This window comes from Tachyglossus aculeatus, chromosome 2 (genome assembly GCF_015852505.1).
Source record: "Tachyglossus aculeatus isolate mTacAcu1 chromosome 2, mTacAcu1.pri, whole genome shotgun sequence".
Lineage (NCBI taxonomy): Eukaryota > Metazoa > Chordata > Mammalia > Monotremata > Tachyglossidae > Tachyglossus > Tachyglossus aculeatus.
This window is the reverse complement of record NC_052067.1, coordinates 90,248,007-90,392,185: the sequence shown is the minus strand read 5'-3', so window position 1 is coordinate 90,392,185 and position 144,179 is coordinate 90,248,007. Positions and strand designations below refer to the sequence as shown.

The 144,179-nt window shown below is 45.0% G+C and overlaps 2 protein-coding genes and 1 non-coding gene across 12 annotated transcripts; 1 reads left to right on the top strand and 2 right to left on the bottom strand.

Moving 5' to 3' along the window:
* Positions 1 to 32,552: 32,552 nt before the first annotated feature.
* On the top strand, positions 32,553 to 67,875 carry RNF146 (ring finger protein 146). 9 transcript variants are annotated; one of them, XM_038759450.1, is made up of 4 exons: positions 32,559 to 32,676; positions 39,887 to 40,015; positions 47,480 to 47,632; positions 56,597 to 58,449. In XM_038759450.1, the coding sequence occupies exons 3-4, from the start codon at positions 47,625 to 47,627 to the stop codon at positions 57,702 to 57,704; spliced, it is 1,116 nt and encodes a 371-aa protein (XP_038615378.1). In that variant the 5' UTR covers positions 32,559 to 32,676; positions 39,887 to 40,015; positions 47,480 to 47,624; the 3' UTR covers positions 57,705 to 58,449. The 9 variants fall into 9 exon arrangements, 8 of the variants coding, with proteins under 8 accessions (XP_038615378.1, XP_038615371.1, XP_038615362.1 ...); XR_005454670.1 differs by lacking the exons at positions 39,887 to 40,015; positions 56,597 to 58,449 and adding an exon at positions 67,805 to 67,875 and having other exon boundaries at positions 32,553 to 32,676; XM_038759443.1 differs by lacking the exon at positions 39,887 to 40,015 and having other exon boundaries at positions 47,483 to 47,632.
* Positions 54,735 to 54,872, bottom strand: LOC119924231. Its single transcript, XR_005449076.1, has one exon. It is a non-coding gene; the product is annotated as a small nucleolar RNA SNORA7 (small nucleolar RNA).
* Positions 60,679 to 127,050, bottom strand: ECHDC1 (ethylmalonyl-CoA decarboxylase 1). 2 transcript variants are annotated; one of them, XM_038759509.1, is made up of 7 exons: positions 126,973 to 127,050; positions 123,054 to 123,245; positions 109,065 to 109,286; positions 107,173 to 107,315; positions 101,534 to 101,586; positions 98,618 to 98,698; positions 60,679 to 61,453 (listed from the first exon to the last, which is right to left on the bottom strand). In XM_038759509.1, the coding sequence occupies exons 3-7, from the start codon at positions 109,282 to 109,284 to the stop codon at positions 61,045 to 61,047; spliced, it is 906 nt and encodes a 301-aa protein (XP_038615437.1). In that variant the 5' UTR covers positions 109,285 to 109,286; positions 123,054 to 123,245; positions 126,973 to 127,050; the 3' UTR covers positions 60,679 to 61,044. The 2 variants fall into 2 exon arrangements, with proteins under 2 accessions (XP_038615437.1, XP_038615446.1); XM_038759518.1 differs by having other exon boundaries at positions 126,969 to 127,036.
* Between the last annotated feature and the right edge of the window lie 17,129 nt (positions 127,051 to 144,179).

Genomic DNA, 144,179 nt, shown 5'->3' with positions numbered 1-144,179 from the left:
GGAGTCAAAGGAGCTGGGCTCTAATCCCAGATCCACCACTTGTCTGCTTTGTGACCTTGGGCAAGCCACTTAACTTCTCTGTGCCTCTGTCATTTCATCTGTAAAATGGGGATTTAATCCTCTATCCTCCTACTTAGACCCGTGGCACGGGGATTGTGTCCAATGTGATTATCTTGTATCTAACCGGTATTTAGAACAGTATTTGACACAGAGTAACCGCTTAACAAATACCATAAAAAATGTTTTAAAAACCTCCCTTTTGAGTTTGAATTCTACATCTCCAGCCCTGATCTCTCTCCTTCTCTGCAGCTTCACATATCCTCCTGCCTTCAGGACATCTCTACTTGGACATCCCGCCGGCACCTCCAATTTACCATGTCCAAAATCAAAATCCTTATCGTCCCACCCATACGCTGTCCTCCCCCTAACTTTTCCATCACTGTAGAGAGCACCACCATCCTTCCTAACAATAATAATAATAATGACATTTATTAAGTGCTTACTATGTGCAAAGCACTGTTCTAAGTGCTGGGGAGGTTACAAGGTGATCAGGTTGTCCCATGGGGGGCTCACAGTCTTAATCCCCATTTTACAGATGAGGTAACTGAGGCACAGAGAAGTTAAGTGACTTGCCCAAAGTCACACAGCTGGCAATTGGTGGAGCCTTGATTTGAACCCATGACCTCTGAATCCAAAGCCCATGCTCTTTCCACTGAGTCACACTGCTACCTGTCTCACAAGCCCATAACCTTGGCGTTATCCTCAATCTATCTCTCTCATTCAACCTACATATTCAATCTGTCACTAAATCCTGTCGGTTCAACTTCACAATATCACTTAAATCTGCCCTTTCCGCTCCATCCAAACTGTTACCATGTTAATCCAAGCACTTATCCTAGACCACTCTGATTACTGCATCAGCCTCTTTTCTGAACTCCCAGCCTCCTGTCTCTTCCCACTCCAGTCCGGATTACACTCTCCTGCCTGGATCATTTTTCTACAAAACTGTTCAGCCCATGTTTTCCCACCCCTCAAAAACCTCCAGTGGTTGTCCATCCACCTCCGCATCAAACAGAAACTCCTTACCATCTGCTTTAACACAGTCAATCAACTTGCCTCCTCTTCCCTTACCTTGCTGCTTTCCTACATTAATATAAATAAATAAATTACAGATATGTGCAGATATATACATATGTGCTGTGTGGATGGGAGGGAGGATGAATGGAGAAGCAAGTAAGAAAGAAGCAGAAGGGTGTGGGAGAAGAGGAGAGCAGGGCTTAGTCAGGGAAGGCTTCTTGGAGGAGATGTGCCTTCAATAAGGTTTTGAAGTGGAGGAGAGCAATTATCTGTCTGATATAAGGAGGGCGGGCATTCCAGGTCAGAGGCAGGATGCGGGCGAGATGTCAGACAATATCGAGGCACATTCATTCATTCATTCATTCAATCGTATTTATTGAGCGCTTACTGTGGGCAGAGCACTGTACTAAGCCCTTGGGAAGTCCAAGTTGGCAACATATAGAGACGGTCCCTACCCAACAGTGGGCTCACAGTCTAGAAGGGGGAGACAGAGAACAAAACAAGCCATATTAACAAAATAAAATGAATAGAATATGTACAAGTGAGAAGGTTAGTATTAGAGGAATGAAGTGTGCGGGGTGGTGGGGGGGGGTTGTAGCAGGAGAGTAGTGATGTGAGGTAATAATAATAATGATGGTATTTGTTAAGTGCTTACTATGTGCCAAGCGCTGTTCTAAGCGCTGAGGTAGATACAAGGTTATCAGGTTGTCCCACGTGGGGCTCACAGTCTTCATCCCCATTTTACAGATGAGGAAACTGAGGCAAGGAGAAGTTAAGTGACTTGCCCAAAGTCACATCATCATCATCATCAATCGTATTTATTGAGCGCTTACTGTGTGCAAAGCACTGTACTAAGCGCTTGGGAAGTACAAATTGGTATGGAGACTGAGCTCCCCATGTGGGACGGGGGCTGTGTCCCACCAGATTGCCTTGTAACCCCCCCAGTGCCCGGCACACAGTAAGTGCTTGACAAATACCACAATTATTATGAGTAGTAGTAATAATTGCTAATATTAGTAGTAAAAATAAAGTATGGGGGAGCAGGGGAGAGAGGATGGAGACTGGACCAGTGGAAACTAGAAGCCCGAATGACCCGGAAGGACAGGTAATAGTAATAATAATAATAATAATAATAACTTGTATCAGCCTTCCCAGACTGGCTTCCCCCTCATCCCCCCCCCCCCACCTTACCTCCTTCCCCTCCCCACAGCACCTGGATATATGTTATTGAGCGCTTACTGTGTGCAGAGCACTGTACTAAGTGCTTGGGATTGGCAGAGCCGGGATTAGAACCCACGACATCTGACTCCCAAGTCATTGCTCTTTCCACTAAGCCACACTGCTTCTCTATGTATGATGTTCAGAGCCAAAACTTGCACATTGAGATTATTCTTAGGTGGTAGTCCCAACACAGTTCTGAAGTTGACCACCCAATGTTAGTCAGACAGCCCTGGACATTTCTGTCATAGAACGTGTGACCTGGATATCCTGTTTTATACCCCACTTAACAACGAAATAACATTATAGATGCCGGTGATGGGAGCACAGATAAATCCATGAGGGGCAAGTTTGTTGTGAGCAGGGAACAGGTCTATCAACTCTGTTATATTGTACTCTCATCATCATCATCATCAATCGTATTTATTGAGCGCTTACTATGTGCAGAGCACTGTACTAAGCACTTGGGAAGTACAAATTGGCAACATATAGAGACAGTCCCTACCCAACAGTGGGCTCACAGTCTAAAAGGGGGAGACAGAGAACAAAACCAAACATACTAACAAAATAAAATAAATAGAATAGATATGTACAAATAAAATAAATAAATAAATAAATAGAGTAACACTCTCCCAAGTGTTTAGTTCAGTGCTCTGCAAACTGTGAGGTAGGAGGGGGCAAGATGATTAAGAGATTTAAAGTCAATGGTGAGGAGTTTTTAACTGATACAGAGGTGGTCAAAGAGTAGCATCCCATTGATCCTGAAGGATTCACCTCAAAATGGGAGTAAAAAGCAGCTATAAATGGGACTCAGTTCTCACAGTGCCTAAATAATAATAATAATAATAATAATAATAATAATAATAATGATAATAATAATAATGGCATTTGTTAAGCGCTTACTATGTGCAGAGCACTGTTCTAAGCGCTGGGCGCTCTCTGAAAAGTTATACACCTCTTTCAGACCATCAGGGGACCTTTCAGTGGAATGCTGTCTAATGCCGCGCATGCACAGCAGCACTGCACAGGGAATCCACTTGTGGTCAAAAAAGTTAATGGTCCCCACAAAGTGATTAACAGCATCTAAAAGGAGTAATTTCAAGTACTGGGGAAATAGGACTCAAAATATATATCATATTAATTAGAAATGTCAGATTCCTAAAACAGGCAAGGAGTCAAATTGTCAACCGTAGAAATGACTAGGGATAAGAATTTTGGATCATTATTTAAAATTCATGTTCCCTGAGACCTGCTATTTTGTTTTCATTCATTCATTCATTCAGTCGTATTTATTGAGCGCTTACTGTGTGCAGAGCACCGTACTAAGCACTTGGGAAGTACAAGTCGGCAACATATTAGAGACGGTCCCTACCCAACAACGGGCTCACAGTCTAGAATCAATGGGTGGTTTATCACTCTTGACCACTAACAGATAACAGCACTGAAATGTCATCAGATTTATTGAGTCTCTTACTCTCATGGTTCTGTACTAGACATCATATGTTCCAGTTGTAAAATGAAGTCAAAGAAATCCAAAGAAATTTTAATGTGCTTGGTTCTGTCCTTCAGACACATGGCAGAGAGAGGTAGGTGGCCATTCATTCATTCAATCATATTTATTGAGCACTTACTGTGTGCAGAGCACTGTACTAAGCGCTTGGGAAGTACAAGTCAGCAACATATAGAGACAGTCCCTAACCAAGAGCAGGCTCACAGTCAAGTAGAATAATAATGGCATTTATTAAGTGCTTACTATGTGCAAAGCACTGTTCTAAGCATTGGGGAGGTTACAAGGTGATCAGGTTGTCCCATGGGGCGCTCAGTCTTAATCCCCATTTTACAGATGAAGTAATTGAGACACAGAGAAGTGAAGTGACTTGCCCAAAGTCACACAGCTGACAATTGGCAGAGTCGGGATTTGAACCCATGACCTCTGACTCCCAAGCCCGTGCTCTTTCCACTGAGCCACGCTATTTCTCATCATTCATTCAGTGTTATCCTGGACTGATGGATTTTCAGCCCATTTGCCCCCTGTTTGGTACTGGCATGATGGCCTTTTTTCCATGGTATTTCTTAAGCACTTACTATTCATTTATTCATTCAATTGTATTTATTGAGCGCTTACCATGTGCAGAGCACTGTACTAAGTGCTTGGGAGAGTACAATATAACAATAAACAGACTCATTCTCTGCCTACAGTGATCTTATTATGTACCAGTCACCGTACTAAGCACAAGCTAATAGGATTGGACACAGTCCCTGTCCCACATGCAACTCACAGTCTTAATCCCCGTGTTACAGATGAGGTAACTGAGGCACAGAGAAGCGAAGTGACTTAACCGAGATCACACAGTAGACAAGCGGCAGTGACAGGATTAAGACCCAGGTCCATGCTCTATCCACTACGCCCCATTCCTTGATCCCTGCAATTTCTATTTTAAATGCCCAGCTTCTCTTCACTCCCTCTCCTGTGCAGGACTGCAGCTTGGAAATGTCATTCCTGTTCACTGGGACCTGGGGAAGGGAACACAACTGCGCTGCTGGAAAATGGGAAGTCTCATCTAGACCCTGCAGGTATTATCATCATCATCATCAATCGTATTTATTGAGCGCTTACTATGTGCAGAGCACTGTACTAAGCGCTTGGGAAGTACAAATTGGCAACATATAGAGACAGTCCCTACCCAACAGTGGGCTCACAGTCTAAAAGGGAGAGACAGAGAACAAAACCAAACATACTAACAAAATAAAATAAATAGGATAGATATGTACAAGTAAAATAAATAAATAAATAAAGAGTAATAAATATGTACAAACATATATACATATATGCAGGTGCTGTGGGGAAGGGAAGGAGGTAAGATGGGGGGGATGGAGAGGGGGAAGAGGGGGAGAGAAAGGAAGGGGCTCAGTCTGGGAAGGCCTCCTGGAGGAGGTGAGCTCTCAGCAGGGCCTTGAAGGAAGGAAGAGATTATATATATAACGTTATATTATATTATATAAGAGATTATTATAATGCATAACCTAATCATCAGTGGTATTTAGGTAACGTGGGTGACCGTCATCACATACGTTTGACCCTTCCAGGTTGGTAAAGCACTTCACATTCTGCTGCTCCGTCTACCTGTCAGTTATTTTAGTGTCTGTCTCTTCTGCTGGTTTATAAGTCCTTGAGGCCAGGGATCATTTTTACTGACTTTATTTGACTCTCCCAAGTGCTCAGTACAGTGCTCTGCACGCAGTAAGTGCACAGCGAACACCATTTAATGACTGGTCGATTGACTGCACTTGTGTATATATTTACAAATTTGTTATTCTATTTAATAATAATAATGATAATGACATTTATTAAGCACTTACTATGTGTAAAGCACTGTTCTAAGTGCTGGGGATGCTACAAGCTGATCAGGTTGTCCCACGGGAGGCTCACAGTCTTAATCCCCATTTTACAGATGAGGGAACTGAGGCACAGAGAAGTTAAGTGACTTGCCCAAAGTCACACAGCTGACAATTGGCAGAGCCGGGATTGGAACCCATGACCTCTTACTCCAAAGTCTGTGTTCTTTCCACTGAGCCACGCTGCTTCTGCTTCTGCTATTTATTAATGAAGTGTATAGATCTGTAATTCTATTTCTTTATATTGATGCCATTGATGCCTGTCTACTTATTTTGTGTTGTTTTTTTTTGTCTGTCTCCCCCCTTCTAGACTGTGAGCCTGTTGTTGGGTAGGGTTGTTTCTGTTGTCGAATTGTACTTTCCAAGTGCTTAGTACAGTGCTCAGCACACAGTAAGCACTCAATAAATACAATTGAATGAATGAATGAATGAATGAATGAATGAATGAATGAATGAATGAATGAAGGAGCATCTAGGATTCTCAAGTTCCATCAGTGGCCATTTCAGCAATGGTGACATTACCCCTGGTAATGGTGCAATGTGAAGAAAATTATCCTTTTAGGCCTTTGCTGATTTCTCTAGAGTGGTTTGGTTTATACCAGCCTTGGCTAAAGAACCGCTCAGGCTCTGGAAATGCAGATCCTGGACTAAGAAAATACCTTGCGATGTGATGTGGACTCGGGAAAAAGTGAGTAGGTGAGGATGGGCATTGGGAAACGGTCGGTCAATCAGTCAATCGTATTTATTCAGTGCTTACTGTGTGCAGAACACTGTACTAAGTGCTTGGGTACAATAAGCAGGCACATTCCCTGCCCACAGTGACCTAACAGTCTAGATGGGGTGACAGACTTTGATATAAATAAATTACAGATATGTACAAAAGTGCTGGGGGGCTGAGGGTGGGGAGGATGAATAAAGAATAATAATAATAATAATGGCATTTATTAAGCACTTACTATGTGCAAAGCACTGTTCTAGGCGCTGGGGAGTTTACAAGGTGATCAGGCTGTCCCACGGGGGGCTCACAGTCTTAATCCCCATTTTACAGATGAGGGAACTGAGGCCCAGAGAAGATAAGTGACTTGCCCAAAGTCACACAGCTGACAGTGGTGGAGCTGGGATTTGAACCCATGACCTCTGACTCCAAAGCCCGGGCTCTTTCCACTGAGCCACGCTGCTTCCCCTTAAGAATGCTTCCCCTTAAAGAATGTAAGATAGGGCGAAGCAGAAGGAAGTGGGAGAAGAGGAAAAGAGGGCTTAGGCAGGGAAGGCCTCTGGGAGGAGATGTGCCTTCAATAAGGCTTTGAAGGGAAGGGGAGTAATTGCAGGATATGAGGAGGGAGGGCATTCCAGGCCAGAGGCAGAATGTGGATGAGAGGTCAGTGAGATAAAGGTACAGTGAGAGTGTTCGCATTAGAGGAGCAAAATTTGCTGGCTGGGTTGTAGTAGGAGAATAGTGAGATTCATTCATTCATTCAATAGTATTTATTGAGCGCTTACTGTGTGCAGAGCACTGTACTAAGCGCTTGGGAAGTACAACTTGGCAACATACAGAGACGGTCCCTACCCAGCAGCGGGCTCACAGTCTAGAAGGGGGAGAAAGACAACAAAACAAAACATGTGGACAGGTGTCAAGTCGTCAGAACAAATAGAATTAAAGCTAAATGCACACCATTAACAAGATAAATAGAATAGTAAATATGTACAAGTAAAATAAATAGAGTAATAAATCTGTACAAACATATATACAGGTGCTGTGGGGAGGGGAAGGAGGTAGGGTGGGGAGGATAGGGAGGAGGAGGGGAAGAAGGGGGCTCAGTCTGGGAAGGCCTCCTGGAGGAGGTGAGCTCTCGGTAGGGCTGTGAAGGGAGGAAGAGAGCTAGTTTGGCGGATGTGTGGAGGGAGGGCATTCCAGGCCAGAGGTGGGCCAGGGCTCGACGATGGGACAGGCGAGAACGAGGTACAGTGAGGAGGTTAGCGGCAGAGGAGCAGAGGGTGAGGGCCGGGATGTAAAGGGAGAGAAGGGAGGTGAGGTAGGAGGGGGCGAGGTGACGGACAGCCTTGAAGCCAAGAGTGAGGAGTGTTTGCTTGATGCGTAGGTTGACTGGCAGCCATTGGAGATTTTTGAGGAGGGGAGTAACATGCCCAGAGCGTTTCTGCACAAAGATGATCCCGGCAGCAGCGTGAAATAGGAGATGAAGTAGGAGGTGGCAAGGTGACTGAGTGCTTCAGAGTAGCGGTGTATAATGGGAGAGAGCAAAGCAAACTTTTCATAATTGCCTGTACACAGTGCAATTCCTCTTTTCCCCTTCCCTAAGGTAGGCCCTATCCCTCTCTGGGTTGCGTAGCCTGAGAAATGCTCAGATAAAGAGGTCTTTGCCCATGCAACAAGAATCCTTATTATCCAATATCCCATTCTACTCCTAGTAGTCCTTTCACAAACTTCTGGGACACGGAGTCAAATAGTGACGTGTGATTGCGCTTAATCCATCTTCAAATCAATGGGCGGCAATTCATCCTGTTGGATAGGGGTGTCACCAAGCAATCATTCTGATATGACCCAGGTCGTCTACCATCACTCGGGACAGAGAGAACTGCTCGAAAATACCGAGATCTCTCTCTACAGAGCTGCCTCAACCGGCCCAAGACACGGAACCTAGGAACCACTTCCCAGGCCCACCAGAACACATAGATCTCGCTCCAAACTGTGGCCAAGAAGCCGCCTTTCCTCCACCCTCCCTCTCCCTGCAGTCCGGCCTGAATCCGCGGCGGAGAACACAGAACAGACCGTCTGACGCACTGGTGACAAATCACCGGCTTTTTACAGATCCACAGCTGTCTGCCTTCACATCAACCCTGCCCTCTGTTTACTCCTAAACTTTCGCCTCTTCGCTCTCGAGGACCCGCGTTCGGTTCAGCGATTAATCAGGGGAACCACCCAAATAAGCAGTTATTGCTGTTGACAACTTCACCTATAACTCTTAAACTTCTCCTATCCCACAGTCGTCTCAATCCCCTCTCTCTAATCAACCCATTTAGTCTTTCCTACCCAGCACCTCCCCTCTTCTCCCTCCATCCAACCCCTCCTCACTCTTTGCACTATTCCCACCCTCCTCCTCCATCTCATCCCTGTTTTCCTGCCCTCACCCGCCTCCCATTATTCAGTCCTCTGCCAGCTCACTCCCATCCAATCCCTCCCCACCCCTTATGGTATTCCCTCCTCCTCCTCCCCCTTCCCCACCCCAGAGCCTCATCCAAATGTGGCCTAAGGAAACTACGCTCCACTGTAGGAAAGCTTCCCTACATCCTTGACCTGATGCTCACCCAGTCACCGCTCCTCCTCGCCTCCACTGAAACCTGGCTCTTCCCAGGAAAATGATGGTATTTGTTAAGCGCTTACTATGTGCCAAGCGCTGTTCTAAGCGCTGGGGGAGATACAAGGTCATCAGGTTGTCCTACGTGGGGCTCACAGTCTTAATCCCCACTTTACAGATGAGGGAACTGGGGCACAGAGAAGTTAAGTGCCTTGCCCAAGGTCACACAGCAGACGTCAGGATTAGAACCCACGTCCTCTGATTCCCGAGCCCGTGCTCTTTCCACTGAGCCACGCTGCTTCTCAATATGACTATGGTATTTGTTAAGTGCTTACTATGTGACAGGCACTGTACTAAGCGCTGGGGTGGATACAAGCAAATCAGGTTGGACGCAGTCCCTGTCCCACGTGGGGCTCACAGTCTCAATCCCCATTTGACAGAGGAGGTAACGGAGGGACAGAGAAGTGAAATGACTTGCCCAAGGTCACACAGCAGACAAGTGGTGGAGGCGGGATTAGAAACCACGACCTTCTGACTCTCAGGCCCGTACTGTATCCACTACGCCATGCTGCCTCTAATGGTATTTGTTAAGCGCCGACTATGTGCCAAGCGCTGTTCTAAGTGCTGGAGTAGATACCAGGTAATCAGGTTGTCCCACATGGGGCTCACGGTCTTCATCCCCATTTTACAGATGAAGGAACTGAGGCACAGAGAAGTTAAGCGGCTTGCCCAAGGTCAGAAGTAGATACAAGGTAATCAGGTTGTCCCACATGGGGCTCACAGTCTTAATCCCCATTTTACAGATGAGGGAACTGAGGCACAGAGAAGTTAAGCAGCTTGCCCAAGGTCACAAGTAGATACAAGGTAATCAGTTTGTCCCACATGGGGCTCAAGGTCTTCATCCCCATTTTACAGATGAAGGAACTGAGGCCCAGAGAAGTTAAGCAGCTTGCCCAAGGTCACAAGTAGATACAAGCTAATCAGGTTGTCCCACATGGGGCTCATGGTCTTCATCCCCATTTTACAGATGAAGGAACTGAGGCACAGAGAAGTTAAGCAGCTTGCCCAAGGGCACACAGCAGACAAGTGGCAGGGCTATGATTAGAACCCACATCCTCTGACTCCGAAGCCCGGGCTCCTTCCACTGAGCCATGCTGCTTCTCAAGACACAGTCTCCCCTGCCGCTCTCTCTAGAGGGGGCCTAGGGAAGCAGCGCGGCTCAGTGGAAAGAGCACGGGCTTTGGAGTCAGAGGTCATGGGTTCGAATCCCGGCTTTACCACATGTCTGCTGTGTGACCTTGGGCAAGTCACTTCACTTCTCTGGGCCTCAGTTCCCTCATCTGTAAAATGGGGGTGAAGACTGTAAGCCCCATGTGGGACAATTTGATTACCTTGTATCTACCCCAGTGCTCAGAACAGTGCTTGGCACATAGGAAGTGCTTAACAAATACCAACATTATTATTATTATTATTATTATTATTATTATTATTATTATTATTATTATTATTATTATTATCTTCTACCCCTCCCCAAGACTCCCTAAGAAAGGGGGAGGCGTCAGCTTCCTTCTCACTCCCCAGTGCCACTTCGCAGCATGGCCTAGTGGATTGAACACGGGCCCGAAAGTCAGAAGGACCCGGGTTCTAATCCCAGCTCCACAGCTTGTCTGTTGTGTGACCTTGGGCAATTACTTTACTTCGCTGGGCCTCAATTGCCTCATCTGTAAAATGGGGATTGAGACTGTGGGCCCCATGTGGGATAGGACTGTGTCCAACCTAACTTGTATCTACCCCAGCACTTAGTACAGTGCATGTCACATAGTAAGTGCTTACCAAATACCGCAATTATTCATAATAATAATAATAATGACGGTATTTGTTAAGTGCTTACTATGTGCCAAGCACTGTTCTAAACGCTGGGGGAGATACAAGGTAATCAGGTTGTCCCACATGGGGCTCACAGTCTTCTTCCCCATTTTCCAGATGAGGCAACTGAGGCACAGAGAAGTTAAGTGACTTGCCCAAAGTCACACAGCTTGAGAAGTGGCGGAGCCAGGAGTAGAACCCACGCCCTCTGACTCCCAAGCCTGCGCTTTTTCCACTGAGCCACGCTCCTTCTCTAATTATTATTACTAATTATTATTCTCTAATAATTATTATAATTCACACCACTCCTCCTCCCCCACCCCCTCTTTCCTTTCCTCTGAAGCCCATATTATCCACCTCTACCACCCACTTTAATTAATAATCACAGTCATCTACTGACCCCCTAGCCTCACCTCCAACTTCCCGAACCATTTTCATCCCTTTCTCCCATTCCTTCTCCCTTTCTCCACTGGTACACTGATCCTTGGGGATTGTAGAAGCAGCGTGACTTAGTGGAAAGAGCCCGGGCTTGGGAGTCAGAGGTCACGGGTTCTAATCCCTGCTCTGCCACTTGTCTGCTGTGTGACGTTGGGCAAGTCACTTACCTTCTCTGTGCCTCAGTTCCTTCACCTGTAAAATGGGGATTAAGACTGTGAGCCCCACATGTGGGACAACCTGATTACCTTGCATCTACCCCAGCGCTTAGAACAGTGCTTGGCATATAGTAAGCACTTAAATACCATCATTATTATTATTATTATTCAATATCCAGGTGGATGTTCCTGACGACCCGTCTGCTGCCCACTCTCTATCCCTCCTCAACTCCACTGACCTTCTGCTCCACTCCACCTCCTCTACTCACCAACTTGGACACACACTCGATCTCATCATCTCTAGTCACCGTCAAATCTCTATCTTCACCAACTCTGAAATCCCTCTATCATCATCATCATCATCATCAATCGTATTTATTGAGCGCTTAACCACAACCTCCTCACCCGCCTTCTCTCCCCCCACATCCCCTCCATACAAATCTGTCCTGGACCCCCACAGAGCCCTCTGATCATTTGAGCCCATCCTATTTTCTTAAGTCAGCACGCACTACTTAGTCTCTATACCCCAACTACCTACTCTTGATGACCAAACTGACGCTCTCAACACCCCCTTCTCTACCAAACTCAACTCACTCGCTCCTCTATCCCTTCGCTGATCACGTACCACTAACCCACAGCCCTGGATCAGCTCCGACGTCCGTTTCCTTCACTTCTGAGCATGAGCCACAGAGTGCTGCTGGCAGAAATCCAGATATCGGGTCGAAGTTATCCACCTCAAATTCATCATTGCCTGCTTTCACTCTGCCTTCCCTCTGCAGGGTAACGTTATTTCTCCATTTTTATCGACTCCAATGCCCATTTCCCTCACCACATTTGCAGACACTTAACTCCCTCCTCAAACTCCTTGTTCCCCGCCCCCGCCTGACCACGTACTTTATTGAGAAAATTGAGGCCATCAGGGATGCACACCCCAAATCCTCCTCTGTTCCTCTCCAGTCCCTCCTTCCTCCTGCCCCTTCTTCGACTCTGCCATCTTTCCCAGCAGTATCTCAAGAGAAGATCTCCTGTCTCCTCTCAAAATCCCCCATCCCCACCTACGCCTCATCCGTTCATACCATATCAAAACACCGGCCCCCGCTTCTTCCCGGCCTGACCACCATCTTCAACCATTCACTCTCCAATGGTTTCTTCCCCCATTGCTTTCGAACATGCTCATGTATGCCCTATCCTAAAAAAACCCTCTTTAGAGAAGCAGTATGGCGTAGTGGATAGAGCATGGGCCTGGGGTTCTAATCACAGCTCCACCACTTGCCTGCTGTGTGACCTTGGGCAAGTCACTTCACTTCTTTGGGCCTCAGCTACCTTAACTGTAAAATGGGGATCGAGACCGTGAGCCCCACATGGGACGGGGACTGAGTCCAACCTGATTTGCTTGTATGCACCCCAGAGCTTACTATAGAGACTGGCACATAGTAGCGCTTAACAAATACCACAGTTATTATTATTATTTGATTCACTGTCTCCCTCCAGTAATTGCCCCATCTCCCTCCTACCTTACCTCCCCAAACTCCTTGAGCAAATAGTCTACACTTTCATTCGTTCATTCAATCGTATTTATTCATTCATTCAATTCATTCGATCGTATTGATTGAGCGCTTACTGTGTGTAGAGCACTGTACTAAGCCCTTGGGAAGTATGAGTTGGCAACATATAGAGACAGTCCCTACACAACAGTGGGCTCACGGTCTAGAAGGGGGAGACAGACAACAAAACAAAACATATTAATGAAATAAAATAAATAGAATAAATATGTACAAATAAAATAAATAAATAGAGTAATAAATACATACAAACATATATATATATATATATGTTTGTATGTATTTATTACTCTATTTATTTATTTTATATATATACCTGTATATATATATACAGGTGCTGTGGGGAGGGGAAGGAGGTAACATGGGGGGGATGGGGAGGGGGAGGAGGGAGAGAGGAAGGAGGGGGCTCAGTCCGGGAAGGCCTCTTGGAGGAGGTGAGCTCTCAGTAGGGCTTTGAAGGAAGGAAGAGAGCTAGCTTGGCGGATGTGCGGAGGGAGGGCAAGTTCCTCTCTTCCAATCGTCTCCTTGACTCCCTCCAATCTGCTTCCATCCTCTTCATTCTACCAAAACTGCCCTTTGGTGGATACCAATGATCTCCTTCTTGTCAAACCTCTCAGATACCTTCAATACTGTCAACCACTCCCTTCTCCTGGAAATATTATCCAATCTTGGCTTCACTGACACTCTCCTCTCCTAGTTTTCTTATCTCTCTGGCCATTCATTCTCAATCTCTTTCCTCCTCTGCCTCCCACACTCTCAAACTGTGGGAGTCCCTCAAAGCTCAGTTCTGGGTCCCCTTTTATTCTCCATCTACTTCAATCCTTTGGAGAAGTCATTCGCTCCCATGGCTTCAACTACCATCTCCGTGTGGATGATTCCCAAATCTACGTCTCCAGCCCTGAAGGCTCTCCTTTTCTACAGTCTTGCACATCCCCCTACCTTCAGGACACCTCCATTTGGATGTTCCACCAACACCTCAAATGTAACATGTCTGAAACAGAACTCCTTATCTTTCCACCCATCTGTCTTCCCCAGACTTTCCCATTATTATGAATGGCACCACTATACTCCTTGTCTCACAAGACTGTAACCTTGGTATTATCCTCAATCAATTAATCAATAGTACTTATTGAGCATTTACTGTGTGCAGAGCACTATACTAACTGCTTGGGAGAGTATAATATAGCAGACACATTCCCTGCCCACAGTCCAGAGGTGGGGACAGACATTAGTATAAATAAATAAATTATGGATATGCATAAGCGCTGTGGGAATGGGAGGGGGGATGGATAAAGGGAGTAAGTCAGGGTGACACAGGAGGAAGTGGAAGAAAAGGAAAAGAGGGCTTTTCTTCTTTTCCCCAACTCCTCTCTCTCATTCAACCCACGTACTCAATCTGTCACCAAATCCTGTTGGTTCAATCTTCACAACATCACTAAAATTCACCCTTTCCTTTCCATCCAAATTGCTACCACATTAACCCAAGCACTTCCCCTATCCCGCCTTGATTTATTACATCAGCCTCCTTGCTGACCTCCTTGCCTCTGTCTCTCTCCACTCCAGTCCATCCTTCACTCTTCTGCCCAGATCATTTTTCAAAAAAGATATTCAGTCCACATTTCCCCACTCCTCAAGAACTTCCAGTGATTTCCCATCCACCTCCACATCAAGAAGAAGCTCTTATCATGGGCTATAAAGAGCTCACATCTCCTCCAAGAGACCTTCCCTGACTAAGCTCTCATTTCCCCATCTCTCTCTCCCATTCATTCATTCATTCATTCATTTTCATTCAATTGTGTTTATTGAGCACTTACTGTGTGCAAAACACTGTACTAAGTGCCTCTGCATCACCATTGCGCTTGGATTTATACTCGTTATTCACTCAACCTAACAGCACGTATTTGTAATTTATTTTAATGTCTGTCTCCCCATCTAGACTGTAAGCTCCTTGTGGGCATTCATTCATTCATTCATTTAATCGTATTTACTGAGCGCTTACTGTGTGCAGAGCACCGTACTAAGCGGTTGGGAAGTACAAGTTGGCAACATATAGAAACAGTCCCTACCCAACGGTGGGTTCACAGTTTAGAAGGAGGAGACAGACAACAAAACAAAACATATTAACAAAATAAAATAAATAGAATAAATATGTAAAGTAAAATAAATAAATAAATAGAATAATAAATATGTACAAACATATATGCATATATACACATATATAGGTGCTGTGGGGAGGGGAAGGAGGAAAGGCGGGGGATGGGGAGGGGGAGGAGGGGGAGAGGAAGGAGGGGCTCAGTCTGGGAAGGCCTCCTGGAGGAGGTGAGCTCTCAGTAGGGCTTTGAAGGGAGGAAGAGAGCTAGCTTGGCGAATGTGCGGAGGGAGGGCATTGAAGGACGTGGGCCGGGGGTCGACGGCGGGACAGGCGAGAACGAGGTACAGTGAGGAGGTTAGTGGCAGAGGAGTGGAGGGTGCGGGCTGGGCTGGAGATGGAGAGAAGGGAGGTGAGGTAGGAGGGGGCGAGGGGATGGACAGCCTTGAAGCCCAGGGTGAGGAGTTTTTGCCTGATGACCATCAACTCTGTTATACTGTATGCTCCCAAGTGCTACTTACAGTTCTCTGCACACAGTAAGTGCTCAATGAATGTGCCTGATTGATTGATTGAGGTAAGTTGTTGCTCAAGGGAGATGTGCTGTGAGGAGCAGTGACGTAGGACTTCCCAAAGACGGCATCAGCATGGCTTTTTTCAAAGATGGCGGCGGGGTGGATGTGATCCGTTAGCAGAGTGTAAATAGGAATCTTGGAGCTAGGCTGCTCAGGCTATTAATAATAATAATAATAATGGCATTTATTAAGTGCTTACTATGTGCAAAGCACTGTTCTAAGCGCTGGGGAGGTTACAAGGTGATCAGGTTGTCCCACGTGGGGCTCACAGTCTCAATCCCCATTTTACAGATGAGGTAACTGAGGCACAGAGAAGTTAAGAGACTCACCCAAAGTCACACAGCTGACAATTGGCAGAGCTGGGGTTTGAACCCATGACCTCTGACTCCAAAGCCCGTGCTCTTCTCCACTGAGCCACGCTGCTTCTCTATTCAGTTATAGAGCCACAAGGGAGAAATTCTCTTTCACAAATTTTTGCATACGATGCCATGCTATGTACCCATCCGGCGTGGCATGGTGGAGTCATGTGGAGTGTGGGGGACTGACTTTTTAATACTGCCTCATTTTAGCCGAATAACCTAAAATGGGCTTTGAAGGGAGAAAGGTTTGTGTTGGTAGACAGGGGAAGCAGGCTCATGAAATATAAAACAGACCTGTCTATATCCCCACGGAACCAAGGCATTGCACTTCTGGGGAATTAGATAATCAGCCTGTGCTAAAATGGCCCGATCATATTGATGTCACATGACACACGTGCCTAGCACCTGCCTCAATAAAATCATCCACAAGCACAAGCACAAAACTCATTATAGTACAGTGACTACTATATTCTTTGCAAGAATATCTCCCCAAGGGCTGTATCCTTGTGTTTATCCTTAGGATAAGAAAACCATAAGAGGGCATATATTTCCCCCTTACAACCATCCTTGCAGAGCAAACATGAACCGCCAATTAACAGTGTGACCAGTGGAATAAAGCAGGGTTTTTTTTCATATCGACAAGACCTCCTTTTCATAGCCCATCTTAGGACTACATTTGTTTTCCTCACATGAGTTGAATCAGTATCCTGGATTTTGGAATGCTGAAGACTTTAGGTTTTCTCTTGAGAGACTAGAGCGGTTTTCGACTTAGAAAGTCGTAAGGAGGTGACCCCATCCAATGCCTAGGGAATGGCACCAAGAAGATTTTGCCCTTGAATGCAGTGACCTAATAATTAGCTGTGCATCCACAAAACCAAGTCCCGCAATTGCAATTTCGGGATCAATTCGAACTCTCTGGAGATTCTGAATCCTCAGAAAATGGAAAGAGAATTTCATACCTCCTACCAGAATCAACTAGCGTGTGTGGAAGGGGTGAACTTGCTTGACCTTAAAGTTAAAAAAAAATATGAGAAGATAATTGAGTTCAGATTGTCTAAAAAGCAGGAAGAAGTGGGCAAGCCAAGCAGAGAAATCAGATAGCTGACTAGAGTCAAGATTATCATTTCTTTTCCAATTTTAGATTTATTATTATTATTAATCATATTTATTGAATGCTTACTGTGCGCAAAGCACTGTACTAAGCACTTGGGAGAGTACAATACAACATCTTTCCTTTCTAAGTACTTAGAGATCAATCCATCAACACTATTTGAGCACTTACTGTGGGGAGAGTATTGTTCTAAACGCTTATAATAATAAGAGTATTTGTTAAGCGCTTACTAGTTGTTAGGCACTGTTCTAAGCACTGGGGTAGATACAAGATAATCGGTTTGGTTACAGTCCCTGTCCCACATAGGGCTCACAGTCTTAATCCCCATTTTACATATGAGGGAACTGAGGCACAGAGAAGTTGAGTGACTTGCCCAAGGTCCCACAGCAGACAAGTGGAGGAGGCAGGATTAGAATGCAGAGCCTCCTGACTCCCGTGCCTGTGCTCTATCCGTTAGGTCACACTGCTTTACTTGAGTACAATTAAAGTTGTAGACATGGTTCCTGCCCTCAAAGCTCTTACAATGGAGGTGAAAGGCACTAAAGGCACTAAATGGCAACTATATGTTGCCAACTTGTACTTCCTAAGTGCTTAGTACAGTGCTCTGTACACAGTAAGCGCTCAATAAATACGATTGATGATAAAATAAATTACAAGTAAAATGAAGCGGTATGGCCAGATCATATTGATATCACATGACACACGTGCCGAGCACCTGCCTCAATAAAATCATCCACAAGCACAAGCACAAAACTCATTATAGAATAATGATTACTATGTTCTTTGCAAGAATATCCCCCCAAGGGCTGTATCCTTGTGTTTATCCTTAGGATAAGAAAACCATAAGAGGGCATATATTTCCCCCTTACAACCATCATTGCAGAGCAAACATGAACCGCCAATTAACAGTGTGACCAGTGGAATATAGCAGGGTTTTTTTTTTTTTGCATATCGACAAGTAAAAAGATAGTTACCAAATGGCAATAGAGTGGGGAAGAGTTCAAGGAGAATTTGCTTAGGTGGCCCAGAACCGCTGAAGTGGCAGTTGGCGAATATAGGGTGGGGAGATGAAAAATTAATAGGGAAAAGTCTCCTGCAGGAAGCAGGACTTCAGTTGGGCTTTGAAGATGGGGAGAGCAGTTGTCTGCCAGATGTGAAGGGGCAGGGAATTCCAGACAAGAGATGGTGGATTTGTAATTCTTCTATCGGCTCCAACACTTCTCAGCTGTGTGACTTTGGGCAAGTCACTTAACTTCTCTGGGCCTCAGTTACCTCATCTGTAAAATGGGGATTAAGACTGTGAGCCCCATGTGGGACAACCTGAATACTTTGTATTTCCCCCAGCGCTTAGAACAGTGCTTGGCACATAGTAAGCACTTGACAACTACCAAAATTATTAATTATTATTCTATCCACAGCTCTTCAGCCCACCTTTTAGACTGTGAGCCCACTGTTGGGCAGGGACTGTCTCTATATGTTGCCGATTTGTACTTCCCAAGCGCTTAGTACAGTGCTCTGCACACAGTAAGCGCTCAATAAATATGATTGATGATGATGATGATGATGACAAAGATCCAATGCAGTGAGCTGAGGATTTCCAGGGCATTTTTCCAGGCAGTTCTTCTAATGTTAGAACGGGCGTGCAGTAATTGCAATCAATCAGTCCATCAATCGTATTTATTGAGCGCTTACTTATGCAGAGCACTGTGTGAAGTGGTTGGGAGATCCTCCTCAAAAAAAACCCCCCTCTTTATCCCACAGTTCCCTCCAGTTATTGCCCCATCTTCCTTCAACCATTCCTCTCCACACTTCTTGATAGAACTGTTTACACCTGCTGTCTTCACTTTCCTGCTTCCAATTCTCTCTTTGATCTCCTCCACTCTGGGCCTGCAAGTCAGAGAGCCTGGATTCGAATCCCAGCCCCACCACTTGTCAACTGTGTGACCTTGGGTAAGTCACTCCACTTCTCTGGGCCTCAGTTAACTCATCTGTAAAATGGAGATGAGAGCCTGTATCCACCCCAAGCCTCAAGAGACAAGGAGACCGAGTTAAAACAGCAACGGCACTAATAATAATAATTATAGTACCTGTTAAGCGCTTACTAGAGAAGCAGCGTGGCTCAATGGAAAGAGCACGGGCTTAGGAGTCAGAGGTCATGGGTTCGAATCCCGGCTCCACCAATTGTCAGCTGGGTGACTTTGGGCAAGTCACTTCACTTCTCTGGGCCCCAGTTCCCTCATCTGTAAAATGGGGATTAAGACTGTGAGCCCCACGTGGGACAATCTGATCACCGTGTATCCTCCCCAGCGCTTAGAACAGGGCTTTGCACATAGTAAGCACTTAACAAATGTCATTATTATTATTACTATGTGCCAAGCACTGGGGTAGATAGAAATCAGTCACGTTGGACACAGTCCCTGTCCCACATAGGGCTCACAGTCTTAATCCTCATTTTACAGATGGGGGACTGAGACGGAGAGAAGTTAAGAGACTTGCCCAAGATCATACAGCAGACATGCGGAGGAGTCAGAATTAGAACCCAGATCCTTCTGACCCCTAGGCCTGCACTGTATCCACTAAGCCACACTGCTTCTGCAAGAGGAACAATACAGCAAGGATCATCCCTTTTACGCATAGGATGCGGGTCCAGCAGTGAGCTTTTTAGTCGCGTATGCATCAATAAGGGAATTTCACCTTCGGCGAGGTCGCTTGTCCTCTAGACTGTAAGCTCGTTGTGGGCAGGGAACATGTCGATCAACTCTGTTCTATCGTACTCTCCCAAGAACTGAACACAGTGCTCTGCCTGTGCTCAAGAAGTGCTCAATAAAATACCGCTGATTGATTGACTGAAGCCTGAAGGGCAGATGATAATATATGTGTGTGTAGTTAATACCTTCTCATTTTCAGAAAGCAGCTTCTTTCCTGAATCTAAGCTGTTGTTGAGTAAAAATGCCCTAGTTGTGAAGATAAACTCCAAATTACATATAAATGAGTGTGTATCACCACCTTTTGGCTACTCAAGAGTCCTGCTTGCAGTAATTTAAAATAATCCAAAAACCAAAGGGAACTCTAACCGCTGTTATAGGCTGCGTTTGTAAAAATGATCATTATAGTACTTTTAAAAAAATTAAGTTCTAAAGTATAGAAAAAGGCGCAGTCATTCAGACTGCTCAATTAAAAATGAAAGAAGGGTAGTTGCGTTTCTTTTTTTTTAGTTAAACAGAAAAAAACAGAACCAAATCTTTATGAAAGAGAATAATTAATAAATGAGAGACGTCAAGAGGTACAGAATAGCAGGTAATTGATTAGTAAGAGACCAGAAATAAAAGACAGAGAAAAAGAGAGTCCACTGAACTATACTATTTAACAGTTAATGAGGCCCACCAACAACCTGTCAAGTCTTGAAACAATTAACTAAGTGTTCTATCATTGGTAAAATTCCTAGAAATACAATACAATGCAAGAAAAGGGACAAATATAGAAACCAAAATAATGAGCTAGAGTAAATATATCAGGATGCAAAAGAGTTATTGAATCAATGAAAATGGAGACTAAATACTATGAATGAAAGGAAACCTGGACAAAGATTATTATATGAGGCGAACAATTGCCGGAAAACCTGCCTAGCAACCTCTGCTGCAGCTCTTGTATTTCAAAGGGGTTCTCCGATGGGCATTCATTGGAAATGTTTAACTGTTACTGAAATGGGGAAATGGCTGATAAACTATGTAAAATGAATGAATTGTATAAAATAGCCTTACGAATTTGGAAATTAATAGCAAAGCAAACAGCAGAACGGCCAATATTCTCCATGAGTTGGGTAAGGTATCTGATGAGTTTCAAAAGTTGCCTCTAAGATGAAAAAGCGAATTCACTGTTGCCTGCCACGGAGGTAAGTCTAAATTTAACTCAACTTTTATTGTTCGAGTGAACCTGTCCTCTGCCATCATCATCATCATCATCAATCATATTTATTGAGCGCTTACTGTGTGCAGAGCACTGTACTAAGCGCTTGGGAAGTAGCAGAGGGAAGGAGTATATGGAGTGTCAGGCAGAAATTACCAAATCGCAAATTGCAATTACCATGCAATAGGAAAGTAATGACCTGTTTTACAGTATCAAGTGTTGGAAAATGTTTACACTTTGGCAAAGACTTTGATGCTTCAATTATTTCCTACAATAATGACAATAAATATTGCATATTATGTGCCAGGCACTGTACTAAGCGCTAGGGTGGATACAAACAAATCAGGCTGGACTCAGTTCCTGTCCCCTGTGAAGCTCAGTCTCGATCTCCATTTTACAGAGAGGTAACAAAGGCACAGACAAGTTAAGTGATTTGCCCAAGGTCACACAGCAGACAAGTGGGAGAGTCAGGATTAGAACCCATGACCTTCCGACTCCCAGGCCTGTGCTATAGTATCGACTGGTAGTTTTTCAAATTCTCTCAGAAATTAGGACAAGTGGGAGAGGAGCAAATTTGATTTTCAAACGGATAGAAATCCAAATAGTGCCCACTAGGATTTATACTTGTAATGCTTATTTGTAACTGCCAATCACAGCATTTATTAGGTGTTTTCTGCAGAGCACAGCACACACAAATTAAATATATTCTTCAATAATTAAGTTTACAGAGGGCAAAAAACTGGAAAGATGATTAACTGAGAGGGTAGCTCACAACTACCATTAAATGACATGGTAAACTGAAAAGAAACACAATTATAGAAAATATACAGTGAACACTGGCTCCCGGGCGGGGGGAAATTAATTTCACAGATATGCAGTAGAGTTAAAAAGGAAAACCTTCTACCTATGCAGATGCCCAGGAAATGACAATGAGAGGCTAGGATACTTCATAAATGAAAATGCAATGGGCAATGTAACTTTCGCAGAAAAAGCAATCCCTGGTCTTCTAGGTGTCATCCTTTTTTTGGTATACCATTTAGCAAATCTTAGCTTATATTTTAAAGGCAAGGGCTCTCATGCCCTCTTTTTTTAAAATTTAAAGGAATGACATTTTAAAGTCTGCAGACATATATCTATCCTAGCGCTAAATGCAGTGCTTGGCACATAGGAAGTGCTTAACAAATACCACTATTAATAATAATGCTAACCATAATGATGGTAACAAATACCACTATTAATAATAATGCTAACAATAATGATGGTATCTGTTAAGCACTTACTATGTGCCAAGCACTGTTCTAAGCGGTGGGGGAGATACAAGTTTCTCAGGTTGTCCCACGTGGAGCTCGCAATCTTAATCCCCATTTTACAGATGAGGGAACTGAGGCACAGAGAAGTGAAGTGACTTGCCCAAGGTCACCCAGCTGACAAGTGGCAGAGGTGGGATTAGAACCCATGACCTCTGACTCCCAAGCGCAGGCTCTTTCCACTAAGCCATGCTGCTTCTCTATTATTGTTATTATTATAGTATTACTATATTATTATTATTATTATAGAGTGGCCATTCATTTGGTTTTATACTTGAACACTCTGATTTTCAGATGGTTCATCTCCTGTCCAGTACTGATAAATTGTACTCTCCCAAGCACTTAATACAGTGCTCTGCACATAGCAAGCGCTCAATAAATAAGACCGATTGATTGATTACGGCACGAGACATCTTCACGTCCATAGTACATATTTTTACCCAACAACTTTGAAGGCTCTGTGAATTCCTACAAAGGAACATTTTGCATGTCCTTATGACCCCCTTATGAGACATCTGATACTTTGCACCTCAATTAATGAGGATAGTTGTTCCCAAGCGAAATAAATGTGATGAGGATGGACAGAAATACAAACACTAGTTACTCCTACAAAGTAAATACACAATTGAATGAATGAATGAGTGAATGAATGAACTGGCCTATATTTTTAGTATTTGATAGTCATTCATTTAAATAACAGTTAGTTTGGGTTTTCTCAGCAAAGTCCAGAATTCTTGAGTGCTGCTAGTGGTAAGCGCTTAGTACAGTGCTCTGCACACAGTAAGCACTCAATAAATACGATTGATTGATTGATTGGTAATCAATTTAAAAAGGAGGAGATTAATTCATTCATTCATTCAATCGTATTTATTGAGCGCTTACTGTGCACAGCGCTGTACTAAGCGATTGGGAAGTACAACTCGGCAACATATAGAGACGGTCTCTACCCAACAACGGGCTTACAGTCTAGAAGGGGAAGACAGAAAACAAAATAAAACATGTAAGACAGGCGTGTGTCAAAATCGTCAGAACAAATAGAATTAAAGCTATATGCACATCATGAGCAAAATCTGTGGCTTAGTGGCAAGAGCCTCGACTTGGGAGTTAGAGGACCCGGGTTCTAATCCAGACTCTGCCAGTTGTCTGCTACGTAACCTTGGGCAAGCCACTTCACCTCTCCGTGCCTCAGTTACCTCATCTGTAAAATGGGGAATAAGACTGTGAGCCCCAGTGGGACAACCCGATTACCTTGTATCTACCCCGGCGCTTAGAATAGTACTTGGCACAAAGCAAATGCTTAATAAATACCATTATTATTATTATTATTATTATTATGTTATTAAAAGGATGAGACTGGGGGGACCAACCAAAGATGGTGGGTATTTTTCTTTTCAAAACTTCAAGCCTTCCTAAGTTCCTGTCATTTTACCAGGGGAATTTATTGAGTGCCTACTGAGAGTTGAGAAGCAGCGTGGCTCAGTGGAAAGAGCCCGGGCTTTGGAGTCAGAGGTCACGGGTTCGAATTCTAGCTGCTGTGTGACCTGGGGCAAGTCACTTAACCTCTCTGAGCCTCCGTTCCCTCATCTGTAAAATGAGGATTAAGGCTGTGAGCCCCACGTGGGACAACTTGATCCCATTGTATCCCCCCAGCGCTTAGAACAGAGCTTTGCACATAGTAAGCGCTTAACAAATGCAATCATTATTATTATTAAAAAAAAACAACAAAAAACTGAACAAGGGGCAGTACAACAGAAGCAAGTCACATGCAATGCAAGTTGCCCCACGTGGGACAACTTGATCCCATTGTATCCCCCCCAGCGCTTAGAACAGTGCTTTGCACATAGTAAGCGCTTAACAAATGCAATCATTATTATTATTAAAAAAAGCAACAAAAAACTGAACTAGGGGCAGTACAACAGAAGCAAGTCACATGCAAAGCAAGTTGCCCCACGTGGGACAACTTGATCCCATTGTATCCCCCCCAGCACTTAGAACAGTGCTTTGCACATAGTAAGCGCTTAACAAATGCAATCATTATTATTATTTAAAAAAACAACAAAAAACTGAACTAGGGGCAGTACAACAGAAGCAAGTCACACGTTCCTTTTTCTCAAGCAATAAACCATCGAATGGATTCTATAATCTCGGTGCTGTTGGAGACAATCCCTCTGCCTCCCACTGTCTACCCCTGGGGGGGTCCCTCAAGGCTCAAACTCTGGGTCCCCTTCACTTCTCCATCTACACCCTTTCCCTTGGAGATCTCCTTCCCTTGGCATCAATTACCATCCCTAGGAGGACGATTCCCAAATTTCCATCTCCAGCCCTGATCTCTCTCCTTTTCCGCAATCTCAAATTCCCTCCTGCCTTCAGGACATCTCTACTGGGATGTCCTACTAAGCACCTTGAACTCGAAATGTCCCTAACAGAATGCCTCATCATCCCACCTTGACTTTCCCATCACTGTAGGCAGGGGCCCCACCTTTTTTGTCCCATAAAAAGCAGCGTCGCTCAGTGGAAAGAGCCCGGGCTTTGGAGTCAGAGGTCATGGGTTCAAATCCCGGCTCTGCCAATTGTCAGCTGTGTGACTTTGGGCAAGTCACTTCTCTTTGCCTCAGTTACCTCATCTGTAAAATGGGGATTAAGACTGTGAGCCCCCTAAGGGACAATCTGATCACCTTGTAACTTCCCCAGTGCTTAGAACAGTGCTTTGCACACAGTAAGTGCTTAATAAATGTCATCATTATTATTATTAAGCGCTTAGTACAGTGCTCTGCACACAGTAAGCGCTCAGTAAATACGATTGATGATGATAAGCAGCGTGAGAAGCAGCGTGGCTCAGTGGAAAGAGCACAGGCTTTGGAGTCAGGGGTCATGGGTTCGAATCCCAGCTCCGCCAATTGTCAGCTGTGTGACTTTGGGCAAGTCACTCAACTTCTCTATGCCTCAGTGACCTCATCTATAAAATGAGGATGAAGACTGTGAGCCCCCCGTGGGACAACCTGATCTCCTTGTAACCTCCCCAGAGCTTAGAACAGTGCTTTGCACATAGTAAGCACTTAATAAATGTCATTATTATTATTATTATAAGCCCGTAATCTTGGCACTATCGAGTCACCTCTCATTCAACCCACAAATTCATTCATTCATTCAATCGTATTTATTGAGCACTTACTATTAATTCAATCGTATTTATTGAGCGCTTACTGTGTGCAGAGCACTGTACTAAGTGCTTGGGAAGTACAAGTTGGCAACATGTAGAGACGGTCCCTACCCAACAACGGGCTCACAGTCTAGGAGGGGGAGACAGACAACAAAACAAAACATGTGGACAGGTGTCAAGTCATCAGAATAAATAGAAATATAGCTAGATGCACATCATCTAGAGAAGCAGCGTGGCTCAGTGGAAAGAGCACGGGCTTTGGAGTCCGAGGTCGTGGGTTTGAATTCCGACTCCGCCACATGTCTGCTGTGTGACTTTGGGCAAGTCACTTGACTTCTCTGTGCCTCAGTTACCTCATCTGTAAAATGCAGGTGAAGACTGTGAGCCCCACGTGGGACAACCTGTTCACCTTGTATCTATCCCAGTGCTTAGAACAGTGCTTGGCATATAGTGAGCGCTTAACAAATGCCATCATTATTATTATTATTATCGTCTTCAACAAAGTAAATAGAATAGTAAATATGTACAAGTAAAATTAAATAAATAGAGTAATAAATCTGTACATATCATAATCCACGTCACTAAACCCAGACCGGTCTATCTTCACGACTTCTCTAGAATCCACCCTTTTCTCTCTACCCAAGCTGGTACTGTGCTGATCCAATCCCTTATCATATCTTTCCTTGACTACTGCAATCAGCCTCCTTGCTGGCCTCCGGCCTCTCCCCACTCCAGTCCTTAGCTCACTCCGCAGCTTGGATCATTTTCCTAAAAACAAGTTCAGTCCTTGTCTCTCCACTCCCGCCAAAACCACCAGTGGTTGCCCAGCCACTTCTGCATCCAACAGAAACTCCGTCTTATTGGGTTTTCAGCCCTCAATCTGTTCTCTCCCCCTAAGACTTTACCTTGCTGATCTTTACCTTTGCTTGTATCCACCCCAGCACTTAGTACAGTGCCTGGCACATAGTAAGTGCTTAACAAATACCATTATGCCATCAACCTACGCATCAACCTACGCATCAAGCAAAAACTCCTCACCCTGGGCTTCAAGGCTGTCCATCCCCTCGCCCCCTCCTACCTCACCTCCCTTCTCTCCTTCTCCAGCCCAGCCCGCACCCTCCGCTCCTCTGCCGCTAATCTCCTCACCGTGCCTCGTTCTCGCCTGTCCCGCCGTCGTCCCGCCGTCGACCCCCGACCCACGTCCTCCCCATGGCCTGGAATGCCCTCCCTCCAAAAATCCGCCAAGCTAGCTCTCTTCCTCCCTTCAAAGCCCTACTGAGAGCTCACCTCCTCCAGGAGGCCTTCCCAGACTGACCCCCCTCTTTCTTCTCCCCCTCCTCCTTTACCTCCTTCCCCTCCCCACAGCACCTGTATATATGTATATATGTTTGTACAGATTTATTACTCTATTTATTTACTTGTATATATTTACTATTCTATTAATTTTGTTAATGATGTGCATTTAGCTTTAATTCTATTTGTTCTGACGACTTGACACCTGTCCACATATTTTGTTTTGTTGTCTGTCTCCCCTTTCTAGACTGTGAGCCCATTGTTGGGAAGGGACCGTCTCTATATGTTGCCAACTTGTACTTCCCAAGTGCTTAGTACAGTGCTCTGCACAAAGTAAGTGCTCAATAAATACGATTGAATGAATGAATTATTGTCATTGTTATTATTATTATTATTTCATTCATTCAATCATATCAAGCACTTTCATTCATTCATTCATTCAATCATAGTTATTAAATGCTTATTGTGCGCAGAGCACTGTACTAAGCGCTTGGAAAGTACAATTCGGTGACAGAGACAAATCCCTACCCAACAGTGGGCTCACAGTCTAGAAGGGGGGGGAGACAGCAAAACAAAACAAGTAGACAGGCATCAACGGCATCAATATGGATAAATAGAATTATAGATATATACACATCATTAATAAAATAAATAGAATAATAAATATGTACATATTTGAACAAGTGCTGTGGGGCGGGGAGGGGAGTAGAGCACAGCCTGCACACTTTATGTCTCTACTGCCAACCTACTCTCCATACCTCCAACTCACCTCAATATCATCTATCATCATCATCATTAATCATATTTATTGAGTGCTTACTGTGTGCAGAGCACTGTACTAAGCGCTTGGGAAGTACAAGTTGGCAACACCCAGAGACAGTCCCTCCCCAACAGTGGGCTCACAGTCTAAAAGGGGGAGACAGAGAACAAAACCAAACATACTAACAAAATAAAATAAATAGAATAGATATGTACAAGTAAAATAAATAAATAGAGTAACAAATATGTACAAACATATATACAGGTGCTGTGGGGAAGGGAAGGAGGTAAGATGGAGGGGTGGAGGGGGGGACAAGGGGGAGAGGAAGGAAGGGGCTCAGTCTGGGAAGGCCTCCTGGAGGAGGTGAGCTATCTATCTCACCACCGTCACCTTGCCCGCTTTCTCCCTTTCACTTGGAAACCCCTCCCCGTTAACATCCAACAGCCCATCATTCTCCTCACCCTCAAAGCCCTCCTAAAATCCTATCTCCTCCAAGAAGCCTTCCCTGACTAAGCCTTCATTTCCCCTCACTGACTCTCCCTTTCGTGAAGCTTCTCTACTCCAGTCAGTATCCTTTAGCACGGAACTCCTTCTCCCACCATATAGGCCAGACCACCACTCTCCCCCTCGTCCCCCTCTCCATCCCCCCCATCTTACCTCCTTCCCTTCCCCACAGCACCTGGATATATGTATATATGTTTGTACATATTTATTACTCTATTTATTTATTTATTTATTTATTTTACTTGTACATATCTATCCTATTTATTTTATTTTGTTAGTATGTTTGGTTTTGTTCTCTGTCTCCCCCTTTCAGACTGTGAGCCCACTGTTGGGTAGGGACTGTCTCTATATGTTGCCAATTTGTACTTCCCAGGCGCTTAGTACAGTGCTCTGCACATAGGAAGTGCTCAATAAATACGATTGATGATGATGATGATTATTAAGGTCATCGCCCCTCCGAGAGGCTTTCCTTGACTGCGCCCTCCTTTTCCCGGCTTTTTCTCCCTTCCGTGTCATCTCTGCACTTGGGTCTGTGACCTTTGGGCAGTGCTCTGCACACAGTAAGCGCTCAATACGATTGATTGATTGATTGATTGATTGATTGATATATGTCCTACCGCCAACCTCACAGCACCCATGTGGGAGAAGCGGCGTGGCTCAGTGGAAAGAGCCCTGGCTTTGGAGTCAGGGGTCATGGGTTCAAATCCCAGCTCTGCCAATTGTCAGCTGTGTGACTTTGGGCAAGTCACTTAACTTCTCTGTGCCTCAGTTACCTCATCTGTAAAATGGGGATGTAGACTGTGAGCCCCCCGTGGGACAACCTGATCACCTTGTAACCTCCCCAGCGCTTAGAACAGTGCTTTGCACATAGTAAGCGCTTTTCCTCTCCCCCTCCTCCCCCTCCATCCCCCCCACCTTACCTCCTTCCCTTCCCCACAGCACCTGTATATATGTTTGTACGTATTTATTACTCTATTTATTTATTTTACTTGTAAATATTCTATTTATTTATTTTATTAATATGTTTTGTTTTGTTCTCTGTCTCCCCCTTCTAGACTGTGAGCCCACTGTTGGGTAGGGACCGTCGCTATATGTTACCAACTTGGGCTTCCCAAGCGCTTAGTACAGTGCTCTGCACACAGTAAGCGCTCAATAAATACGATTGATTGATTGATTGGAGTTGGGCTGCAGAGCCCAGAGCGCATGCGCACCTCCCGACGCTCGCTCTTCCCCCCCCATAGGCTTTCTTCCATTCTTGGGGGGGGTGGGGCAGATCCTCGTGCGCATGCGCACATCCCTCCGCTCGCTCCTCCCTCCGCCCCCTATAGGCTTTCTCTCGTTGAGGCAGAGGGGCAGAGCCCCGCACGCATGCGCGCCTGCCGACGCTCGCTCTTCCCCCCCCCCATAGGCTTTCTTCCCTTCGTTGGGGGGGGCGGGGGAGGGCAGAGCCTCGCGCGCATGCGCACACTCCCCCCGCTCGCTCCTCCCTCCGCCCCCTATAGGCTTTCTCTCGAGGCGGAGGGGCAGAGCCCCGTACGCATGCGCGCCTGCCGACGCTCGCTCTCCCCCCCCCCCCCGCCCCATAGGCTTTCTTCCCTTCGTTGGGGCGGAGGAGCAGAGCCTCTCGCGCACATCCCGACGCTCGCTCTTCTCTCCCCGCTTATTCATTCATTCAATTGTATATATTGAGCGCTTACTGTGTGCAGGGCACTGTACTAAGCGCTTGGGAAGTACAAGTCGGCAACATCTACAGACGGTCCCTACCCAAACAATGGGCTCACAGTCTAGAAGGGGGAGACAGACAACAAAACGTGGACAGGTGTCAAGTCGTAACTACCCTTTATTATTATTATTATTATTACCATCAAGGCAATCAGACAGAAAAGAAACCCCAACTGAAGAAAACCTTAAAAAGAGAGTGTTTTAGAAAGCTTCCTACCGCTTTGGCTATTTGGCTAATACAATTTTCTAAATGCTACTTTTAATAATAATAATGTTGGTATTTATTAAGCGCTTACTAGAGAAGCAGCGTGGCTCAGTGGAAAAGAGCCTGGGCTTTGGAGTCAGAGGTCATGGGTTCAAATCCCAGCTCTGCCGCTTGGCGGAGTTTAGGCTTTCTTCCCTTCGTGGCGGGGGGGGGGGGGGGGGGGGGGGCGCGCAGAGCCCCGCGCGCATGCGCATCTCCCCGCGCGCATGCGCATCTCCCCGCGCCCCCGATTGGCTTTTTCTTCTACGTTGAATCGGGGGTGGGAAGAGCTCCGCGCGCATGCGCACTTCCCAACGCTCGCTTCCCCCCCCCCCATAGGCTTTCTTCCCTTCGTGGGGGGGGGCGAGGCATGCGCACATCCCGACGCTCGCTCTTCTCTCCCCCCATAGGCTTCCTTCCCTTAGTGGGGTGGGGGGGGGAAAAAAAACAGAGCCTCACGCGCATGCGCACCTCCCAATGCTCGCTTCCCCCCCCCCATAGACTTTCTTCCCTTCGTGGGTTGCCAGAGCCCCGCGCGCATGCGCACCTCCCGACGCTCACTTTTCTCCCCCCCTTCGTTGCGGGGGGGAGGGCAGAGGCCCGCGCGCATGCGCGCCTCCCGACGCTCGCTCTTCCCTTCCTCCGCCCCCCATAGGCTTATTCTGTTTCAATCAATCAGTCAATCAATCAATCAATCATATTTATTGAGCGCTTACTGTGTGCAGGGCACTGTGCTAAGCGCTTGGGAAGTACAAGTTGGCAACATATAGAGACAGTCCCTACCCACCAGCGGGCTCACAGTCTAAAAGGGGGAGACAGAACAAAACAAGTAAAATAAATAAATAAGTAGAGTAATAAGTATGTACAAGCATATATACATATATACAGGTGCTGTTGTGGCGGGGGGTGGGCACAGCCCCGTGAGCCTTTTTACTCTATTTTACTTGTACATATTTACTATTCTATTTATTTTATTTGGTTAATATGTTTTGTTTTGTTGTCTGTCTCCCCCTTCTAGACTGTGAGCCCACTGTTGGGTAGGGACCGTCTGTATCTGTTGCCAACTTGGACTTCCCAAGAGCTTAGTACAGTGCTCTACACACAGTGAGCGCTCAATAAATACGATTGAATGAATGAATGAACCTGAGCCCGCAGTTGGGTAGGGACCGTCTCTATCGGTTGCCAGCTTGAACTCCCCAAGCGCTTAGTAATAAATAAATAATAAATAATGATGGCATTTATTAAGCGCTTACTCTGTGCAAAGCACTGTTCTAAGCGCTGGGGTGGAAACAAGGTAATCAAGTTGTCCCACGTGGGGCTCACAGACTTAATCCCCATTTTACAGATGAGGTAAACGGAGGCACAGAGAAGTTAAGTGCCTCAGTGAAGTACAGTGCTGTGCACACAGTAAAGCAGCGTGGCTCAGTGGAAAGAGCCCGGGCTTTGGAGTCAGAGGTCATGGATTCAAATCCCGCCTCCTCCAACGGTCAGCTGTGTGACTTTGGGCGAGTCACCACTTCTGTGGGCCTCAGTTCCCTCATCTGTAAAATGGGGATGAGGCCTGTGAGCCCCCCGTGGGACAACCTGATCCCCTTGTAACCTCCCCAGCGCTTAGAACAGTGCTTTGCACATAGTAATCAATCAATCTTATTTGTTGAGCGCTTCCTGTGTGCAGAGCACTGTACTAAGTGATTGGGAAGTACAAGTTGGCAACACATAGAGACAGTCCCTACCCAACAGTGGGCTCACAGTCTAAAAGAGGGAGACAGAGAACAAAACCAAACATGCTAACAAAATAAAATAAATACAATAGATATGTACAAGTAAAATAGAGTAATAAATATGTACAGACATATATACATATATACAGGTGCTGTGGGGAAGGGAAGGAGGTTAGATGGGGGGATGCAGAAGGGGACGAGGAGGAGAGGAAGGAAGGGGGGAGAAGAAGGAAGGGGTAAGTAAGCGCTTAGTAAATGCCATCATTATTATTTCTCCCATCTGGGTCACCACCTTGGGTACTCGAACCCTGCAGCCATCATTATTATTATTAAATTGAGCCCACTTCTAGACTGTGAGCCCACTGTTGGGTAGGGACCGTCTCTATATGTTGCCAACTTGTAGTTCCCAAGCGCTTAGTACAGTGCTCTGCACACAGTAAGCGCTCAATAAATACGATTGATTGATTAAATACGGTTGAATGAATGAATGAATGAATGACCCCCTCCCGGGCAGGCAGGCTTTCCGGGGGGGGGGGGAAACAGAGCCCGGCGCGCATGCGCCCTCCTCGGCTCTTGTGTCTCCGCAGCCCCGTGACGTGAGCGCGCGCGTCGTGGGGCGGTGGGGCTGCGGCGGCGGCGGCGGCGGCGGCGGCGGGTCGGAGGGCGGGCTGAGCGCGCGTGCGCGCGGGAGGAGACGGGGGGCGCGCGGACCCCCGGGGGCGGGAGCGGCGCCGTCCGCTCCCCGCGCGGCCACCAGCCGGATCGGACCGGTTCGGACCGGATCGGACCGGATCGGACCGGCCGGTGGGGGGGGGGGGGGGCCGGCTGAGGAGACACCCAGGGCCGCCGGCCTACCGACAGCCGCAGCGACGTCGTCGTCGTCGTCGTAGTCAGCGCATCTGGTAAGCGCTGACGGGATTGATTATTATTTATCATCATCATCATAACGATGGCATTTAGTAAGCGCTTATTGGGGGCAAAGCACTGTTCTAAGCGCTGAGGGGATTTAATAATCATCATAATAATAATGATGGAATTTATTAAGCGCTTACTAGGGGCCAAGCACTGTTCTAAGCGCTGAGGGGATTTAACAGCAATAATAATAGGGATGGCTTTTATTGAGCGCTTACTAGGGGCATAGCACTGTTCTAAGCGCTGAGGGGATTTAATAATAATCATAATAATGATAATGATGGCATTTATTAAGCGCTTACTAGGGGCCAACCATTGTCCTAAGCGCTGAGGGGATTTAATAATAATCACAATAATAATAATGATGGCATTTATTAAGCGCTTACTAGGGGCCAAGCACTGTTCTAAGCGCTGAGGGGATTTAATAATCATCATCATAATAATGATGATAGCATTTATTAAGCGCTTACTAGGGGCAAAGCACCGTTCTAAGCGCTGAGGGGATTTATTAACAATAATAATAGTGATGGCTTTTATTAAGCGCTTACTAGGGGCCAAGCACTGTTCTAAGCGCTGAGGGGATTTAATAATAATCATAATAATAATAATGATGGCACATATTAAGCGCTTACTAGGGGCCAAGCACTGTTCTAAGCGCTGAGGGGATTTAATAATAATCATAATAATAATGATGATGGCATTTATTAAGCGCTTACTAGGTGCCAAGCACTGTTCTAAGCACTGAGGGGATTTAATAACAATAGTAATAGTGATAGCATTTATTAAGCGCTTACTAGGAGCAAAGCACTGTTCGAAGCGCTGAGGGGATTTAATAATCATAATAATAATAATGATGGAATTTACTAAGCGCTTACTAGGTGCCAAGCACTGTTCTAAGCGCTGAGGGGATTTAATAATAATCATAATACTAATAATGATGGCATTTATTAAGCGCTTACTAGGGGCAAAGCACTGTTCTAAGTGCTGGGGGGATTTAATAATAGTAATAATAATGATGGCATTTATTAAGCGATTACTAGGTGCCAGGCACTGTTCTAAGCGCTGAGGGGATTCAATAACAATAATAACAGTGATGGCGTTTATTAAGCGCTTACTAGGGACAAAGCACTGTTCTAAGCGCTAAGGGGATTTAATAATAATCATAATAATAATGATGATGGCATTTATTAAGAGCTTACTAGGGGCAAAGCACCGTTCTAAGCGCTGAGGGGATTTAATAACAATAATAATAGTGATGGCATTTATTAAGCTCTTACTAGGGGCATAGCACTGTCCTAAGCGCTGAGGGGATTTAATAATAATCATAATAATAATGATGATGGCATTTATTAAGCGCTTTCTAGGGGCCAAGCACTGTTCTAAGCGCTGAGGGGATTTAATAACAATAGTAATAGTGATAGCATTTATTAAGCGCTTACTAGGTGCCAAGCACTGTTCTAAGCGCTGAGGGGATTTAATAACAATAGTAATAGTGATAACATTTATTAAGCGCTTACTAGGAGCAAAGCACTGTTCTAAGCAGTGAGGGGATTTAATAATAGTCATAATAATGACGATGGCATTTATTAAGAGCTTACTAGGGGCAAAGCACCGTTCTAAGCGCTGAGGGGATTTAATAACAATAATAATAGTGATGGCATTTATTAAGCTCTTACTAGGGGCATAGCACTGTCCTAAGCGCTGAGGGGATTTAATAATAATCATAATAATAATGATGATGGCATTTATTAAGCGCTTTCTAGGGGCCAAGCACTGTTCTAAGCGCTGAGGGGATTTAATAACAATAATAATAGTGATAGCATTTATTAAGCGCTTACTAGGTGCCAAGCACTGTTCTAAGCGCTGAGGGGATTTAATAACAATAGTAATAGTGATAGCATTTATTAAGCGCTTACTAGGAGCAAAGCACTGTTCTAAGCAGTGAGGGGATTTAATAATAATCATAATAATGACGATGGCATTTATTAAGAGCTTACTAGGGGCAAAGCACCGTTCTAAGCGCTGAGGGGATTTAATAACAATAATAATAGTGATGGCATTTATTAAGCTCTTACTAGGGGCATAGCACTGTCCTAAGCGCTGAGGGGATTTAATAATAATCATAATAATGATGATGATGGCATTTATTAAGTGCTTAGTGGGGCAAAGCACTGTTCTAAGCGCTGAGGGGATTTAGTAACAATAGTAATAGTGATAGCATTTATTAAGCGCTTACTAGGTGCCAAGCACTGTTCTAAGCGCTGAGGGGATTTAATAACAATAGTAATAGTGGTAGCATTTATTAAGCGCTTACTAGGAGCAAAGCACTGTTCTAAGCAGTGAGGGGATTTAATAATAATCATAATAATGACGATGGCATTTATTAAGAGCTTACTAGGGGCAAAGCACCGTTCTAAGCGCTGAGGGGATTTAATAACAATAATAATAGTGATGGCATTTATTAAGCTCTTACTAGGGGCATAGCACTGTCCTAAGCGCTGAGGGGATTTAATAATAATCATAATAATGATGATGATGGCATTTATTAAGCGCTTAGTGGGGCAAAGCACTGTTCTAAGCACTGAGGGGATTTAATAACAATAATAATAGTGATAGCATTTATTAAGCGCTTACTAGGTGCCAAGCACTGTTCTAAGCGCTGAGGGGATTTAATAACAATAGTAATAGTGATAGCATTTATTAAGCGCTTACTAGGAGCAAAGCACTGTTCTAAGCAGTGAGGGGATTTAATAATAATCATAATAATGACGATGGCATTTATTAAGAGCTTACTATGGGCAAAGCACCGTTCTAAGCGCTGAGGGGATTTAATAACAATAATAATAGTGATGGCATTTATTAAGCTCTTACTAGGGGCATAGCACCGTCCTAAGCACTGAGGGGATTTAATAATAATCATAATAATGATGATGATGGCATTTATTAAGCGCTTACTGGGGCAAAGCACTGTTCTAAGCGCTGAGGGGATTTAATAACAATAATAATAGTGATAGCATTTATTAAGCGCTTCCTAGGTGCCAAGCACTGTTCTAAGCGCTGAGGGGATTTAATAACAATAGTAATAGTGATAGCATTTATTAAGCGCTTACTAGGAGCAAAGCACTGTTCTAAGCAGTGAGGGGATTTAATAATAATCATAATAATGACGATGGCATTTATTAAGAGCTTACTAGGGGCAAAGCACCGTTCTAAGCGCTGAGGGGATTTAATAACAATAATAATAGTCATGGCATTTATTAAGCTCTTACTAGGGGCATAGCACCGTCCTAAGCGCTGAGGGGATTTAATAATAATCATAATAATGATGATGATGGCATTTATTAAGCGCTTACTGGGGCAAAGCACTGTTCTAAGCACTGAGGGGATTTAATAACAATAATAATAGTGATAGCATTTATTAAGCGCTTACTAGGAGCAAAGCACTGTTCTAAGCACTGAGGGGATTTAATAACAATAATAATAGTGATAGCATTTATTAAGCGCTTACTAGGAGCAAAGCACTGTTCTAAGCGCTGAGGGGATTTAATAATAATCATAATAATAACGATGGCATTTATTAAGAGCTTACTATGGGCAAAGCACCGTTCTAAGCGCTGAGGGGATTTAATAACAATAATAATAGTGATGGCATTTATTAAGCGCTTACTAGGGCCATAGCACTGTCCTAAGCGCTGAGGGGATTTAATAATAATCATAATAATGATGATGATGGCATTTATTAAGCGCTTACTAGGGGCAAAGCACTGTTCTAAGCGCTGAGGGGATTTAATCATCATCATAATAATAATGATGATGGCATTTATTAAGCGCTTACTAGGGGCAAAGCACCGTTCTAAGTACTGAGGGGATTTAATAATAGTAATAATAATGATGGCATTTATTAAGCGATTACTAGGTGCCAAGCACTGTTCTAAGCACTGAGGGGATTTAATCACAATAATAATAGTGATGGCTTTTATTAAGCGCTTACTAGGTGCTAAGCGCTGAGGGGATTTAATAACAATAATAGTGATGGCTTTTATTAAGCGCTTACTAATGATGATGGCATTTATTAAGCGCTTACTAGGTGCCAAGCACCTTTCTAAGCACAGAGGGGATTTAATAATAATAATAATAATAGTGATGGCATTTATTAAGTGCTTACTAGATGCAAAGCACCGTTCCAGATGCTGGGGGGATTTAATAATAATCATAATGATGGCATTTGTTAAGCACATACTAGGTGCCAAGCACTGTTCTAAGCACTGGGGTGATTTAGTAGTAATAATAATAATAATGATGATGACATTTAGTAAGTGCTTACTAGGTGCCAAGCACCATTCTAAGTGCTGAGGGCATTTAATAATAGTATTAATATGATGGCATTTATTAAGCGCTTACTATGTGCACAGCCCTGTTCTAAGCGCTGGGGGGATTTAATAATAATAATAATGATGGCATTTATTAAGTGCTTACTATGTGGAAAGCACTGTTCTAAGCGCTGGGGGGATTTAATAATAATAATGTCATTTATTAAGCTCTTACTATGTGCCAAGCACTGTTCTAAGCGCTGGAGGGATTTAATAATAATAATAATGATGGCATTTGTTAAGTGCTTACTATGTGCCAAGCACTGTTCTAAGCGCTGGGGGCATTTCATAATAATAATAATAATAATAATAGCATTTATTTAGCACTTACTGTGTGCAAAGCACTGTTCTAAGCTCTGGGGGGATTTAATAATAATAAGAATGGCATTTACTAAGCGCTTACTATGTGCCAAGCACTGTTCTAGACACTGGCGGGATTTAATAATAATAATAATAACGATGGCATTTATTAAGTGCATACCATGTGCAAAGCACTGTTCTAAGCGCTGGGGGGATTTAACAATAATAATGATGGCATTTATTAAGCGCTTACTATATGTGCAAGGCACTGTTCTAAGCGCTGGGGGGATTTAATAATAATAATAATGGCATTTATTAAGGGCTTACTATTCATTCAGTCATATTTATTGAGCACTTACTATGTGCAAAGCACTGTTCTAAGCACTGGGGAGCTTACAAGGTGATCAGGTTGTCCCCCATGGGGTTCACAATCTTCATCCCCATTTGACAGAAGAGGTAACTGAGGCCCAGAGAAGTGAAGTGACTGGCCCAAAGTCACACAGCCAATAATAATAATAATAATGATGGCATTTATTAAGCGCTTACTATGTGCAAGGCACCGTTCTAAGCGCTGGGGAAGTTACAAGGTGATCAGGTTGTCCCACAGGGGGCTCACAGGCTTCATCCCCATTTTACAGATGAGGGAACTGAGGCCCAGAAAAGTGACTTGCCCAAAGTCACACAGCCAACAAGGATTTGATAATGAGAGATGATGACGGGGGAATACAAGGTGATCAGGTTGTACCACGGGGGGCTCACAGGCTTCATCCCCATTTGACAGATGAGGGAACTGAGGCCCAGAGAAGTGAAGTGACTTGCCCAAAGTCACACAGCCGACAACTGGCGGAGCCCGGATTTGATGATGAGAGATGATGGCATTTGTTTAGCGCTTACTATGTGCAAAGCACTGTTCTAAGCGCTGGGGAGGATGCAAGATGATCAGGTTATCCCACGGGGGGCCCACGGTCTTCCTCCCCCTTTGACAGAAGAGGTAACTGAGGCACAGAGAAATGAAGTGACTTGCCCAAAGTCACACAGCTGTTAAGTGGCGGAGCCGGGATTAGAACCCATGACCTCTGACTCCCATGCCTGGGCTCTTTCCACTGAGCCACGCTGCTTCATCCTCATCATCGCCTTGTTCAAGCACCGACTAGGGGCTGAGCACTGGTCTAAGCGCTGGGATAGATACAGGGTCATCAGGTTGTCCCCCGTGGGGCTCACAGCCCTCATCCCCATTTGACAGATGAGGTCACTGAGGCCCAGAGAATAATGATAATAATGGTGGTATTTGTTAAGCACTGACTGTGTGCCCAGCACTGTTCTAAACCCTGGGGGAGATACAAGATGATACGGTTGTCCCCCTTGGGGCTCACAGGCTTCAGCGCTTAGAACAGTGCTTTGCACATAGTAAGCGCTCAACAATTACCATCATTATTATTATTATTATTATTATCCCCATTTAACATGAGGGAACTGAGGCACAGAGAATAGTGATAATAGTGATGGTATTTGTTAAGCGCTGACTGTGTGCCAAGCGTTGTTCTGAGCGCTGGGGGACAAAAAAGGCATCACGTTATCCCATTAGAGAAGCAGCGTGCCTCAGTGGAAAGAGCCCGGGCTTTGGAGTCAGAGGTCAGGGGTTCAAATCCCGGCTCCTCCAGCTGTGTGACTTTGGGCAAGTCACTTAACTTCTCTGTGCCTCAGTTACCTCATCTGTAAAACGGGGATTAAGACTGTGAGCCCCGCGTGGGACAACCTGACAGCTCTTAGGACAGTGCTTTGCACATAGTAAGCACTTAATAAATGCCATCATTATTATTATTATTATTTGGGGTTCACAGGCTTCATCCCCATTTGACAGTTGAAGTCACTGAGGCACAGAGAACGATAATAATGATGAGGGTATTTCTCGAGCGCTTACTATGTGCCAAGCACTGTTCTAAGCATTGGGGAGGATACAAGGTGATCAGGTTGTCCCATGGGGGGCTCACAGTCTTACTCCCCATTCCACAGATTAGGTCACTGAGGCACAGGGAATAATAATAATGATGGTGTTTGTTAAGCGCTGACTGTGTGCCCAGCACTCTTCTAAGCCGTGGGGAAGATACAGGGTCATCAGGTTGTCCCTCGTGGGGCTCATTTGACAGATGAGGTAACTGAGGCACAGAGAAGTGAAGTGACTTTTCCAAGGTCACACAGCAGACAAGTGGCGGAGCCGGGAGTAGAACCCACGACCTCTGACTCCCAAGCCTGGGCTCTTTCCACTAAGCCACGCTGCGTCTTTTGCTTCTCTTCATCCCTGTCCTCCACGTCCATTCCCAGACCAATGAATCAGTCGCATTATATTGAGCCCTTACAGTGTGCAGAGCATTCATTCGTATTTATTGGGCGCTTACTGTGTGCAGAGCACTGCACTTCGCATTAAGATGCCCCCTCATCTCCCCCTTCCAGATTTGACCTTCTCCCGATCCAGGAATAACCGTGGTCCTTCTCGCGTATCCTCCTCCCCACCTCCACCCAATCCGTACAGATCCACCTTCCCTCCAGGCTTTCATTTGGTTTATTCAAAACTCCAGCGGAGCCGCTTTTTGAAGAATCTCACCCAGTCCAGACCCAACCAGAGCCTCTGAAATAGTCCCTCTATGGGGTTCAAGCTGAGGTAATAATAATAATGATAATAATAATAATAATAATAATTATGGGAGATAGTTCCGCCTACCTGTGGGGGCAGGTCTCGTTCTTTCCGCATATCCCCCTTCACCGAAAGAGTATTTTGTCCACCCAGGGTAGTGATTTATTACTCTATTTTATTTTATTTTATTTGTACATATTTATTCTATTTATTTTTTGTTAATATGTTTTGTTCTCTGTCTCCCCCTTCTAGACTGTGAGCCCGCTGTTGGGTAGGTACCGCCTCTATATGTTGCCAACTTGTACTTCCCAAGCGCTTAGTACAGTGCTCTGCACACAGGAAGCACTCAATAAATACGATTGAATAAATGAATGAATGATGATGTGCATATTGCTATAATTCTATTTATTCTGATGGTTTTGACACCTGTCTACATGTTTTGTTGTCTGTCTCCCCCTTCTAGACTCTGAGCCCGTTGTTCGGTAGGAACCGTCTCTATACGTTGCCGACTTGTACTTCCCAAGCGTTTAGAACAGTGCTCTGCACACAGTAAGCGTTCAGTAAATACAATTGAATGAATGAATGAATGATTTCAGAGACAAGTACAGATTGAATTTGGAGGGGAGGGGAGATGGAACTGGCATCTAGATGTAAAGTCTGTCAGCGTGTAAGTTTACTGACATAGCCTGCCAGGTACTTTTCAAAAACTCCCTGATGGGATTTTGCTTCCATTATTTGCAGGTGTGTTTTTGTGTTCCTTAGAGGTCCTATCGTCAAGCGTCTGTTTTAAGCCCTTTTTTTGCCTCGTGGCTTAAAATGCATCTGGGCAGCAGTGTATCGTAGTCATGCCGGTATACCTTGGAGAGTGAAATCAAAGGGAAATTGAAATGAATCAAAGGGAATGAAATCGCTAGGAAACAGAAAACCAAAATTAGGACGTCAGTACATTTAGTCGATGGTCTGCCTTTCTGTGATGGGTGGTTTGGATGCTGGGGCTCCCCTCCACTTTGGGTATGAACGCGTAGATTGGGTTTGGAAGTAGATTTAGTGGCCTGGTTTTTGCTGTGATGTGCCACCGACTGCTGAAACTAGATGTCTGGCAGGTGGAATTTTTGTCTTGGTAGAAACTGATGTTTTAATATAGGTGTATCATAAGGTTCCCAAATGGAAGCAATTTTAGAATAGATAGTATTGAGAAAATGAGCATACAAATGATATTTGCCATTAAATATGCACGTAGATTATAAAGTCTGTCTTCAGGCCCTGGTTTTGGGATGCTTCTATTTACCTCATCGGTTTGCTAATTGATTTGCTAATCATTCATTCATTCAATCGTATTTATTGAGCACTTAATGTGTGCAGAGCACTGTACTAAGCGCTTGGGAAGTACAAGTTGGCAACATATAGAGGCGGTCCCTACCTAACAGCGGGCTCACAGTCTAGAAGGGGGAGACAGACAACAAAACATATTAACAAAATAAAATATATAGAATAAATATGTACAAGTAAAATAAATAGAGCAGTAAATGCGTACAAACATATATACATATATACAGGTGCTGTGGGGAGGGGAAAGAGGTAAGGTGGGGGGAGGGGGAGGAGGGGGAGAGGAAGGAGGGGGCTCAGTCTGGGAAGGCCTCCTGGAGGAGGTGAGCTCTCAGTAGGGCTTTGAAGGGAGGAAGAGAGCTAGCTTGGCGGATTTTTGGAGGGAGGGCATTCCAGGCCATGGGGAGGACGTGGGCCCGGGGTCGACGGCGGGACAGGCGAGAACGAGGCACGGTGAGGAAATTAGCGGCAGAGGAGCTGAGGGTGCAGGCTGGGCTGGAGAACGAGAGAAGGGAGGTGAGGTAGGAGGGGGTGAGGGGATGGACAGCCTTGAAGCCAAGAGTGAGGAGTTTCTGCCTGATGCGTAGGTTGACTGGTAGCCACTGGAGATTTTAGAGGAGGGGAGTAACATGCTCAGAGCGTTCCTGCACAAAGACGATCCGGGCAGAGGCGTGAAGTATGGATTGAAGTGGGGAGAGACAGAAGGATGGGAGATCGGAGAGGAGGCTGATGCAGTAATAGGATGAGAGACTGAACCAGCAGGGTAGCGGTTTGGATGGAGAGGAAAGGGCGGATCTCGGCGATGTTGCGGAGGTGAGACCGGCAGGTTTTGGTGACGGATTGGATGTGAAGGGTGAACGAGAGAGCGGAGTTGAGGATGACGTTGCGGGCTTGTGAGACGGGAAGAATGGTAGTGCCATCAACAGTGATGGGAGAGTCATGGAGAGGGCAGGGTTTGGGAGGGAAGATAAGGAGTTCAGGACTTGGACATGTTGAGTTTTAAATGGCGGGCAGACATCCAGATGGGGAGATGTCCTGCATGCAGGAGGAGATACGAGCCTGGAGGGAGGGAGGGAGAGCAGGGGCAGAGATGTAGATTTAGATAATCATCCACACGAAAAAAGAACTCTTATTCATTCATTCAGTTGTATTTATTGAACACTTACTGTGTGCAGAGCATTATACCAAGCACTTGGAAAAGTACGTACAACAATAAGCAAATGACGTTCCCTGCCCACAGCAACCTTTAAATTGCTGCATGCTGTAGCTGTGGGAAGACGTATCGAGTGCATCTTTAGAGAGAAAACTACCTAGTAGCGATCACTACCCCATTAAAAATAGATTTGGGAAGCTTTTAAATTTGACTGCATTTCATTCTGTTAAATAGCCATAAAAAGCCTAACTTGTGGTTTGTGGTAGGATCTGGGATTTAATGAGTTTATGGCCAAAACAAGATATTTTTTACCTGCAGGATTTTGCAATTTGTTTGACGTAAAGAATCTTAAAAAAACAAGTGGCTCCTAGAAATTTCCAGGTCAGCTAAGAGAAGGATGTAGAATGTAGCCCATTCCTCACCATGGTAGATCAGTGGGTTAAATTGGTATTTTTTTTTTATGAATTTATACATCACCAGTCTCCCCTTTTCCACTGTCATTTAGAGTCGAACCGTTTTATGGAAAGAACTTTGGAATATCTCGAAGCTTATGGAAATGGTAGATTGAAGGAATCTTAATTTTGTTCTAATGCTGCAGTTTAACCAAATTTATGGAAGAATGTAGAGGAGTCATAGAATGCATAATTATTGTTATGGTCTTTCCTTACTATGGGTCAAGCACTGTTCTAAGCACAGGGGTTGATAGAAGCTAAACAGCAGGTTAGACTCAGTCCCTGTCCCACATGGGGCTCACAGGCTAAGTAAGAGGGAGAATAGGGAGACCTGTAAAATCCCCATTTTACAATTGAGGAAACTCAGGCACAGAAATGTTAAGTGACTTGCCCAAGGGCACCCAGCAAGCCATATGCAGAACCGATATTAGAACCCAGGTCTTCCGACTTCTAGGCCTGTGCTCTTTCCACAAGGCCACGCTGCTTCTCAAGAAGCCATTCTGCTTCTCAGGGTATACAGGAATCCTCAATTGTTATCGCAACCCTTTAACATTCAGTAATAACCATCATGTGTCTATTTAGCACTCCGTCTTCATAATAAAGTAATTCGTTGATGGGGTAATTTCATTTTGCATATGTAAAATAGCCATTTGAGAGTAGATTTAATGGGGGTGGATTATGAGTCTTATTAAAATAAGGTGCACATAATATCTGGAAACAGTTTGAAAATTTAAATCTTTATTACTCAGCTTGCCTAGAAAATTAAATGGTGAGGGTAGAGCCATAAATGGAGAAGAAAAAACTGAAGGATTTCTGGAACGAGCCATTCGCACTGTTTCTTGTGGTTCATAAAATAAGTGCTTAGCATCAGGGCAAATCGAACAAATACGCTTGCCGTGAAATGCATTTTAGGAAAACCCCAGGGTCTCTCATAAAAATGGGTCACCACAGAATGACTTTTTAGTCAGTTTTGAAGGAGTTCATTGAGGATCGTAGTGAAAACCTCAAATGGAAACATTTGATACCATCACTCAGTTCCACCTGTCAAGAAAGAACTGTTTCCTATTGAATGTCCAAAGTATTGTCTTTGGAATTGAATTGCACCTCCTTACCCCTTCTCTCTGTCTCTTTTTCCTTTGCTCGTCCTCCTCTCTGTCTCCTTCCGTCTTTTCATCTCTCTCGTTAAGTAGGGTGTCTAGAGGCTGTTTCCATGGATTTCAGATCATCCACTGCAGCTCTGAAATGCGTTGCATTTTCCGAATGGGTTGTAAAAAAAAAATCCCAGGGGCAAACAATTGAATAAAAATGGTAACACCAATTTTACCCATTGAAGTGTGGGAGAAGCCTTGTAGTAATTGAAAGAGGAGTAGGTGCATTTTATAAAGATTTCAAATTGATTTAGCAGTACCTTTAATTCACCCAGAAAGAAATGCTTGTTTTTTCTCTGCCTGCAGTGGTACCCTGCACCCTTTTTTAAGCTTGTGCAGAAAATTCAAGGCTATTTGTGTTTTAATTGAAAGTACTGACACAAATTTATGGTCTTTCACAAAGAGGTGGCTTTGCTGCCACGAATAGGGGGCATCTTGAGTGGAGTAAAATTGCTCCTGTTGTGCTTGAAGAATGATACACAGTGTGGTAGCTAATGCATGTAATATTAATGATGTGGAGGTTGGATGTCTTTTAGAGTTAACCGATTTATTCCTGTCGTCGCAAACTCTTGATTGGATTACGTAGGTGAAGCCTCATATCCGTCTTTGTGCTTTCCAGATGTATTTTTCTTCCTCCCTTTTTAACAAGGCTATGATTTATTTTTTGGTCTTTTTCTTGGGCTTTTAAAATTATAATTCAGAGTCGGGCCATCTGATGCAAGGTAATATTTTTAGATCAAAGGTTCTAGTTATACTGCAAGATTACACGTGACCACCAAACCCAGGGTACAGTTGAGTGTGCATTTTGACAGCTGGAGTTAGCTACACATATAAAAAAAAATTGATCATAGATTTATCTGATCTTAGATGATCGGATATGCCCATTAAAAGTCACCTTCCACTTCTGAGGCGTTGATGTGTAGTGAGTAATATCAGCACCTACGTTATCCAGGCCATTATAATGGGCACTTGGAGAACAGAGGTAAGACGTGAAAGATGCGGATCCTGCTCACGGGAAGCTTTTGGTGTGAGGGAGGTGAAGTATAGAGAAAGGAAACCTTTGTATTTTATATCTTGATTTCTTTTAGGGTTTTGAACCCTATACCCAAGGTGAACTGCTCAAATGGAGGGTGTTGCTGATGCTTGCCAGATGTTGCAATATCCATCTTTTGTTTACCTGGTTTTCCTAGTCCTCCCTCGACTTCTCCAGTTAATGGATGCCCAAAGAAAATGCGGAGAGATGTAGAGGAAGCTGAGGAGCTCCAGAGTAGAGGGCCAAACAGGTCTCTAGAGATTCCTGGGACTAGGTTGGGAGAGTGTCCGATATACTTGGTGGGAGCACCTGAAAGGAGGTGGGGAGGGAAAGCCGAAAGAAAACCTTGAAGATGAGCGGGATTAGGAAATCTGCTTTCCCGGCCCACAGACTGATGGGATTTGGATGGATTTCCGGAGAGCACGTGGGACTCACAACTACCTGTTTCAGGCCCAACACACATTATAAGTACACTTAGTGTTCTGAGCACGTGGGGGTTATGTTCTCGACAGCCCCTGCTTTGAAGAAAATGGTGTTGGAGTAGCCGCACCTTCACCAGTGTCGCGCACATCTCCACGACCATCTCTTCCGACATTGCATTCGTGCTCTATCCAGTTCGGAACTCGTCGCAGAAAGAGCCTTCCCTGACTCCAGCTGGAAAGCACAGTGGAAACACGTGCTCGAGAAGAACTGGGTGTACTTTAATTGGGGGCCCAGAGCTCTGGGGAGTTTGGGGCTGTCCTGCAGGAGCCGAATCTGCAGAGCTGGATGGGACTCCCCACAGCCCAAAGTGGTTGGGTTAAGGGTGTGTTTCGGCAGCCTGGGAGGTTTCTTTCCTCCTGCCCATTCCCACTGTGGACCAGGCTGTCCAGGGCAAGAGAGGGATAACAAAATAACAAAAGGCAACATTTCCTGTTTGTTTACCTTTTCCAGTGAGTCATGATTTCACAGCTCCTGCTGCCATGCAACTGCCTACTTTGAGGACCTTCAGATCCCCTGCCTCTGTTCGGCTCCCTTTAATTTAATGTGCCAGGTCAGACACGCTGACAGATCTTGTCTAAACCCTCAGTTTTTTCACCCTCTAACTTTTGCTTCACTTCCTAACCTTTTAAAACCTGGCCTATGCAGAGTTCTCTGGGGGCTTCTATCAGCACTTAGAATAGTGCTTGGCACGTAGTAAGCACTTAACAAATACCATTATTATTATTACTATTAAAGCCTGTTCCTAGGGGATTAAAAAGCAGCAGCATTTTTGCATAACTGCTGTTGGCCAGAGAACGAAGATTAACTTATCTGTGCCTCAGTTCCCTCATCTCTAAAATGGGGATTCATACTGCGCCCCATGTGGGATGTGGACTGTGTCCCACCTGATTATCCTCTATGTACCCCAGCGCTTAGTACAGTGCCTGGCACATGGTGCGTGCTTAACGAATACTATAAAAAAAGGTAGGAAGACCCACGGAAGTATCTTGGGCAAGATGAAACTAAGTGAGAGATGGAATACAGGCAGTCCTCTGTATACCTCAGAAATGATTTCCTGAAAAGAATGACTTCTCTTTTCTGAATAAACAATTGTACAGAATAAAAATGAAATAATCTAGAAGGGCTAGACTTTTCAAATTCAACAACAACATGTGTCAATGTATAATTAGAGCTTCTGCCCTCCCTAGGGCAGGGCTGTTAATTGTCCTGAGATAGGCCCATGGAGACTGGCTAATAATAGAACAGTCAGATTTTGAGTCAGAAAGGAGGAGGAATCTGCAAAACCCATCCAGAAACTGTCAGAGTAGCAGAATTAGGACAGATTGGAAGAGGGGAAAATATGGTGACGGTAACCTGGATGACTAGGGAGAGATGAAAGCGATTTGTAACCGTGCCCATTTTGCTGAAGACTAGACCTGGAACTGTGAGTATTTTATTCAAATAGGGTATCGGGGTAAGGGAATGACAAACCAGAGATATTGAAGCTGTATCCTTTAGCTCCAGGACAGACAGATACTTTAGGCTTCCTGAATTTTGGAATTCTCGATCCTTCCCCCTCTAGACTGTAACCTTGGTGTGGGCAGGGAGTGTGCCTTTCAACTCTGTTACATTCTACCGTCCCAGGTGCTGGCTTAGTGCAGGGCTTTGCACACTGTAAGCGCTCGATTAATTTGGTCGATTGACACGTGGAGAGGACTGCTTTTTCCAGTGTCAGTGGGATGTGTGTGAGTAGCTTATTTTGTTAGTATGAACCATGATAGTGTTTTTGCCGCAAGAACAAAATTGCCCCGAGCCCCTTTGTTTTGCCTGCTTTTTGCTGGGATATGCTGCCAATATACTTGCTAAGTGATGTGGAATCCAAGAATGCTCGTTAATTATGGTGCTCTTCGTTTCCAGTAGTTGTCGGGAAGCTGATTCTCATAGGAAGCCCCTTCGCAATCCAGGCAAGGAGTGAACGGTGGCGGTGGGGGACAACCCAGCCAAGCTCTGCCCATGCGAAGAGGATGCTTTGTTTGCCTGACGTGCGGCGTTTGGATCTGTAATGGAAATGTAAGCGGAGCATCCCATTCTTAACTTTCAAAGCTGCAATTATGATTAATTTGTGTAATTACAAGATGGGAACGAATTCCATTTCTGGTTTTTCCTAATGAGCAACATAACAGAAGAAAACTTAATTGCCACTGAGTGAATACTACCCCTGTCCCCCCGCATCTTCCCTTAAATTGTTTTAAACCTTTTCCCGAAGGATTACCCCTTTGTGCCCACTACCTAAAAGGGAAGTTTTGGCTAGGTGGAGTTCTCCCACTTCCTAGACAGAGGAGTAGGTCTAGAATTAAGCAGCCTTTCTGTGGACCTTCAGAAAGTCATCGAGTCTTGGCCTCTCTCCTCTAGGCAGGAATAGACCCTACGATCTGCCAAAGCCAATATTTGCCACGTTCTTACCAATCTCTTGCAGTCGAAGTTCCACAGCATCCTCTCCTGTTAGATATTGCTTTGCACATAGTAAGTGCTTAATAAATGCCATTATTATTATTATTATATTCCTCCCTTTCTCTAACCCCAAATCAGTTTGCTTCCATTTGTTTCGATTTCAGGTAGTTTTATTCTCAGTGGAGAAAAGCAGGTGGTCTAATGGAAAGAGCCCAGGCCTGGGAGTTAGGGGACCTGGGTCTAATCCCAGCTCTGCCACTCATCTGCTGTGTGACCTTGGGCAAGTCACTTCTTCACGCCTCAGTTCCCTCATATGCAAAATGGAGATACAGTACTTGTTCTCCCTCCTACTTACACTGTGGGACTTGATTATCTTATATCAACCCCAGCGCTTTGTACAGTGCCTGGCACATAGTAAGTGCTTAACAGGTACTATTATTATTATTATTATCCTTCCCACCTCCATGCCCCCAGTCACCTTTTCACCAGTCTAAGTAACTACAGTTCCCTTAATTGTTGGACACAGCTCTTCTCCAACCCCTCAGTGTCATGTTCATTCATTCATTCATTCAATCATATTTATTGAGCACTTACTGTGTGCAGAGCACTCTACTAAGTGCTCGGAAAGCGCAGTTCATGTTGGTGGCTCACCTATGGATCCTAGCCTGGTTCTCCAGATCTCTCCTCTGATGCCCTAAGGTCTGTCCTGCCCAAATCTTCCTGTGTGGAAGTTGGTGGGATAGTTTCTTCTCATCTCTGCGTGCCAATAAACTCTTGCTCACTATCCTTTATAGAGTAGACTTTTCAAATGATAGAGTAGATTGCAGAGTCATTCAATTTAAGATCTGCCGTGACCCCCAAGTCATTCCTCATTTTGTGCTTTTGAGTTCGCATGTGATTTTAAAGACACTCGCACTTGTTGCTTTGGGATTTTTTTTCAGTTGTCCTTGGACAGCAAGTCGGTTGCCCAAGGTGGGAGGTGACCAGTTCCCTATAAATTTTCTGCCATCTGGGGACAATGGAACGATTTATTAACTTTGGATTCTTTATCCAAAGCAGAAATCCACATCTTCCCACCCAAACCCTGTCATCCCCGACTTTCGCCATACTGTAGACACCACCACCACCTTCCCTGTCTCACAAGCCCGAAAACTTGGCATCATCCTCGACTCTTTTATCCCACATATTCAATCCATCACCAAATCCTCTTGGTTCTGTCTTGGCAACATCACTAAAAGTCAGTCTTGTTCTCTCCATCCAAACTGCTACCTCACAGATCCGAGCACTTATAATAATGATGGCATTTATTAAGCACTTACTATGTGCAAAGCACTATTCTAAGCGCTGGGGAGGCTACAGAGTGATCAGGTTGTCCCATGGAGGGCTCACAGTCAATCCCCATTTTACAGATGAGGTAACTGAGGCACAGAGAAGTTAAGTGACTTGCCCAAAGTCACACAGCTGACAATTGGCGGAGTCAGGATTTGAACCCATGACTACTGACTCCAAAGCCCGTGCTCTTTCCACTGAGCCGCGCTTATCCCAACTCGACTCCTGCATCAGCCTCTTCACTGACCTCCTTGCCTCCTGTCTGTCCCCACTCCAGTCCATAATCACTCTGCTGTCTGGATAATTTTTCTAGAAAAGTTCACTCCAGTTCACTCATTCATTCAGTTGTATTTATTGAGCACTTACTGTGTGCAGAGCAGTGTATTAAGCGCTTGGGAAGTACAGGTTGGCAACATTATAGAGATGGTCCCTACCCAACAATGGGCTCACAGTCTAGAAGGGGGAGACAGACAACAAAACAAAACATGTGGACAGGTGTCAGGTCATCAGAATAAATAAAAATAAAGCTGGATGCACATCATTAACAAAAGAAATAGAATAGTAAATATGCACAAGTAAAAAGAGTAATAAATCTGTACAAACATATATACAGGTGCTGTGGGGAGGGGAAGGAGGGAGGGGGAGAGGAATGGAGGGGCTCAGTCAGGGAAGGCCTCCTGGAGGAGGTGAGCTCTCAGTAGGGCTTTGAAGGGAGGAAGAGAGCTAGCTTGGGGGATTTTGGGAGGGAGGGCATTCCAGGCCAGGGGGAGGACGTGGGCCGGGGGTCGATGGTGGGACAGGCCATCTTCAAAAATCTCCAGTGGCTACCAATCAATCTGTGCATCAGGCAGAAACTCCTCACCCTGGGCTTCAAGGCTCTCTATCACCTCGCCCCCTCCTACCTCACCTCCTTTCTGTCCTTCTACAGCCCAGTCCGCACCCCACACCCTCCGCTCCTCTGCCGCTAATCTCCTCACCGTACCTCGTTCTCGCCTGTCCCGCCATCGACCCCCGGCCCACGTCATCCCCCGGGCCTGGAATGCCCTCCCTCCGCCCATCCGCCAAGCTAGCTCTCTTCCTTCCTTCAAGGCCCTTCTGAGAGCTCACCTCCTCCAGGAGGCCTTCCCAGACTGAGCCCCTTCCTTCCTCTCCCCCTCGTCCCCCTCTCCATCCCCCCCATCTTACCTCCTTCCCTTCCCCACAGCACCTGTATATATGTATATATGTTTGTACATATTTATTACTCTATTTATTTATTTATTTTACTTGTACATATCTATTCTATTTATTTTATTTTGTTAGTATGTTTGGTTTTGTCTCTCCCTTTTAGACTGTGAGCCCGCTGTTGGGTAGGGACTGTCTCTATATGTTGCCAGTTTGTACTTCCCAAGCGCTTAGTACAGTGCTCTGCACACAGTAAGCGCTCAATAAATACGATTGATGATGATGATGATGACAGGTGAGACCAAGGCACAATCAGCACATCCCCCACTACCTACCTTGCCAATTTCCTACTACAGGCCAGGCTATACATATGGCGTCTCTAATGCCAACCTACTCACCGAACCTCCATCTCACTCATGTCGCTGCCAACCCCTGCCCATGTCCTCCTCCTGGCCTGGAATCCCCTCCCCCATTGCATTCAACAGACCACCACCCTCCCCACCTGAAAAAGCCTTGTTAAAGTCACATCTCCTCTGAGATCTTCCCCAACTAAGCCCTAATGTCCCTTTCTGCACTGCCTACTCACTTGGATCTTTACCCTTTGAGCGCTTGATATTCACCCCACCCTCAGCCCCACAACACCCATGTACATATCCGTAATGATTTTAATGTCTCTCTCAGCCCCTCTGGACTGTAAGTGTTTTAATAATAACAATGATGGCATTTATTAAGCGCTTACTATGTGCGAAACACTGTTCTAAGCACCGGGGAGGTTACAAGGTGATCATGTTGTCCCACTGGGGGCTCACAGTCTTAATCCCCATTTTACAGATTAGGTAACCGAGGCACAGAGAACCACCCCATCCTACCTCCTTCCCTTCCCCACAGCACCTGTATATATGTGTATATGTTTGTACATATTTATTACTCTATTTATTTTACCTGTACATATCTATTCATTTTATTTTGTTAGTATGTTTGGTTTTGTTCTCTGTCTCCCCCTTTTAGACTGTGAGTCCACTGTTGGTTAGGGACCGTCTCTATATGTTGCCAACTTGTACTTCCCAAGCGCTTAGTACAGTGCTCTGCACACAGTAAGCGCTCAACAAATACGATTGATTGATTGATTAAGTGACTTGCCCAAAGTGTCACAGCTGACAGTTGGCGGAGCCGGGATTTGAACCCATGATCTCTGACTCCAAAGCCCATGCTCTTTCCACACTGAGCAGGGAACGTGTCTGCCAACTCCGTTGTGTTGTACTCTCCAAAGTGCCCAGTTCAGTGCTCTGCATACAGTAAGCGCTCAATAAATAGGATTAATTGGTTGATTACCTGCCTCCTGGGATGGGTAACACACATTATTGCCATCTCCACATTTAATGAACGTGTTCTGAATTTCATGATCTAAAGCTTTGCTAGAAGTAACAATCTGAAACCCCGGACCAGGTCTCCCAGAATGGTCCCTTTTCCCTCTGTTCCCACTGTCACCGACCCTGTATATATGTTTGTACGTATTTATTACTCTATTTATTTATTTATTTATTTTACTTGTACATATCTATCCTATTTATTTTATTTTGTTAGTATGTTTGGTTTTGTTCTGTCTCCCCCTTTTAGACTGTGAGCCCACTGTTGGGTAGGGACTGTCTCTATATGTTGCCAGTTTGTACTTCCCAAGCGCTTAGTACAGTGCTCTGCACATAGTAAGCGCTCAATAAATACGATTGATGATGACCCCTCAATATCAAGTCAGCCATAGGTCAGATCGTTTTGTCATGGGACACATCTTAATGATCTGACCTGATTTCCATTTCTCGCATAGCCAGGTGCCTTGAAGAAAACCATGGGCTATTTTAAGTACAGATTGCTCATCTGATGTGTTCTTAACTCCCAGGAACCAGAGTGTCTTAGTTTTAAGGGCTGTCTTTTTCATTTTGAGCCCAGACCCTCCCCCCGCACCTCCTTTTTTTATGGCATTTAATAACTGTGGTATATTCTTAAGTGATTACTGTGTGCCAGGCACTGCACTAAGCGCTGGGGTAGATACAAGCTAATTCCCCCTTTTAGACTGTGAGCCCACTGTTGGGTAGGGACTGTCTCTATATGTTGCCAGTTTGTACTTCCCAAGCGCTTAGTACAGTGCTCTGCACACAGTAAGCGCTCAATAAATACAATTGATGATGATGATGATGATCAGATTGGACACAGTCCCTGTCCCTCATGGGGCTCACAGTCTTAATCCCCATTTCCTAGATGAGAACCAGCATGGCATATTGGATAAAGCACAGACCTGGAGTCAGAAGGCCATGAGTTTGAATCCCAGCTCGGCCACTTGTCTGCAGTGGTGACCTTGGACAAGTCACTTCACTTTAGTTACTTCATCTGTAAAATGGGGATCAAGACCGTGAGCCCCACGTGGGACAGGGATTGTGTGCAACTCGATTTGCTTGTATCCATTCCAGTGTTTAGTACAGTGCCTGGCACATAGTAAGTGCTTAACAAATACCATAATTATTAGGAGGAAACCGAGGCACATTCATTCAGTTGTATTTATTAAGCGCTTACTGTGTGCAAAGCTCTGTGAGAGTACACTATAACAGACACATCTGAGCTCAGTCTAGAGACCCAGTCTTTAGACCCCTCTGTCTTCAAGGTGGCATCACAGCTGCAAACCTACTAGAGTTTTTATGTCCTCCAAGAGACAAATCTCTGGTGTGAGTGGGATTTAGGACATATTTTTTTCTATTCTATCAAAAACATTTTAGAGCTTCAGAGCCCCTGGGTCTTTTCTTCCCTACAACTTCCCCCCCTTTGCATTACCAGTGTTACGCTCCACACCCCCTGCTTGGTCCTCTAATGAACTATCACTTGCATTAGCGTGGCTCAGTGGAAAAAGCCTGGGCTTTGGAGTCAGAGGTCATGGGTTCAAACCCCGGCTGTGTGACTTTGGGTAAGTCACTTCACTTCTCTGTGCCTCAGTTCCCTCATCTGTAAAATGGGGATTAAGTCTGTGAGGCCCCCCGTGGGACAGCCTGATCGCCTTGTAACCTCCCCAGTGCTTAGAACAGTGTTTTGCACATAGTAAGTGCTTAATAAATGCCATCATCATTATTATTATTATTATTAGCCAGTTCAGGAAGCATCTGAGAGTGAAGTCTTCAGGCCCTGCCCATTTGGTCACATTCAAAGAACATTCTTCAGCTGCTCCTTCCTTCTCCGATATCTTCTAATTCGACTTTCCGCTCAGCCCGTTTCTTACTCAGCAGGATTAGTAGTTGTCAAATAATCCAACACCAACATACCGATTCGGCATGAATTTTTAAACACCTGTTGTAAAAATCTACCCTCGGTCTAGAAGGTCATTCGGGAATCCTGATATCTTACTTTTGCAAGGCTGTGTTTTACAATTTAATTTGCTCCTTCACTCCCTTAAATGTGTAGGAAAATGGGACTCAAGTTTAGCTCTATACCCTGAATTAGAATATTTTTAATTTTCAAAAATCATCTAAATGATTTTGATTGACACTGCCCAGGGGAGAGTTAGGTGGAGGTAAAACAATCCCTGGTTTATGTTGTCTGATTCCCCAAATACGGATTTCCTCTCTTCTGAGCTCCTTATAGTGCTTAGTGCAGCGCTTTAAATACAAGGGACACTCGATCCGTTGGCTAACTTTCTTCCGTTGGCTTAACGTGGTGAATAAGCAAAATGTCAAGTTACCATTTAAGTTTAGCTGCAGAGCTGAGAAATTATATAATCAGCTGTAAAAACTAGTTGTCTGGAGAATTAGCCTCCCAAGACCGTCCTCAGTATGATGTTTTCAATTATGTGCATTTTTTTTTTTTGCCATAATATACAAAACGGTGGCTAGGTAGGGAAGCCAGCCAAGTGAAAGGGGCGGCTTGATCTTTTTCTGTTTTCAGAATCTGAAAGCGTTTAAAGCACCGTGAATATTACGACCGTTAGTAATATTTGCGTTTTTTGCCAAGCCCCGCGCTAAGTGCTGGGGTCTTGTCTCGTGCCGTCCAGTCGTCTCCGACCCATAGCGACGCCATGGACACAGCTCTCCTAGAACACCCCACCTCCAGCTGCAATCGGTAGTATATCCTTTTGAGTTTTCTTGGTCAAAATCTAGAAGTGCTTTACCATTACCTTCTTCGGTGCAGTCAACTCGATTCTCCACCCTCACCTCTCTCCCGTGGTGCTGCTGCCCAGCACAGGTGAGTTTTGACTTGTAGCAGATTGCCTGCCACTCGCTAGCCACCGGCCAAGCTAGGAATGGAATGGGTAGGCCTCTGCTTGACTCTCCTTCCCATAGTCGAGACTGGTAGAGTACTGGAAATGCTCCAGGTGCGACCCTGAGAGGGCACGGGCTGGGGTAGATATGATAATAATAATAATAATAATAATAATAATAATAATAATAATAATAATAATGGCGGCATTTATTAAGCACTTGCTATGTGCAAACCACCGTTCTAAGTGCTGGGGAGGTTACAAGGTGATCAGGTTGTCCCATGGGGGGGCTCACAGTCTTAATCCCCATTTTACAGATGAGGTAACCGAGGCCCAGAGAAGTTAAGTGCCTTGCCCAAAGTCACACAGCTGACGTGGCGGACCCGGGATTTGAACCCACGACCTCTGACTCCAAAGCCCGGGCTCTTTCCACTGAGCCACGCTGCTTCCGTTACTAACTCCAGGGCCTGCTGGTGCTTGGTACGATAAATAAGGACCTAGAACAATTTACCATTCCTTCGATGCTAAAGATTTACCAATTGTCTGCTGTGTGACTTTGGGCAAGTCACTTCACTTCTCTGCCTTTTTAGAGAAGCAGCATGGCTCAGTGGAAGGAGCACGGACTTTGGAGTCAGAGGTCATGGGTTCAAATCCTGGCTCCGCCAACTGTCAGCTGGGTGACTTTGGGCAAGTCACTTCACTTCTCTGTGCCTCAGTTACCTCATCTGTAAAATGGGGATGAAGACTGTGAGCCCCCGGTGGGACAACCTGCTCACCTTGTAACCTCCCCAGTGCTTAGAACAGTGCTTTGCACATAGTAAGCACTTAATAAATGCCATTATCATCATCATTTAATTAGTAAAATCTGTGGCCTCCTTGGTTACTGCCAGCCTGAATTGCATTAGCAGTTGGAATTGGAAACTATTGTCAGTTAGCCTTCTTCATGGAAACGAGCCTGTTGTTGGGTAGGGACCGTCTCTATATGTTGCCGACTTGTACTTCCCAAGCGCTTAGTACAGTGCTCGGCACACAGTAAGCGCTCAATAAATACGATTGAAGGAATGAAATGGAAATACTCGAGAGCCTGAGACTGGAAATAGTTATCTCTTGAATGTTCAGTAGTTGATAATTCAGTGTATGGGTAATCTTTTTCTCTGCTGCTGCTTTTCTCCTAGCAGGGCAAGGCCCGAGGGGGAGAAGAAACAGAGAATAGGGAAGATGGAAATGGAGAGCCACCAAAGTGGGGGGCAGAGAAAAACTGAGGAGCAGACACGGGAGAAGATAGGATATCTATTCTATTTATTTTATTTTGTTAGTACGTTTGGTTTTGTTCTCTGTCTTCCCCCTTTTAGACTGTGAGCCCACTGTTGGGTAGGGACTGTCTCTATATGTTGCCAACTTGGACTTCCCAAGCGCTTAGTACAGTGCTCTGTACACAGTAAGCGCTCAATAAACATGATTGACGATGGTAGAAGTTTGCGATTTGCTAAATTTCCTTTTGGGAACTGAAGTTAATCGGAATTTACTAAAAATGTAGGCGTTTTGCTACTATTTGAAATGAAAAATGAGCAGCCCTAGCCACAGCTTGGTTAATCGGTAATATTTGAGCACATACTGCGTGCAGAGTACGTGGGAGAGTATAACTGAGAAAACGGACAAATTCCTCGCCCTCAAGGAGCTAGTGAAGTACCAAAGTACCGCACACCTAGTGCCTCACGTAGTCTGGCAGTGTTGTCCAATGAGGGCGGTAAACTCGGCAAGAGTACCGGAAAAGAGACGGCCGAGTGCATCCTTGAGCTGTTTAAACGTTGCCACTTGAACACGCCGTCTATTTGCTTTACATCTGCGTTCTCTAGCCGGCGAACCGGGTACCGAAACTTATCTGGTTTCCTTAAATTGGTTTCCGCGCGGTCAAGAGCGTGTTCTCCTTTCCCCAGGATGGCCGGCTGCGGGGAAATCGATCGTTCGATGAACACGCTTCCCGCGGACAGGAAGGGGAACGAGTCCTGTTCCGCCGCCGCCACCCCCTCCCTCCCGGTCCCCGAATGTGCCATCTGCCTGCAGACGTGCGTCCACCCGGTCAGCCTGCCCTGTAAGCACGTGTTCTGCTATCTGTGCGTGAAGGGCGCCTCGTGGCTGGGGAAGCGGTGCGCGCTGTGTCGCCAGGAGATCCCGGAGGACTTCCTGGACAAGCCCACCTTGCTGTCCCCCGAAGAGCTCAAGGCGGCCGGCCGAGGCCACGGCGAACACGCCTGGTATTACGAAGGGAGGAACGGCTGGTGGCAGTACGACGAGCGCACCAGCAGGGAGCTGGAAGACGCCTTCTCCAAGGGGAAGAAGAGCACGGAGATGTTGATCGCCGGCTTCCTGTACGTGGCCGACCTGGAGAACATGGTGCAGTACCGCAGGAACGAGCACGGCCGCCGCCGGAAGATCAAGCGGGACATAATGGACATACCAAAGAAAGGGGTGGCGGGGCTGCGGCTGGACTGCGAGTCGAACAGCGTCAGCCTGGCCCGGGAGAGCTCCGCCGACGGAGCGGACAGTACCCCGGCCCAAGGCGGGGCGCCTCCGCCGCCCCTTGCTGCCTCCCCCGCTCCCTTCCGACCTCCGCCGGCCCTCGCCGGCCCGCCCACCAGCCCCGCCACCCCCTCGCCCGACGCGGGCACCGGCCTGGAGGACTCCCTCGCCCACTTGCAGCTCAGCGGGGACGGCCTGGCCGGGCGGGGTCAACGGGGGGAGGGCGAGGAAGACCACGAGGCGCCGCTTCCCGCCAGGCCCCCGGCCGCGGCCGCCGAAGAAACCGAGTCGGACGGCGACGGCGGGGCGGCCGCCCCGGCGCAGCACCGCTCCTCCGGCCGGCAGAGACTTCTCATTCCCACTGGGAACCAGGCGGCGGAACGACCCACCTCCGGGGGCGGATCCAGGAGGCCCGACGGACAGTGCACGGTGACGGAAGTGTGAGAAGGCGAGAGCGCGCTCCCCCGCCGCCACCTCGAAGGCTATCTGTAAATTCCTCTCCACACTGACATTACGCTCATCCCTAGCCGCGTGTTTCGGGGGTGGGAGGGCGGGAAGGGAAGCGGGGAGAGCTGAGCTGGCCTGCAACTAAATCGTCTAACACGTCTCTGTTGGGAAATTTATTTAAGCGTGAGGAGCCCGGGTGTTAACAGTCGAAAGCTGCTTGGCGATACCCAGTTTTCTTGAAAATATCTCTTCCTCAGTTTGTAGCGCTGGTTTTGGGTTTTGGTTTTTTTTTTTGGAGATCCTCAATCTTTCCGGCCAACGTGTAGTCCCTGTGCGTCTTTTGACTGTCTTCATTTTCCGACTGTTGCCCCGTCCCCGTTTCTCTGCATGGATCGACGTAGGAAAAGAACATTAAAATTGGGAGCTTTGAAGGTGTCGGGCACCAGGATGGGCAGGGTGTTTCAGTTACCGTGAGAGAGTAGTCGTGAGTTTGGAGTTTGGAGATGTTCTGAAGTAGATGAGACAGCTCGATTTTGTTTTCAAGTTCCCGAGATGGAAGCGTGTACAAAAGAAAAGCTTACCGTATCTTATGTTGCGAAATTCTTGCCTGTAACACTCTTCATGGCGTTCCCACCGGCTTTGCCGTCTAGTCCTTGTAGTCTGTTTGAGGTTTCTCTTGATTTGTCTTTTTTTTTTGTTACAGAATTTATAATTTAATAAATACTACATTTTACCAAAAACACCCAGCGCCTGTTTGCCCTTTGTTTGAAACATCAGCATTGTGGCCCTTGCTTCTAAGACTAACCGAATGATGGGATACAGGTTAAAATGAAACATGAAACAGTAATCTGTAATGGAATGCTTGTTCCATGTTGTTTCTACTGTGGTACTAAAGTGGAGAAGTAACATTAGGAGTAAAATATTGGGCCCAAAAGGGGAGAGTTCTGTTCCAACATCTGGAATTGTAAGGATTCCTTGCCCAAAATTCTCCTGTTATCCTTCCCAGTAGCCTGAGGCTGACTTTTTATATACACATATACACACGTTACATTCGCTCTGCCTGCTAACTTACAATCCATAGTAACAAATCAGACTCAGCTTGTATTCGGTTATTCCCGGTATTCCTTAACCACTAAGGGATGATTCTATCCATCTCTGAAAATAAGGACTCTATTTCAGTAGTGGATCCTTCACTACATCTCAATGCCATCTGGAATGACAGGCTAAAGCGTCCTACCCCAGTAAGTGTAGTTTGGTAATATGAATTTAATACCGAAAAGTTTATCCCATTGAGCACCACCTGGCATTTCTAGACCTGGGGCAGGTACTCCAGGAAAAGGAGTTTTCTTCTGAGAGGTGGGGTTTTATTACAAGGCAAAAGTCAGAAAAAGTGGAGTGCACAGGAAGAACTGAGTTTAGAAAAGCATCAAGTTATGCATTGGCCTTATAATCTAATCATGAAAATTAGGCCAATTGACCACTGGTCTAGGAAAGTGCTTATTCTTGACTAGCCAGGAGTGTAACTGCATTTTTATATATACTTTTAAAATTTTGAGTCTTCAAAACACCTGCCTGTGAAATAACCTCCGGTATAGGTCCTTAAAATAAGTTTAGCGAATTCTCTCTCTGTCTTGTAGCTGAGATCACTAAGTGGAAAAAAAAATCCAACGCTCACTTCCCATTTTAACAGTATTATTTAGTTGCCGGTTCAGATTTACTTTCCTCAAGGGTGTTATCCTTAATCTCCAGGGCTTAGCACACACACTAAGTACTTAACTCCTATTGCTAAAAGCTGCTCACGCTGAAAGCCAATGTGGGAGGAAGCAGGATGATGGAAACTGACTCTGAAAAGGAGGTGCGGAGAGAAAGCAGGCCAGTGTACTGGCCACCCCTTTGCTTAAAAACAGTCATGGAAGGAACAGGCAAGAAGCAGCATGCCTAGTGGGAAGAGTACAGACCTGAGTTCTAATCAATCGATCGTATTTATTGAGCGCTTACTGTGTGCAGAGCACTGTACTAAGCGCTTGGGAAGTACAAGTTGGCAACATATAGAGACAGTCCCTACCCAGCAGTGGGCTCACAGTCTAAAAGACTAATCCCAGCTCTGCCACTTGTCTGCTGTGTGACCTCAGCATGTCACTTAACTTCCTTGTGCCTCAGTTCCCTCATATGTAAAATGGGGATTAAGACGGGGGGGGGACATCATCATCAATCGTATTTATTGAGCGCTTACTATGTGCAGAGCACTGTACTAAGCGCTTGGGAAGTACAAGTTGGCAACATATACAGTCCCTACCCAACAGTGGGCTCACAGTCTAGAAGGGGGAGACAGACAAAACATATTAACAAAATAAAATAAATAGAATAAATATGTACAAGTAAAATAGAGTAATAAATATGTACAAACATATATTTCTATATAAATATATGTATATATATTTATATATACAGGTGCTGTGGGGAGGGGAAGGAGGTAAGGCGAGGAGGGGGAGAGGAAGGAGGGGACCCCCAGCGCTTAGCCCACAGGCACTTAATACCCTACTTACTTAAATTACTTAAATTAAATTAAATTACATAACTTACTCAAATACTTAACAAATACAATACAAATACATACTAACAAAATAAATAGAATAGATATGTACAGGTAAAATAAATAGAGTAATAAATATGTACAAACATATATACATATATACAGGTGCTGTGGGGAAGGGAAGGAGGTAAGATGGGGGACATGGGATATGGACAGTGTCCAATTTGATTAGCTTCTACTTACCGCAGTCCTCAGTACAGTGTCTGGCACATGGGAAGTGAGCGCTTACTACATACCATTATAAAAAAAAAAGCTATTTTGAGTATTAAAGTTGCCATCAGGAAAATAGAGGAAGCAGCAGCAAAGCGGAAAGATTCTGGGGGAGCGGTACAGCCTTATTTTGATGGTGGTATTTTTCCGCCCGAAGCCCGCTGAAAAGAACAAAGCCCAGCTGGTGACTTTTTCCCGATAGCCATTTTAATTTAGAAACTGAACAGAATACCGTGAGAAGATGCAGAATACAATGGAGTTCATCTGTAAAAGAAGTGGTAAAGGTACAGAACTAAACCTGAATCCAATTAACAGGACAGTACATATCTCTCCTAAATCAAAGGTTACCGTAAGTACTTGATATATTACAGATTAAAGGAGCCAAACCACCCCCAGAACTTTCTCCTATAGCACAGCAATTATATGTGAACGTCGGTACCGAAGGCCACTTGGGTGAATTCCGTACGTCACTGTACGCTGTAGCTGGGTTCCGGGAGAACTCATCCGCAAATCTTGGTTTACATAATACAGTGGTTACTTGTTAAATTTACCTCTCCTTTCAAGGGCTTTTAAATTGGCAGGCCCAGCCCAAACGGTAGCCAGCACATCTCTCTCCGTCTGTAACGCTTCTTCCATCTGTAGTTCTTTCCCCGATGAAACCACGGTCTTCAACGCTTGGATTACTTCCGGGGGGCCGTCGATGAACTGCCGCAGCCATTTCCGAGCTCCTTCCAGGGACTCCGCTTCGCTGGAAGGCTGTATGATCTCTTCGGCCAGGCCCAGGCTCAGGGCTTGGGCGGGATCCAATTTGAGGGCTCCGCTTAACACCTTGAGGGACTGTCGGCTGCCGATGATCTCCACCAGTCTGGCGGCTCCTCCCCAGCTCGGGACGATCCCCATCTCCTTATGGACAAACCTGATCTCGCTCTCTGGAGTCATAAGCCTGAAAAACAGAAACAATTCTTCAGCAGGACAGTGGCTTTTAAAAGCCCAAAAACCTTCAAACAGCCTCTAGGCTTTAAGGAGGCGGCCTGGAGTGCGAAAGCACTGATCTGTCTCGAATAAAGGTTAGTGTAACCTCCTTAGGGCCGTGAACATCCTGTATTGGATGCGGTTAGTACAGTGCTCTGCACATGTAAGCGCTCAATAAATATCGCAGATTAACCAGTGAGAACCTAACTGACATTAATACAACTATTCTAATGACAAGTGGTCTGGAAAACCTTTTTTTCAACGTCCTTATCTTGTTGAACCATCTAATAAACACCGTTTACTTTTTGGATCACTTGCCGAGGAGCTCAGCCATATGTGCGTGTTTTCTAAATAACTTTAATTCTTTCACTTAGGCACTGCTGACAAAAAAGCTGCTGCTTTGTCTCGAAAGGGTGGCAGTAAGTGGGTCGCCATAAAAAAAAATCTGTGAAAGAGAACTTGGTTTAAGCTACCAAGTAGAAATTCAATTATAGTGGTGACTGAACGACATTTACTAATTAGGGACCATTTATTTATTAAGCGTTCAGTCCATGTTTCCCCACTCCTCAAGAACCTCCCTTCCACCTCCTCATCAAACAATTAGGAATTAGGGACCATTTATTTGGGTGTCGTTTATTAGTAATAAATAAATAGTATTTGAGCACTTACTGTGTGCGGAGCACTGTACTGAGCACTTGGAGAGTACAATACAAAAGAGTTAACAGACGTGTTCCCTGCCCAAAAGGAGCTTACAGTCTAGAGAGGGAGGCACTGTAGTATAGCATGGCACAGTGGATAGAGCAGGGGCCTGGGAATTAGAAGAACTTGGGTTCTGATCCCGGCTCCGCCACTTTGCTGCTGTGTATGATCTTGGAATGTCACCACCTCTGGGCCTTCATCATCATCATCAATCGTATTTATTGAGCGCTTACTATGTGCAGAGCACTGTACTAAGCGCTTGGGAAGTACAAATTGGCAACATATAGAGACAGTCCCTACCCAACAGTGGGCTCAAAGTCTAAAAGGGGGAGACAGAGAACAAAACCAAACATACTAACAAAATAAAATGAATAGATATGTACAAATAAAATAGAGTTAAAAAAAATATGTACAAACATCTATACATATATACATTCATTCATAAAATGGGGACAGACTCAACCTGATTTGCTTGTATCCATCCCACCGCTTCGTACAGTGCCTCGCAAGAGTAAGCGCTTAACAAACACCATAATGATCACTGTTATCCTTGACCTGTCTCTCATTCAACCCACATATTCAATCTGTCGCTAAATCCTGTTGGTTCCATCTTCACACCATGGCTAAAATCTGCCCTTTCCTCTCCATCCAAGCTGCTACCACGTTAATACAATCACTCATCCCGCCTTAATTACTGTCTCAGCCTCCTTGCTGACCTCCCTACCTCCGGTCTCTCCCCACTCCAGTCCAGACTTCACTCTGCTGCCTGGGTCATTTTTCTACAAAAGCGTTCGGTCCGTGTTTCCCCACTCCTCCAGAACCTCCCTTGCACCTCCTCATCGAACAAACGCCTCACCATTGGCTTTAATGCAATCAATCAATCAATCAATCAATCGTATTTATTGAGCGCTTACTATGTGCAGAGCACTGTACTAAGCGCTTGGGAAGTACAAATTGGCATCACATAGAGACAGTCCCTACCCAATAGTGGGCTCACAGTCTAAAAGGGGGAGACAGAGAACAGAACCAAACATACCAACAAAATAAAATAAGTAGGAAAGAAATGTACAAGTAAAATAAATAAATAAATAAATAGATAGAGTAATAAATATGTACAACCATATATACATATATACAGGTGCTGTGGGGAAGGGAAGGAAGTAAGACGGGGGGATGGAGAGGGGGACGAGGGGGAGGGGAAAGAAGGGGCTCAGTCTGGGAAGGCCTCCTGGAGGAGGTGAGCTCTCAGCAGGGCCTTGAAGGGAGGAAGAGAGCTAGCTTGGCGGATGGGCAGAGGGAGGGCATTCCAGGCCCGGGGGAGGACGTGGGCCGGGGGTCGACGGCGGGAGAGGCGAAAACGAGGCCTAACGGTGAGGAGATGAGCGGCGGAGGAGCGGAGGGTGCAGGCTGGGCTGGAGAAGGAGAGAAGGGAGGTGAGGTAGGAGGGGGCGAGGGGATGGACAGCCTTGAAGCCCAGGGTGAGGAGTTTCTGCCTGATGCGCAGATTGATCGGTAGCCATTGGAGGTTTTTGAGGAGGGGAGTAATATGTCCAGAGCGTTTCTGGACAAAGATAATCCGGGCAGCAGCATGAAGTATGGATTAAAGTGGAGAGAGACACGAGGATGGGAGATCAGAGAGAAGGCTGGTGCAGTAGTCCAGACGGGATAGGATGAGAGCTTGAATGAGCAGGGTAGCGGTATGGATGGAGAGGAAAGGGCGGATCTTGGCAATGTTGCGGAGCTGAGACCAGCAGGTTTTGGTGACGGCTTGGATGTGAGGGGTGAATGAGAGAGCAGAGTCGAGGATGACACCAAGGTTGCGGGCTTGTGAGATGGGAAGGATGGTAGTGCCGTCAACAGAGATGGGAAAGTCAGGGAGAGGACAAGGTTTGGGAGGCAATCACCTCACCTCTCCAACCTTACCTCGCTGCTTTCCTACTACAACCCAGCCTGCAAAACTTGGCTCCTCTGATGCCAATCTACTCACCGTACCTCGATTTCACCTATCTCACCGCCAACCTCACACCCATGTCCGGCCTCTGGCCTGGAGACCCCTCCCTCTTCTTAGCCGACAATCGCCCTTCCCACCTTCAAAGCTTTATTGAAGGTACATCTCCAAAAGGCTTTCCCTAAGCCCTCTTCTGCCTCTTACTTGCACTTGGATTTGTCCCTTTATTCACAGCATTTACGTACATAGCCATAATTTATTTACAATAATGTCTCTCCCCCCCCCCCCGGACTGTAAGCTCGTTGTGGGCAGGGGACGTGTCTACCGACTTTGTTATATTGTATTCTCCCAAGCACTCAAATACCACTGAGGAGACAGACCTCAAAATAAATTACAGATGTACATAAAGTGCTGTGCGGGAGAAGGCAGGGTGTGTGGCTCAGTGGAAAGAGCCCGGGCTTTGGAGTCAGAGGTCACAGGTTCAAATCCCGGCTCTGCCACGTGACTTTGGGCAACTCACTTCACTTCTCTGGGCCTCCGCTACCTCATCTGTAAAATGGGGATGAAGACTGTGAGCCCCCCGTGGGACCGCCTGATGACCCTGTATCCCTCCCAGCGCTTAGAACAGTGCTTTACACGTAGTAAGCGCTTAATAAATGCCATCATTATTATTATTAAGTGCTTAAAGCATACAGATCCAAGTGCATAAGTGATGCAGAAGGGAGAGGAAATGGGAGATCAGGGCTTAGTCAAGGAAGACCTCTTGGAGATGAGATTTTAATAAGGCTTCAAAGGTGGGGGGAGTGATGATGTGTCAGATATGAAGTGGGAGGGTGTGATGCTTTGCACATAGTAAGCGCTTAATAAATGCCATTATTATTATTTACCGAGCGTTTTCGGCAACTTGTCAACGGTGGTATCTGTTAAACGCTTACTAGGTGCTGAGCATTGTTGTAAGCGCTGAGAAATCGTCGTGACTGAACTCCTTAAACTCAGCCTATTTCCTGAGAGCTTTCATAAATCTGTAACGTCAGCTATTTACTGAGCGTGCCTAAATCCGTAAGATCCTCCTGTTTACTGACCGCCTTCGGAAATCTGTCAAATCGTCCTGTTTACTGAGCGCTCGTAAATCCCTAAAACCGTAACGACTGAGCACTTTCGTAACTTTTTAAAATCAGCCCACTTACTGAGCGGTCTCATAGACCCCTAAAATCAGCCTATTTACTGAACGCTTTCACAAATCCGGCAAATCGGCCTATTTACCGAGCGCTCTCGTAAACGTTTTGTCGTCTGTCTCCCTCTTCTAGACTGTGAGCCCGTTGTTGGGTAGGGACCGTCCCTATATGTTGCCGACTTGGGCTTCCCAAGCGCTTAGTCCAGTGCTCTGCACACAGTAAGCGCTCAATAAATGCGATTGAATGAATGAATGAATGAATGAGTGAGGGGTCAGTGGCGTGCCAGATGAGATCGAGGTTCAGTGAGCGGGTTGGTGTTAGAGCAGTGGTGTTTGTGGGCTGGGTTGTAGGAAATCAGTAAGGTAGGTAGGAGGGGGTAAGTGGATTGAGTACTTCAGAGCCTTTGCTAAGAAGCTGGGTACGGAGGTGGACGGGCAACCGTTGGAGGTTCCTGAGTGGGGAGATGTGGCGTGATTTCTTTTTACAAAAAAGGATCTGGGCTGCACAGGGAAGTAAGGATGGGAGTGGGGAAAGACAGGAGGCAGGGAGGTCAGCGATGAGGCTGCTGCCATAGTCAAGCTGCGACGAGTGCTTCGATCAGGGTAGTAGCAGTTTGAAATGGAGAGGATGACAATTTAGCGATGTTTGGAAGGTTAGAACCGACAGGGTTTATTGTCGGAATGAACGTGTGCGTTAAACGAGAGAGATGAATTGCAGATGATGCCAGGATTAGGAGACAGGAAGGGCGGTGCTGTTATCTACAGTGATGGGAAAGATACGGGGAGGACAGGGAAAGAGGCAGAGTTCCTGTTTTAGACATGTTCGGTTTAAGTTGGCATATTTAAACACTTACTAGGCACCTAACACAATGGGGTGGATATAGGATAATCAGTCAGTCTCTGTCTCACATGGGGCTCAGAGTCTAGGGAGGAAGGAGAACAGGTATTTAATCCCCATTTTACAGATGACAAAACAGACACCGAGAAGTTTGATGACACGCCCCAAGTCACCAGCAGGCAAGTGGCCCGCTGTTGGGTAGGGACCGTCTCTATATGTTGCCAACTTGTACTTCCCAAGTGTTTAGTACAGTGCTCTGCACACAGTAAGCGCTCAATAAATACGATTGACTGAATGAATGAAAGTGGCAGAGTCGGAACTAGAACCCAGGTCCTCTGAATCCCAGGCCTACGCTCCTTCCACTAGACCAGATGCAGTGATTTCGACTAGTTCTTCCAGGAAGTGGAAAATGAACCAATTAACTAAATTCTATTCTCTTGAGTGTCTATTTTTAACTTTCAATCAATCAGTCGTATTTATTGAGCGCTTACTGTGTGCAGAGCACTGTACTAAGCGCTTGGGAAGTACAAGTTGGCAACATATAGAGACAGTCCCTACCCAACAGTGGGCTCTTTTATTTGGGTTCTAACAGCGATGAGATTAAGATACTGCAATGTTAAACATGCAAGAGGGATTTAAAAGTTACCTTGAAATGTGTATCTGGCCCCTTAAAAACTTTAATTTAATAATTCATGAGTCTTGCCCAACAACCTTTCTCCCTGTTAGGCAGATACTGGATTTTATTCCCCCCGGGCAATATTGATTCAGCTTCCCGAATAAAACACTGAATCTAATTCATTAAAAGCCAACCATGTAGAATCTAGAAATAGGCCAGGAACGTTGAAGGGCCGGGGTAAACATTAAGGTAAAATAGAAACTTCCTGCTGTGTAATTCCTTATCCATTCCGTTGCAATTCTTGCCTTCTCTCTTTAAAAAGTAAGAATAACTTGTCTGCTTTGTGACCATGGGCTAGTTCACTTAACTTCTCCGTGCCTCGGTTACCTCATCTTTAAAAAGGGATTAAAACTGTGTGCCCCGTGTGTCCAACCTGATAGTCTCATACCTACCACAACGCTCGGTACAGGCCGTGGCACATAATAAGCACTTAACAGATAACATAAAAAAAACCCAACAACTTGAAAGTGGATTGCAGTTTATCAGCTTGGTTGTTATCAAAACGGACCAACCCTGCTTTCATCTCAACCACCTCTTCCTCAGCTGGCAAAGAGGAAAGCTCCCTACCTTCAGCTCAGCAGAGTTTAATTCATCAATCAATCAATCAATCGTATTTATTGAGCGCCTACTATGTGCAGAGCACTGTACTAAGCGCTTGGGAAGTACAAACTGGCAACATAATTCATCCTGTTCCTTCTTCCACCTACACACCTGGGGTGACCACGTATCCCCCCAGTTTTCACTACAGATCAGCATCATCAATCGTATTAATTGAGCGCTTACTAGGTGCAGAGCACTGTACTAAGCGCTTGGGGAGTACAAACTGGCAACATATACAGACAGTCCCTACCCAACAGTGGGCTCACAGTCTAAAAGGGGGAGACAGAGAACAAAACCAAACATACTAACAAAATAAAATAAATAGAATAGATATGTACAAATAAAATAGAGTAAAAAATATGTACAAACATATATACATATATCCAGGTGCACCTCATCATCGCAACGAAAGCCCACGCCGAAAACTCAGACCGTCAGTACCCTGGAGTTAAAGAAGCTAAAATGTTGCTTCGGCCTGGAAGAAGGCAGGCTGCCCTGGGTGGCCCGGGTAATATTTTTTGATTTACCAAATCATCATCAGCATTAATGGCGTTTATTGAGCGCTTACTATGTGCGGTGCTTGGGCGAGTACAGGTCAACAGAGTTGGCGGCCGCGTTTCCCGCCCACAAGGAGCTGGGGATGAGCTGCTTTTCACACAACACCTCTTTGCGACTGGAGAATTGTTCGTAGGCTTGGCCGAAGGCCCGTCTTAGCCAAGGAGAACAGAAGGCGCAGGCCAGCGGGACTCAGGCTTCTCTGCCTACTTTCCTTTTCCCACGTGCTCCCTGACAGCATGCCTGCAGTCAGGGGCTTGCAGTACTTTTCATTCCTCCCTACCGCTTTAAAGGAATAAACAATTGTTGGAGCTTCTGAGAGCCACACCTGAACTACCCAAGGGCTGCAATGCCTATTGAAGAAAGCATGCTTTGTTTGGTTGCCACAAGAATTTACCACACGTAAATGCGCTAATAAACCTGATCCGGGCTTCTTATCTCTGTGCAAAAAACACAGATTTTTACTTCAGTTGGACACAGTGCTGGGCCAGACAGAATCAACTAGAGGTTATTTTTACGCCGCAAGACTTAAGGCCTTTTGACTCAGCAAGAACACAATGACTTGTTTGGTTGTCACCCAGGGGAACTCAGTCCTGACTCCTATTTGCGTCATTTCCCGCAGGTCCTGGGGGTACGAGCGCATGCCAATTTAGAGGGTGGCAGAGTCATCCCACACAACCCGTGCTTCAGACAGCTTGGTGGGTCTGGTCCACGGGACAAAAATCTCCAAAACACAAAAGCAGCGGGGTTTATCTCTGGTTTGCCAACAGAACAGAATGGAGACCAGCCTTCCTTCACTCTGGGCTATGCTAACGTGCATTTTAGAGAGCAGAGGTTTAGGCCACCCTGTAAACTGGGCTGAAATATTCACGTCTTAGGAAGTACAGCTCTATCAAGATGTACTGGGAAAGAGCTATTTTCTTCCTCTACCCTATGCATCATCATCATCAATCATATTTATTGAGCACTTACTATGGGCAGAGCACTGTACTAAGCGCTTGGGAAGTACAAATTGGCAACATATAGAGACAGTCCCTACCCAACAGTGGGCTCACAGTCTAAAAGGGGGAGACAGAGAACAAAACCAAACATACTAACAAAATAAAATAGAATAGATATGTACAAGTAAAATAAATAGAGTAATAAATATGTACAAACATATATACATATCTACAGGTGCTGTGGGGAAGGGAAGGAGGTAAGATGGGGGGGGATAGAGAGGGGGACGAGGGGGAGAGGAAGGAAGGGGCTCAGTCTGGGAAGGCCTCCTGGAGGAGGTGAGCTCTCAGCAGGGCCTTGAAGGGAGGAAGAGAGCTAGCTTGGCGGATGGGCAGAGGGAGGGCATTCCAGGACCGGGGGATGACGTGGGCCTAAGCATTAAGGCGCAGGTGAAATTGTCTGGAGAAGCCCCCGTTTTCTTGCTGGAGAGATGTTCAGAAGGAAAACCCTGAAGTTTAATCATCTCCTTCCCTCTTAGACAGGACTCTGACTTTGCTCACTAAATATCAGGCACTCCAGTTCTCACAAGCCCTCCCCGATCCCATCTGCGTAGTCTCTCCAAGCGCTTAGCAGAGTGCTCTGCACACAATAATCGCTTAATAAATACTATTACTGCTCCAAAAAGGAACAACAGCCTCTCTCCCGTGGCCACTTTCAACAAGCACAATCTTTCCACTGAGAATGCTCACAAAAGCCGCCCGTTCACCATCCCACCGGGGAAAGCTCCGTTTCCTCTCAGCTGATAATGCCTACGAGAAACATGTTCTCTTTGGTAACGGGAATAATGCTGTCCAGGTGACTTTCTGTGAAACAGTTCAACTTGAGAATTAGCTCTGTCCCTAGTTGTGAATCCAACCATGTCATTTTGGGGAAAGGTAACGTTCCCATGGAGTTACCATCTGGTTCAGGAAGGAGGAAGCAGGGAGGAGACTATAGTGATAGGATAAAGGACACTGAACAAAACCCCCACAATGTAAAAGTGAACACAAGGACACTTGGGAGCAATATCCTCTGAGTTATACTGTTACTGAATAAAGGCTATATTAGTATTATCATAATAATAATAATAACAATGATGGCATTTATTAAGCGCTTACTATGTGCAAAGCACCGTTCTAAGTGCTGGGGAAGTTACAAGGTGATCAGGTTGTCCCTCAGGGGGCTCACAGGCTTAATCCCCATTTTACAGATGAGGTCACTGAGGCACAGAGAAGTGAAGTGACTTGCCCAAAGTCACACAGCTGACAATTGGCAGAGCCAGGATTTGAACCCAGGACCTCTGACTTCAAAGCCCGGGCTCTTTCCACTGAGCCACGCTGCATTATGGTATTTGTTAAGCGCTTACTATGTGCCAAGCACTGTTCTAAGTGGTAGATACAGGGTAATCAGGCTGTCCCACGTGGGGCTCACAATTGAATCCCCATTTTCCGGATGAGGTAACTGTGGCGCAGAGAAGTTAAGTACCTCGCCCAAGGTCACACAGCAGACAAGTGGCACAGCTGGGATTAGAACCCATGTCCTCTGAATCCCAAGCCTGTGCTCTTTCCACTGAGCCACGCTGCTTCTCTATACACCTGTTTCGACCATCTTGATTGTCCAATTCATTCAATTATATTTCATTCAATCGTATTTATTGGGTGCTTACTGTGTGCAGAGCACTGTACTAAGCGCTTGGAAAGTACAGTTCGTCAACAGATAGAGACAATCCCTACCCAACAACGGGACGGCATTTGGGGGTTTATTTAAGCAATGCAGTTTTGGGGTTTGTAATAATAATAATTATGGTATTTGTTAATCAATCAATTGTATTTATTGAGCGCTTACTGTGTGCAGAGCACTATACTGAGCGCTTGGGAAGTACAAGTTGGCAACATATAGAGACAGTCCCTACCCATTGAGCACTTACTACGTGCCAGGCACTGTTCTAAGTGCTGGGGTGGATACAAACAAATCAGATTGGATACAGTCCCGTGTCCCACATGGGGCTCCCAATCTCAATCCCCATTTAACAGATGAGGTAACTGAGGCCCAGAGAACTGAAGTCTTCCTCCCTTCAAGGCCCTGCTGAGAGCTCACCTCCTCCAGGAGGCCTTCCCAGACTGAGCCCCTTCCTTCCTCTCCCCCTCGTCCCCCTCTCCATCCCCCCCATCTTACCTCCTTCCCTTCCCCACAGCACCTGTATATATGCTTGTACATATTTTTTACTCTATTTATTTATTTTATTTGTACAGATCTATTCTATTTATTTTATTTTGTTGGTATGTTTGCTTTTGTTCTCTGTCTCCCCCTTTTAGACTGTGAGCCCACTGTTGGGTAGGGACTGTCTGTATATGTTGCCAATTTGTACTTCCCAAGCGCTTAGTACAGTGCTCTGCACATAGTAAGCACTCAATAAATACGATTGATGATGATGATGATGAAGTGACTTGCCCAAGGTCACCCAGCAGAAAAGAGGTGGAGTCAGGATTAGAACCCACGACCTTGTGCCACCCCACCCCCTGCTCTATGCGCCAGTTCATTAATCAGGGTCTCAACTAAAAATGCCTGACCAACTTACGACAGAAAAGATCGCTACACCAGTTCAAACTGATTAACAGAAACCTTAAGTAATAATGATAATAATGGCATTTATTAAGTGCTTACTATGTGCAGAGCACTGTTCTAAGCACTAAGCAACAGGCAGTGTTGGGACTTACTCCAAAAGCTCTTGCCTGGAAGAGGTGGGAATCAATGTTTACATCTTCTAAAGGATCTTGGATTTTGAACAGCATCTCCTTACGTCCTACAAGTTTCAGGACAGGGGACCTCATCCAATTTGTGCAGTATACCTCCTCCAGCAAGCAGAGCGAGGTGATATTCCTCCTCCTCCTCATCAATCGTATTTATTGAGCGCTTACTATGTGCAGAGCACTGTACTAAGCGCTTGGGAAGTACAAATTGGCAACACATAGAGACAGTCCCTACCCAACAGTGGGCTCACAGTCTAAAAGGGGGAGACAGAGAACAAGACCAAACGTACTAACAAAATAAAATAAATAGAATAGATATGTACAAATAAAATAAATAAATAGAGTAATAAATATGTACAAGCATATATACATATATACAGGTGCTGTGGGGAAGGGAAGGAGGTAAGATGGGGGGGGGGATGGAGAGGGGGACGAGGGGGAGGATTCCTCTAACGATCCTGACTGTTGGAACTCTGAACTTTTACATTCATTCTTGAAATGCTAACGCCCAAAACTTGTTCGGTAGCCCGGTTACACTTCACGAATCAGGCCAAAGGAACCCATTCCGAATGACAGGGAACACGATAGCACCGAGGTGGATTTCTGAGGGAGCAATGTGAAAACTTGAACACGTAAAGGCTGGGAGGGGATGAAGACTTGACAAAGATAAAGTTTTTGAATTTTACCCAATTTTTGAAAGGGTGGAGGGGAAAAAAGGAGACGGGATTGGCTATCCAGAGATCACAGCAGGGAATTGCAGAAGCGGGACACGCTAATAATCCTTCTCCCATTTCAAATCCCTTTGCAACCTGCGGAGGTTGAAAGAAACTGACCGGAGAAGGTACAATTAAACATACAGGGTGTAGTGGGGTGAAATATAATCTTTCAATTTACCAGATCTGTTCAGTGGGTTTGCACTTGCTGAGAATGCACTGACCTCCCCAGGAAGGGTGTCTTATCACAGAGCACATAATAATAATAATAATAATAATAATAATAATGGCATTTATTAAGCGCTTACTGTGTGCAAAGCACTGTTCTAAGCGCTGGGGGATACAAGGTGATCAGGTTGTCCCACGTGGGGCTCACAGTCTTAATCCCATTTTACAGATGAGGTAACTGAGGCACAGAGAAGTGAAGTGACTCGCCCAAGGTCACACAGCAGACATGTGGCGGAGCCGGGATTCGAACCCATGACCACTGACTCCAAAGCCCGTGCTCTTTCCACTGGGCCACATGTTTCTACAAAACGTTATAAAGCTTCTAAAAATACAGAATTTACTCCCAAGAGAAATTTACATATTTGGAAGGGGACAATCTAAGTGGAGACCCTAAGCTCCTTGTGGGCAGGGACTGTCTACCAACTCTGTTGCAAGAATTCCCAAGCGCTTAGTATAGTGTCTGCACATCGTAAGCGCTCAATAAATACCACTGATGGACTGACTGATGTGTCTGTGGTTATACTCTTATACTAAAGAAGCAGCATGGCTCAGTGGAAAGAGCACGGGCTTTGGAGTCAGAGGTCATGGGTTCGAATGCCACATGTCTGCTGTGTGACCTTGGGCGAGTCACTTAACTTCTCTGAGCCTCAGTTACCTCATCTGTAAAATGGGGATTAAGACTGTGAGCCCCCACGTGGGACAACCTGATCACCTTGTATCGCCGCCAGCACTTAGAACAATCAATCAATCAATCGTATTTATTGAGCGCTTACTGTGTGCAGAGCACTGTACTAAGCGCTTGGGAAGTACAAGTTGGCAACATATAGAGACAGTCCCTACCCAACAGTGGGCTCACGGTCTAAACAGTGCTTGGCATGTCGTAGTAAGCGCTTAACAAATGCCATCATCATTACTCTTGACAAACTCAGGGCTTACTCTGCATCCTCGACAGCTACACCCCAATCCCTCATTATCATCATCAATCGTATTTATTGAGCACTTACTATGTGCAGAGCACTGTACTAAGCGCTTGGGAAGTACAAATTGGCAACATATAGAGACGGTCCCTACCCAACAGTGGGCTCACAGTCTAAAAGGGGGAGACAGAGAACAAAACCAAACATCCAAGAAAGGTGATTTCGTTATAATGAACGAACAGGGGAACTCTACGGGGCTTTTCAAATGGAAAGTATCCAGGTGAGAAATTCTGCCTTAATCCACGGGGTGTTCTAGAGACCGTCGGACAAAGCAGACAAAAATTCCAATTCCACAGACGGACGGAATAAAGTTCCGGCTCCGAGGAGAGGAGGGACACCAGTTGCTAAGCTGGGCTGGGTGCCAGAACTGCGCCCTGCCACCCTGGGGCTCGGGAAATGGGATGTCTCTCTATGTTGCCAACTTGTGCTTCCCAAGCGCTTAGTACAGCGCTCTGCACACACTAAGCGCTCAATAAATACGATTGATTGATTGATTGCTGTGGGGAGGGGAAAGTAACCAAGTTGTCCCAAGTGGGGCTCACGATCATAATCCCCATTTTGCAGATGAGGTCACTGAGGTCCAGAGCAGTGAAGTGACTTGCCCAAAGCCACGCAGCTGACAAGTGGCAGAGTCAGGATTCGAACCCACAACCTCTGACTCTCAAGCCCAGGCTCTTTCCACTGAGCCATGCTGCTTCTCCTAAATACGTATCCATGCAATGCATCGCTAGCTATCTAGCTAGGCTAGTAAAGGCTTAGCACATATAAAACGGTATAGTAAGTGCTGGGGTAAATTTTAGTTAACTCAGAAACATATCAAAATCAATCCATCAATCAAACATTGCTGTTTATTGAGCACTTACTGGGCACCAAGCACTGTATTACACATTTGGGAAGGAAAAATACAGTAGATTTGGCAGACACATTCCCACTCACAAGGAACTTTACTTCCAGACTGTGAGCCCACTGTTGGGTAGGGACCGTCTATGTTGCCAACTTGTACTTCCCAAGCGCTTAGTACAGTGCTCTGCACACAGTAAGCGCTCAATAAGTACGACTGAATGAATGAATCGTGCTTTGGTGCCGAGTGGCTGCTGCCCCTCCTCCTCCAGATCTGTTCACCACACAAGACGAGACAAGGAAATCAGCCTGGATCGTCTCTTCGTGACTCTTAGCCACGTCCGCCTCCCCCTGTGGACTGTAAGCTCGCCGGGGGCAGGGAACGTGTCTGCCAACTCTGTTGTCCTGTAATCCCTCAATAATAATAATAATTGTGGTATTTGTTAAGCCTTTATTATGTGCCAGGCGCCGTACTAAGTGCGGAGGTAGATACAAGCAAATCAGATGGGACGCATTCCCTGTCCCACATGAGGCTTGCAGTTTTAATCCCCATTTTACACGTGACATAACCCACTGTTGGGTAGGGACCGTCTCTGTATGTTGCCAATTTGTACTTCCCAAGCGCTTAGTACAGTGCTCTGCACATAGTAAGCGCTCAATAAATACGATTGATGATGATAACAGGCACAGAGAAGCTAAGTGACTTGCTAAGGTCACGGCAGAAAAACACGGAGTGCTTACTTCGGCACAGCCCTTCACTAAGCGCCTGGAGGCGAACACCGTTTCAGAGTTGGTAGACCTGTTCCCTGCCCACAAGGAGCTACTTCACTCTCTCAGCGCTTAGGACAGTGCTTTGCACATAGTAAGCGCTTAATAAATGCCATTAAAAAAAAAGTGCTTAATACAGTGTTCTGCACATACTAAGCCCTCAATCAATAACACTGATCGAGTTGAGTGGATGTGGGCCCAATCTCCAGTAAGGTATGCTGAGGGAACATCTTACCCGGGTATATCGCACAGACCAGACCCCGGCAGGCCAGCGCTAACGAGGATAACGGTTAGGTCTCTATATGTTGCCAATTTGTGCTTCCCAAGCGCTTAGTACAGTGCTCTGCACATAGTAAGCGCTCAATAAATACGATTAATTGATTGATTGATGGATTAGGAGGGTGCTCCCCCTTCGAGACTCTGAGCCCACTGTTGGGTAGGGACTGTCTCTATACGTTGCCGATTTGTCCTTCCCAAGCGCTTAGTACAGTGCTCTGCACACAGCGTGGCTCAGTGGAAAGAGCACGGACTTTGGAGTCAGAGGTCGTGGGTTCAAATCCCGGCTCCGCCAATTGTCAGCTGTGTGACTTTGGGCAAGTCACTGAACTTCTCTGGGCCTGTCACCTCATCTGTAAAATGGGGATTAAGACTGTGAGCCCCCCGTGGGACAACCTGATCACCTTGTAACCTCCCCAGCACTTAGAACAGTGCTTTGCACATAGGAAGTGCTTAATAAATTTCATTATTATTATTAGTAGTAGTAGTAGTAGTGGTGGTGGTTGTAGTAGTAGTAGTAGTAGTAGTAATAGTAGTAGTAGTAGTAGTAAGCGCTCAATAAATACAACTGAATAAATGAATGAATGAATGAAAGCACAGGCTTGGGAGTCAGAAGTTCTGTCATGGGTTCTAATCCCGGCTCCGCCACTTGTCTGCTGTGTGACCTTGGCAAGTCACTTCACCTCTCTGGGCCTCAGGTACCTCATCTCTAAAACGGGGATCAAGACCATGAGCCCCACGTGGGCCAGGGGCCGTGTCCAACCCATCTGCTTGGATCCACCTCGCGCTCAGGACAGCGCCTGGCATGTAGTAAGCGCTCGGCGAAGGCCATAATTATTATTATTACTATTACCCCCAAGGGGTAGCGTCACCTCCGACTCCAAAATTCCCACACGAGGTCGGTCTCCCTGGGCTCCGGCGGACTCGCCTCTCCCGGCTCTGTCCCCCCGTAGGAGGGACGGCCGAGATCAGCAGCCGCCCAAGGAAAATGGATGCCGCACTGCAGCCGGGCCCTGCCGCCTCTCTGTTTCCGCAGAGGGACGCACCGCTCTGCCAGGGCACGGGCGTGGATCGGGGGCAAGGGAGGGGAAACTCCGACACGTCTCCACTTGTGCCATCGCTCGGCGGCGACAGGCTGGGGGCTCATCACCTTGGGATGGAGGGGGTTACCTGCTTTAAAAACCCTGTGGCGCCGGCCTGTCTGGTGCTCCCACCCTGGGTAATGCAGCATTTTGAATTGGTGACTGGGGACTCCGATTCCTTCCTTTCACCGTGGGGATTTTTCCACTCACAGAAACACTGGCAGAGATGACGGATTTGATACGAAGAGACAGGGCACAGATTGTAAATTACCAAGTCGAGCACCTCGCCTGCTAGCACAGGCCTGGGGATCAGGAGGACCTGGGTTCTAATCCCTGCTCTGCCGCGTGTCGGCTGTGTGACCTTGGGCAAGTCACGTCACTCTTCTGTGCCTCAGTTACTTCATCTGTAAAATGCAGATAAGAGTGTGAGCCCCATGGGGGACAGGGACGGTGTCCAACCTGATCTACCCCAGTGCTTAGAACGGTGCTTGGCACATAGTAAGCGCTTCCTTCCTCTCCCCCCGTCCACCTCTCCATCCCCCGCATCTTACTTCCTTCCTTTCCCCACAGCACCTGCATATATGTATATATGTTTGTACATATTCATTACTCTATTTCTTTATTTTACTTGTACCTATCTATTCTATTTATTTTATTTTGTTAGTATGGTTGGTTTTGTTCTCTGTCTCCCCCTTCTAGACTGTGAGCCCACTGTTGGGTAGGGACTGTCTCTATATGTTGTCAGCTTGTACTTCCCAAGCGCTTAATACAGTGCTCTGCACACAGTAAGCGCTCAATAAATACAATTGACTGATTGATTGATTAACAAGTATCATACTTATTTCTCTGAAGTCTGGATTGGAATATATTTTTTCATGGTACTCATTAAACACAATGAGTAAGTGCTTTCCTATGTGCCAAGCACCGTTCTAAGCACTGGGGTAGATGCAAGTTAATCAGGTAGGTCACTGTCCCTGTCCCACATAGGGCTCATCAATCAATCAATCAATCGTATTTATTGAGCGCTTACTGTGTGCAGAGCACATGGTTTAAGTAGGAGGAAGTAGGATTTAATCCCCACTTTACAGATGAGGTAACTGAGGCACAGAGAAGTTAAGTGACTTACCTAAGGTCACACATCAGATACGTGGCAGAGCTCCCCCTCCCCTCCCCTCTGCCTTACTCTTCCCCTCCCCACAGCACTTGTATATATTTGTACAGATTTATTACTCTATTTTATTGTACTTATTTACTACTCTATTTATTTTGTTAATGATGTGCATATAGCTGTAAATTCTATTTATTCTGACGGTTTTGACACCCATCTGCATGTTTTGTTTTGTTGTCTGTCTTCCCATTCTAGACTGTGAGCCCATTGTTGGGTAGGGACCGCCTCTATATGCTGCCGACTTGTACTTTCCAAGCGCTTAATACACTGCTCTGCACACAGTAAACGCTCCATAAATATGATTGAATGAATGAATAAACACAGGTTCTCTGACTCCCAGGCTGTGTTTTCCCTAAGCCATGCTGTTTCTCAAAAATTACTCACAGGAAAGATGATTTAGATGGAGGCACAGAAGGGAAGGGTGCAGAATCAGAGTTTCTGATCTTGGTTGTTCTGGACTCTCTAGAGAACCTTATGTACAACATTATACCTTTCTTTTCCTACATTACGTTCATTAAAATGGGACTGACAATATCTTCTGTCGCATAAAGTTGGCACAGATCCTCAACTGCTATCAATGGCCTTAGCCCAACCCATTCCTAAACGCTGGGAGGTGGAGAGCGGGAATTTAGGGACAGGGACTATGTCCAACCTAATTATCTTCTATCTACCACCACTCTTGGTATAGTGCACGGCACATAGTAAGTGCTTAACAAATACCACTAAACATTACAAATGGTAGCATCACCCCATTCCAAGCCAAGCTAAATCCAGTAATTTCAAAAGACCAACTGGTTTCTAAGTAGTGCCGGGATGGTGTGCGGCAGGAGACTAGTGCTGTAGTAGACAAAATTAATTCAGGAGAAAACAGTAGTTCAGTCTGACGGGACAGAGAAGACCTCAGTTTAGGAGTGAAGATGACACAAGGTAGTATCGCTTAAGCATGTCCTATGTACACAATAATGAACTAAGGTGGGAGAGAATTCATAGAGGGGAATTGGACATAGTCACTGTCCCTCAGGGGCCTCAAAGCAAACACAGGTTTCCCCCTCTATGAACGGAGCAGTCGACAGAAGAAAGTGGTCGCCTGCAAGCAGGTATCACTAGGGCAACTCCCATGTTGGTGTTCTGTTCGTTTGTCCATCGGGCGCTTGACTTTTAGCTAAGCCATTTCTGACGGTGAAGCGTTTCAGGCGCACTTATGGCCCCCACCAGTCCATCGTATTTATTGAGCACTGACTGTGTGCACAGCACTGTACTAAGCGCTTGGGAGAGTACAATGTAACAGACACGATCCCTGCCCACAACGAGCTTACAGTCTTGAGTCTAATCCCAGCCAAGTGGTCTCCTCCATTGCAGAGGATAGGCTCCCAGACTGAATTTGGCTTAAGGGAAATGGTTACGGGTACCATGGGAGACAAAAGGAGCAGCCATGAATAACTTCGGAGTCTAACGGAGGTCCCAGGCCTTAGTCCTGGAGAGAAGCAGTAGTGGTCGGAGTGGGGCCAGAGACGCCTGGATGCTGAGCTGGGAAGAAAAGTGGCTTGGTATTGGAAGGGCCTGTGGGTTGGCCTGTCATTAAGCTTTTCGTTCTGCCAAATCACTGCAAGGGAAGGAACTTCAAGCTCCATAAGAGAAAGAAGTCTATAAATCCAAGGGGGTATGATTAGTAATAATAACTAGGATGGTTGCATATCTAGGCCTAGTTTTACATAGAATTAAAACGTGATCCTCCGCCCTGGAAAAGAGAAACTGCTCTTAGCATCTGGAACCTGCAAGTCATGGAGAGGAAAGATCCCTTTTGGGAGTTCTATCTGTGGCTCTCCGATCCCAATAACCGAGACTGGTCCACAGAATCCACTGCCTTTGTGACCATCTGCAATCATCACTTCTCATCAGGCTCTCAAATTTGCACACATCAAGATATCCTGCTGGAGCCAGCCCCCAAGAGTCCAAATGCCTGCTAGAAAGTAGCGCAATTCACACATTCCCCATTTGAACACTCCAAAGCCTTCATCTCTTCGCTTCTGGCTGAATTCTCCAGCGTTTTTAAAGTAGCTATTGGTCCAAGATGAGTAGAGGTACGCCACATTTTTCGCTACTCTCTTTGCAAATCCCAACATTAAAGATTACTGCATCTCCCCGCAGTCCGCCCTCAAAAGCGGCACCCAAAATCCCCATGCCACACATCTCTCTGGCTCTCCTGAATGGGTTGTGTGTTGTTTTTTTCTAAAGTATTTGGCTCTAAACATTTTGATTGTGAAGTCACATTAATAATTCTATTAATCTATTTTGATGCTATTGATGCCTGGCTACTTGTTTTGTTGTCTGTCTCCCCCTTCTAGACTGTGAGCCTGCTGTTGGGTAGGGACCGTCTCTATATGTTGCCAACTTGTACTTCCCAAGCGCTTAGTACAGTGCTCTGCACACAGTAAGCGCTCAATAAATACGATTGAATGAATGAATGAATGATTGTTTTTTAAATGGTATTTGTTAATCGCTTACTATGTGCCAGGCACTTTACTATGCACTGGGGTAGATACAAGCTAATCAATCCATGTCCCGTATGAGGCTCACAGTCAATCCCTGTTGTACAGATGAAGTAACTGAGGCACAGAGAAGTTAAGTGACTTGCCCAGGGTCGCACAGCAGACAAGTGGTGGAGCTGGGATTAGAACCCAGGCCACTCCCAGACCCCGACTTTGTCCACTAAGGCCACACTACTCCGCAGAATTGTCCTATCTAGCTTTGCTTTCCAGTTGAAAAGGAGCAGCAGATAAGTGTAACCCCAGAGTTACCTCTTGGTCTGCGTGGAGAATGATAAAGAAACACATAATAATTGCGGTTTTTGTTAAGCGCTTACTATGTGCCAAGCACTGTACTAAGCACTGGGGTAGCTGCAAGATAATAAGGTTCTGCATGGGGCTCACAGTCTAAGTAGGAGGGAGAGCAGGTATTGAATCCCCATCTTGCAGTTGAGGGAAATGAGGCGCAGAGTAGTTGAAGGATTTGCCCGAGGTCACACAGCAGACAAGAACTTAGGTCCTCTGCCTCCCAGCCCCGCGCTCTTTCCGCTAGGCCCTGCTGCTTCTCTGTGAAAGCTTCTCTGGGATCTGGGGGAGTGAAGGGAATACTCTCAATTGTGGACATTGTAGGAAAGGAGATTGAAGGAGGGGGTAAGGAGCAGCATTGGCAGGCACCCACAGTACACGGAGAAGTTGAAGTCTTGCCAAATGTTATTTTTTCACACTGGTAGCTGAATTCATTCAATCAATCGTATTTATTGAGCGCTTACTGTGTGCAGAGCACTGTACTAAGCACTTGGGAAGTCCAAGTTGTCAACATATAGAGACATTCATACCACATGGAGTTCTACCTCTTCAAACAAAAGCAGAAAATTATTAAGAAGTTCAAGCCCACTTGCTTGCCTGAGCAGGATGCTAAAAGTCAAAAAACAGCCCACTTTTGTTTTCTGATAATGATTTTATAACTTCTTTTGAAGTGGAGAGGAGAGGAGTAACAGATTATAAGGGAGAGTTAGGGGCGCACAATATCTTATCCCAAATGATGGCATTTAAAGCAAATGATGATTCTGAATATTTCCCATCAAGAACAAGACCTAAGAAAATAGACGGTTGCCAGACTTTATTTATTCTGCATTTTGCTGGGACGTGGAAATGAATTCTTCATTGTTCCCGTAAAATAAGCATAAGCCAGTCTTTAGAAAATAGATTCCCCTTTGTCCTTTTGCTACGCTGAAAGGTTGGAAGCTTTAAGCCGCTACAGATTCTAAGTACTGCAGGAGGAGCCAATGCCAATGGGATCAAATCCATTTCTCAACCAACCCCAAACCTGAACAGCCAAACAAAGTATCCCATTTTTGAGTTGTCTGTGTGTCAGCCTCTGCTGTGGACAGTGACCAACACCAGTGGGAGAATTCTAGAATTGGAATTTAGGGCCAGATGCATACACTTCCAGAATCCCTCTTTATAGTCATTAATTCATTCCTTCGTATTTATTAAGCATTTACCGTGTACGATGCACTGTACTAAGCGCTTGGGAGAGTACAATATAAAAATAAACAGTGACAATCCCTGCCCACAACAAACTTACAGTCTAGAGGAGGGGGAGACAGACATATCTACAAATAAATAAAATTACAGATATATACGTAAGTGCTGTCAGGCTGCGGCCGGTGGGGAGACAGTGGACAAAGGGAGCAAGTCAGGGCGACACAGAAGGGCGTGGGAGATGTGGAAAAGTGGGGCTTAGTTTGGGAAGGCCTCTTGGAGGAGATTTGATCAGGAGGAGAGTAACTATCTGGTAATTTGAGGAGGGAGGGCATTCCAGGCCAAAGGCAGGATGTGGGCCATGGATCAGCTAGGAGACAGGCGAGAGCGAGGCCCAGTGAGTGTCACAAATGACGTGAATTAAAAAAAAATATATATGCCAACGCCAAAAAGGGAACTGGGAAAAAAAATCACGCTTTAGTTTCAATCTAGATAAAAATTCAGTTAAAAAGCACCAACAACCATAAGCCCCGATCCTCGCAATCCCAAACGGGAAGTGTTCTAAATCATTTCCAGCGAGCAAGTACCTCAGGTTTGTTGGGCCTAATGCCAGCCCGCAAAGCCACGCTCTAAAGCAAGCTTCTAGTGACGGATGACAGAGTTAAATTCTAGCCTTTCAGCAGAGACTTGCTGTGCTATTTATGGAGACTGTTAGGAACACGGAAAAACACGCCGAAAATAAAAGTCGCAACCGCAAAATTAAGGTTTACAAAGTTAGCTTTAAATAATTGATTGTGAAAAAGCGAAAGGGAGGAAAAAGACGAGCTCGGGACTGAGCTCCGTTCTCCTGGTGGGAGCTCCTTGGGACACAGTTCTTTCCCCTGGGGAACGGCTTCCCACCCTCCAACTGCTCTTCTCACCCAAGTCGCTGTATCTCCGGCTGAATCCCCACGAGGCAGCCGATCTGCCGCACCCCAGCCCTTCGAGGAAGTTAGGTCAAGGTAGATGGATGGATGGGGCAGTGGGGTAACGGCTGCCAAACTTCCCGGGAATCCATGTCTGTCACCACATTCTGGCAACACCCCCACATCACCGTCATCCAAAGTTTCAATGGACCATGAAATTACCAGATAGTTACTCTCCTCTTGTTCAAATCTCCTCCAAGAGGCCTTCCCAAACTAAGCCCCACTTTTCCTTCTAGACTGTGAGCCCAGTGTTGGGCAGGGACCGTCTCTATATGTTGCCAACTTGTACTTCCCAAGCGCTTAGTACAGTGCTCTGCACACAGTAAGCGCTCAGTAAACACGATTGATTGATTGACTGAATGATTGACTGTACACATGTACATACTTGTACATATGCACTATTCTATTTATTTTGTTAATGATGTGCATATAGCTTTAATTCTATTTGTTCTGACTATTTTGACACCTGTCCACATGTTTTATTTTGTTGCCTGTCTCCCCCTTCTAGACTGTGAGCCCACTGCTGGGTAGGGACCATCTCTACATGTTGCCAACTTGTACTACCCAAGCGCTTAGTACAGTGCTCTGCACACAGTAAGCGCTCAATAAATACGATCGATTGACTGATTGATTGATTGTACACATACCTGTACATATGTACTATTCTATTTATTTTGCTAATGATGTCCATTTAGCTTTAACTCTATGTGTTCTGATGACTTGACACCTGTCTACATGTTTTGTTTTGTTGCCTGTCTCCCCCTTCTAGACTGTGAGCCCACTGCTGGGTAGGGACCACCTCTACATGTTGCCAACTTGCACTTCCCAAGCGCTTAGTACAGTGCTCTGCACACAGTAAGCGCTCAATAAATACGATTGAACGAATGAATGTACATAGCGTACTGCACAGACAGCTTGGAAGAGTACGATACCAGTGAAAGATTAGACCCCTGCCCTTCAGCAGTGCTTATTAGCCTAATGAAGGAGGCGGGCAGACATAACTTACTTGTAAATAGTGGAAGCTCGAGACAAGCCCAAGACTGGTAGTGGTGGGAGAATATTGATCCGTTCATTCAATCGTATTTACTGAGCACTTACTGTGTGCAGAGCACTGTACTAAGTGTTTGGGAGTACAATCTAACAATAAACACACTCCCTGCCCACAAGCAATAAAAGATGAGTAGATGAATAAGTAAAAAAAGAAAGCACTATAAATAAATGGATACACAGGGGCTAAGGATCACTATACAAACAAGCACTGGGGTAGATACAAGTCAATCAGGTAAAGTGCAGAAAGTAGCTGTTGGGTTGACACGACCTGAAGTGGGGGAAATTAATTGGAGAAAGTCAAAAGGACCTGGTTCCAATCCCGGCTCCACCACTGGTCTGCTGTGTGGCCTTGGGCACATCATTCAACTTCTCTGTGCCTTATCTGTACAATAGGGATTAAAATGGTGAGCCCCACATGAGACATAAACTGTGTCCAACCTGATTTGCTGGTATTTACCCCAGCATTTAGTACAGTGCCGGGCACCTAGTAAGCATTTAATAAATACCATTAAAAACAGAAAACGTGCAAGTGAGTTTCCAGTGGATTTGAAGGGAAGGGCATTCCTTTCCAATGGCCAACCATTTGGAATTCACAGTAAGAATAATAACCACACAGCATTTTCATCAAACGGCAGTATACTTATATTTTCTTCATTTTCACGCTAGTGTGACTATTCCAAAGAAGACGGGAACGCTACACATGAGAACCAAATGGATGGTTATCACAGATCCTTCACATCCCGGCCTCTCCTTCTGCTTCTTCAGTATTGCCAGAGAAGGGTGGGCAGATTGTCTCTTGACTGGCTGCTAAACCGTTGGAGGTGCCAATTTTCAACTCACACAAATAATCTGCTGTGATGGTTAGATGGGATTTCATCCAATTTTCTTTTTGTTTTTTATTCAGACTTATTTTCTTCTTTGAATACTCTGCACTGTCAACTATCATTCGGCACGATCCGATCTAATTAGGAGTCCTGGACTTGACATTAGCTTCAGCCTGGCTCTGCAGTATTTCAGCCAATAAAGCAATACTACATGGGGCTTCTGGGGTGTAATGCTAGACATCTTTCTGCCTTAGTAAATGTGGCTCCCATCCTCTGGAGCACTTAATGTTGCATATCATAAAGTGGATTTGGTCTACGCTTTGCTCAGCAAGTCCTTTGAGCCCCGAAACAAGGCTGTAATCTAGACTGTGAGCTCCTTTAGGGCAGGGAACTTGCCTACCAACTATGTTATACTGTACTCTCCCAAATGCTTCGTTTAGTGGACTGAACAATAATAATAATAATAATGATGATGTCATTTATTAGGCACTTACTATGTGCAAAGCACTGTTCTAAGAGTTGGGGAGTTTACAAGGTGATCAGGTTTTCCCACGGGGGGCTCACAGTCTTAATCCCCATTTTACAGATGAGGGAACTAAGGCCCAGAGAAGTGAAGTGACTTGCCCAAAGTCACACAGCTGACAAGTGGTGGAGCCGGGATTTGAACCCATGACCTCTGACTCCAAAGCCCGGGCTCTTTCCACTGAGCCATGCTGCTTCCCCTGTAAGCAAACAGTAAACACAATAAATACAGCTGATCAATTCTCCAAGGTGCGGAACATTTAACTCTCTGAAGAGGCCTAAAGAAGATACTTGCCCCTTGAGCTACAGGCAAACAGCTTCCTTGTGTTCAGCTTTTTGCAGTGGCGATAAATTTTTAGAACAGAAGTAGGGCAATTTGTCATGGGAAATACACGATAAATGACAAGATGCTTGCAAGACATAAAAAAAAATCCTACAAATCAAAATGAAATGGTTCTGTCTTTTGTAGAAATAGTAACGTAGCTCAGCTCCGGTTTTTTCAAACAGGGCTAAGAGCTCACCCATTATCACCGTCAACCAAAGTGAGCATCCCTTGGTTGTTTGGGAGTCCCTTCAATCAATCAAACAATCAATCGTATTTATTGAGCGCTTACTGTGTGCACAGCACTGTACTAAGCGCTTGGGAAGTACAAGTACAACCTTCAAATGGTGGTGACTTCAATCAGTCGTATTCACTGAGCGCTTACTTTGTGCAGAACACTGTGCTAAGCATTTAGAGACCTGGCAACCCACTTTCGCAAGTTTTGGGGCTAGGCAACTGACTGGCAAGCTTTCTTCCCCACTTTCCCTTGTTCTTAAATCAGTTCACAGTATTTGCTGAGCACTTACTCTGTACAGAGCGCTGTACTGAGTGCCTGGGAGAGAAGAGCAGTGGTCAGCGACCCAGCCCCTACCCTCGAAGGATCTACAATCTAACGGAGAAGCTTATAGTCTTCTCAAGCGCCCCACCCATTCTGTAGCCAAGAAGGTGGATTAGCGGCCTCGGTAACTGAAATCTGGAAAACTGTTCTCTGTAGAAAAGCACCAGTAAAAACTGAGCTCTTCTGATCCACTTCTAGTGCTGACTTCAAAGCAGGTTTAACGATCTCTTTTGGATAGGCCCTTACGGAGGGGTGATGGGCTGAGCAGATCATCTGAAATGGATGTATAAGAAATCTTTCTGATTGATCAGTTTTTATGCACAGAAAGGTGAGGCAGTAATATAAATACTACCTGAATTGCCAGACAGTACTATAACTGGACTCTATGTAAAAGGGACGGCAGTCTTACATCAATCAATCGTATTTATTGAGCGCTTACTATGTGCAGAGCACTGTACTAAGTGCTTGGGAAGTACAAATTGGCAACATATAGAGACAGTCCCTACCCAACAGTGGGCTCACAGTCTAAAAGGAGGAGACAGAGAACAAAACCAAACATACTAAGAAAATAAAATAAATAGGATAGATACGTACAAGTTAAATAAATAAATAAATAGAGTAATAAATATGTACAAATATATATACATATATACAGGTGCTGTGGGGAAGGGAAGGAGGTAAGATGGGGGGATGGAGAGGGGGACGAGGGGGAGACACCTACATCCTTCAATCCCCTCTATTAAAAGGCATTCTAATCCCACCCCACCTTTTTTAAACAACATTCCTCATGTGGTACTTGGTCCTGAATTTATGGAATCTCTCCAGTGGTAGGGAGGAACAGCTGATTCATTCATTCATCCATTCAATCGTATTTCTTGAGCGCTTACTGTGTGCAGAGCACTGTACTAAGCGCTTGGGAAGTCCAAGTTGGCAACATATAGAGACGGTCCCTACCCAACAGCGGGCTCACAGTCTAGAAGGGGGAGACAGACAACAGAACAAAACATATTAACAAAATAAAATAAATAGAATGGTAAATATGTACAAGTAAAATACATAGAGTAATAAATCTGGACAAACATATATACAGGTGCTGTGGGGAGGGGAAGGAGGTGGGAGAACTAAAACAACACTTATACGGACATAACAGATAACTTTCAGACTCATTTAACAAAGAGAATACAGTGAGATTTCCTGAAAGGACTACGGCTAAGAACCACCTGGTGCTCTGGGAAATACCACTGCTGGTTCTAATACCACTACTTGGAAAGAATTCTTTAAAGTATTAAAAGGAAAAAAAAACATGGATTATAGGTATCTGCAGGAAGCAGAGTGGCCTAAGAAAAACGGCACGGGCCCGGCAGTCAGAGGGCCTGGGTTCTAATCCCGGCTCTTCCACTTCTCTGCTGTGTGATGTCGGGCAAGTCACTTCACTTCTCTGGGCCTCAGTTATCTCATCTCTAAAATGGGATGGTGGACCATGTGGGACATGGGCTGTGCCTGGCCCATAGTAAACACTTAACAAGTACCGTTCAAAAAAACACCAAACCATTGTCACTTAGCATTGTACAGATGCTATTCTGTATTCCATAAGCAATCATCATCATCATCAATCGTATTTACTAAGCGCTTACTGTGTGCAGAGCACTGTACTAAGCGCTTGGGAAGTACAAATTGGCAACATATAGAGACGGTCCCTACCCAACAGTGGGCTCACAGTCTAAAAGGGGGAGACAAAACCAAACGTACTAACAAAATAAAATCAATAATGGAAGCAGTGTTAGCCTAGTGGAAAGAGCATGCGTCTGAGAATCAGAGGACCTGGATTCGAATCCCTGCTCTGCCATTTGCCTGCTGGGTAACATTGGGAAAGCCTCTTTCCAAGCTTCCTCATATGAAAAATGGGAATTCAACACCTGTTGTCCCCCATATTGAGCCTGTGAGCCCCATGTAGGACAGGTAGTCTAACCAACCTGATTATCCTGTATCTAACCCATACTTCAGCAGATAGTGTTTAACAAAGACCACACACATTATAATTAATTACATTTCAACGACGGCAAAACCATTCCAAGTCGAAGACGTTCCATTTTCTCCCATGTACACACACCCAGGAGTTAGCGATGATTCACAAACTCCACATAATCTTGAGCGTGAGATTGCCTCAACAGAGTGTTTACAGTGAAGGCTGTCAGGTTTGAAGCCACATCTAAAACTGAGACAAAGTTACCATGGTGACCAGTGTCATCATCTCTTAGGAAGGGACCAGGATACATTAGCCCGGGGAGAACAACCACGAAAAAGACTCAAATAGCTTAATATTCTCCATTTGAATGCATTAGTTCCTGGAAACATAAGGTACTCTGCAGTCAATGGAAATTAACGGGACCTAAATTTGGAAATCCCAGAGGCGGAAAGCCAAATCCTAATTCTATATTTACCTTTTACCCTGCAGTTACTCAACATGCAGGATCTAGCGCTCTGTAATCCAATTCCAACCTACACCCATGTTCGTATTCTGACTGGGTTGGCTGTTTGAACTAATCCCCTCTGTGTGTCTTCTAAATGCCCCCCATTGCTAGCTCCAGGGGCCAAATGTTTACCGCCAGACTCCTTTTCTGCAGTAACTGAAAGTTCACCTTCCCTCGCCCTTAACCAGGATCTCGACTAAATCGTAAATCACATCACACTTACCCTTAGCGGCTCTGCTGAGCTACAACCAATATCATTCGGATGAACGCTGCCATCCTGGCTCTAAGCAAAAATGGCATAGCTCAAGAGGATTATTAAAACAATTATGGTATTCGTTTTAAGTGCTCGCTACGTATCAAACAACACTGTTCTGAGCGCTGAGATAGATACAAGTCGGACACAGCCCCTGTCCAACATGGGGCTCGCAGCCAAAGTACGAGGTAGAACGGGCACTGAATCTCCCTGTTACAGATGCGGCAACTGAGGTGCGGAAAAATGAATCGACTTGCCCAGGGTCACACAACTGACAAGTAGCACATCTACGGTTGGAATCCAGGTCCTCTGGCTTCCAGTCTTACGCTCTTCCCACTAAGTCACGCTGCTCCTCATTAAGGGGACGAAATGGAAAGACTATAGTGATAATAATAACAGCGATGGCACTTGTTAAGCACTTAACTATGCGCCAGGCACTGTACTAAGCGCTGGGGTTGATACAAGCAGATCGGGTTGGACACAGTCCCTGTCCCCATGTAGGGCTCACAGTCTCAATCCCCATTTTAGAGCTGAGGTAACTGAGGCCCAGAGAAGTGAAGTGACTTGCCCAAAGTCACACAGCCGACAGGTGGCCAAGCTAGAAATAGGACTTGGACTTCCCAAGCGCTTAGTACAGTGCTCTGCACACAGTAAGCGCTCAATAAGTATGACTGAGTGAGTGAATGAATGAACAAATGCCATCATTATTATTTTGGGACAACATGGTGGAGCCAAAATTCTGTTTGTTCTGACAATTTTGACACCTGTCTACATGTTTTGTTGTCTGTATCCCCCTTCTAGACTGTGAGCCCACTGTTAGGTAGGGGCCGTCTCTATATGTTGCCAACTTGTACTTCCCAAGTGCTTAGTACAGTGCTCTGCACACAGTAAGCGCTCAATAAATACGATTGAATGAATGAACCCATGACCTTGACCCATGACCCATGACCACCCCCTCGTCCCCCTCTCCATTCCCCCATCTTACCTCCTTCCCTTCCCCACAGCACCTGTATATATGTATATATGTTTGCACATATTTATTACTCTATTTATTTATTTATTTATTTTACTTGTACATATCTATTCTATTTATTTTATTTTGCTAGTATGTTTCGTTTTGTTCTCTGTCTCCCCCTTTTAGACTGTGAGCCCACTGTTGGGTAGGGACTGTCTCTATATGTTGCCAATTTGTACTTCCCAAGCGCTTAGTACAGTGCTCTGCACATAGTAAGCCCTCAATAAATACGATTGATGATGATGACCTTCTGACTCCCAAGCCCACGCTCTATCCAGATACAAGGTAGATACAAGGAGTCGGGCTGTCCTCTGTGGGACTCAGTCTTAATCCCCATTTTCCAGATGAGGGAACTGAGGCCCAGAGGAGCGAAGTGACTTGCCCAAGGTCACACAGCAGGCAAGTGGAGGAGCCCGGATTAGACTTCGACTTCGAATCGTTAGTCCCGGGAGCGCAGGGACTCCGACCTTCCCCGCCCCAACTCACTCAATACTATGAGAGAGTACCAATGGTTTCTACCGGAAAACCTACTCATGTGTTAGCATCCCTGGCAACTGAGGACAGGAAGATACATGCGAGGGAGAGAGGGGGGCATTTAGGGCAAGGGAATAAATGAACGAGGACAAATTGGCACATTTTGAAAAATACTCAGACTGGGAGGATACTGTCAAAAATATTTGAGTACCTTCTGGCATGTGAGCCCACTGTTGGGTAGGGACTGTCTCTATACGTTGCCATCTTGTACTTCCCAAGCGCTTAGTACAGTGCTCTGCACACAGTAAGCGCTCAATAAATACAACTGATTGATTGATTGGCATGCTCTATCATGCTAGGCCCAGCAGCGAGTTTATAAAGTTTTGAGACAATGCAGATCCTGTCTTTCTTCAAGAAATGGAAATACGTAAGAGTAATATCGTTGATAAATACTTCTAAATGAGCACTTAAACCTCAGTTTGTATCCAATTACTACAATGCTTTTGAATTTGGGAACAATTTCATCATCTCTTGAAAACGCGGGCCAGGATGACAAATGCAAAAGCAAGTGTTGGCTCCTGTCTTGTAAAGAGCTGGACAAGCCTCAACTATATGGTCCCTACTAATAGCTGGATTAATGGCTTTCAAATGGTACTGAGAACTCAAGCTCGTTATCTCCCAATTTAAAAACAGTGGCCAAGGAAGATTTTACTGAAGTGGAAACTGGCTGTGTTGCTCTTGAGTGATTTAGTAGCCTAGGAAGAACCAGGAGGAAGTACACTGTAAGCTGGTAAAGCACTGGAAATACTGGAAGCTGAAATGTAACTCTCCCTTCTTCCTAATGAAATTTACACCGCTTGGGAAATGAGAAGCAGCATGGTGTGAGTGGACAGACCACAGGCCTGGGAGTAAGACGGTCATGAGTTCTAATCCTGGCTCTGCCACATGCTTGCTCTGTGACCTTGGGCAAGTCACTTCACTTCTCAGGGCCTCAGTCACCTCGTCTGTAAAACAGGGACTGAGTTTGTAAGCCCCACGTGGGACAGGGACTGTGTCTAACTTGTTTTGTTTAGTACAATGCCTGGCACAGTGTAAGCGCTTAACAAATACCATCATTATTATTAATTGTTAAGAAGAGACTCAGGAGGGGATGGGGGGGGGGAAACAGTTGCACATATGTGTAACTTCTTATGGCTTTTGGGTCTTTGACTTAAGGAATTAATCATGGCCAAAGACCCCAACATTCATTCATTCATTCAATCATATTTATTAAGTGCTTACTGCATGTTTACTGAGAGCTTACTATGTGCAGAACACTGTACTAAGCGCTTGGAAAGTACAATTTAAGCATCTGTCAATCAATCGTATTTATTGAGCACTTACTGTGTGCAGAGCACTGTACTAAGCGCTTGGGAAGTACAAGTTGGCAACATATAGAGACAGTCCCTACCCAACAGTGGGCTCACAGTCTAAAAGGGGGAGACAGAGAACAAAACCAAACATACTAACAAAATAAAATAAATAGAATAGATATGTACAGGTAAAATAAATAGAGTAATAAATAAGTACGAATGTCATACCCAGAATAAGCCCTAACATTCAAATTGCAGCAATCCTGGCAAAGTCCCTGCTTTCATGTTCTAGTCAGAAGCAAGGGACTCAGGTAGCTTTTCAGCCCAGAGCTCCCTTCGCTTCCAAGCGTCTGGTCAACTGGAACCAACACACCCCCAAATTACGTGGGCCTGGGGTCAATTCTTTAGCCTCTTCACATTCTGCCTTGTCAAAAGAGTTAATTGGCACAAGGTACTTTTGAGGTAAAAAAAAAAAAAGCGCCTTATAATGCAATGGTTGCCCTCTGATAAGAAGGGGAGGCAGTGCATTAAGAAAAACACCTGTGAACTGGAGAAGTGAGCGAGCAATGCTTAAAGGCTCTTGATGCAGTGCCTGACACTCATTCCCCACCCAGCCCTCCTTCAGGTGCATGGGACTGGGTACGAAGTGAAGAGGACCTACTTGATTTGGGTGTCTTTGCTGCCCCTCTGACAGATGCAATCACACGGAACTGAGGTGATTCACCTGTCAAGACAGGGGACAACTAAACTCAGTAGCAACACAGAAAAAACAAATACCAAAGAAAATCAATTCCATTAAAGTTCTGGCTTTTTTTTTAATGGTATTTGTTAAGTTCTTACTATGTTCTAAGTGCTGGGGTAGATTCAGAGTAGTCAGGTTGGACACAGTCACAATTCCCATTTTACAGATGAGGTAACTGAGACACACAGAGAAGTGAAGTGACTCGCCCAAGGTCACACCGCAGACAAGTGGTGGAGCAGGAATTAGAACCTAGGTCTTTCTCGCTTCCAGGCCCATGCTCAATCCACTAGGTCACGCTGCTTCTCTCACAGCCCTGATTACCTTAACACACTGAATTATTCATCGAGAACGGCCGGGAAATCGGAAAATATTTTTAGCCCCTCTTAAAAATATTGGTGTATGTTTGAGTTCACTGTACTGGCAAGCATCTCATGCTTTAACCCACCCACCAGAATAGAGAGATGCAGGGGGAATCATAGACAAGAGAAGGTGACTGCGATAATAGGGCACCATCCCAGGCCCTGCGCTGGGCGGGAAGGGAGTGGGACCATGGATCAATCAATCAATCAATCGTATGTATTGAGCGCTTACTGTGTGCAGAGCACTGTACTAAGCGCTTAGGAAGTGCAAGTCGGCAACATATAGAGATGGTCCCTATCCAACAGCGGGCTCACAGTCTAGAAGAGGGAGACAGACAACAAAACCAAACATGTTAACAAAATAAAAGAAATAGAATAGATATGTACAAGTAAAATAAATCAATAAAAAGAGTAATAAATATGTACAAACATAAATCACGTGGATGTCTGTGTCCAGGGATAGCTTTTGGCCTCAGTCTCACGTTCCTGCCGGGAAAGCGGCAGGACCACCAGGCTGGGTGGCCAGGTGTGGGCCCCAGCTCCAAACCACTTATAGACAGATCTGTAATTTCTTTAGTTATATTAATGTCTATCTCCTCCTCTACACCGTAAGTTCACTGTGGGTAAGGAATGTGTCTTTTACATTGCTATATTGGACTCTCCCGAGTGCTTAGTACAGCGCTCTGCACACAGTAAGCGCTCAATAAGTACGACTGAATGAATGAATGAATGAAAGATAGATGCAAATGAATCAGGTTGGACACAGTCCCTGCCCCACATGGGACTCAGTAAGTAGGAGGGTGGACAGGTATTGACTCTCCATTTGACAGCTGGGGAAACTGAAGCACAGAGATGTGAGGGGACTCGTCCAATGTTACACAGCAAGCAACTGGCAGAGCCGAGATTCGAACCCAGGTCCTCTGAATCCCATGCCCACGCTCCTTCATCTCATCACGATTTTCCAACACCGTTTGTGCTCGGGAGCAGAGCCCCACAACAACGTCCTCCCCAGCTCCCTGTAGGCCTCCTGGTGGCCCCTGGACACCAATCAATCAATCAATCAATCAATCAATGGCGTTTATTGAGAGCTTACTATGCGCAGAGCACGTACTTAGTGCTTGGGAGAGCATGATACAACATAATTAGCAGGCATGTTCCCTGCCCATATCGGGCTTACAGTCTAGAGGGGAGGGATACAAGGCATTTAGCTTTATCTCCCTTTTTCACAAAATGAAAAACTGAAGGACAGCTCCCGGTCACTGAGCCTTATCCCAGCATCTACACAGATGAATGCCTGTTTCAGTGTTTAATTGCTCTTATAATTCTTTTTGCCTAATCCAACTCTTTTTCAGCTCATTTCCTCTTAGAGAAGGAGAATATTTAGAGAGAGTGGGAGAAGAACATGATAACCCTTCTTAAACTGGAAGTTATTTAATTCACTTTTTCTTCCCTAGCCCCAATCCCCCCAATTCCTTTAATCCTCTTTCATAGAGCTAACTGTCTTCCCTTCAGATGATTCCATTGCTCTTTTCTGGATCCACTCCAGTTTCTCCACGGCTTTTTTATAAAAGGTGTCGGCAAAATCTGTACACATTATTTTAGCAACATGGTAGAGAAGCAGCATGGCTCAGTGGGAAGAGCCCGGGTTTTGGAGTCAGAGGTCATGGGTTCGAATCCCGGCTCCGCCACATGTCTGCTGTGTGACCTTGGGCAAGTCACTTAACTTCTCTGAGCCTCAATTACCTCATCTGTAAAATGGGGATTAAGACTGTGAGCCCCACGTGGGACACCTTGATCACCCTGTATCCCCCCCAGTGCTTAGAACAGTGCTTTGCACATAGTAAGCGCTTAACAAATGCCATCAAAAAAAAAAAAAGAGCAGGGGCATGTGAGTCAGAAGACCTGGGTTCTAATTCCAGCTCTGCCATTTGTCTGCTGACATTGAGCCAGTCACTTAATTTCTCTGGGCCTCAGCTGCCACATCTGTAAAATGGGGATTAAATCCTACTCTCCTCCACTTAAACTGTCAGCCTTATGTTGGGCAGGGACTGTGTCTGACATGATTATCTTGCATCCCAGAACTTACTACAGTATTCAGCACAGTGTAAGCACTCGACAATTACTACTGCTATTATTATTAATGACAGGTCTGATCAATATAGAGCATAGAGCGAGCCTTCCTTCTGTATGGGATTTGGTGGAAAGAACCCCAGGCTAAGTGTCTAGTGGATAATATATTCATGTATGTATCAATGGATAATGCATCCTTGTATGTTTTTAATGGATCATATATGAGGTCTGTGATGACATGCTTGGTTGCCTTTGCAGTGATATATTCTGCTGCATTTATGAATGTCGATATATGCGTTCCCAGTAGATCAGTGGGTGTGTATCACATTATCACGAGCAAGAGACTCTCTCTCAGTGACACTCACGGACAGATACAATCTCATCTTCGGCGGCACCGTCTCTGAACCGAAGGACAGCTCAACTCTCCTTCCTCTGCTCTTTGTCTTTCTCCGACTGCCTGTTTGAATCTGTAACCCGGTGATGTCTCCTACTTCCTCTGCTATCACTCCCTGCAGTTCTACAGAGAAGGAACCATTCACAGTTGAGAGAGGCTGTTCTAAGCCCCGGGTGGCACAAAAGCTTTCTGTTCGAGATGAAACTCCGCTTATTCTCTACAAGAACAAAGGAGAGCCACACGATACAAGGGAGCCGTGATTTCTCAAGAAAAAGGACAGCTGAAATCCAACTATGCAAATTTGCCTCATTTGAATCTCTTCTGTCACTAAATCTCCTCTCAGGTCAGTGGTAGCCAATGTGACTTGTTTTCCCCACACTAGCCCTGATATACCAGCTTTCTGGCAGCCCAGGGGCAAGATTTGGCAACTGGTAAATATACGAGCCTCTCTCAGGGTTGCACCTGCAGATTTTCCAGGGCTCCACCAGTCTCGGCTACGGGACGGAGAGTCGGGCAGAGGAGCTTGGCCAGTGGCTTTTGTTAGTATGTTTGGTTTTGTTCTCTGTCTCCCCCTTTTAGACTGTGAGCCCACTGTTGGGTAGGGACTGTCTCTATATGTTGCCAATTGGTACTTCCCAAGCGCTTAGTACAGTATAGTAAGCGCTCAATAAATACGATTGATTGATTGACTGAGTGGAAGGCAATCCGCTACAAGTCCAAACTCCCCTGTGCTGGGCAGCAGCAGCGTGGGAGAGAGTTGAGGGGGGAGACTCAAGTTGACCGTGCAGAAGGAGGCCGTGGTAAACCACTTCCGTAATGGGACCACGAAAACTCTCTGGATACTCTCTCCCAGAATGACTGCGGATGGAGGTGGGGCGTCCTGGGAGAGAAATGCCCATGGCGTTGCTACCAGTCGGAGACGACTCGACAGCGTAAGACAAGACAAATACAGGCAAAGACACGCGTGGTCTAGGGGCATTCCACTGCACGTCGTCGGACACGTGCGTGACCCCCCCAGGTTACTGAAGGCAGGGAGTCGGCCAAGATCAGCCCCAGCTAGTCACCCCATTTCCATGACTGTTTTGACAGAAAGTGGCAAGGTGGACGGGTGCCAACACACTGCTCTTCGGGCCTTCACGATTTCAGACGGAAGCTCGGGGGAACAGCTGTCGCTTACTCCATAAGCAAAAAAAAAAAAAAAAACCCAAGAGCCACCTGCTAATGACAGTTACTCAATTAAGCAACTCTTGTGCCATTAGGAGAGGTCTGCAAGTACTAAAATTGCACACAGCAATCTAAGAGTTCACGTGGTGTATTCTGTACTCTGAATCACAGTGACTAATTTCTCAAATGGGGTTATTTGTGGCAGAAAAGTACACGGAGCCCATTTTGTACTCCTAGTGTGCACCGTATCATTTTTTGTGAAATATCCCATCCTTTTCTTTTGACTCTTTCTTTTATTGGTGTCAGTTTTTACAGGGGTCATGGGTTCGAATCGCAGCTCCGCCAATTGTCAGCTGTGTGACTTTGGGCAAGTCACTTCACTTCTCTGTGCCTCAGTTCCCTCATTTGTAAAATGGGGATTAAGACTGTGATCCCCTGTGGGACAACCTGATCAATCAATCAATCAATTGTATTTATTGAGCACTTACTGTGTGCAGAGCACTGTACTAAGCGCTTGGGAAGTACAAGTACAACCTTCAACCTCCCCAGCGCTTAGAACAGTGCTTTGCACATAGTAACCGCTTAATAAATGTCATTATTATTATTATTATTATCTGGGATAATTAAGGGGAATACTGAACCTGGCAGATATAGATTTTTCCCTTTATGACTTTAACCCCAATTATTTTGCTTTCTGCTTCAGCTATTCTGGAGAACTGGGGATCAAACTTGTCACACTGGAACAGTGTAAATATTAGCATTGTAACTGCCAGACTAGAAAGTCTCCACCGGCTCTAAGACTAATGCTAACAATGGGGTTTCCAATCAGTTTTTAGACACTTGAGAGTTGCCCAAGAAAAACTGTTTGCAATTCTTTTCTAGTATTCAAACTAAATTACCCTTTGTAATTGGATGGTGTGCAATCAAATCAATCAGTGGTATTTACTGAGCATCTACTGTGTGCAGACCGTGAACTAAGCACTGGGGGGGATACAACAGAACAGAGCTGGTAGGCACGTTCCCTGCCCACAACAAGCTTTCAGTCTAGGGGACAAAGACGTTAAGATCGATTACAGATCTGTAGCTTTACACATAGTAAGCGCTTAACAAATGCCATTATTATTATTATTATTATTATTATTATATATTATATTATTATATAATATATACTATTATATATTATATATAATATTATATTGTATATATTATAATAACAAGCGCTTACTATTACCTATACATATGTTCTGTGGGGCTGAGGGTGGGATGACTATCAAGTACTTAAAGGGCAAAAATCCAAGCGCATAGGCTGTGCAGAAGGAAGAGGGAATGTGGGAATTTAAGGCTTGGGAATGTGGGAATTTAAGGCTTACTCTGGGATGACGTCTTGGAGATGTGAATTTAATAAGGCTTCGAAGGTGGGAAAACCGGTGGTCTGTCGTAGATGAAGGGGAACAGTGTACTTGGGCAGTGGTTCGGCAGCAAGATAGATGAGACTGATGCTCAGTGAGAGGAACTTGGCTTCTCATCCAGACTCTGCCATTTCTCTGCTGTGTGACCCTCATCACGGCAGATGGGGATTAACATCGTGAGCCCCAATGTGGGACAAGGGCTGTGTCCAACCTGGTTAGCTTGCATCTACTCCAGTGCTTAGTACAGTGCCTGGCACACAGTAAGCACTTAACCAATACCATTAAAAAAAACAAAGTGAGTAAGGAGTGAAGTCCAGGCTGACTTGGACTTCTAGGGACAAGCTAACATGTCTCTGCAGCAGAACAGGACAGCTAAAGAGAAAATTTGCCCAACTTCAAGTGTTGTTACCCTCCCTCCACAGGCTCACAAAGAACACAATTCAGAGGTGTCAGGCCATCCAGTGTTCTGCCATCAGTCCCCCTTGGACTACCACCTGGCACCACTGGCTGTTACTGGGGTGATGCCAACATGCTTTCAGGCTAGCAGAAGCTTACCATAATATGGTCTGGTTATCCATTGCACCCAGTATTTCTTTCACATTATTGGTGTTCAACTTTTTTTCTTTTTTTCTGTCTGAGTGGAAATGTTGGTAATCCCATCCTTCGGCTACCCTTCCCACCGTCTCACTTCAGTGCTGGAATGGCTATGGATTTATTCCGAATCATTTAGTTTGGGTGAAGATTTCCAAAGGCTCCCACATAATCCAAGCAATTGCTAGCTTTACAATACCAGGACGCTTGCCAAAAGAAGAGCATTTAAGACCAACGTGAGTTGGACAGATCATCTGGGGCTTTGGAGTGGACCCGGAATTTCCTTTGCACAAGTATAACAATGCAACTTTCATCCTACCTGAAATCACAGGCTGTGGTCAACTCGGCTCCTCCACCCATTGCTCTTCCTTCAATTAATGCGACACTTATTAAAGGCAACCTGCACATTGGAGAAAAATATCATAGAGAGATGCTAGTACTGATTTTCGAAGAAAAGGTCTCGTGTCACGGAGCCCCCGTCATTATAAGGGACGCTGGTCCTAAAAGACCACAAGATGCTACCTTGAGGTCGAGTGCGATCTAACCATTCAACTTCAATGTACAACTGGCAAAAAAACATGATATCCAACTGAATATATAATGTGCAGTCAGAAAAAGTACACTGGAATGGGGTTGCGAAGGGGGAGAGAGGGGAAATGGGGGGAGAGAGAGCGAGGAGAGAGAGGGAGGGGGAAGAAGGGGGAGAAAGGGGATATGGATGGGGAGACAGAAGGGAGAGGAGAGAGGGGAGAGAAGGAAAAGATGGGTGGGGGAAAGAGACGGAGGGAAGGAGGGGGGAGAGAGAAGGGGAAAGGATGAGGGAAAGGGAAGGGGAGAGGGAGGAGAAAAAGGGGAGAGGGAGGGGGAGAGAGAGGGGAAGAGAGGGAGGAGGGAGAAGGGAAGGAGAGAGGGAGAGGGAAGGGAGGGAGGAAAAAGGGGGGAGAGGGAGGGGAAGAGGAAGAGGGCAAGGGGTGGGGACAGAGAGATCAGAAGTAACAAGAGGAAGCATCAAATTATGGGCTTGATGATGATGTCTTGGTTAAGCACTTACTATGTGCCAACCACTGTTCTAAGTGCTGGAGTAGACACAAGATAATCAGGTTGTCTTGTGTTGAGCTCCCAGAATAAAATAACGCACAACACTCATTAGCCTTGTAGTAGCAGTGGCATTAATGGAATGCAATGCACTTGGGAAGTTCAACAGGAACACAAGATACATTCCCTGCCCACAAAGGATTTGCACTCTTAGGACAAGGAACTTAGATTCTTACCACACTACAGAATGCTCGGTTTAACAGGGAATATGTCCACTAATTCTGCTGTACCGTACTCTCCCAAGCACTTACTACAGCGCTCCGCACATAGTAAGCGCTCAAAAAATCCCACTGAATGATTAACAGATTCAGCTTCCACAACCTCACTTTGCTCATCCTCTCAAAAGGAAACGCTGGAAGCTGTTTAAACTCCATATTGTTTGCGACCTGACTGCAAGGGAGGTCAGGAGTTTCAAATCTCTTGCCCATAGTGAATAAAAAGAAAATGGAAAAGCTGCTCCACAGATAAATCCTTCATCACGGTCGCCACTGATATTTGGAATCAATCAGCAGCTTTCAATTCTGGAACAAACCATCAAAAAGCAAAGGGGGCGTCGGCGGGGAGCCGGCCGACGGCTGGGGAAGCCCCCACCCTTCATCATCATCATCATCATCAATTGTATTTATTGAGCGCTTACTGTGCGCAGAGGACTGTACTAAGCGCTTGGGAAGTACAAGTTGGCAACATATAGAGACAGTCCCTACCCAACAGTGGGCTCACAGTCTAAAAGGGGGAGACAGAGAACAAAACCAAACATACTAACAAAATAAAATAAATAGGATAGATATGTACAAGCAAAATAAATAAATAAATAAATAGAGTAATAAATTTGTACAAACATATATCCATATATACAGGTGCTGTGGGGAAGGGAAGGAGGTACGATGAGGCGGATGGAGAGGGGGACATTGCCAAGGAAATGCCTCTTCCTTCCACCTGTTCCCACCTGCCAGGCCTCCAGGAAGTGACAAGGAGCAGTGTGGCCTAGTGGAAAGAGCATGGGACTGGGATGATCTGGGTTCTAATCCCGGCTCCTCCGCTTGCCTGCTGTGTGTGTGACCTTAGGCCAGTCACTTCACTTCACTTCTCTGGGCCTCAGCTTCCTCATCTATAAAATGGGGAATCACTGCCTGTTCTCCCACCTACTCAGGCCGCGTGCCCCATTTGGGACAAGGGACTGTGTCCGACCTGATTATCTGCCCCAGTGCTTAGAACAGTGCTTGACACATAGTAAGCGCTTCAACATGTATAATAATGAAGATTATGGTAACAATAATCATAAAACAGTGCCTATAAACTATGACAGTGGGGAAGGTGGTGGCCAGTTTAAACCAAGGACAACCCTGCCTGGATGGGTGAGGAGCAGGATTATGCTCCCCTAATAGTAATCAACTGCTACTGTTACTGTTTTCACTTTTATTGAACAAGTCCTTGTTATCTGTGTGTATGTGTGTGACTTGACACCTGTCCACATGCTTTGTTTTGTTGTCTGTCTCCCCCTTCTAGACTGTGAGCCCATTGTTGAGTAAGGGACTGTCTCTATATGTTGCCAGCCTGTACTTCCCAAGCGCTTAGTACACAATAAGTGTTCAATAAATACAACTGAATGAATGAATGAATGAATGAGTGTGTGTGTGTCTGTTTGTGGGAGAGAGAGGAAGAGAGAGCCTTCTTTCCCTGTGAGTCTCTGCATCTACATCCACATCCTTGTATTTCTCTCCACTGTTCAGTACAATGCCTTGTATATTGTAAGGGCTTAACAAATGGCTTGACTGTTTTCTAGTATTTCTAGGCTGACTTAGCCCTCATTTCCCCAACCGTCCCGTCTGGCGTGTCACCTACGCACTTGGCTGGGTACCCCTTAAATACTCTGATACTGACCCCCGCTCCATATCACTTATACCCATATCTTTATTTTCCACTATTTCCCTTGTCTACAATTGATTTGAGCGTCTGCCTACCCCTGAAGACTGTAGGCAACTTGTAGGCAGGGATCCCGTCTACCATCTTCATTGTATTGTACTCTCCCAGGCACTTGATACAGTGCTCTGCACACAATGAGCACTCAATCAATATCACTGATTCACTGATTGATTGATAGGCACTGGGGAACCATGTACGAAAAAATAGGCACACCTACCTCATAAATCTGGTTAAGATGTTCTGCATAAACATGCATGTCTCGACCCCATCCTACAAACGAACATAAAAAAATAACCATGCAACCGTATCTTGCTTTCTGGATTTAGCCAGGGAGAACTTGCCAGATGTGACAGAGCCAGCCTGTCCACCCAGTCTTTCTTCCTTTGTTGGTGCCCGGTGCCCAAATAATGAACTGTACGTTTTCCTGGAATAATTGTTCTGTTGTCTTTTAAAGAACAATCGGCTCTATAAATCTCAAAAGAATATGTAATCAAGAAAGCGGCATATAAATAACAATGAAAAAAAATCCATTTATACAATTTAACGCAAAGACAACATACTCTTCTGTTAAGTTATCCTGAGGTGGATTCAGGATATCACTTCGTGCTGCAGATTTATAAAATAAGGAAAGCTTCACCTGGTGCAAATTCAGCCATGGTCCACCTCTTAAATTTACCACCCCAGAATTCCTTAAACCTCAAAGAAAACAGTACTCCTGGGGGGTTTTTTTGTTGTTTTTTAAATGGTATTTGTTAAGTGCTTACTAAGTGCCAGTCACTGAACTAAGCACTGGGGCAGATACAAGCTAATCATGTTGGACACAGTCCCTGTCCCGCATGGAGCTCCCAGTCTCAATCCCCATTTTACAGATGAGGTAACTGAGGCACAGAGAAGTGACATGGCCAAGGTCACACAGACAAGTTGTGGAGCCGGAATTAGAACCCAGGTCCTCCTGACTCCCAAGTCCCTGCTCTATGAACTAGGGCGCACTGCTTCTCCCTTATTTTATAGATTTATTGAAGCAATCTACATGGAGAGAACAAAATCTCTAATTTTGGGCTACCACTACAGAAAGTTGCTCTGTGAGCATATGAGCATCCTATATAGCAGTTCAGGTAGTCAATGAGGAGAATTCAAGCTATACGTTGGTTCTAATACCCTGATGATTATTCTGCTTCTCCTCTTAACGAAGTGAAAAATGCCTTCATTGACTAATGATGGTTTGAATAAAAAGCCTAAAATGCTAGAGCTCTTAGTGGGCCAGCGGCGGGGCCGAAGGGACAAAGGAGAGGAGGAGGGAAAATGGCAGGGCAAGGGAGAGGCAGACATAGACAGAAAGATAGTGAGAAGAGAGAAACCGAGTTTTCCTTCCTACTCCCCAACCCCTGCAAAAATGATCCAGCCAAAAAATACCTCAAGGAAAAGGTTAAAATCCAACTATGTTATATTGTACTCTCCCAAGCGTTCAGAACAGTGCGCACAGTAAGTGCTCAATAAAAATAAATCGACTGATTAAAGGAAAGGGAAGTTTGAGGTTCTATAGCCAAACCAAAAACAGAAAAAATCTACCCAACTGAGTGTGCCAACATCTACTGCTTAATAATAATAGTAATAATAATGATTGTGGTATTTGTTAAAGTGCTCACTATGTGCCAGGCACTGTACTAAGTGCTGGGGTGGATACAAGTAAATTGGGTTGGACACAGTCCCTGTCCCCTGCGAGGCTCACGGTCTCCCCATTTTCCAGATGAGGTAACTGAGGCCCAGAGAAGGGAAGTGATTTGCCCAAGGCCACACAGTGGACAAGTAGCTCTCTTCCTCCCTTCAAGGCCCTACTGAGAGCTCACCTCCTCCAGGAGGCCTTCCCAGACTGAGCCCTTTCCTTCCTCTCCCCCTCGTCCCCCTCTCCATCCCCCCCATCTCACCTCCTTCCCTACCCCACAGCACCTGTATATATGTATATATGTTTGTACATATTTATTACTCTATTTATTTATTTATTTATTTATTTATTTTACTTGTACATATCTATTCTATTTATTTTATTTTGTTAGTATGTTTGGTTTTGTTCTCTGTCTCCCCCTTTTAGACTGTGAGCCCACTGCCGGGTAGGGACTGTCTCTATATGTTACCAACTCGTACTTCCCAAGCGCTTAGTACAGTGCTCTGCACCCAGTAAGCGCTCAATAAATACGATGGATGATGATGATGAAGTAGCGGAGTTGGGATTAGAATTTATGACCTTCTGACTCCAGATCCGTGCTCTGCCCACTGTGCCACGCTGCTGACTCACTCCCGACCAATTTTGGGACCAGTTAATGTGTGCGGGCCGATCTTCACTGGCCAATGCCCATTTTTTGCTCAGGATGAGAGTCAAGCATTCTGCCATGCGAGGCCTCAAACCAAACCATCCGTGTACTTCCTCTTAGAACTAGTTTAACCCAAGCTGACACATTCATAAACTAAACAGAAATCATTTGGAGCTAGCCTCTGTAATCAAAAGGGAAGGAAGGAAATGACAGACCCAGAAAACCCCTACTTTGTGCCTCGGCAATAGATTTCCTTATAAAAAAAAAGATGAAAAATATCGGTTAAAACGTGATTGCATTTTATCAGAATTCCAAGTTTAATTCCGACTACTGAATCCATCACAGCTCAGCAAACAGACCCAGCTTGGAGAAGCCAACCAAATGCAAGATTACCAAATACGCAGATTCATAGCCATGACTACAAAGAGCAAAGTGTTCTATGGGGAAAGAAAACCCCCATTCACCGGAAGACTATTTATAGCTCAAAAATGGGTTAATCGTCTCAGGATATCGCAGCGAGGGGACAGAACAACCTGATTTAAACTTGCAGCTGCAACTTGTAAACATCTATGAGCCTTAGAAGTCAGAGGCCTAATTTTAAATCGGCTAACTGTTCCATTGACCTACGCCTCTACCCTTGGCATGGACAATTACGTGACATCAGGGTAACTGAAATATCACTTGGGATCTTCCGCACCCATCCTGCTTCTAACCTTGCTCCATTCTCACAACTGTGTATATTGCTACCACATGTAAGAGGTAGGGCAATTGGAATTTACGGGCAATTGCCTCTGATGTTTGATATTTGCCATTCATCCCACCTCCGATCCCACAGCACTTATGGACATATCTTTTAACTACCTACTATAAATTATTTATTTATATTGTCTGTCTTCCCTTCTAGCCTGTAAACTCATTATGGGCAGGGAATGTGTCTGCTATTTCTGCTGTACTGTACACTTTCAAGCGCTTAGTACGGTGCTCGGCACATAGTAAGTACTCAATAAATACCATGGCTTAATTGACTGGTGTCAATTTTTTATTATTTAGTGGGGTGCTACAGGCAGGCAAAGTAGGTGGTACAAGGAAGGACAGAGAAGGAAGATCGAGGGCACCATCGATCAATGGCATTATTGGGTGCTTATTGTGTGCGCTTACTCAGTAAACGCTCAATAACCACCGCTTATTGATCAACTGTCGAACACTTTACTAAGGCGCTTGGGAAAGGACAAGACAACAGTTGGAAGTAATAGCATTTATCATATGTTTACTGGCTGCAGAGCACGTCCCAAGTGCTGGGGAAGATTATACTGGTGGGAATTAGACAGAGTCCCTGTCCCTCGAGGGGCTGACAATCAACGAAAATAGGTCGCGGGGAGGACTGGAGATAGGCACACTGGGTAACAATAAAACACTAAAACAGCATAAGGGATCCAAAGGACAAATATGCAATACACAAAACTAAATTCCATAAGGAACTGTGGCTAGAGGAACAGAATTTGTCCCTGTGACTCAGAATCCACAGTACTGGCTGTGCAACCACTACCTTTCCCGGGCTTTGGAGTCAGAGGTCATGGGTTCGAATCCCGACTCCGCCAATTGTCAGCTGTGTGACTTTGGGAAAGTCACTTCACTTCTCTGTGCCTCAGTTACCTCATCTGTAAAATGAGGAAGACGACTGTGAGCCCCCCATGGGACAACCTGATCACCTTGTAACCTCCCCAGCGCTTAGAACAGTGCTTTGCACATAGTAAGTGCTTAATAAATACCATCATTATTATTATTATTACTACTGTTCTCCCTTACAAGCATTTGCCAGGTTTCTTCTATTTACCCAGAAAACTCTTTGAGCTATGAGAATTTTGGTGGTCCCAGATTAGTTTCTGATGTCAGGCGGTTCAAGCTGTTAATGATCCTTGCTCTGCACATAGTAAGCGCTTAATACCGTCATCATCATTATTATTATTATTATTATTATTATGATCCTTACTGGGCTCCAATTTACTATTTTTTCATTAGAAAAATCAAGGGGATTTTCACCTTAAAAACTTCTGAATGGATTTACCATTCAGAAGTTTTTATCCAGGGGGAATCCAGAATGAATGGATTCCCCCTTCTAGACTGTGAGCCCACTGTTGGGTAGGGACTGTCTCTATATGTTGCCAACTTGTACTTCCCAAGCGCTTAGTACAGTGCTCTGCACACAGTAAGCGCTCAATAAATACGATTGATTGATTGATATACAAATAACATCAGAAGGCAAATGAACTTAAGTCTAGATACCATCACGCTGACATACTAACAGAGAGACCATGCCAAGGGCCCATTTTGTGGGCATTATTATGCCCTAAACTAGACTTTCACCATGGATTCTGTCTGTCAAGCAAGTGGCCGGAGCCCCCCAAAGTCACTCAACAATCCAAAATTATTTAACTGGACAACGCTTCCTAAGATCCTGAATTAAAGAATGCCAGCAGAAGGATCAAGGGAACCCTAGGGGTAATTCTGAGACCACCTTCTTCCTGACCCCCCAGAACTACATGAGAGAGGAGATGCTTTCAGTCCGCCCGTGCCCTAAAATGTTCCAATAGGTTTCTGGGGGATATCTCCAGAGGAATCAAGTCCAGAATCAGATCCCCCAAAACACTTCTGGGGCCCAATCTTGGAGGGTCCAAACTGTCTCATCAGGGCACATGTCTACCAACTCTGTTATATTATACTCTCCCAAGAGCTTAGTACAGTGTTCTGCACACAGTAAGTGATCAATAAAAACGATTAATTGATTGGCCCTCCCTTAGGGATTCACCAAAATAAGAACCAGGAATATAGCCTGGCCCTCGCCCTCTGTCTGTGTCCAGGAGATGGCTTTTCATCCAAGTCCCTTTAAGGTTGAGGGGGTGGGGGAAAGGCATGAATAAATCACAGTACCAAAAAACGCACCACTTGAGGCATTCTGATTGTCACACCAAAGTGATTTGAAGAACTGTAATTGAGAACTTTGGAAAAAGATGAAAAGAGGGCTTCAAAGGCTTAGTACAGAGGTCTGCCCACAGTAAGTCCTCAAGAAATACGACTGACTGATTCAAAGCTGAGGAAATGGCAGTCAACCATATTTACTGAGCGCTTACTGTGTGCAGAGCACTGTACTTCTTGGGAGAGTACAAAATAACAATAAACAGATGTCCTGCATCTGGTCCATTACTTCAATCAGGAATGCTTCAGGATCACTCTCTTCCTCCAGCCCAAACTCTCAGCAGATCTAGTTTTAGAGGTTGGCCGGGACCAGTCCAGGTTCCGGAACCAGGAGAGGGGATGCACATCAAAGCAAACCACCAGCCACCCTGTCCCTCCCTCAAGGGGCTGACAATCCACAAAAATAGGTCAAGGGGAAGGGCTGGAGATAGGCACACTACATAAAATGAAACACTAATTGTCCTTTTGTCCAGTGGAAGAACCCCAGGCTCTTAGATGTCAAGGAATGCCCGCTGCTGCTTTTTTCGTGGCCCCACCCAACACTCTCTTCAAGGTCAAAAGCTCTTCAACTCACCTCTGGGGTTCCCAGCGCTTTCACAGCGTTTAGGTCAGAGCCCGAGCAGAAAGTGTTTTTAGCCCCATGGATGATAACGCCTTTTCCATCTGTCCAATTTTCTAATTCAATCACCTTCTCCAGAAGTTGTACCATCATTGCTCCTGCCAACGAAAAGTTAAAAACCGAGGTTATCTTCCGATGCTCAGTTTGAGGGTCTTTGGTGATCCCTAGAAACTTCCAACTCTTCCTAAAGGGCTGGAGTCTCCACACTCTGGGCATGTTACTCCCCTCCTCAAAAATCTCCAGTGGCTGCCTGTCAGCCTACTGTGAGCCCACTGTTGGGTAGGGACTGTCTCTATAGGTTGCCAACTTGTACTTCCCAAGCGCTTAGTACAGTGCTCTGCACACAGTAAGCGCTCAATAAATACGATGGAATGAACGAATGAACCTACGAATCAAGCAAAAACTCCTCACTCTCGGCTTCAAGGCTGTCCATCACCTCGCCCCCTTACCTCACCTCCCTTCTCTCCCTCTCCAGCCCAGCCCGCACCCTCCGCTCCTCTGCCGCTAACCTCCTCACCGTGCCTCGTTCTTGCCTGTTCCGCCGTCGAACCCCGGCCCACGTCCTTCCCCTGGCCTGGAATGCCCTCCCTCCACACATCCGCCAAGCTAGCTCTCTTCCTCCCTTCAAAGCCCTACTAAGAGCTCACCTCCTCCAGAAGGCCTTCCCAGACTGAGCCCTCTTTTCCCTCTCCTCCTCCCCATCCTCCTCCCTACCTCCTTCCCCACCCCACAGCACTCGTATATATATTTGTGAAGATTACTCTATTTATTTTACTTGTATATATTTACTATTCTATTTATTTTGTTAATGATGTGCATATAGCTTTAATTCTATTTGTTCTGACGATTTTGACACCTGTCTACGTATTTTGTTCTGTTGTCTGTCTCCCCCTTCTAGACTGTGAGCCCACTGCTGGGTAGGGACCGTCTCTATATGTTGCCGACTTGTACTTCCCAAGTGCTTAGTACAGTGCTCTGCACACAGTAAGCGCTCGATAAATACAATGGAAGGAATGAATGACATGAAAAGTCAGCAAAAAGAGGCTGGAATTTGGCTCCTGAGATGTCAAGAATCAAGACAGACTCAAACTCCTTCAAGAAAGGAGTCTGCTCCACTTTTCAACTCCTCTGAGTACCTGAGGAATAATAATAATAAACAATAATAATAATAATAATAACAACAGTGGTATTTTTTAAGTGCTTCCTATGTGCCAAGCTGAGTGCTGGGAAAGAAACAAGATCATCAGGTTGGACAAAGTTCCCGTCCGACATGGAACTCACAGTTTAAGTAGGCAGGCGTGCTTTGCACCCAGAAGGGACTCCAAAAAGACAGCGGACTACTTAGTGCAGTTTCTCTCAAAAACTCTCGTTCTGAATCAATCAATCATCTTCTAGACTGTGAGCCCACTGCTGGGTAGGGACCATCTCTATAAATTGCCAACTTGTACTTCCCAAGCGCTTAGTACAGTGCTCTGCACACAGTAAGCGCTCAATATGATTGAATGAATGAATGAATATTTATTGAGCACCTACTGAATAATCTTCCTATTACTAAGACGGACTGGGAAACAACCAATCGATAGGATCTGTTGAGTTTCCACAGGCTGCATTGTATTAATCTGTTACTTGCTCGCAAGGTACACAGCAATACTCCAATGTTGTCTTTTGGAAATCTGAAAACTAACCAGGGAGAGAAAATCAACACGATGCTACTGATATATTCATTCGTTGTGAGGCTCAGTAGAGGAATTTCTGTGGGGCTGAGCCGGCAATGCCATGCTCTTTTGACCTTGCCTTAGCAAATGCTCCAGAAAAAAAAGCCCCCCTCCCTCATTACACCAGGTTACCTGAGAAGGCGTTCATTTTACTTGGGTTGTTGAGAGTGAGGATTCCAATCCCATTCTCTTCTTTGCAAAGGTCGACTGATCCACCGGTCAACTGTAGGAGTTTCTTTTTTACCGCTTCTTCATGGAAACCATGGGCTGAGCTGTACAGCGATAAACTGGTTTGCTGGAGCAGTCTGCTCTTTGCTGAGACTGGTGAAGTCTTCAAAAGTGCAAGTGCCATTTCTGAAAAGACCCCGAAAGGGGGAAAGGCATCAGCCACACAGACAGTCATCCTCCCGTGGAAAAAGTACTCCTGAACCGGTGACGGATGATGGGACTTCAACTTTCAACGGATTTCAGCGAGGACAGGAATAAACGCTCTCCTTTTTCCAGAGATCCTCCTACGCTCACCCTCCGAAGAGTCAAGGAGAAGGGCTTGACTGTTTTGAATTACCATGCATCAAACGATCTGTTCCTCCATCTCATACCACCCCAGCCCTGGATCACCGCCACTGTCCGTTTCCTGCGTGTGCCCCGCAGGGCGCTACTGGGGGAAATCCAGATATCAGGGCGACCTTGTCAATCAATCAATCGTATTTATTGAGCACTCACTGTGGGCAAAGCACTGTACTAAGCGCTTGGGAAGTACAAGTGGCAACAAGTTGTCCACTTCCTTGCTTGCTTTAACTCTGACCTTTCTTCTGCCGGGCAATATTATTTCTCCATCCTTATTGACCCCAGTGTTGACTGCCCTCACCAGTTATTTCAGACACTTAACTCCCTCCCAAACCCTGCCCTCTCCCTGACTTTCCCGTCACTGTTGACGGCACTACCAACCTTCCCGTCTTACAAGCCCGCAACCTCGGTGCCGTCCTCGACTCTGCTCTCTCGTTCACCCCTCACATCCAATCCATCACCAAATTCTGCTGGTCTCACCTCCGCAACATTGCCAAGATCCACCCTTTCCTCTCCATCCAAACCGCTACCCTGCTGGTTCAGTCTCTCATCCTATTACTGCATCAGCCTCCTCTCCGATCTCCCATCCTTCTGTCTCTCCCCACTTCAATCAATACTTCACGCTGCTGCCCGGATCATCTTTGTGCAGAAACGCTCTGGGCATGTTACTCCCCTCCTCTAAAATCTCCAGTGGCTACCAATCAACCAATGCATCAGGCAGAAACTCCTCACCCCGGGCTTCAAGGCTGTCCATCACCTCGCCCCTTCCTACCTCACCTCCCCTCTCTCCTTCTCCAGCCCAGCCCGCACCCTCCGCTCCTCTGCCGCTAATCTCCTCACCATGCCTCGTTCTCGCCTGTCCCGCCGTCGACCCCCGGCCCACGTCCTCCCCCTGGCCTGGAATGCCCTCCCTCCGCACATCCGCCAAGCTAGCTCTCTTCCTCCCTTCAAGGCCCTACTGAGAGCTCACCTCCTGCAGGAGGCCTTCCCAGACTGAGCCCCCTTTTTCCTCTCCCCCTCCCCATCCCCCCGCCTTACCTCCTTCCCCTCCCCATAGTACCTGTATATGTTTGTACACATTTATTCTATTTATTTTATTTGGTTTATATGTTTTGTTTTGTTGTCTGTCTCCCCCTTCTAGATTGTGAGCTCGCTGTTGGGTAGGAACCGTCTCTATATGTTGCCAACTTGTACTTCCCAAGCGCTTAGTCCAGTGCTCTGCACACAGTAAGCGCTCAATAAATACGACTGAATGAATAAATACGATTGAATGAATGAATGAATAGGCTAGCTGGCCATGTAAGCCAAAGGCTGCTCTCTCTTTTTCCCAGTGTGTATTGCTTCATCTTCAAATGGCGTGATCTGCAACGGTTTCAACAGTTCAAGGATCAGCACTGACATGTGAATAGGCTAGCTGGCCATGTAAGCCAAGTCCTGGCTGGAGTTTGTACAGATTTGAAAATGAGGAAATCTATTCCTCAAACCAACCATTCATCTCTGTTCCAGTTCTGTATTACATAATCTCCAATTTTACTCCCAAGGGAAGGTTGGAAATTATGAGGACACTTTTTCTACTGCCTAACTTCCTTTTTCCTTTGGAAGATTCATTCAGTCGAATGTATTGAGCGCTTACTGTGTGCAGAGGCTGTACTCAGTGCTTGGGAAAGTACAATACAGCAATAAAGCGAGACAATCCCAGCCCACCGCGAGCTTAGTCCAGAGGATTCTCCCACTACTGAAGGTTTCGTTCCTCTACCCTAGCCCTGCTGGGACTGGAACCCTCTGAACCTAGAAGCAGTGAAGAAAGGGAGTGAAGGAGTGAAGGAGGAAGTAATTGGTCTTGCCCTAAATAGGGGACAGGAATTTGGGGCGAGGGAAAAAGGGGAAGGAAAAAAAAAACAGTGGGCCTTCTAGACTGAGCCCCCTCTTTTCCTCTGCTGCTCCTCCTCCCCTCCCCATCGCCCCCACTCCCTCCCTCTGCCCTACCCCCTCCCTGCCCCAAAGCACTTGTGTATATCTGTACATATTTATTGTTCTATTAATTTTATTGATGAGTCTATATCTATAATTCTGTTTATTGACATTGATTCATTCATTCATTCAATCGTATTTATTGAGCGCTTACTGTGTGCATAGCACTGTACTAAGAGCTTGGGAAGTACAAGTTGGGAACATATAGAGACAGTCCCTATCAGTCATATCAATCAATCAATCACATTTATTGAGTGCTTACTGTGTGCAGAGCACTGTACTAAGCGCTTGGGAAGTACAAGTTGGCAACATATAGAGAGAGTCCCTACCCAACAGTGGGCTCACAGTCTAAAAGGGAGAGTGGGCTCACAGTCTAGAAGGGGGAGACAGAGAACAAAACATATTAACAAAATAAAATAAATAGAATATGTACAAATAAAATAAACAGAGTAATAAATATGTATAAACATACACATATATACAGGTGCTGTGGGGAGAGGAAGGAGGTAAGGCGGGGGGCATGGGAAGGGGGAGGAGGGAGAGAGGAAGGAGGGGGCTCAGTGTGGGAAGGCCTCCAGGAAGAGGTGAGCTCTCAGTAGGGCTTTGAAGGGAGGGAGAGAGCTAGCTTGGCGGATGTGCGGAGGGAGGGCATTCCGGGCCAGGGGGAGGACGTGGGCCGGGGGTCGGTGGTGGGACAGGTGAGAACGAGGCACGGTGAGGAAATTAGTGGCAGAGGAGCGGAGGGTGCAGGCTGGGCTGGAGAAGGAGAGAAGGGAGGTGAGGTAGGAGGGGGCGAGGGGATGGAAAGCCTTGAAGCCGAAGGTGAGGAGTTTTTGCCTGATGCCGTTGATGCCTGTCTACTTACTTTGTTTTGTTTTGTCCTCTTTCTCCCCACTTCTAGACTGTGAGCCCGTTTGGTAGGGACTGTCTCTGCTGCTGAACTGTACTTTCCAAGCACTTAGTATAGTGCTCTGCACACAGTAAGCGCTCAATAATAATAATTATGGTATTTGTTAAGCACTTACTATATGCAAAGCACTGTTCTAAGCGCTGGGGTTGATACAAGGTAATTGGGTTGTCCCACGTGGGGCTCACAGTTTTAATCCCCATTTTACAGATGAGGTAACTGAGGCACAGAGAAGTGAAGTGACTTGCCCAAAGTCACACAGCTGATACGTGGCAGAGCGGGGATTAGAACCCATGACCTCTGACTCCCAAGCCCTGGCTCTTTCCACTAAGCCACGCTGCTTCTCTAAATACGACTGCATGAATGAATCTAAGTTCATTGTGGGCAGGGAACGTGCCTGCCAACTCTGTTGTGCTGCACTCTCCCACACACTTAGCACAGTGCTCTACACACAGTAAGCACTCAGGAAATACCACTGACGATGATGATGATTTGCACAGATGCCTGGGGGTGGGGTCAGTATCTTGTTAAAAAAAGTCACCAGCTGTCCCAGTTCCTGGCAGTCCTCAGTTTCAGAAAAGTTACAAATCAGACTGGGTGTTCAGCATGAGTTATCGTTTTACGTGATAATTAGGACCAAATGATAAACCAACCAGGGATGCAATGATAGAAGTTTAGGAACCCAAAAACCACGGACATTTACGGCTGGGCAGGGCAATCCCACAGAGGCACTTCCACCCTAATGGAGCGGCTTCAGAAAGGGACAGGGTGGAACGTAACTACATCCACCCTGGATGTGCTCGTTGTGGGCAGGTAATGTCACTGTTTATTATTGTTTTGTACTTTCCCAAGCGCTTAGTATAGAGCTCTGCACACCATAAGTGCTCAATAACTACGACTGAATGAATGAAGGAATGTGCCAGGACCCAATCAAATCGGAACAGTTGGAATGAGCGAGTGGATCTCAGCGGACAATTACTGCAGGGTGCCCGCACACCTCTTAACTGCGGGAACTGCACTTAAAATATATTTTTTTTTCTTATGGAAATTCGTCCTCTCCATCCCTTTGAGTCCAAGCAGATCCTACCGGCCTTTCCGTTTGGCATCTTAAACCGAAATTTACTAAATGTTTTAGGTGACACATGGAAAGCCAGTGGGCACCGTTAGGAATCATGGCGTCCCACTGGGTCAAAAGTAGATTTACTTACTACTTACTTACTACTTACATCCACGCTAGGATGGGTGCCAAAGGGGCTAGAGCCACGCCGCCACTGCCAATGCCCCCTCTATGCCCTCCCGGGACAGACTCTGATCCACTCGGGAAATCCCTGGGAGACAGAGTAATCGGGTCTCAATGGAACTGTTTGAACTCCAAGGAAGGGAAGGGGCAAAACTTTCACTAGTTTCCTTTTAGGCAAAGTGGGTTCTCCTAGTCTCCTTCCATCAGCCTTAAGGCAAAGAATGATATGATATTTTTCCTTCTCCTTCCCTCCCACACACCTATTTTCTGGTCCTGGACGGCCTCTGGCGAGGAGGCAGCGTCTCTCGGCTGGTACCCACCATCCCAGCCTTTGCCAGTCTCACTGGGTTGTTGCCTCGGCACTGTTCCGAACACCGATGTTTGCTTCTCCCCCCGGCTTATTGTCAAAGGTGGGGATGGGAAGATGTGGCCGTGGCAAACTTTCCGAGCAAAATAGAACCTTTATGGGCCTAATGAGTTTTTTCAAAGAATGAACTCAATCAAGGCCATCCCCTAAACGTTGTTTCCTGCTCGGCCGCGACTGGAGTTGTAGACCAGCTCTCCCGGCTTCCTTTCTATTGTTTCTACACAACCACTCGGGTCCAGCTGTAAAGTGAGGCTCCTGATTACAGGTAAACACCTGAGAGATGGAGGTATACCCTAATTGTCTCTTTTGAACTGGGCCACAGATTATTAACTATTACTAAGGACTAGGGTAATCATAGCTTTTCCTTTTTGTGTTTTTTTTTTCTAATAGGCAGAAACTTCAATGTCCCAAGCTGGCACAAAGTCAAACCCAGTTGATTTGGGCCAACTGGCTGCCTACCCTCCTCTTCCAGGCATTTGGGATTGGGTTTGGGGGTCGGAAGGGAGGGGGAGAGAGAAGAGGCTTAACCCGGGGTTCAGGGGTGAGGGCCCCAGTGGCCCAGAAATGAGCCCGGGACCACACCCACTGAGGTCGACTTCTCATTTTGAAAGCAGGAGTGACAAAGGAACCGGGGTTCAGGAGGTAGGGAACAAGGAGGAGATGACAGGCTTCAAAGAGCTAAAAGGACGGAAAGCCACCGTTTTGGGTCTTCTCGTTCCTGACTGGAAACTCTCAGATCTGGTGGGAAACCTGTGATGAGCGAGTCTGGGAGTGCTGACTGTCCCCTCTGCCCCTGGGGAAGGGGCACCTAAGGCCCACAGCTCAGAAGAGCACTGGGCACATGCAACTGAGCCTCTTGGATGGGGCCCGGCCCACCATGGATTCACCTGGCTTCTCTTCTGATTTAAGGTACCCACATCTGCCTCAAACGCCACAGACCAAGATCCTGCAAAGGCATGGGCAAATCAAAACCAGGGTGGGCCACATTGGGCATTTCCAGTCTACAAAGGCCCCTGGCATCGCCACCTTCCATGCCACTGAAAGCAATTCTCCCAGTCCCCTCCCCGATGTCTGTCTGAACTGCCCAAAGCAAGCCCTGTTCACTAGGTTCATTTTTTTTTTTTTTACAAGACAACTCTTCCTCGACCTTTTCATGCCACCCTTTACATGCCACTTCAGTGGCTTCAGGATTCCCATTTTTATTTTCAACAGCCCTGGACTCTGCAGCACTTCACAAAGAGCTTCCTTTCAAAGATTAAACAACAACCCTTATCGAGCCTGACCCCAAATGACCAGATCTCCATTAGCAACAAAGCTTCATTATAATTCTGATGTGTCAAGGTAATTGCCTCATTCTTCCAATTGGCCAGATTCACGTCTACTACATCTTAATATACTTCCCCAAGTGTTCAGTGCTATTCCCTACACACACTAAGTGCTCAATACTGGTTTTTACATATAGTTTATAGGCAAACTCAATCTTAGTAGAGGTATCCAGGGACTTTAAGCCCCCACCTACCCAACCCTAACCTGACAAACCATTATTTTTATAGACCAAATTCTCAACATGGGAGTTGCATTCTTGCAAAATCCTGTCTCAGAGAAAACTCACACTATAGTACCAGTCTGTTCCAACACCACGTAAATGCACAAACCGTTTCTTCTGAAACCACAACACGCCGTACCTAACAAGGCTCAAGTTGTTCAATTGAACTTTCCCAAATTCCCTATCAATGTTTTAGCCAAAATGAGAAGTAAAAACACATAGTATGGCAAAACAGCATATAATGAAAAATATTCATCATATAGCTTCGGAATAACAGATTATGAACCATGAGGTGATATTTCTCATTTTCTTTAAATCCCTATTTAACTCTCCTAGACTTGAAGATTCCAATAACTGACGATGCCACCTGAACAGTTCTACTCCCCCAACTCCACCTGTCTACCCCCACAATCACTTCATAAACAGATTCGCAGCTGAAACTCAGGAATTGTAGCTGAGTGGATCGGTAGCACGTGTCCGTAAATCTGTACATACACATACACTGTTCTGTCAAAATGCACAGTTTGGCTAGTACACAATCAGGGAACATCCTGACATTGCACGCCTCTTTGTTCTCTGTCTGCTGTGATACTGAAGGAACCATTTGTGTTCTTGGCATTAGAATAGGTGAGAAACCGGATGCAAGTTTTCCTTAGAGATATCTTCTGACAGGAACGCAACTCATTCATTCATTCAGTGGTATTTATTGAGCACTTACTGTGTGCAGAGCACTGTACTGAGCTCTTGGGGAAGTACAGTACAGCAATAAAGAGAGACCAACTAGGACATTTTAAGAGAACTGTATGTATTGCTATTCTTCATATTCAATGACAGTAATGATAAAAGACTTTATTGACGATTTGAAGACATTAAATATCCAGCAATTCCTTCTACAGAAATATTGCTTTTTGCTTCGCTGCTGCACCAGTAGTCTTGAATGTAGTTTTCTTATCTCTTTCACAACCTTTCTGCTCTCTTGCTTTACTAATTATAAAAATAATAATAATGATGGGATTTGTACAGTTATTACTATGGGCCAAGCACTGTACTAAGGACTGAGGTAGATACAAGAAAATCACATCTGACAGTCTCTGTCTCACTTGAGGCTTACAGTCTCAGCAGGAAAGAGAACAATTACTGAATCCCTACTTTACAGATGAGGAAACTAAGGCCCAGGGAAGCGACATACCCAAGGTCACAGAACAGGCAAGTGGCAGAGCCAGGATTAGAACCTAGGTCCTCTGACTTCTGGGGTTGTGCTCTTTCCACTGGTTCTGTACAGCTACTCTCTTCCTGGTAACTTCTACCTGTACTTTTTTTTGTTATTTTTGTTAATGGCATTTGTTAAATGCTTACTATGTGCCCGGCACTCTACTAAGTGCTGGGGTAGACACAAACTAATCAGGGTGGACTCAATCTATGTCCCACATGGGCCTCACAGTTTTAATCCCCATTTTACAGATGAGGTAACTGAGGCACAGAGAAGTGAAGTGATTTACTCAAGGTCACACAGCACACAAGTGGCAGTCAGGATTAGAACCCGGGTTCTTCTCACTCCTAACTCACAGGTTTGTGCTCAATCCATCAGGCCATGCTGCTTCTCACGGATTTGATTATTCACTTTTTACAAATGTTTACTCTTCCAGTCAACTATTATACATTTTTCAGTTTATGTTTGCTTGCCTTCCCTATTAGACTACTAATGTTTCAAAGAAGAAATCACTTTTTTTTCCACTTCTCTTGTGGGCAGGGATTGTGTCTGCCAACTCTTGTTGTACTGCACTCTCCCAAGTGCTTAGTACAGTGTTCTGCACACAGAAAGTGGTCAATAAATCCCATTATTCGATTGTACTCTCCCAAGCACTCAGTACAGTGCTCTGCACACAGAGTAAGCGCTCAACAAATGCCACAGATTGATTAATCTCTATTTCCCCTTTCCCCCCATAAACACCTACCATATGTCAGTCTGCTGCTTGTCCGGATCCCTGCTAGGGCTGTACTACTTTCATTCAGTCAATTGTATTTATTGAGCACTTACTATGTGCAAAGCGCTGTACTAAGTGCTTGGGAGAGTAAAACACTACTTGCAGAATGTCATAGGTCAGTTGAAAACCATCACCGCTGATAACTGTGCCCCAGCAGCCATTCCCCTTCTTGCAGGACCTAGATTAGAACCCAGGTCTCCTGACTCCCAGAACGGTAAGTACAGCTAATCTTTTTTTTTAATTAAAAAAAAAAGGATAGGTCCTACCCCATTATGAAAACTACATTCATTCAGTCATCCATTCAATCAATTGTATTTATTGAGCGTTTACTGTGTGCAGAGCACTGTACTAAGTGCTTGGGAAGTACAAGTTGGCAACATATAGAGACAGTCCCTACCCAACAGCGGGTTCACAGTCTAGAAGGGGGAGACAGACAACAAAACAAAACATATTAACAAAATAAATTAAATAGAATATGTACACATAAAATAAATAGAGTAATAAATACGTACAAACATATATACATATACACAGGTGCTGTGGGGAGGGGAAGGAGGTAAGGCGGGGGGGGATGGGGAGGGGGAGGAGGGAGAGAGGAAGGAGGGGGCTCAGTCTGGGAAGGCCTCCTGGAGGAGGTGAGCTCTCAGTAGGGCCTTGAAGGGAGGAAGAGAGCTAGCTTGGCGGAGGGGCAGAGGGAGGGCATTCCAGGCCATGGGGATGCCGTGGGCCGGGGGTCAACGGCGGGACAGGCGAGAATGAGGCACAGCGAGGAGATTAGCGGCAGAGGAGCGGAGGGTGCGGGCTGGGCTGTAGAAGGAAAGAAGGGAGGTGAGGTAGGAGGGGGCGAGGTGATGGACAGCCTTGAAACCGAGGGTGAGGAGTTTTTGCCTGATGCGCAGGTTGATTGGTAGCCACTGGAGATTTTTGAGGAGGGGAGTAACATGCCCAGAGCGTTTCTGCACAAAGACGATCCGAGCAGCAGCATGAAGTATGCATTGAAGTGGGGAGAGACAGGAGGATGGGAGATCGGAGGGGAGCCTGATGCAGTAATCCAGTCGGGATAGGATGAGATTGAACCAGCAAGGTAGTGGTTTGGATGGAGAGGAAAGGGTGGATCTTGGTGATGTTGCGGAGGTGAGACCAGCAGGTTTTGGTGATGGATTGGATGTGAGGGGTGAACAAGAGAGCGGAGTCGAGGATGACACCCAGGTTGCGGGCTTGTGAGACAGGAAGGATGGCAGTGTCGTCAACAGTGATGGGAAAGTCAGGGAGAGGGCAGGGTTTGGGAGGGAAGATAAGGAGTTCAGTCTTGGACATGTTGAGTTTTAGATGGCGGGCAGACATCCAGATGGAGATGTCCTGAAGGCAGGAGGAGATGTGAGCCTGGAGGGAGGGAGAGAGAGCAGGGGCAGAGATGTAGATTTGGGTGTCATCAGCCTAGAGATGATAGTTGAAGCCGTGGGAGCGAATGAGTTCACCAAGGGAGTGAGTGTAGATAGAGAACAAAAGGGGACCAAGAACTGACCCTTGAGGACCTCCCACAGTATTGGGATGGGAGGGGGAGGAGGAGCCTGCAAAAGAGACTGAGAATGAATGGCCGGAGAGATAAGAGGAGAAGCAGGAGAGGACGGAGTCTGTGAAGTCAAGGTTGGATAGTGTGTTGAAGAGAAGGGGGTGGTCCACAGTGTCAAAGGCAGCTGAGAGGTCGAGGTGGATTAGGATAGAATATGAGCCGTTGGATTTGGCAAGCAGGAGGTCATTGGTGACCTTTGAGAGGGCAGTTTCCGTGGAATGTAGGGGACGGAAGCCAGATTGGAGGGGGTGGAGGAGAGGGTTGGCGTTGAGGAATTCGAGGCAGCGTGTGTAGACAACTCATTCAAGGAGTTTGGAAAGAAATGGTAGGAGGGAGATAGAGCGATAACTAGAAGGTGAGGTGGGGTCAAGAGAGGGTTTTTTTTAGGATGGGAGAGACGTGGGCATGTTTGAAGGCAGAGGGGAAGGAATCAGTGGAGGGTGAGCGGTTGAAAATGGAAGTTAAGGAGGGGAGAAGGGACAGAGCGAGAGATCTCATAAGATGAGAGGCAATGGGGTAAGAAGCACAGGTGGCCGGAGTAGCACTTGAGAGGAAGGAGGAGATCTCCTCTGAGGATACTGCTGGGAAGGATGGGAGACGAGCGGAGAGCGTTGAGAGCCAGGGGGTTGGAGAAGGCGGGGGAGTGACTTTGGGGAGCTCAGACCTGATGGATTTAATTTTATTAATGAAGTAGCAGGCCAGATCGTTGGGGGTGAGGGAAGGAGGAGGGGGAGGAACCGGGGGCCTGAGAAGGGAGTTAAATGTACAGAAGAGCTGACAGAGATGATGGGCATGAATGTCAATAAGAGACACAGAAATTGAAACACTGGCTGAACTATAAAAGGACTGAAATGGGGTTTATTTCTTCCCTATTTATCTTTGGGACTTTCTAGATAGCTTAGACATGCCAGAGCTTTCTGATTAGTGATGCCTGCTGTGTGAGTTTGGACAAGTCACTTATCCTACCTCAGTTTTCTCATCTACAAAATGGGGATCCAATACCCATCCCATTCTCCCTTCTACTTAGACTGTGAGCCCCATGTGGGACAGGGACTGTATCTGACCTGATTTACTTTAAGTCTACCCCAGCTCTTAAAATGATGCTTGTGGGGCAGAGAATGTGTCCACCAACTCTGTTGTAATGTACCAGCCAAGCACTTAACACGGTGCTCTGCACACGGTAAGGGCTCAGTAAGTACCACTGATTGACACAAATTAAGTGCAACTTCAACTATCATCTCTATGCAGATGACACCCAAATCTACATCTCCACCCCTGTTCTCTCTCCCTCCCTCCAGGCTCGTATCTCCTCCTGCCTTCAAGACATCTCCATCTGGATGTCTGCTCGCCATCTAAAACTCAATATGTCCAAGACTGAACTCCTTATCTTCCCTCCCAAACCCTGCCCTCTCCCTGACTTTCCCGTCACTGTAGACGGCACTACCATCCTTCCCGTCTCACAAGCCCGCAACCTTGGTGTCGTCCTCGACCCCGCTCTCTCATTCACCCCACACATCCATCACCTGCCGGTCTCACCTCCACAACATCGCCAAGATCCGCCCTTTCCTTTCCATCCAAACCGCTACCTTGCTGGTTCAATCTCTCATTCTATCCCGACTGGATTACTGCATCAGCCTCCTCTCTGAGCTCCCATCCTCCTGTCTCTCCCCGCTTCAGTCTATACTTCACTCTGCTGCCCGGATTATCTTTGTACAGAAATGCTCTGGGCATGTCACTCCCCTCCTCAAAAATCTCCAGTGGTTGCCTATCAACATTCGTATGAAGCAAAAACTCCTATCGGCTTCAAAGCTCTCCATCACCTCGCCCCCTCCAAGCTCACCTCCCATTTTTTTTAAATGGCATTTATTAAGCACTTACTATGTGCAAAGCACTATTTTAAATGCTGGGTAGGTTACAAGGTGATCAGGTTGTCCTTGTCCCACAGGGGGCTCAAAGTCTTAATCCCCATTTTACAGATGAGGGAACTGAGGCACATAGAAGTGACTTTTTTTAATGGCATTTATGAAGCGCTATGCGCAAAGAACTGTTCTAAGCACTGAGCACTGACTTGCCCAAAGTCACACAGCTGACAATTGGAGCCGGGATTTGAACCCATGATCTCTGACTCTAGAGCCCGTGCTCTTTCCACTGAGCCACGCTGCTTCTCTGACACTTCCAAACCCCCGCCTCTGGAGCCCCTGCCTGGAGAGGTTGACGGGGCAGAGGGGGTTGGAAGAGAAACAGTCACGATGTATTTTTTCTCTCCTTCTTCAGCCCAAGCTCACCAACCCCAGGAGGCCTTCCCAAACTGACTCCCTTTTCCTCTGCTCCTCCTCCATAGCCCCTACTCTCTCCCTCTGCCTTACCCCCTTCCCCACCCCACAGCACTTGTGTATAGTTGTACATATTTATTATTCTATTTATTTTATTAATATGTGTATATATCTATAATTCTATTTATTTTGATGGTATTGATGCCTGTCTACTTGTTTTGTTGTCTGTCTCCCCCTTCTAGACTGGGAGCCCGTTGTTGGATAGGGATCGTCTCTATCTGTTGCCGAATTGTACTTTCCAAGCGTTTAGTACAGTGCTCTGCACACAATAAGTGCTCAATAAATACGACAATGAATGAATGAACAAGTGCCATAATTATTAGGATCCTTGGAATTAATGTTAAATGTATTTCCTTAGAGAACTGTTTGGCGTCAAGATAAGGTTACACTGGTCTATTCCGGCAGCCCAAACCCCTTCCACATTCCCAGGAAATCAGTTAACCCAATCCTATTTATTGAGTGCTTACTGGGTTCAGAATACTGTATTAAGTGCTTGGGAGAGTACAATAGAATTAGTAGACGTGATCCCTGCCCTCAAGGAGTTTACAACATAGTTGGGGAATCAGACACACTTCTGAAAAACTGTACAGAAGCAATGTGGCTTACTGGAAAGAGCCCAGGCTTGGGAGTCAGAGGACGTGGGTTCTAATCCCGCCTGTGCCACTTGTCTGCTGTGTGACCTTGGCCAAGCCACTTAACTTCTCTGTGCCTCAGTTACCTCATCTGTAAAATGGGGGTTAAGACTGTGAGCCCCACATGGGACAAGCTGATTACCTTGTATCTCCCCCAGTGCTTAGAACAGTGCCTGGCACATAGTAACTGCTTAACAAATACCATGATTATTATTATTATTGTTGTCACATCCTTCCTGATTTTTTTGAATTTTCCCTCTGACCCCACCTGTTCTAGGCATGAAAGCTATCATCAATGAAATCAAATCTCCTCACTCTCAGCTTCAAGGCTGTCCATCACCTCGCCCCCTCCTACCTCACCTTCCTTCTCTCCTTCTCCAGCCCAGCCCGCACACTCCACTCTTCTGCCGCTAACCTCCTCACCGGGCCTCATTCTCACCTGTCCCGCCGTTGACCCTGACCCACTTCCATCCCCTGGCCTGGAATGCCCTCCCTCCACACATCCGCCAAAGTAGCTCTCTTCCTCCCTTCAAAGCCCTCCTGAGAGCTCACCTCCTCCAGAAGGCCTTCCCAGACTGAGCCCCCCCTTTTTCCTCTGCTCCTCCTCCCTTCCCCACTACCCCCATTCCCTTTTTCCGCCCTTCCCCTCCCCACAGCACTTGTATATATTTGTACATATCTAATACTCTATTTTATTAACGATGTGTATATATCCATATTTCTATTTATCTATTCTGATGGTATGGACACCTGTCTACTTGTTTTTTGTTTTGTTGTCTGTCTCCCCCTTCTAGACTGTGAGCCGGTTGTTGGGTAGGGACCGTCTGTATCTGTTGCCAACTTGGACTTTCCAAGCGCTTAGTACAGTGCTCTGCACACAGTAGGCGCTGAATAAATACGATTGAATGAATGAAATCAGCCAGCTTAGCAGTCCAACATCTAGAAAACAAAACTCAAACAGGTCCTAAACGTACAGGTCCCCCCATTCGTGGGTTCTTACCTAAGATGAGGTGGCTTCTTCGTAGAGAAAGGCGTATCTCTTTAACCACCAGTCTGATACTGACTACAGTTGGGTCGGTACCGGGGCCACCACTTCCAAACGTCGCTGCCTTTTCGGTTCCCTCCACCTCTGATCCACACTGCCTCGGCTCAATCCTCGGCTGCCCGCAAACATGAGCGTAGTCTCCAACGGCTGCAGAGAGCAGAGAGGCAGTCAGGCGTGCAGCCTGTGCAATCAACGGATTACACTAGGTTTGCACCAACAGGCCATTTCCTAGTTTAATAATGAGAACGACGGCGTTTGTTAAGCGCTTACTATGTGTAAAGCACTGTTCTAAGCGCTGGGGAGGACACAAGGGGATCAAAGAAGCAGCGTGGCTCAGTGGAAAGGGCTTTGGAGTCAGAGGTCATGGGTTTTAATCCGGACTCCGCCAACTGTCAGCTGTGTGACTTTGGGCAAGTCACTTCACTGTCTGCCTCAGTCCCCTCATCTGTAAAATGGGGATTAAGACTGTGAGCCCCCCGTGGGACAACCTGATCACCTGGTAACCTCCCCAGTGCTTAGAACAAGTGCTTTGCACATAGTAAGCGCTTAATAAATGCCATCATTATTATTATTATTATCAGATTGTCCCACATGGGGCTCACAGTAGTTTGGGAACTGGCTGCGCCTGCCGCAAGTTAGCAACTTGGATTCATTCATTCAATCGTATTTATTGAGCGCTTACTGTGTGCAGAGCACTGTGCTAAGCGCTTGGGAAGTACAAGTTGGCAACATATAGAGACGGTCCCTACCCAACAGCAGGCTCACAGTCTAGAAGGGGGAGACAGACAACGAAACATATTAACAAAATAAAATAAATAGAATAAATATGTACTAGTAAAATCAATCAATCAATCAATCGCATTTATTGAGCGCTTACTATGTGCAGAGCACTGTACTAAGCGCTTGGGAAGTACAAATTGGCAACACATAGAGACAGTCCCTACCCAACAGTGGGCTCACAGTCTAAAAGGTGGGCTCACAGTCTAAAAGATATATATATATATAAACATATATATATATATATATGTTTGTACATATTTATTACTCTATTTTACTAGTACATATTTATATATATATATATATATATATATATATATATATACAGGTGCTGTGGGGAGGGGAAGGAGGTAAGGCGAGGAGGGGGAGAGGAAGGAGGGGACCCCCAGAGCTTAGCCCACAGGCACTTAACAAATACCCTCATTATTACATCATGCCAGTTTGGCAGGACGGGGAACTCCAGCCCTTTGTTGGGTAGGGACCATCTCTATCTGTTGCCAACTTGTACTTCCCAAGCGCTTAGTACAGTGCTCTGCATTCATTCATTCAATCATATTTATTGAGCGCTTACTGTGTGCAGAGCACTGTGCTAAGCGCTTGGGAAGTCCAAGTTGGTAACATATGGAGTCGGTCCCTACCCAACGGCGGGCTCACAGTCTAGAAGGGGGAGACAGACAACAAAGCAAAACACATTAACAAATAAAATAAATAGAATAAATATGTACAAGTAAAATAGAGTAATAAATATGTACAAACACACACACACACATATATATATACATATATATATATATGTACAGGTGCTGAGGGGAGGTGAAGGAGGTAAGGTGGGGGGGGTGGGCAACAGCGGGCTCACAGTCTAGAAGGGGGAGACAGACAACAAAACAAAACATATTAACAAAATAAAATAGAGTAAATATGTACAAGTAAAATAGAGAAATAAATATGTACAAACATATATATAAATATAACATATATATATGTACAGGTGCTGTGGGGAGGTGAAGGAGGTAAAGCTGGGGGATGGGCAACAGCGGGCTCACAGTCTAGAAGGGGGAGACAGACATCAAAACAAAACATATTTACAAAATAAAATAAATAGAATAAACATGTACAAGTAAAATAGAGTAATATATATGTACAGGTGCTGTGGGGAGGTGAAGGAGGTAAGGCGGGGGCGATGGGCAACAGCGGGCTCACGGTCTAGAAGGGGGAGACAGACAACAAAGCAAAACACATTAACAAAATAAAATAAATAGAATAAATATGTACAAGTGAAATAAATAAGTAGAGTAATAAATAGGTACAAACATATATATATATATACAGGTGCTGTGGGGAGGTGAAGAAGGTAAGGCAGGGGGATGGGCAACAGCGGGCTCACAGTCTAGAAGGGGGAGACAGAAAACAAAACAAAACATAATGACAAAATAAAATAAATAGAATAAATATATACAAGCAAAATAGAGTAATAAATACGTACAAACATATATATATATATATATGTACAGGTGCTGTGGGGAGGTGAAGGAGGTAAGGCGGGGGGGATGGGCAACAGCGGGCTCACAGTCTAGAAGGGGGAGACAGAAAACAAAACAAAACATAATGACAAAATAAAATAAATAGAATAAATATATACAAGTAAAATAGAGTAATAAATACGTACAAACATATATATATATATATATATATGTACAGGTGCTGTGGGGAGGTAAAGGAGGTAAGGCGGGGGGGATGGGCAACAGCGGGCTCACAGTCTAGAAGGGGGAGACAGACAACAAAGCAAAACACATTAATAAAATTAAATAGAATAAATATGTACAAGTAAAATAAATAAGTAATCAATAGGTACAAATATATATATATATGTACAGGTGTTGTGGGGAGGTGAAGGAGGTAAGGCGGGGGGGGATGGGCAACAGCAGGCTCACAGTCTAGAAGGGGGAGACAGACAACAAAGCAAAACACATTAACAAAATAGAATAAATATGTACAAGTAAAATACAGTAATAACTATGTACAAACATATATATATATATATATGTACAGGTGCTGTGGGGAGGTGAAGGAGGTAAGGCGGGGGGGGGGTGGGCTATTGGGTGGGGCCCGTCTCTATATGTTGCCAACTTGTACTTCCCAAGCGCTCTGCACACAGTAAGCGCTCAGTAAATACGACTGAATCATCATCATCATCAATCGTATTTATTGAGCGCTTACTGTGTGCAGAGCACTGGACTGAGCGCTTGGGAGGTCCAAGTTGGCAACCTATAGAGACAGTCCTTACCCACAGTGGGCTCATCGTCTAAAAGGAAGTCATTCATTGAATGAATGAATGAATGAATGAATGCTGGGGAGGGGGAGGAGGGGACCCCCAGGCGCTTAGCAAATACCCTGATTATTACTTCGTGCCAGCTTGGCAGGACGGGGAATTGTCCAGCCCGTTGATGGGCAGGGCCCGCCTCTACCCGTCGTCAGGGAAGCACTGTCTACAGTGCTGAGCAGCCAGTAAGCGCTCAATCAATCAATCAATCAATCAATCAATCGTATTTATTGAGCGCTTACTATGTGCAGAGCACTGTACTAAGCGCTTGGGAAGTACAAATTGGCATCACATAGAGACAGTCCCTACCCAACAGTGGGCTCACAGTCTAAAAGGGGGAGACAGAGAACAGAACCAAACATACCAACAAAATAAAATAAGTAGGATGGAAATGTACAAGTAAAGTAAATAAATAAATAGAGTGATAAATATGTACAACCATATATACATCTATACAGGTGCTGTGGGGAAGGGAAGGAGGTAAGACGGGGGGATGGAGAGGGGGACGAGGGGGAGAGGAAAGATGGGGCTCAGTCTGGGAAGGCTCAATAAATAGGATGGACTGAACGGCACGGGCTGGACCTGACGGCGGGCTAAACAAAGCCACCAAAAGGTCTTTGGATTGGCGCTCTTTTTTGATGATGGCGGTGATTTTTCGGACGTCACGGGGGAGGCCCGGGACTGGCTCCGCCATCACCACCGGGGGTGGGGCATCGCATCCGCCCTCGTCACCCCCCGCTGCCCCTTCCCCCCCGGGCCCCCCGGATGCCCACCGACCGGGCCGGCCGTGCCCTCTCCGGGAGGATGGCGACGGATTCTCTCCGGCCTGGCCTTCCTCACCGACTCCACGGCGACTCAGGCCCCCGGGGCAGCCCGGCCCGCCGAAAGGCACTCTGGGAAATGGAGGCCAACCGCCGCGGAGCACGCTGGGAGATGTTGGCCAGCCGCCGCGGAGCACGCTGGGAGATGGAGTCACCCCCACCCTCCCTTCCCTCCTTCCCCTCCCCTCAGCACCTGTATACATGGATAGGTGTTTTCCCCCTTGTATTTATTTTATTTGTACATGTTTATTCGATTTATCTTATTGTGTGAATGTTTGGTTTTGTTCTCTGCCTCCCCTTGTATTTATTTTATTGGTACATGTTTATTCTATTGATTTTGTGAATGTTTGGTTTTGTTCTCTGCCTCCCCCTTGTATTTATTTTATTGGTACAGGTTTATTCTATTGATTTTATTGTGTGAATGTTTGGATTCCCTTGTATTTATTTTATTTGTACATGTTTATTCTATTGATTTTATTTCGTGAACGTTTGGTTTTGTTGTCTGCCTCCCCCTTGTATTTATTTTATTGGTACAGGTTTATTCTATTGATTTTATTGTGTGAATGTTTGGATTCCCTTGTATTTATTTTATTTGTACATGTTTATTCTATTGATTTTATTTCGTGAACGTTTGGTTTTGTTGTCTGCCTCCCCCTTGTATTTATTTTATTGGTACAGGTTTATTCTATTGATTTTATTGTGTGAATGTTTGGATTCCCTTGTATTTATTTTATTTGTACATGTTTATTCTATTGATTTTATTTCGTGAACGTTTGGTTTTGTTGTCTGCCTCCCCCTTGTATTTATTTTATTATTTGTACATGTTTATTCTATTGATTTTATTGTGTGAATGTTTGGTTTTGTTGTCTGCCTCCCCCTTGTATTTATTTTATTGGTACATGCTTATTCTATTGATTTCATTTTGTGAATGTTTGGTTTTGTTCTCTGCCTCCCCCTTGTATTTATTTTATTTGTACAGGTTTATTCTATTGATTTTATTGTGTGAATGTTTGGTTTTGTTCTCTGCCTCCCCCTTGTATTTATTTTATTGGTACATGTTTATTCTATCGATTTTATTGTGTGAATGTTTGGTTTCCCCTGTATTTATTTTATTTGTACATGTTTATTCTATTGATTTTATTTCGTGAATGTTTGGTTTTGTTCTCTGCCTCCCCCTTGTATTTATTTTATTGGTACATGATTATTCTATTGATCTTATTTTGTGAATGTTTGGTTTTGTTCTCTGCCTCCCCCTTGTATTTATTTTATTTGTGCATGTTTATTCTATTTATTTTGTGAATGCTTGGTTTTGTTCTCTGCCTCCCCCTTGTATTTATTTTATTGGTACATGTTTATTCTATTGATCTTATGTTGTGAATGTTAGGTTTTGTTTACCTCCCCCTTGTATTTATTTTATTTGTACATGCTTTTTCTATTGATTTTATTTTGTGAATGCTTGGTTTTGTTCTCTGCCTCCCCCTTGTATTTATTTTATTTGTACATGTTTATTCTATTGATCTTATTTTGTGAATGTTTGGTTTCCCTTGTATTTACATGTTTATTCTATTGATTTTATTTTGGGAATGTTTGGTTTTGTTCTCTGCCTCCCCCTTGTATTTATTTTATTTGTACAGGTTTATTCTATTTATTTTGTGAATGTTTGGTTTTGTTGTCTGCCTCCCCCTTGTACTTATTTTATTTGTACATGTTTATTCTATTGATTTTATTTTGTGAATGTTTGGTTTCCCTTGTATTTACATGTTTATTCTATTGATTTTATTTTGTGAATGTTTGGTTTTGTTTACCTCCCCCTTGTATTTATTTTATTTGTACATGATTATTCTATTGATTTTATTTTGTGAATGTTTGGTTTCCCTTGTATTTACATGTTTATTCTATTGATTTTAGTTTGTGAATGTTTGGTTTTGTTGTCTGTCTCCCCCTTGTATTTATTTTATTTGTACGTGTTTATTCTATTGATTTTATTTTGTGACTGGTTTTGTTGTCTGTCTCCCCCTTGTATTTATTTTATTTGTACATGTTTATTCTATTGATTTTATTCTGTGAGTGTTTGGTTTTGTTGTCTGTCTCCCCCTTGTATTTATTTTATTTGTATATGTTTATTCTATTGATTTTATTCTGTGAATGTTTGGTTTTGTTGTCTGTCTCCCCCTTGTATTTATTTTATTTGTACATGTTTATTCTATTGATTTTATTTTGTGAATGTTTGGATTTGTTGTCTGTCTCCCCCTTCTATTTATTTTATTTGTACAGGTTTATTCTATTGATTTTATTGTGTGAATGTTTGGTTTCCCGTGTATTTATTTTATTTGTACATGTTTATTCTATTTATTTTATTTTGTGAATGTTTGGTTTGGTTGTCTGTCTCCCCCTTGTATTTATTTTATTTGTACAGGTTTATTCTATTGATTTTATTTTGTGAATGTTTGGTTGGGTTGTCTGTCTCCCCTTGTATTTATTTTATTTGTACATGTTTATTCTATTGATTTTATTTTGTGAATGTTTGGTTTTGTTGTCTGCCTCCCCCTTGTGTTTATTTTATTTGTACGGGTTTATTCTATTGATCTTATTTTGTGAATGTTTGGTTTCCCTTGTATTTACATGTTTATTCTATTGATTTTAGTTTGTGAATGTTTGGTTTTGTTGTCTGTCTCCCCCTTGTAATTTTATTTGTACATATTTATTCTATTTATTTTATTTTGTTCATATGTTTTGTTTCGTTGTCTGTCTCCCCCTTCTATTTATTTTATTTGTACATGTTTATTCTATTGATTTTATTTTGTGAATGTTTGGTTTGGTTGTCTGTCTCCCCCTGGTATTTATTTTATTTGTACATGTTTATTCTATTTATTTTATTTTGTGAATGTTTGGTTTTGTTGTCTGTCTCCCCCTTCTATTTATTTTATTTGTACATATTTGTTCTATTTATTTTATTTTGTTCATATTTTGTTTCGTTGTCTGTCTCCCCCTTCTATTTATTTGTACATGTTTATTCTATTGATTTTATTTTGTGAATGTTTGGTTTTGTTGTCTGTCTCCCCCTTGTATTTATTTCATTTGTACATATTTATTCTATTAATTTTATTTTGTTCATATGTTTGGTTTCGTTGTCTGTCTCCCCCTTCTATTTATTTGTACATATTCATTCTATTTATTTTATTTTGTTCATATGCTTTGTTTTGTTATCTGTCGTTCATTCATTCATTCAATCGTATTTATTGAGCGCTTACTGTGTGCAGAGCACTGTACTAAGCGCTTGGGAAGTCCAAGTTGGCAACATATAGAGACGGCCTCCCCCTTCTATTTATTTTGTTTGTACATATTTATTCTATTTATTTTATTTTGTTCATGTGTTTGGTTTCGTTGTCTGTCTCCCCCTTCTATTTTATTTGTACATATTTATTCTATTTTTCCTTTCCCACTTCTCCCCCGCCTCACCTCCTTCCCCTCCCCACAGCACCTGTATATATGTATAGAATAAATATGTACAAATAAAATAGAGTAATAAATACGCACAAACTTTTATTTTATTTTGTTAACATGTTTTGTTTTGTTGTCTGTCTCCCCCTTCTATTCATTTTATTTGTACATATTTATTCTATTTTGTTCATATGTTTTGTTTTGTTGTCTGTCTCCCCCTTCTATTTAATTTGTTTGTACATATTTATTCTATTTATTTTATTTGGGTTATATGTTTTGTTTTGTTGTCTGTCTCCCCCTTCTAGACTGTGAGCCCATTGTTTGGGTAGGGACCGTCTCTAGGTGTTGCCAACTTGTACTTCCCAAGCGCTTAGTACAGTGCTCTGCGCACAGTATGGGCTCAATAAATACGATTGAATGAATGAATGGAGGCCAACCGCCGCGAAGCACGCTGGGAGATGGAGTCCAGCCGCCGCGAAGCACGCTGGGAGACGGAGTCCCCTCCTGAGCCCCCTCCTTCCTCTCCCTATCCCCCCCACCTTACCTCCATCCCCTCCCCACAGCACCTGTATATATGTATAGATGTTTGTACGTGTTTATTACTCTATTTTATTTGTACATGTTTATTCTATTTATTTTATTTTGTTCATATGTTTTGTTGTCTGTCTCCCCCTTCTATTAACTTTAGTTGTACGTATTTATTCTATTTTATTTTGTTCATATTTTTCTGTTGTTGTCCGTCTCCCCCTTCTATTTACTTTATTTGTACATATTTACTATTCTATTTATTTTATTTGGTTTATATGTTTTGTTGTCTGTCTTCTCCTTCTATTTACTTTCGTTGTACATATTTATTCTATTTTATTTTGTTCATATTTTTTTTGTTGTCTGTCTTCCCCTTCTATTTACTTTAGTTGTACATATTTATTCTATTTATTTTATTTGGGTTATATGTTTTGTTTCGTTTTGTCTGTCTCCCCGTTCTAGACTGTGAGCCCGCTGTTAGGTAGGGACCGTCTCTAGGTGTTGCCCACTTGTACTTCCCAAGCGCTCAGTACAGTGCTCTGCGCACAGTAAGCGCTCAATAAATACGATGGAATGAATGAATGGAAGCCAACCGCCGCGAAGCACGCTGGGAGATGGAGTCCAGCCGCCGCGAAGCACGCTGGGAGATGGAGTCCCCGCCTTCCTCTCCCCATCCCCCCACCTTACCTCCGTTCCCTCCGCACAGCACCTGTATATATGTATAGATGTTTGTACGTTTTTATTACTCTATTTATTTATTTTATTTGTACATGTTTATTCTATTTATTTTATTTTGTTCATATGTTTTGTTTTGTTGTCTGTCTCCCCCTTCTATTTATTTTAGTTGTACATATTTATTCTATTTTATTTTGTTCATATTTTTTTGTTGTCTGTCTCCCCCTTCTATCTACTTTATTTGTACATATTTACTATTCTATTGATTTTATTTGATTTGTATGTTTTGTTTTCTTGTCCGTCTTCCCCTTCTATTTACTTTAGTTGTACATATTGATTCTATTTTATTTTGTTCATATTTTTTTTTTGTTGTCTTTCTCCCCCTTCTGTTTACTTTATTTGTACATATTTACTATTCTATTTATTTTATTTGGTTTATATGTTTTGTTTTGTTGTCTGTCTCCCGTTTCTAGCCTGTGAGCCCGCTGTTGGGTAGGGACCGTCTCTAGGTGTTGCCAACTTGTACTTCCCAAGTGCTTAGCACAGTGCTCTGCACACAGTAAGGGCTCAATAAATATGAATGAATGGAGGCCAGCCGCCGCGAAGCACGCTGGGAGATGGAGTCCAGCCGCCGCGAAGCACGCTGGGAGACGGAGGCCTGGAGCCGCCTTGGACCGGCCCTCGCGTTCCCTCCCACTTTTCCTATTGAGCAATGCCAAGTGTTGGCTGCCATAATAATAATAATGATAATAATAATAATAATAGTGATGGCATTTGTTAAGTGCTTACTATGTGCCAAGCACTGTTCTAAGCGCTGGGGAGGTAACAAGGTGATCAGGTTGTCCCACAGGGGGCTCACAGTCTTAATTCCCATTTTACCCATGAGGTAACTGAGGCCCAGAGAAGTGAAGTGACTTGCCCAAAGTCACACAGCTGACAAGTGGCGGAGCCGGGATTTGAACCCATGACCTCTGACTCCAAAGCCCGGGCTCTTTCCACAGAGCCACGCTGCCCTAAATTTTCAATGACTACCACTGATTGATAATAATAATAATAATAATGGTGGCATTTATTAAGCGCTTACTATGTGCAAAGCACTGTTCTAAGCGCTGGGGAGGTTACAAGGTGATCAGGTTGTCCCACGGGGGGCTCACAGTCGTCATCCCCATTTTACAGATGGGGTAACTGAGGCCCAGAGAAGTGAAGTGACTTGCCCAAAGTCACACAGCTGACAAGTGGCGGAGCCGGGATTTGAATCCATGACCTCTGACTCCAAAGCCCGTGCTTTTTCCACTGAGCCACGCTGCTTACTAATAGTGATAATGATGGCGTTTGTTAAGCACTTACCATGTGCAAGGCACTCTTCTAGACTGTGAGCCCGCTGTTGGGTAGGGACCGTCTCTATATGTTGCCTACTTGTACTTCCCAAGCGCTTAGTACAGTGCTCTGCACACAGTAAGCGCTCAATAAATACGATTGAATGAATGAATGAATGTTCTAAGTGCTGGGGAGGACACAAGGTGATCAGATGGTCCTATGTGCAAAGCACTGTTCTAAGTGCTGGGGAGGATGCAAGGTGATCAGATTGTCCCACGTGGGGCTCACAGTCTTCATCGCCATTTTACAGATGAGCTATCTGAGGCACAGAGAATAATAATAATAATAGAATTTGTTAAGCACTTACTATGTGCAATGCACTGTTCTAAGTGCTGGGGAGGATACTAGGTGATCAGATTGTCCCACGTGGGGCTTACAGTCTTCATCCCATTTTACAGATGAGCTAGCTAAGGCACAGATAATAATAATAATAACAATAATAATAATAATAATGGCATTTGTTAAGCACTTACTATGTGCAAAAGCACTGTTCTAAGTGCTGGGGAGGATACAACGTGATCAGATTGTCCCATGTGGTGCTCACAATCTTCATGGCCATTTTACAGATGAGCTAAAGCACAGAGAATAATAATAATAATAATAATAATAATAATAATAATAATAATAATAGCATTTGTTAAGCACTTACTATGTGCAAAAGAACTGTTCGAAGTGCTGGGGAGGACACAAGGTGATCAGATTGTCCCACGTGGTGCTCACAATCTTCATGGCCATTTTACAGATGAGCTATCTAAGGCAGAGAGAATAATAATAATAATAATAATAATAATAATAATAATAATAATAATAATAATGGCATTTGTTAAGCACTTACTATGTGCAAAGCACTGTTCTAAGTGCTGGGGAGGATACAAGGTGATCAGGTTGTCCCACGGTGGGGGCTCATAGTCTTCATCCCCATTTTACAGATGAGGGAAGTGAGGCCCAGAGAAGTGAAGTGACTTGCCCAGAGTCACACACCTGACAAATGGCGGAGAAGGGATTTGAACCCATGACCAGGGTAGAGCAGTGTGGCTCAGTGGAAAGAGCCCGGGCTTTGGAGTCAGAGGTCATGGGTTCAAATCCCAGCTCCACCGCTTGTCAGCTGTGTGACTTTGGGCAAGTCACTTCACTTCTCCGTGCCTCAGTTACCTCATCTGTAAAATGGGGATTAAGATTGTGAGCCCCACAGGGGAGAACCTGATCACCTTGTATCTCCCCAGCACTTAGAACAGTGCTTTGCACATAGTAAGCACTTAACAAATACCAAAATAATAATAATAATAATAATATAATATAATAATAGAAGGGTTTATTATTATTATTATTATTATCATCTCTGACTCCCAAGCCCCCATACTCTTTCCACTCAGCCATTCTGCTTCTCTTGATTGATGCTACCCCCATCGGCCACCTTGACGCACACATCTGTGTTTTTAAAAATTGCTATTTGTTAAGCTCTTTCTAGGTGCCCGGCACTGTACTGAGCGTGGCTCAGTGGAAAAAGCCCGGGCTTGGGAGTCAGAGGTCATGGGTTCTAATCCCAGCTCTGCCATTTGTCCGCTGTGTGACTTTGGACAAGTCACTTCACTTCTCTGTGCCTAAATTCCCTCATCTGTAAAATGGGGATTAGGACTGTGAGCCCCATGTGGGACAACCTGATTACCTTGTATCCCCTCCAGCGCTTAGAACAGTGCTTGGCACATAGTAAGCGCTTAATAAATGCCATCATCATTATTATTATTATTATCATCACTGGGGTAGATGCCAGCTAATCAGGTGGAATGCAGCACATGTCCTACATGGGGCTCACAGTCTTAACCCCATTTTCCAGACGCATTCATTTATTCAGTGTTGATAGGGAGCACTTACTGTGTGCAGAGCACTGTATTAAGCACTTGAGAGAGTGCAATATAACAATAAACAGTCGCATTCCTTGCCTACATCGAGCTTACAGTCTAGAGGACGAGTGAGGTAACAGGCAAAGAGAAGTTAGGTAACAATAATAATAATGATGGTATTTAGTAAGCACTTACTATGAGCCAGGCACTGTACTAAGCACTGAGATGGATCCAAGCAAATCGGGTTGGACACAGTCCCTGTCAATCAATCAATCAATCAATCGTATTTATTGAGTGCTTACTGTGTGCAGAGCACTGTACTAAGCGCTTGGGAAGTACACGTTGGCAACATATAGAGATGGTCGCTACCCAACAATGACTCAAAGTCTAGAAGGGGGAGAAAGGCAACAAAACATATTAACAAAATAAAATAAATAGAATAGATATGCACAAGTAAAATAAATAAATAGAGTAATAAATACATACAAACATTTATACATATATACAGGTGCTGTGGGGAAGGGAAGGAGGTAAGGCGGGGGGGGAGGGGGAGAGGAAGGAGGGGGTTCAGCCTGGGAAGGCTTCCTGGAGGAGGTGAGCTCTCAGTAGGGCCTTGAACCCACTTGGGGTTCAGCGTCTCCATCCCCATTTCACAGATGAAGTAACTGAGGCCCAGAGAAGTGAAGTGACTTGCCCAAGGACACACAGCAGACACGTGGCAGAGTCGGAATTAGAACCCAGGTCCTTCTGACTTTCAGGCCCACACTCTATTCACTAGTCCACGCTCCTTCCCTAAGTGATTTGCCCAAGGTTTACTCACTGACAAGTGGGGGAGCTGGGAGTCTTTCTGACTCCCCGAACCAAGCTGTATCCGCTAGGCCATGCTGCTTCTCCATTTTTTTCTCCTAGATTTGCATTTTACAATTTGTACCAATAATAATAATAATAACAATAACAATAATAATAATAATAATAATGACATTTGTTAAGTGCTTACTATGTTCAAAGCACTGTTCTAAGCTCTGGGGAGGATACAAGGTGATCAGGTTGTCCCACGTGGGGCTCCCAGTCTTAATCCCCATTTTACAGATGAGGGAACTGAGGCACAGAGAAGTTTAGTGACTTGCTCAGAGTCACACAGTTGACAATTGGCAGAGTTAGGATTTGAACCCAGTACCTCTGACTCCCAGCCCGTGTTCTTTCCACTGAGCCACGCTGTTTCTCCCATCAGCTACCGTATACTCAGCACTTAGAACAGTGCTTGGCGCATAGTAAGTGCTTAAATGCCATCATTATCATACACGACAATGCCCACTTTTTAGCTTTTGTGTGAAATGAGGCCATCTTGCTATGAAAGGGGAGGATGAAGGGTACACCAGGGGGTGAAACAAAGCTCCTTTAAGAGCCAGACAGAATTTCAGGCTGTCTCCAATCATGCCGGCTGCAGAAGACTTACAATCAATCAATCAATCAATCGTATTTATCGAGCGCTTACTGTGTGCAGAGCACTGTACTAAGCGCTTGGGAAGTACATGTTGGCAACATATAGAGACGGTCCCTACCCAACAGTGGGCTCACAGTCCAGAAGAACAGAGACCCTCAGTGCACTTTAACCTATTTATACGTCTAGATCGATATGATGTCACATATAAGTGATACTTGTAACGTTTCACTTATGCCAAATTTATCAGGGATTTCATAAGACGGAGCAACATGTCAGAAGTATTCCTCCAACTTTCCCTCAGTGCGTGTGGGGCAACTTCATTTCAAACGGATGATTGATGAGAAGCAGCGTGCCTCAGTGGAAAGAGCCCGGGCTTTGGAGTCACAGGTCATGGGTTCAAATCCCGCCTCCGCCAACTGTCAGCTGTGTGACTTTGGGCGAGTCACTTCACTTCTCTGGGCCTCAGTTCCCTCATCTGTCAAATGGGGATTAAGACTGTGAGCCCCCCGTGGGACAACCTGATCAGCTTGTAACCTCCCCAGTGCTTAGGACAGTGCTTTGCACATAGTAAGTGCTTAACAAATACCATTATTATTAGTAGTAGTAGATCCCCAATTCTGTTTGTAGTTCATCTTAAATGAGATTAAGAAAACTGATCTGAATTAATCAATTGTATCTAATGAACACTTAACTGTGTGCAGGGGACTGTATTAGTAGGCATGATCCCTGCATGGTAGGAACATACAATCTAGTAGGGGAGACGGGTGCTAAAATCAAGCACAGATAAAAGCTAGTAAGTGAGCATAAAGCCTATGTTCGTACACCCTATAGGAGAAAGAAGTGGATGACAAATGAGAAGCAGTGTGGCTCAGAGGAAAGAGCCCGGGCTTTGGAGTCAGAGGTCATGGGTTCAAGTCCCGGCTCCACCAACTGTCAGCTGTGTGACTTTGGGCAAGTCACTTAACTTCTCTGTGCCTCAGTTACCTCATCTGTAAAATGGGGATTAAGACTGTGAGCCCCCCGTGGGACAACCTGATCACCTCGCAACCTCCCCAGCACTTAGAACAGTGCTTTGCAGATAGTAAGCGCTTAATAAATGCCAACATTATTATTATTATACAAGGACTGAGGTGACGCAGAAGAGTTGGAGTGGCAGTCAGGGGAATAGAGGGTGGGAAGATGTGTAATCACATCTATCCTACTTATTTTATTTTCTATCCTACTTATTTTATTTTGTTGGTATGTTTGGTTCTGTTCTCTGTCTCCCCCTTTTAGACTGTGAGCCCACTGTTGGGTAGGGACTGTCTCTATGTGATGCCAATTTGTACTTCCCAAGCGCTTAGTACAGTGCTCTGCACATAGTAAGCGCTCAATAAATACGATTGATTGATTGATTGATTAATCAGGGGAAAGCTCTTGGAGGAGATGTGATTTTAAAAGGGCTTCGAAGATGTGAGGGAGAGGAAGTTTCAGACAGGAGGGAAGAGGATGAGTGAGAGGTCGTGGAAGTCAGCTACAGAGGTAGTGGTCGAGGCCATGGGAGCCAATGAGATCTCCGAGGAAGGAAACATAATAATAATAATAATAATGATGGCATTTGTTAAGCGCTTACTATGTGCAAAGCACTGTTCTAAGCGCTGGCGGGGATACAAGGTGATCAGGTTGTCCCACGGGGGGCTCACACTCTTAATCCCCATTTTTACAGATGAGGTAACTGAGGCTCAGAGAAGTTAAGTGGCTTGCCCAAGGTCACACAGCAGACATGTGGTGGAGCCGGGATTCGAACCCATGACCTCTGACTCCAAAGCCCGGGCTCTTTCCACTGAGCCACGCTGCTTCTCTAACATGAACTGAAAATAGAAAGGGATCCAGAACGGGGCTTTGAGGAGGGACACCCACCCTTAGGGAGTGAGCGACAAAGCAAGAATCATTGAAAAAAACTGGAAAGGATCAGCCAGAGGGGTAAGAGATCCAGGAAAAGAGAGAATATCAGAGGAACCAAAGTTAAAGAGTATCTCCAGGAGAAGGGATTAATTAGAGCATCAGAGGAAGCCGAAGATTAAAGAAAGAATCATTGAAAAAAACTGAAAAGGATCCGCCGGAGAGGTAAGAGATCCAGGAAAAGAGAGATTATCAGAGAAACCAAAGTTAAAGAGTATCTCCAGGAGAAGGGATTAATTAGGGCATCAGAGGAAGCCGAAGAATAAAGAAGAGCAGCGTGGCTCAGCGGAAAGAGCCCGGGCTTTGGAGTCAGAGGTCATGGGTTCAAATCCCATCTCTGCCAATTGTCAGCTGTGTGACTTTGGGCAAGTCACTTAACTTCTCTGTGCCTCAGTTACCTCATCTGTAAAATGGGGATTAAGATTGTGAGCCCCACGTGGGACAACCTGATAACCTTCTATCCCCCCCAGCGCCTAGAACAGTGCTTTGCACATAGTAAGCGCTTAATAAATACCATTATTATTATTACACAAAATAATGACATCAGACACACTGCCTGTCCCACTAAATTAAGTAAGAGGGAAGACGGGCATTGAATCCACATCAAGCGCTTAGTACAGTGCTCTGCACATAGTAAGCGCTCAATAAATACGATTGATTGATTAGAACAGTGCTTTGCACATAGTAAGTGCTTAATAAATGCCATTATTACTATTATTATTATTATAAAGAAGGATTAAAGCAGACAGACTCCTTTAGATTTGGCATGAAGAAGCTCACTGCTGACCTTAAAGAGAAGGGTCTCAGTAGAGAAGAGACGAAGCTAGAGTAAAGGAGGCAGGGGATGCATTTGAGGAGTCTATACAGGAATGGAAGGGGAGTAATGGAATAGTAGTTGGGTGATGTAGTGGAGTCTAGAGAAAACTTTTCTCTAGATAAGGAGGGAAGGGGAGGGAGAGATTTTTGGAGAGCTCCAATCCCATAAATTTAGTTTTCGTCAATGAAGTGGTTAAGGTGGAAGAGGTAGATATTATAGCCAATAACCCCTTTATATTTTAGCTAGGTATGTATTAGCCTTCCGCCCTGTTTCATCTCCATCACTGTATTTAGTGAATGCTTACTGTGTGCAAAGCACTGTTCTAAGCGCTTGGGAGAATAATAATAATTACGGTAGTATTTGTAATGCGCTTACTGTGTGCTAAGCACTGTACTAAATTCTGGGGTAGAGAAAAGTGGTGGAGCAGCATGGCTTAGCAGCAAGAGCACTTCGGGACAGTGAGCCCGTTGTTGGGTAGGGACCGTCTCTATATGTTGCTGATATGTACTTCCCAAGCGCTTAGTACAGTGCTCTGCACACAGTAAGCGCTCAAAAAATACGAGTGAATGAATGAATGAAGAGCACGGGCTTGGGAGTCAGAGGACGAGGGTTCTAATCCTGGCTCCACCACTTGTCTGCTGTGTGACCTTGGGTAAGCCATTTAACTTCTCTGTGCCTCAGTTACCTCATCTGTAAAGCAGGGATTAAGACTGTGAGCTCTACGTGAATATCTTGTATTTATCCCAGTGCTTAGAACAGTGCTTGGCACATAATAAGCGCTTAACAAATATTATTATTATTATTATTACAAGACAGTCAGGTCGGACCTAGTCCCTGTCCCACATGGGGCTCACATTCTTAATCCACATTTTACAGGTGAGGTAACTGAGGCACAGAGAAATTAAGTGACTTGCCAAAGCCACACAGCAGACATGTGGGGGAATCGGGATTAGAACCCACATCCTCTGACTCCTGTGCTGTTTCTACTAGGCTATGCTCCTTCCCAGTATAACAGAGCTGGTAGACATGTTCCCTGCCCACAGTGAGCTTACAGTCTAGAGGACCCCTGGTCACAGACTGTATTCATTTGTATTTTTGATTCTTCTAAAGCCCTTACTATATTTCCAGTACTTTGCTGACTGCTGGAGAGGAACCAATGGATATTGACTCAGACCGGTCCTTGTAGGAGGGTTTGGGGAGAGCTTATCCCTTGGGAAAGAAGTAACTGACCAATCTATCGGTGGTATTTATTAAGCTCTTACTGTATACAGAGCATTCATTTAATTCAATCGTATTTCATTCAATCATATTTGTTGAGCACTTACTGTGTGCAGAGCACAGTACTAAGTGCTTGGGAGAGTACAATATAACAATAAAAAGACACATTCCCTGCCCACAATGAGCTTACAGTCTAGAGAGGGAGACAGACATTAGTAGAAACAAATAAATGACAGATGTGGACGTAAGCGCTTGGATGAATGAAGGGAGGGAGTCAGGGTGACGCGGAAGGGAGTGGGAGAAGAGGAAAGGAGGGCTTAGTCTCTACTAAGTACTTGCAGGAGTACAATGCGATAGAGTAGATAGACATGATCCCTGCCCTTAAGATGCTTATACGCTAGAAGGGAAGACAGACGAGAAAATAAAGGAATGTTTTTATAAGTGCTATGGGATGGGGGTGAAAATCCCAGTGCTATGGATGTGAACAGGTGACTTAGAAGGGAGGGTGAATAGGGAAAGCAGCATGATGTAGTGGATAGAGCACGGGCCTGGGAATCGGAAGGTCAATCAATCAATCAATCAATCGTATTTATTGAGCGCTTACTGTGTGCAGAGCACTGGACTAAGCGCTTGGGAAGTACAAGTCGGCAACACATAGAGGCAGTCCCTACCCAACAGCGGGCTCACAGTCCAGAAGTCATGCGTTCTAATCCTGGCTCCACCATTTGTCTGCTCTGTGGCCTTGGGCAAGTCACTTCACTTCTCTGGGCCTCAGTTTCCTCATCTGTAAAATGGGGATTGAGACCGTGAGCCCCACGAGGGACAGGGACTGTGTCCAACCCAATTTACTCGTATCCACCCCAGCGCTTAGTACAGAGCCTGGCACAGGGTAAGCACTTTAATAAACACCATCATTATAATTATTATTATTATTAGGGGAAGTGAAAGCTTAGTCAGGGAGGCTTCTAAATTCAATGAAGAATGACACTACATTTACAGCAATACGCTACTGCTGGGAGGGAATAATTCCTGGACGCCCTATACCCTCCAGTCAGAGCCATCCTTAGTCTAAAGCAGTCACAACATTCTCGACATTTATAATGTTGGAAAGGCATACTTCTCTCACCCCACCACCACCACTCTTATGGCAGGTCTTTTTCTTCAGAAATGATGGGTGGAAAGGGAGGGGAGAGTAGGAATAGTATTTAATAAGTGCTTACTGTGTGCAGTGCACTGTGCTAAAGACCCTGTCCCACAGGGAGCTCACAATCTAAGAGAGATGCTACAGTCTCAGGCTACTACGGGGTGGATAGGGATGAGAAGGAAAGGGGCTAGCCATTCTTCACACTTGGGTTAAGTTGGCAGGGGGCTGTTTCTTGGTTAAGATTTTAGCCCAAGGAACTCTGTCAAATAATCAGGCTACTAGGTTGCAGAAATAAGCAAAGAAAATGCTCATTCATGGCTTGGAGTAGCTTCTTGAAGCCCAACTCTTTCCTGAAGCACTGAAAATCAATCAGTCGATGGTATTTATTGAGCACATACTGTGTGCAGGGCACTGTACGAAGCGTTCGGAAGAGTATGACAATATTGTACACACGTTCCCTGCCCACAACAAACACAGTCTAGAGGGGGAGACACACATTAATATAAAGAAATAAACTGCCGATATATACCTAAGGGCTGAGGAGGGGTGAATAAAGGGTGCAAATCCAAGTGCAAGGGTCATGCAGACGGGAGTGGGAGAGGAGGAAATGAACTATTTCAGATTCCTCCTTCTCCCTCTCCCGCATTATACTACAGGGTTTTACAATCATTTCCCTTGCCACAAATGAAATACCTCGCCTTCTGGAATCAGTAGAAAAAGACTGGCATTCAAACCAATTGGAACAAACTCATGAAAGATGAGTCATTTCTGAAATCTTGCAAGAACTCTCAAAATATCATAGTCCCATATTTGTGTTCTCTTTAAGGGGAAGAAAAGCTGTTCTTTCCAGGCCAGGGGCCTGGGCTGATTTTGGACGGGGAGGGAGAGTGGGAAAGGAAGAAATGCATTCACAGGACTAACAGTCACAAGAGACACAGACCAGAGACACCGAGAAGGGCGTACTTCTTTCTTCCCTTCATTTACCTACTCTTCTTTCCCCTAAGAATCCATCTTTTCCTGGTCCTTCAGTTTGCGTTTGCTTTTGTCCAAGTCCCTCTGCCCTCTCCTCCGTCAGCTGCTTGGTGCCTAGAGTGTCTAATCCCACTTGGCAGAGGTCCAAATGGTAGTCGATTGAGAGAGGAAGGGGAGGGAAAGGGAGAAGGAGTGATGCCAGTTGAAATGGTGCCACTCGGAATCCTTAACTAAGTTTCCTCCGCTGGTAGGGCAGAGATTAGATGGTGGGGAGATGGAGCAAGCATTGCTAGAGAGTGAGGGAGCTGTTCAAATAGCTCTGGGCTTCAATGGGCTCTAGAGAGGCCTAGTAGGAAGAGCCTGGGCCTGAGCATATACATGTTTGTACATATTTATTACTCTATTTATTTATTTATTTATTTTACCTGTACATGTCTATTCTATTTATTTTATTTTGTTAGTATGCTTGGTTTTCTTCTCTGTCTCCCCCTTTTAGACTGTGAGCCCACTGTTGGCTAGGGACTGTCTCTATATGTTGCCAACTTGTACTTCCCAAGCACTTAGTACAGTGCTCTGCACACAGTAAGCGCTCAATAAATATGATTGATTGATTGAGCGTCAGAGAATCTGGGTTCTAATCCTGGCTCCACCACTTGAGTGCCGTGTGGCCGTCAAAGTCTGAGAGTAGGCGGCAGAAGGGTAGCAAGCAGATTAAGCCCTTTCCCCCTCTACGTTGTGAACTCGTTGTGGGCAGGAATATGTTTGTTGTTATATTGTACTCTCCCAAGCGCTTAGTGCAGTGCTTTGCACACAGTAAACGCTCAATAAATCTAATTGATTGAATGAATGAATGAATGAAAGTCACCTAACTTCTGAGGGCCACAGTTTCCTCATAAATGGGGATTCAATCCCTCTTCTCCCTCTTATTTAGACCGTGAGTCTCTCATGTGGGACAGGAACTGTGTCTGACCTGATCAATTTGAATCTACCCCAGCACTTGACACATAAGCACTTTACAAATTCAACAGTCATTATTAATATTAGTTGGCCATGGACTCTGGAGAAATTAATCTGCCCTTTGATCAAAATAGACCTGCCCTGTCTTGAGGTTGTAGTTGCAGAGGCTGGAATCAGCTTTACCTTGCTTTTAAAAGAGATTATAATTTCCTTACTAATAATAATTGTGACATTTGTTCAGCGCTTATGTGCCAAGCACTGTATTAAGCACTGGGGTAGATACCAGATAATCCAGTCCCACATGGGGCTCACAGTCTAAGTAGAAGGGAGAATACATATTGAATCCTCATTTTGCACATGAGGGAACTGAGGCACAGAGAAGTTAAGAGACTTGCCCAAGGTAATACAGTAGACAAGCAACACAGCCAGGATTAGAATCCAAGTCCTCTGACCTCCAGGCCAGTGCTCTTTCCATCCTAATCCCTTCTGTGGGAAAAAAAATATGGATTGTTACAGAATTTAAGCACACATAAAGGCCTGTCTGTTTTCAAAGTTTGGAAATGAGCTTCAGGTATCAGAGGTGTCCAAGTTGCACTTGGAGAAATGATGATATCTAAGGACATTTTTGTGCCACTCGTTTTGCAACAATCGCCCTATCGAAACCAGTCCTACCTCCTGGGATCCCACAAATCCAAACCTGACCAGGTAGGAGATCGAAGAGAGAAAGGCAGCCAGGAAAGTGCAGTGAGTGGTAAAGAATTCTGGTGAGATTTTCCAATTCTGGACAGATACCGGCTCTAACATAGAACTC

Excerpts from the sequence above, each read along its gene's own strand:
- ECHDC1 (XM_038759509.1), bottom strand. The coding sequence starts at position 109,284 with ATGGCACTTGCACTTTTGAAGACTTCACCAGTCTCAGCAAAGAGCAGA. Across the intron at positions 107,316-109,064 it reads TAAAATGAACGCCTTCTCAG|GAGCAATGATGGTACAACTT; the intron begins GTAACCTGGTGT and ends TTTCGTTGGCAG. Across the intron at positions 98,699-101,533 it reads ATCTTAACCAGATTTATGAG|GTTGCCTTTAATAAGTGTCG; the intron begins GTAGGTGTGCCT and ends TCCAATGTGCAG.